General features: G+C 39.9%; 4 protein-coding genes and 1 long non-coding RNA gene across 9 annotated transcripts; 1 reads left to right on the top strand and 4 right to left on the bottom strand.

The window, feature by feature from the left end:
- Positions 1-13562: 13562 nt before the first annotated feature.
- On the bottom strand, positions 13563-22123 carry LOC108444543. Its single transcript, XM_017725763.2, has 8 exons — positions 21994-22123; positions 21053-21415; positions 19002-19068; positions 18469-18512; positions 17189-17330; positions 16119-16232; positions 15468-15538; positions 13563-14203 (listed from the first exon to the last, which is right to left on the bottom strand). The coding sequence occupies exons 1-8, from the start codon at positions 22075-22077 to the stop codon at positions 14180-14182; spliced, it is 909 nt and encodes a 302-aa protein (XP_017581252.1). The 5' UTR covers positions 22078-22123; the 3' UTR covers positions 13563-14179.
- Positions 22124-24263: 2140 nt separating this feature from the next.
- Positions 24264-32759, bottom strand: sri (sorcin). The gene is made up of 8 exons (XM_017725769.2): positions 32601-32759; positions 29349-29417; positions 28282-28351; positions 27973-28016; positions 26877-27024; positions 26631-26744; positions 25062-25120; positions 24264-24809 (listed from the first exon to the last, which is right to left on the bottom strand). Exons 1-8 carry the CDS (start codon positions 32643-32645, stop codon positions 24783-24785), a joined length of 576 nt encoding a protein of 191 aa, XP_017581258.1. The 5' UTR covers positions 32646-32759; the 3' UTR covers positions 24264-24782.
- A 1801-nt stretch (positions 32760-34560) lies between these two features.
- nt5c3a (5'-nucleotidase, cytosolic IIIA) lies at positions 34561-64739 on the top strand. Of its 4 annotated transcripts, XM_017725766.2 has the most exons (13): positions 34561-34856; positions 37546-37857; positions 37958-38045; positions 39017-40558; positions 42251-42418; positions 58737-58835; positions 60020-60089; positions 60193-60239; positions 60334-60419; positions 61219-61308; positions 62249-62411; positions 63033-63233; positions 64442-64739. In XM_017725766.2, the coding sequence occupies exons 5-13, from the start codon at positions 42281-42283 to the stop codon at positions 64541-64543; spliced, it is 996 nt and encodes a 331-aa protein (XP_017581255.1). In that variant the 5' UTR covers positions 34561-34856; positions 37546-37857; positions 37958-38045; positions 39017-40558; positions 42251-42280; the 3' UTR covers positions 64544-64739. The 4 variants fall into 4 exon arrangements, with proteins under 4 accessions (XP_017581255.1, XP_037386922.1, XP_017581254.1 ...); XM_037531025.1 differs by lacking the exon at positions 42251-42418 and having other exon boundaries at positions 34562-34856; XM_017725765.2 differs by lacking the exons at positions 34561-34856; positions 37546-37857; positions 37958-38045; positions 39017-40558; positions 42251-42418 and adding an exon at positions 55544-55701.
- LOC108444547 lies at positions 52577-57712 on the bottom strand. The gene is made up of 3 exons (XR_001859241.2): positions 57546-57712; positions 53680-53799; positions 52577-53031 (listed from the first exon to the last, which is right to left on the bottom strand). It is a non-coding gene; the product is annotated as an uncharacterized LOC108444547 (long non-coding RNA).
- A 2406-nt stretch (positions 64740-67145) lies between the features above and the next one.
- bmper (BMP binding endothelial regulator) lies at positions 67146-93973 on the bottom strand. 2 transcript variants are annotated; one of them, XM_017725762.2, is made up of 14 exons: positions 93458-93973; positions 90136-90221; positions 85498-85597; positions 83222-83304; positions 80481-80571; positions 79955-80037; positions 77638-77737; positions 76877-77121; positions 76209-76313; positions 73499-73544; positions 72700-73026; positions 69913-70249; positions 68539-68669; positions 67146-67399 (listed from the first exon to the last, which is right to left on the bottom strand). In XM_017725762.2, exons 1-14 carry the CDS (start codon positions 93549-93551, stop codon positions 67218-67220), a joined length of 2010 nt encoding a protein of 669 aa, XP_017581251.1. In that variant the 5' UTR covers positions 93552-93973; the 3' UTR covers positions 67146-67217. The 2 variants fall into 2 exon arrangements, with proteins under 2 accessions (XP_017581251.1, XP_037386764.1); XM_037530867.1 differs by lacking the exon at positions 90136-90221 and having other exon boundaries at positions 93458-93972.
- Positions 93974-144179: the final 50206 nt, after the last annotated feature.

The raw sequence follows: 144179 nt of genomic DNA on the forward strand, positions 1-144179 counted from the left end.
TTTATTATGAAAGGAAGAAAGAAAGAAAGAAAGAAAGAAAGAAAGAAAGAAAGAAAGAAAGAAAGAAAGACAAATGAAAAAGAAACAAACAAACAGCAGTGTGCAGTAAATGCACTTTCAACAAGCTCAGCCAATCACCTTCAAGCACACCACAATATCATCAACTGTGGCAGCTGTGATTCAAACTGTGTGTCAAGTTTACACCAAACACATAAGTGGGAAAGTTACTTTAATTTAAAATATTTTCAAACGTATGAAAAGGTATCAAAATGACAAATAGACAGCAGCCATCTCACTGACATGACCTACGAAACGGCGTTTGAACAGAGTCTGTATGTTGAGTGGTGCGAGCTGTATTAAGAGCTTTACGGGAAGAAAAGTAAGGAGAGTAACAGCCATACGGTGCTCGCCTTACAAGCACAAACATGGTTTGGATTAAAAGGTTAGAATCTGCGCTTTGAACACAGTTTCTCAGCTTGTTTCAATGAGAAACGGTTCGTATTGAATTGAGGGCTAAAAACGCTGAAGGCCGTATGTTTTGGAATGCTGCTCGTTTTGATGCTGAGCTTTTCCCCCGAATCTGACCTGAAGACTGTTTTTGTTTTCTTCAGAAAACACCCAATAAACTTTTTCAAGTGGCTCAGCGCCAGTGCATCCGAGCTGTTTACAGTTCTTTGGGGGAGAGAGAGGGAGGGAGGGAGGGAGGGAGGGCGGGGTGGCCGGCCATTTTGAGGCTGAACTCGTGCAAGCTGGTTTCCTCTGATTTACTGTGTGTTGTGCAATGAGAGAGAGAGAAAGAGAGAGAGAGAGATAGAGAGAGAGAGAAACACAGCCTCCTGCGATCTTTATTTGCTCTATTTTGCCCTCCTGGAGTGAACGCTCTTGTTCTTTGTCATCGCTCAGTAGAGGCATTTCGATGACGCATTAGTGATTTATTGCATTTCTCGATGTACTTTCCAGATAGGTCGTCCATCCTGTTCCAGCAAGGCTGGAACACCAGTTAGCCAAGACCACTTTAGGATGTAGAGCTTCTAATCGTGAGGTGGCTATTGCGTATAAACGTGTACATTCTAACAGCTTACTCACCTCAACAGGAGCCTCCGTGCCTCGACGAATGGACCACAGATCGGGAGGGGGCACTTGGCCCGTGACTCAACCTATTTTTTTATGAGCTAAAGAACTTTCATTAACCCAACACTGAATGAAATCCCTATGTATCCCATAAATATTGTTACTGTTGTAACTTTAAACCATTTCTCTTTGTCTTTGTGGTTATGATGAGAATGTGAATGTGACACCAGATGATAAACTGCCAGTTGAACATCACTGTTTGCCACTAACTGACTTGCTTTAAAAAGTCCATCCATCCATCCATCCGGGTCGCGGGAGCCTATCCCAGCAGTCTTCGGGCGGAAGGCAGGATACACCCTGCACAGGTTGCCAGTCCATCGCAGGGCAGACAGACACAGACGGTCACTCACACCCAGGGGCAATTTAGCACATCCAATTGGCCTGACTGCATGTCTTTGGACTGTGGGAGGAAACCGGAGAACCCCCATCCAGACACGGGGAGAACATGCAAACTCCACACAGAGAGGACCCTGGTCACCCGGCAGGGGAATCGAACCCAGGCCCTCCTCGCTGTGAGGCGACAGCGCTACCCACCACACCACCGTGCCGCCCATGCTTTAAAAAGTCTGCAATTGCAATTGCATGCAAAACGGTGGGTCACTTCTAGCCTTCATAACTTCAGAACGGTTTAAGGCACAAACATCATCCACATATAAGGACATTCAGCAGACCCACCTCTAGCTAGCTAACTAGCACCATCAAGTTGTGATGTCAGCATCACTGAGTAATTCGGCTCAGAAAATCACCTAAAATCCTGATATTTTGGCCTTCATATTCCAACAAAAAAGGGTATACAAGGTGATAAAAGGTGCTAAAACTGTAGCGTCCCATTCAACACAATGAGTGCACTTTCCCTCTTTCCCCCTAAACGTCACACAAGCAGGCCCTAATACACATTTTAACAGATAAATACAATAAATGACAAATATTATAAAAAGAGTAATATCTAGCTCGGTCTTTCAGTTTATATTGATTGAGTTTTCAAAATATCTGATAATAAATATGCAACTCAATTTGTAATTAAAAATAAAACCTGTCCTGCTGTGTATTAGAGTTAAAGGACTCAGCATGAAGCCAACATATTCAGGCAGCATATTCATTAAAGTGTAATGCAGTAACTTTGTGAGATGGCTTTTAGAGGCTTTGGATGTCTGGTTCCTATAACCACCACTGTGAAAGATTTTGACATGGTAAGTTTCCCTAGAACACATCTTTTCACAATAAACCACTCGGAATGAGTTTGTTTACATGTTAATATGTGGAAAAACCTGTGTACTTTCCCTTTAAATTAAATTATTGTCCTACCTGTCTCACATCCAGTGCAATAATAGAGAAGTTTTGGAAAACTGGCAGGATTCACTCATTGGCCTACATGGATCAAAGTCAAAAATTCTGAACATTTGGTGGAATTGTTCTTTAAATTGTCCTACTGGTCTCACAACCAGCACAACTGTGCAGACATTTGCCAAAACAAATGGTGGAATTCTCCTTTAAAGTAACTTATTGTGCCTATCTGCCACAATCTATCACAATCACAGAGAGTTTTGCTTCTCAATGATTTCATTTCACACCGATTTTAAAGACAAACCATCGCAGCATCATGGAAGCAGACTAAACACGCTCTGTCATTTTGATATTTGTCGTTTTGACCTGCAAAGTGACTACCATAAAGCAAAAGAATAATTTCTAGAAAACAACCAACATTTCCTTCATTTGTCCACTAATCAGTGGACTGCGGGCTCATTAGAAGCACTGTGATTGGTCAGGAGCTGCTGTGTGATGTATAGGGCTGCTGATGGAGCTCCTGATGACTCTGATAGCCCCTGAGAGAGGACGCAGAGGGGTTGGCGAGGGTCAGCCGGAGGGAGACACCGTGGTCATAGTGATGACAGAGAAGGACCGGGGAGGGGCTGAAAGAGAAAAAGACATGATGAGGGACGCAGTACGGCAGGAGGAAAACGAGAGGGAAAGAGAAAGAGAGAGAGAGTGCGAGTGAAAGACCGGGGAAAGCGCATCGGCACTGGAAGACAAAAATTAAAGCAAAAATGTAGACTTCCCCTGTGATCTTCCACCTGGGGGTCAAAAAGAGAGGAAAAGGGTGGGCACCATAAGATCTTAAGCTGTCACCATGTTGCCTCCCTATTTCAGCACAACAAACCCACTGCATGACCATTTAAAGTGATAGTTTGGCCAAAAAATTAAACGTAAACCATTTTAACCTCCCTAAACTTGTTACCTTGGGGGCTTATCCTGGACCTTATCTGAAGGCGTGTCTGTGGATCATTGGATTATTTTGTTTGGAGGAGATTTCGTGCATTTGCTGCAGTTCGAGACAAACAAGAAGACCCAAGGTGACTGTACTCTAAAGCACCTCACAGCAGGAGAGCAAAACCTTCACATAAACAGTGAATCACTGTTAGCTTTTTTAATGCATAATTAACGGTCATACCCAATAATGAACATTCTATGAGGCCGGGTTTTCAGATTACTCCTGAATGATTTATGTCATTCAGTATCAGATGCGCTCACACATGCATATAAATACTTTATTAATATATTTAAACAGTACAAACAAAAAGTAATAGTTTATTGAAATGTGTACTCATTTCATTCTCCCCCTCTCTCCATCCTCTTCCCTGAAGGGTTATCTGTCTCTCTTCCACCTCCCTTTCACTTACTCTTTTCATTTCTTCCTGGCTGTCTGTTTTTCCTCTGTTTTCATCTCTAGTAAAAAGGAACACATTACAGTTGTGTTAAGTCTAACCAGAGAGTTTGATATTTCAGTAACGTTAACTAAGGTTAAATTATCGGTATTTGACAAGGCTATTTACTGTCATAAAAGCACTAAGCACCAGGTTTGTATTACAAGAAAGATGATCAACATTATGTAAACAATTATACATTTATCTACTTTAGCCCTTATCCTCTTATTCTCCAGGGTATATTTTGGTTTGTCCATCTGAATTCGCATGACCAAATCGTAAGGCAAATTATTCAGTAACTGCATGAAATGAATGCAATTTTTTTTTTTGTAAAAGCTCCCCTCAAATTAACAGAAAATGTGTTTTATGATCTACACATATTGCTATATGCTTACAATTTACTGCTGAAAGCCCAAATTCTCAGACGCTCTTTGTGCTATTTTATAAAAATCATTTTTACAGAGCAGATCACTGAAGATTGTTGTTTATAGTTTATCTGTTTATAGTTTATAGCCCAGATTTGGGGAAAAATGGGTCGACTTTCAGTACAAAAAACTGTGAGTTCAGCTTCTTTTACTATAAGGGTTTAAAATGACATCACCATCAATTTGACTGGAAAGAAGACAGTTACAGCCTCATACGACGCCCAGCTTCTGAATGTAGCTTATGAAATATGAAAGTTGTGAAAAATATGAAGTGCGTTTTGGAACCACCAGAACTTCTAAAGAGTTTAAGAGGGTACCTAACACATAAGAAGGTGGAGTAAATATTTAATGAAATGTGAGCGGACAATAATGAATGGCTTGATTTTTTTTTTTTTTTTTTAGCCACAGCTAGTTTGCATGTTCTTGATTACTAGCAAGAAAACCTTTTAGCCAAGTTACCTAGCTATAGCTTTGTACAGTAATAGGCAGCTACTGTCAGCAAGATTAATGTTTGAAGACTGAAATAATGTTAAGTTTGAGTTTAATCTATGGCTTGGGGTTCTTAACCTTTTCTACCTCAAGCCACACCCACTCCAGACAAGTAAGAAACTGCCTGCATTCCTAAAAATATTTTTAAAAAATGTACAACACCATGATAATTCTAACCTTTAATGATGGTTTAAGGCAAGTGTGTGATGATTTAGGCATGGAGTTAGCAGAATGCTAACTGCTAAAACATGAGCATGAACTACCATTACTTTAGTTTCACCAAACTTTTTGCATCAGCGATAAATTGTGTAATCTTTTTGCCTTTTTATTCCTTTAAGCTTACAATCTTTACAGTAAGATAGCTTTGAGGTGTTGTCAGCCTTGGAAAACAGTGAAGACTTTGTCCGAGATGGACCGAAAGTAAACATCCTAACAAAAGGGGTTGCGTAAGAAAGAGAGGGAAAGAAAAAGCACCTTGACTCATGTTATCAGTCGAGCTTGAAAGCAGTAGTTCGAAACCTGGCCCTAAACAACCCCCACCCACTCTACAAACGCAGCAGATACACTTCCAGAGCATTGAAAACGAATCTGTCATGCGCTTGCCTATTAGCGATGACATGTTATTGCTCAAATAGGGCTATTAGCAAGGAGAATGACGATGAGAAAGAGATGGAAAAAGAGAGGGAGAGATCATGGGTCATTTCAAACAATGAACTGGAAAAGGACAATGAAAAGTGGCAAAAAAATGAGCTAATCACTTAAGACCTATCCAAGCACTTAGCATTAGCTTCGCCTTTCACAACAGCCTGAACAGAGAGCAATTGTAAAGTGATGGTCGGGGGGGTTGGGCCTGAAGGTGATAAGGCTTTATCAGGAGCTCCTGGCAGGTCCAAAACATCTGTAACTTAAGAATACCTCATGATTTGCATTGCTGTCCATATCATTTCTGAATAATAAGCCTATAGGATGTAATCAGGGTTTAAACTGAGATTTTGCAGGTGGGGGAAGGCCTATTTTTCCATGTATCATATGGAGATCTCACCACTGAAAACGAATAGTCTATGTCTGGGATGGGAAAATACCAGCTGTCGTATTGAATTGACTAACCAGTTGACCTCTGCTGAATTGATGGAGCTGATAAGCAATATTAAAGCAGAGTCACTATTAGCTCGCTAGGTGCAAATCTACACCTCTGAGCACATTTAGCAACAATCAGATGGCAAAGCAGTAGTAACAGGAATTCCAGGCTGGTCTAAGCTGGTTTAGGCTGGTCTACTGCTAGTCATGTTGGTTGACATAGCAGCACCAAAACACAACTGGTTTTGTTGGTCATCTGCATATCAGCTTCCATTGCTCCTGACCAGCATCCTAAAACAACATACTGATTTTGTTGGCTTTGCTAGCAGGGAACCAGCTCTTCATGAAAAGGTTATGAGGAGAAATATGTTAAGGTTAGGCTAGCAGTGTTAGCTGAAGTGAAAACAGGCACTATTTATCTTATCAACTTTACATTAACTTTCATTTTAAACATCAAGTCACGTGATCTACTATGGATTTTATGGGGTTTAGTGTAGTATAGTGTAATTTGTTAGCATTGTTTGCATGAAAGCTAGCTACTATGAAATATGCCAGTGGTTTTGGATGGAAATAAGACAGATGCTCAGTGATGAACGCTTTTGTCTGCAGTCATCTATAGTATTGATCAAATACAGCAGATTGCTGTAAAGAATGGTACATTTTGGGAGAAATCAATCAAGATTCTTTGTCTAAGTCTAAATTCTTTGTCTAAAATTGCTAGATTTTAAAGTAATTAAACTGTTTTTTTGCAAAAACATCTTTTTTGGGAATGTAGGCAGCCTTAAGCAACCCATCATTAAATATAATATAATAAGACAAGCCTATAAAATAAGACAGTGTGGATGCTGCTTCCCAGCATTCCTTGTAGTTTTGTTTGTTTTTGCCAATTTCCTTTTATTCTTTATTCTACTGTTTAGTGCACAGGAGTTTTCTGTTTGTGTTGCTCTCTCACGAAGTTACATTTCAATGTATTTTTATATTTTATTGTTCTATCCATGATGGTGTTTTTTTTGTTGTTGCAGTTAATCACGTAGTCCATCACGTAACATTATATTTAAAGATATTTGGTTACTGACATCTTTGTAGTCTCAGTGATTGGTGTAAGTACAGTTTCTGCTGTAATGTGATGGTCCATTCATATTGTGATTCATACAGCTCTATACTGTTGTATCATGATTGTTCTCTTAGCCATGCATGAACATCCAAGCAATTGTTTTCCAAAACTTGGCATCAAAGTCTCAAAAAACCCAAGTTTCACAATAGTAATTATGACACTGCAGTGGCGTTCATGTGCACTTATCTTGCAAATTCAATATTTTCAACATGACTTGAAGGCAGCATTTGATTTAGCCTCCTCAGTCATTGTAATCATATCTGTCTTCACAAGCTTGATACACAACAAAATGTTTCAGGATTATTTTCATTCAACAGCATTAATAACAGTACTAAATAGCCTAGGCTACCTAAAGGTTGAGGCCTGATGAACAAATGCGTTTAGCACATCAGGGGATTCAATGCTATTAAATACAGGAATGGTTGTGAGACCCAGTAGAATGATACAAGCAAACATATTGAAAATGTTTGTATGATTCTATAATGTAGTGTTATATTAAACATCCAGCAAGGTTTAAATGTAAGAAACAATTATAAAATACAGCTTAAGCACCAGTTAAACACAGAGTTGATATTTATCTGAGAACTATCTGGGCTTGGTCTTGAAATTCTAATACATGTGCCTGATTGACATCCCTTGTTCTAACACAACCAACTTGATAGACCACTAATGCAGGACAAAACTTGACAGCGCGAGCAGGAAGAAATGAGCAAAATGGGCTCATCATGTTGTAGACTTGCCCGCTGCACAGATGACTCACTAAAAACATTATCTGACTTTTATATGGTGACAAAGGTTGCTCTTGACTTTACAGTTCGATACGCATTCAGGGCCTGTTGAACGAACAAACATTCGAATGGACAGGTGGACGGACACACAACAGGCAAATAAGTAAGCTAGCTCAGTTATGCTTGTTAGGCAAGCTTTAGCTTGGTTGTTAGCTTTCACATAGTTTGTACCTACAGCTGGAACACAGAAAGACAGCTGGGGAACACAGTTTTGTTTAAGCAGTGTTGGCGGGACAAACCACATCGGCATTGTGATTGGGGAAGATCCAGCTTACACTGTTAGAAATAATGGTTTTGTGCAGGTACCTTTGTCATTCGTCAAGGTATAAACAATGCAAGTGTTCCCTCAAAATGTACAACAGTGGTTTTAAAGACCAATTTTGTACCTTAAATAAGTTTTGCCAGATGAAACGTATATATTTATAATGTTTTAAAACAGAAAAATAAAGTAAAAATCCTAGAGATGAAACGGGATGTGTGGAGTCAATACAATTTAAATAGAATTTCAAAGGATTATGGTACAAATATGTTCCCTGACTAAAGGTATTGACGTGTACCACCCCAGTGATAATAGTGGTACTGACCCAGTGACAGTTAACTACCTTTTCCTTGAAAGTGTTTGTACCCTGATGCAAGACTAAGATTGTCCAGTTCACATTGAGAAAGAAAATATTGGTAAAATACAGCAGCCATTTAGTGATTGTTGGAAAGTTACTCACATGGCATTGTGATACACGTTGGGTATCTATATTGTTAGCCCATAGAACATGATTAGCATACTTACAAAGATAATATGGATTTAGGTTCTCTGCAGCTTTAACGCCTGCATGTAACGATCCTGGGATTTGGAGGAGTTGCTCAACAGTTACTGGGATGAGAGCTTTAAGGAGTGTGTATAGGTCTATGCCACTTCTCTGACGAGCCCTGCGTTAATCTGTAACCACAGACAAAAACCAAGGATCATGTCTACCACCATAGAAACTGCTGTGCGTGCGACAAACACACAAGAGTCATACGTGACCTTGTCTAATTAAACCTGCTAAATTAGTCTTTAAGTCGTTAGGCCTTATCTCAGTCATTGCTCTCCTAGATATTGCGCTGCTTTCTCTCTCTTTAAATCATTATGGTGCAATAGCATGTGACTTGTTCTTCACACACACAACACAAATGGGTTGTGTAGAATTAGTGTTTATACATTCTTTCAGAAAACACATACGTAAACAATGCTTATGATTACAGTTTGAAATGTTTATTTAGGCTACAACTGTCCTGTTGTGGCTCCACAGCAGAATTAGACTGAGATAAAAGTTAAAAAATCCTCATTTGCAGTAAAATCAAGCTCTGCTGATCGTTCTAAGTTAGAACACTTAAGGGTCTTGAGTTAATGTATGACTGCTAATACATCTTTTAATCTAGCTAGTACCTAACAAAAAGGCAAAGAGAAAGATGTAAGACGAACATCGATAAGGTGGAGAAAACTTGACTTATTTTGTATTTATAATCACTTCAGCTAATTTCCTGAGTAATCTGCAGCCTGAAACGGTCACACTAAAAGTCGTGAAGCACAAGTCGGCTTCTCATTTGAATTCTCCCATTTCGCATTAAGTGGTACAGCAGTTATATTCTGGTGCCTCAGGCATCATTTAGGGAGGAACAGAAACAAGAGGTTGGTGAATAAGAAGCTGATTTCAGACTTGTTTAAAAAAGTTTTAAAAAAACACACAAAATGTTGACATTTTACAAGAAATGATTCCACTTTTGTCAAAAAGTTTCCTGCCAGAGATGTGAGAAATCAGCTGTCACTGAGATAAAGCTGAGCAGAGCAAAGTAAGTCTGTGTTTTCGTTTTTGTTATATTTTTAGCCAGTTCTGGTACATTAGCACATGCTGTGACATATTTACAGCCAAGACGTGAAAACATTACTTCAAAAAATATACATAAAATGTTCTGGGTCCCAAAGAGGCTTGATTTTTGTTGACAGGACAAAATGGCTCTTCTAAAGATTTGGGTTGCTGACCCCTGATTTAGGCTAAAGAAGTTCTCACTGAACTTATAAGAATTAGGATGCCATCTAAAGGACAGTTCTTATTCTGATTTTGATTAATCACACGGTTTTTCGTGTTCTATAGATATAGTCGCTGTCCAAAGGAAACTATGCCTCTCTATTTTTTTATTTTTAATTTTCTACATTTCAACACATCTGCTGTCCTTTACATTGTGTAAAAATTTCAGGATGCAAAGACCAGTAGAAAGGAGAGGGGCAGGAAGAGCAGGGAGGCAGACCCTAGTGCAGGGAGGCAGACCCTTGTGAGAAAGGGTCTTAAATGACTTTCATGAGGTGATGGATTGTGACTAGAGTGATTCTGTACATTGGGGCTGAGTTGGCTCAGAGCTAAACTTGAAGCACCCATGTAGTGATTGGCAGTCCGAGAAGTTACCACGGTGCCCCCGGGAAGCACAAGCAAAAACGGGAAATGCATCAAAAAATGGGAAATAAAAATGGCAGGAAACAGCAAACAAAGGGGACACTGAAAGCAGCGTGCTCAAGCAAAGACCAAGATAGAAAAGTGAAATAAAAGATAATCAGAAAAAAAGATACTTCCTCTGTAATTATGAGAGGAACATCAGCTTTATGCTTCATCTGTTTGCTCTTTGTGGAGCAAACACTTTTGTGTGGCTCAGAACTGTTTCTTGTTTTAAAGTGTTTATGGGCTTTTATGTAGTTTGGGGTCAAGTTCTCTGTTATTTTTCCAGCCCTTTTCTTTTCTTGTCTTTTTCCCTAACTTTGCTTTTTGTTTAAATACTCACCTGCTGAGTGTATATATATATATATATATATATATATATATATATATATATATATATATATATATATATATATATACTAAATCAATATTTTTGTTAATAGTTTTAAAATTTATATTGTCTTTATGGGACAATGAAAAATGAAAAATAAGACTTTATTGTGGACATGTTAGCTATTTGTAGGACTTTAAATTGTATAATTTTTGGCTCAATCTCAGATCATGTAACGCCTTATGGCTTTGCATGGCTTATGCTGTTCACTTGGTACTGCTTTTAACTTTTGGTGGTACATTTTAAAGATAGGTCCAAACATTTTTACTGAAGTGATCGCTGCTCTCACACTTGTCATGGTTTCTTTTTAGACGTGTTATAATCGAAGGGTCAAAGTCCAGATCACACAAAGTCATCATAATTTTACAAACATCCAAGCTTGTCCACCTCGTCCAATCAGGTGCAAAGTGTATGCTTAGTGTGTGATATCCAGCTGACCTCCTCTGTGCGTCAAAACGTTTAGCATAGCTGAGCTGCCGTAATCAGTGATGCCCTCACAGGTCACCCTGGAAGGTTTCATAATCGAAGTGCTGGAGTCCATGTGCAATTAGGCTTTCTCTGCTTATAGAGAGTGAAGCTGTCAACAAACACAGCATAGGCTGGGTGTATCTGCAAAGCAGGTCAGGTTAATATGTGCTAGAGTTTAACACACTGCACCTTGAGGAGGGGGTGAGGGTCACTATAAGATAGGACACCTGAAATATTCCTTTATTAAAGAGAAATTCAAATTTCAGAGTAATTTAATTGTCATGATGTAAACATAGACACTCAAACTGTGAAAAGGGTCAACACCCTGTATATACCTCTCCACCAGAAGTACACTACATTGCCAAAATTATTCAGTCACCCATACAAATCATTGAATTCAGGTGTTCCAATCACTTCCATGGCCACAGGTGTATAAAACCAAGCCCTAGGCCTACAGACTGCTTCTACAAACATTAGTGAAAGAATGGGTCGCTCTCAGGAGCTCAGTGAATTCCAATATGGTAGCATGATTGGCTGCCACCTGTGCAACAAGTCCAGTCGTGAAATTTCCTCACTACTAAATATTCCACAGTCAACTGTGGAATTATAACAAAGTTGAACCGACTGGGAACGACAGCAACTCAGCCATGAAGTGATCAGCCACGTAAGATGACAGAGGCTCAGCAGATGCTGAGGTGCATAGTGCACAGAGTTTTCATGGCCGAGCAGCTGCATCCAAGCCTTACGCCACCAAGTGCAATACAAAGAGCCAAATGTAGTAGTATAAAGTACCACCACTGGACTCTAGAGCAGTGGAGATGTGTTCTCTGGAGTGACTAGTCACGCTTCTCCACCTGACAACCCAATGGACAAGTCTGGGTTTGGCGGTTGCCAGGAGAACAGTACTTGTCTGACTGCATTGTGCCAAGTGCAAAGTTTGGTTGAGGGGGGATTATGGTGTTGGGTTGTTTTTCAGGAGTTGTGCTCGGCCCCTTAGTTCCAGTGAAAGGAACTCTTAATGCTTCAACTGACCAAGAGATTTTGGACAATTTCATGCTCCCAACTTTGTGGGAATAGTTTGGGGATGGCCCCTTCCTGTTCCAGGATGACTGTGCACCAGTGCACAAAGCAAGGTCCATAAAGACATGGATGAGCGAGTTTGGTGTGGAAGAACTTGACTGGTTATTGTAGTTGACGTTATCATAAACAATGTCTCGTCAGACACCATTTTCATTATGTAATGTCATCATGTAATAACTTTTTTTAAGGGAGCATTTAGAAGCTTCGGCTTCAGACATCTGGTTCCTATCACCACCACTTCAAACAATTGTGACTTGGTAAGTTTCTCTACAATGAAACATTTCACACCACACCACTATTAATTACTTTGTTTACAATTTAATGACTTAATTATTAATTAAAATTGAGAACATTTGGCAGAATTCAATTTTAACACAAACAGCTGTTTTCATGGACTTAATTGGTAAGACTACACATGCAAAGGTAAAAGATTAGTAACTAAACATGTTTAAAATACCGCTTTATGAAGACTTCTATAGACAAAGAGGGTCAGTGATGGAATTCTATTTGCCTTGGTTCATTTTCAACTGCACTTTCTTGTGCCAAAGAGTACAAAGTAGTTGTAGTTTGAGCCTTTGGCTTAATAATTATATCATTTGGACAAAGGACAGCAAATAACAAGCAACCCTGCTGGAGCAAGACACAAGGTGGAGCAGTTGGTTTATTTACTCTTGGTCTGCTCAAAACAAAGCTTTTAGCGCCATCTGTTGGAGGATTCTTTTCATGTTTATTTTGAAACTACATTTCTACATTTCAATAAGAACATTACAGGATAAGTACTGTGCTTTGCTTACAATTAAGGGAAAAGCACCACCACTACACTCACTCTATAACTCTATAAAAATGACATATACAAGCCCTGACATTCATGCAAGTTCACCTATTTATTTTGCAAACTGTTATGTTAGTTTGATAGAGCACCTACCACAGCGTTAGTTCATTTTATAGTCATGCACATGAAATACGAAGGGAAAACTTATTATATGACAAACAAATATGTCAAGTAAACAGTTCAGATCATCCCAACATGTGCTTCAGCAACTACACTAAGCCTGTAAAACTGCAGGAACAGATAATATAGAAGTAATAAAAATAGGCTTATTTCTTTGGCTGCAATTATGGCTAATAAAGCTATCAAAAGATCAGGCACCTCTAGCATAATTTGATTATATTCTTATAATAGTCATGAAATAGTCATGGGGCAGTTATGGGCTGGAGGTTAGGGAACCAGCCTTGTAACCAGACGGTTGCTGGTTCGATCCCCTCAGCTGACAGTCTGTGACTGCAGTGCCCTTGAACAAGGCTCCTAACCCCCAATTGCTCCACGGTCGCCTTGGAAAGGGCTGCCCACTGCTCCAGGCAAGTGTGCTCACTGCCCCCTAGTGTGTGTGTGTGTGTGTGTGTGTGTGTGTGTGTGTGTGTGTGTGTGTGGTTAAATGCGGAGGTCTAATTCCACAGTTGGCAAAATGGTTCTAAATTCTGAAAGCTAGTGCTGTCTATTTTTTAAATGTAGATTGAATCAAATTATGCTAATGTAGGGGTGGACAATATGGCAAAAACACAAATATAAAATACAAGTATACTTTAAGATAATATGTATCATGCCAAATCATGACCAAACACTACAAATATTTTCATAAATACGTTTTTACATTGTGCTAAATCCAATTAAACATGACTAATTATGTTCTCTTTGCAGTTGGTCAGTGTTCTTTAAGAACTGACCATATCCACAAATGAGAAAAGGATATAGTGGCCTATAGTGTGTAATTTGACACAATTTGATCAAATATTGCCATATTACATTCCTCTATTTTGTCGCCTTCTGTCTATATATAAAACTGTCTTTCATACTGCTGGATTGTTTGTTTTAGTAACTAAAATTGTTTTTTGGGGACAGCTTGTGTTTTCTGTGAATCCAGAACATGGGTAACCAAGATAAGGTGGCTTGTGGTGATATTGTCGCATTGTTGGTGGTTCCTGACGTGTTCATGCTCCAGAACCACAGGACGTGTGGCATCCGTTCCCCACAGCAGAGCACAGATCGCTTCACAGAAGAGTGTCTCTGATGAACTGAAGAAAAAAAAAAGGCACACTGTGAAACGAAATCAGTGTTTGGCTTTTAGAAATTCAGATACTTTACAAGCACTACAACACAAATCAGTGCCATTTTATATTGAATTTTTCTTTAATGTAATAACTTTTTTCCCAATAAATACAATATTGTTCAGTATTAAACTTACTAGCTAATCAAAACTGTCCAGTAAGTGTCCAGCATGGTCAACGTCTTACACTCTTAAAAAGGGAAATAAAGGGAATGGTTCTATGTATTACCATGAACCATTCTCCATCGATATGAGAAACAATTTAACCATGCAACGAACCAATTTAGCATGGAATGGTTCTATATTCCCTTTACTAAAGAACCCTTGAAGAATCATCTTTTAAAGAGTGTACTGTCTAGTATCTAGTAAAGAATAAACTGTATAGCTACAAAAAAGCAATCTATTTGCAAATCTAACAAAGAAGCTGCTGGTGTTCTCAGAACTGCCCACTCCAGAGTCCAGACCTCAATGTGTTTGGGATTATTTTGATTGTGAGAACCAGAAATGCAAACAACTTCTTGGACTGAACTTTGGTGGAGTGAAAATCTGAAAAGCAAGTCTCCTGAAACAAATGAACAATGTGGGCAAGAGTGGACATACTAAACATTTCAATGATGTTGTATTTAGGTGTTCAGGTTTCTACACCTTTAAAAAGACGGTTCTTCAAGGGTTCCTTAGTAAAGAAAATGTACATTCAAAGACCCATTTGCATGATTTAATGGTTCTTTACATGGTGAAATGATTATTCAGATAGGTGGAGAATGTGTTGTAGATGGTTCTATAAAGAACCCTTTTGACAATGTTTCTATATAGCACAAGAAAGGGTTCTTATATTATTACAAGCTTGACACTGTAACAAAAGAAGAACCTTTTTTTTGTTGTGTAGAAACCATTTTTTAAAGGCTCTCTCTATATATAACCCTCTACAGGGCATTCTCCATCCATCTAAAGAACTACCTCACCACGCAAAGAACCACTTAAGCATGAAGTGGATCTATATAGAATTCATGGTTCTAAACAGAACCCTTGTGTTTACCAAAGAACTCTTGAAGAACCATCTTTTTTCAAAGCATATGAAAGCAAACACTTAAGATTGTGAGTTATCATGAATGTAGCTTGCACCAGCGACTGGATCACAAACATAACGTAATTCATGACAACACTCTCTCTCCTCTTCTATCATTTAAATATGCACTGTCTCCAAACAAACAAACCAAGAGAATAGCTCTTACATCGTCCAGTGAAAAGCTGGCCATCACGCAGTCGCACGGCAAATTTTTCATTCGATGAGACTTGAAGCGCTCTGAAATGAAAAAACTATGATTAATTGTGGAAAAAATATCTAAATAAAATTGTATGTGCTGTTAATCTTCATTAAAAACAATCTGTTAAGTAGAAACATATATTCTGCAACGAGAAAGCTGGTGCACTGATTTTACTGAACCATTGCTACAGTTGGAATAGCATATACTGGTTAACAGCACTGCCCCCATGTTGAAGACTGGGGTCTCAAGCTCCTGCCTGGGTAAGCACAACACGCTATACCAATTAGAGTCCTTGGGCAAGACTCCTAATGCTACAGCCACTTACCTCTGTAAAATGATAATATTGTCATTTGTCCTGGATAAGAGCATCTGCCAAATGCATAAATGGAAATGTTTGTGCTAAAAGGAAGAAAGCTGAAAGGCAAATTTGTGTTCATGTCTTATACATTGCTCTGGTTGGAATGATGAGATTCAATCAAACAAAAAGTAAATTTAATGCATCACTTCTTTTAGTGTTTCAAAGCTCTTCCTTATGATTAGAAAATGTGGAAAAGAAGAAAACAGTAAAAGTTGGTCAGTGATCTTCATTAAATGTCCCTATTAACAGTAAAGATTTACCCTTTAAGGTCTCCAGTCTTGCAAGAATGGCCACAAAATCATCATAGTTGATCTGTTCTGCGGTGCTGTATCTGTCCCAGAGCAGGCCGAAATTCAGGTCATTTAGCCGCAAGTCTGCAGAGAAGTGGAAAAAGGTTCCACAGGGTCAGAACCACAGAAAGGTCAATACACTCAAAAGCAATATACAACTGCTCGTTCCAAAATCTCTGTACACACCTAAAAAAGATGGTTCTTTTTTTTTAAAAATGGTTCTATATAGCACCAAATAGGGTTCTTCTACTATTACAGGCTTGACATTGAACTATAGCAGAACCCCTTTATGCAAAGAACCCTTTTATCATGCAAAGGCTTATTTGAGTGTTCATGGCCCATTTTCCTTACTAAAGAACCTGTGAAGAACCATCATTTTTAAGAGTGTAGTAAAGACAATGGTTAAATGTGGTTTTATGTAGTTGTAATGGTTATCGGTAAAACCTCAAAAATTATTTACAGCTTGTTTATATACACTATGTTGCTAAAGTGTTCGCTCGTCAGCCCTCGCATGCATATAAACTTAAGTGACATCCCATCCTTAATCCATAGGATTCAATATGATAACGGCCCACCCTTTGCAACAGCTTCAACAGCCACTACTGTTATAGCAAGGATTTCCACTCGCTATTGGAATGTTGCAGCTGGGATTTGATTCTATTCAGCCATTAGAACAACATAGTGAGGTCTGCACTGAACATAGTGAGGTCAGCAGTCTGGATGACTCATCCCAAATGTATTCAGTGGATCACTTCAACTCACAGGTGCACAGCTTCAGCCCCCCAACTCATCCTAGCAGTCTTCAGTGGAGCTTCATCACCCCAACTCATTCCAAAGGTGTTCAGTGGAGCTTCTCCACACAGACACCCAGGACCAGGGTTGGTGACCACTGTTCTTCTTCTTGCATGAAGGGGTGGCTTTCTGAATATTGCTTAAGACTACTGGCAGGGTTTCTTATTTATTTATTCATTTGGTCTAGGAACTAGGAGTAGACCTAAACCATGTGGAGCAAACTAGTCCTGAAAGTTTTTTTATCTTACCATGTTCTGCCAGGGCGTTCTTCATTTGACTCAAACTGACTGCACCGTTTTTTGCTTGTTGCTCGAATTCTCTTTTGGCCGCAGACACGTAACTCTGCAGCTCCTCATATTTGGGTTCGTCCAGTTTTCCTGACCTGTCAACCTACACAGCCATCATTAAGGAATTTTAAAGCATGTAAAAGAAAGCAGAAATATGATTAATGGTACAGTCCTGTGCAAACGTCTGAGGCACCTAAACCATTTATCTGGGCAAAAAGACACATTAGAATAAATGCAAAAAAACACAACAGTAATAAGTAACGAGAAGTTTGATATCTCTTGAGCTGGGCAGCCAGGGGAATCGAGTGGGTGGAGTTTGCATGTTCTCCCCGTGTCTGCGTGGGTTTCCTCCGGGTTCTCCGGTTTCCTCCCACAGTCCAAAGACATGCAGTCAGGTCGATTGGACATGCTAAATTGACCCTAGGTGTGAGTGACTGTCTGTGTCTGTCTGTCTGCCCTGCGATGGACTGGCGACCTGTCCAGGGTGTATCCTGCCTTCCGCCCGATGACTGCTGGGATAGGCTCCAGCATCCCCCTGTGACCCTGACGGAGAAGCGGCTTAGAAAATGGATGGATGGGTAAGATGAAAAGAGTTTGATTACAGATTTCTCTTTGATGCATCCAGTCACTACATCCATCATCAGCAAACTTGACTTAACACAATGAAGCACTGATTAGTCAAACCATGTGTTGGATTATAACCACCAGTAACACCAGACTTCAATGAGGAGAGTGTTGAAAATGAAAATATGAATAAATGAACATTTGGTATGCATAAAATCACTACTTCTTATATGAATAATGCTTGTATTTCTTATCTAAGCCACGTATCCTCCTGGGTCATGGGTGGTGCTGGAGTCTATCCCAGCACTCACTGGGTGGAAGGCAGGAAACAGCCTGGAAAGGTCACCAGTCCAACATGGGGCAGATACACAGACATACACATTTACACACATTCACACCATTAATTAACATCTGCAGTTCACCTAACTGCTTGTGTTTGGACTGTGGGAGGAAACCAGAGCACACCAAATCAATCAAATAAGCTGCTTGTTTTCTTGGAATAATGCAACCACAATCCCATCATTGAATGTATTCATTACGTGGATCACCAAAAGCAGGAAATGCAACCAACTTCTAAGACTGAACTGTGGATGTGCGTAAAAATAACCCTGCAGATTTCACTGAAAAACTGAAAGCAAGTGCACTGAAAAGAATGGATGATGTATGGAAAAGGATACATCCTTCAGAGACACCAAGATACGAACAGTCTGGAGACTCAAAACTGTAATAGAAAAAAAAAACAATTTACACTGTAGTGTCTGCAAGATTTCATTGTTTATTACAACCTTAAAGCAGAATTCCAGTGATTTTTTATTGGGGTGAAATGTTCCGTTTCAGTGAAACTTACAGAGTCAGAATTCATAGTGATGGTGAAAGGAACCAGATGTCCACCTCTAAAAGCTTCTTCACAGAAAGTTATTACACAAAATGGTTATGAATACATGACCTGATGCCTGAGAAGTTGTCTTATGAGCGTGTGTGTTAAGACCAAACAGCACTGAAAGTAAAGGACAGTTAATAAACAGCTAAATTTGAGTGGTAGACATCACAAACCTGGTTCCTATCAGCACAACTGTGAATTGGAAAGCTTCTCTACAATAAATTGATTTTACATCAATAAAACTGGGTTTTGTTTAACCCATTAAAATCCCAGGCTTGGCCTTATTATTCAGTAATTACTTCAATGCAAACCTTTAAATGCTCTACAAACCTTGGTCTCCAACAGTGTGGCCTGCTTGAACAAGTTTCTTTTGGATTGAAACTGGAGTAGTTAAGTCCTGTGAGGGGGAAAAAGATGTTCTACAAGCATTATTCTTAACAAAAATCAACCAGTGTAGTAAATCAATTCACTTGTTAAAATGACTCATTAGAAAGACACAATGTCAAACTGCCCTACACTGAGCTACATGTCTTCACTGTTGACTCTGTCTCAGGCTGCACGCCCCCATTCTTTGTTTGTTAATCTCAAAAGACAAATGTAGGTATCATTGGAAACAGTATTGACGGGAGTTAATCAGCTTGTCTTAACTGTTGTCACATAGTTCAGATTGGAACTCAACTTGCTAGCTTGCTACTACCTCAACCATGTGCACTTAAAAAGATGGTTCCTCAAAGGTTCTTTAATAATGAAATTGTATGTATGTATTCACAGAACCATAAACACAGAATTTTATATATAGATTTTATATTGTTCCATATAGACCCAGACAAGGGTTTGTCTATTTTTACAGGACTGACATTGTTACAACAGAAGAACCTTTTTTACTTTTAATGTAAGTCAATGGAACCAGTATTTTTTATAAGTAATTTTGGGACGTTTCTTTTGGTCCGTTCAACATGAAAATTACACACAATGTAACGGTCAACAGGCATGTTCAAATTATGATAAAAACTGAAAAATTACAAAAATGGAGATACAAGGTTTTCTTCCGACAGCAGCAATATATTGACTTTACTAGTTTTTTGGTTTTTGACCTAATTTGAAAATGACTGTTGTCCTTTACATTGTGTGTAAATTTCATGAAGAATGGACCAAAAGAAAAGGCCCAAAACAGCTTGGAAAGACGTCTGGTTCCATTGACTTACATTGAAAGTAAAGTAGGTTTTTCCCTTCTTCCGTAAAGTTATAATTTTGGAGATACAAGGTTTTGTTCAGACAACAGTGATATGCTTAAATGCATTTCTTCAACTGTGATTAAAATAATTGAAAATATGGAAATACTGGGGTCACATTGTATAGCAAATGAACTTATTTCATAAGATTACAACTAAGTGATTTATACAGTAATACAAATGACAAAACTGTCAAAATGTATTATTCAAATATATTTAAGTGAGAAACGTCCAGTTGGGCAGCAGATGCTGGTGTTATTCCAAAAAATACTGTTTGTAAAGCAAGAAAAACCAGCTTTCAAAGTCCCACATTCTGTTGGGTTTGTGAAAATGCATGAGGTTCAATGAAATGTGTCTGGGCTTGTCTTTTCTCAAATGTTCATACGGTTGCCAACCACCTACAACTTACCACCCACCATCCATCCCCTTTGATATAGGTTATAAATACTGTCATGTGGTGGCTTTTCCTCTCAGGTCAAGCTCACTCTTTATGGGATGGGCTTTGTGTTTCTCACAAAGGGCTCCTTTGCTAGAGTTACATTTCTGCATTTTAGCTTTGGCTAAAGACTCCACACAGAAGCCTGCCAGAAGCCTGCCAGAAGCCAGCTACAGTGATATGACCACACCATAAACATATTATAACAGACGTGATATGCTGTCATAAGTTGTCATGATGATATCTTGTAATGTAACTACAGTAATGTAACTAAAGTATGCTTAGCAAAAATTAACATGTGACATAAGCTGTCAATGACAATTACCAGTCCAGTTCTAAAACACTGCCTGAATTTTGATTATATCACAGGTGGGGAAAATAATATTAACCAATCACCTCACCCTCCCACCACCTTCACCTATCATCTAAAGCAGGGGTGTCCAATCTTATCCACAAAGGGCTGGTGTGGAGGTTTTCACTCCAACCAAGCAGGAGGTCACATGATCAGTTGTTTGAAGACTGACCAATTGATTAAAGAAGAAGAATCAGGTAAGCTCCTGCTTATTAGGAATGAAAACCTGAAGCCACACTGGCCCTTAGTGGATAAGACTGGACACCTCTTGTGAGAACCCCAACATCCCAATACGATTATTTTCATTTCACGTTGACTTGAAGCTGTCTACCCGACTCTGTTCAAAAGCAGTGGGACGAACCTGTTCACAAGCCTCGGTGGTGAAGGACTCACACTCGAGTAAAGTTGGCCAGCTGAAGCCGAACTTGTTTATAAGCGATACACAGCCACGTTTAGCTGTCTCACAGGTGGTCCTGCACACAGGCTTGGGCGTCCCATTCTCACACTTGGGGCTGTAGACAGAGCAGAGGAACTTCTGGAGCTCAGGGGAACACTGCACTCTGACCAGAGGATAAAATTGATGGATTTCCTGTGTGGCATCCTCCTGGTTTGTGTGGCCGAGTATGTTAGGCATCACGGTGTGGCTGTAGGATAAGCCTTGGCAGAGTGGAATCCGAATGGGTTCGCACTTCCCGGGTGAAGGCAGGGGGTCACCTTCCTTCCTCTGAAAGAGTGATACGCATTTCTCAAATCACTTAAAACTGCAAATGCAGCTAACAAAAAACAAAAGCTAGTACTAGCTACAAATAATCCTTTGAATCATGGTAAATGACCTCAAAACACTAGAAAATCTTGATATATTTTTAAAAAATACCAGCTACTCAAACAATGCTTACAAGACTAAGGAATGGAAGCCATTGTTAGCTCACATATCATTTGTCATTTGAATTTTATTGATGTCTGTATTCAGAAATGCTAAGGTGGCTAACAATTAATAAAATGTAGTACTAGATATTATTATTCATTTGAAGAATGCTACCTGACCTTAACACATTAAAAGGGTATATATATATATATATATATATATATATATATATATATATATATATACATATAAACTAGCTTTCAAAAATTGCTTTGGGGCTAGGGTTAGGATTAGGGCCAGGTTTAGAGGTAAAGAAAATTATAGTCAATTTAGTAGATATTTAGTTGAATTTAACATCAAAGTTAATTAGGTACCTACAAAGCATCTAAAGTGGACTATCCGAATAAAGTGTTACCAAAAAGATGTTGCTTGCTTACCTTCTCAGGGTGTCCTGAAGAGACAGAAAGAAGAAGGCCTAATGTTAAAACAATCATAGTGTATGTAAATCGAAGAAACTCCATGTTCTGGACCCCGAGTTTTTCTCCTGATACTAGCTCTGTTGCACTGACAACACTCAATATTAAGGGCTTTTAGGCACAGCTGGAGAGGAATTCTTTTCCTTTTTCACTGCCACTAAAAAGAGCTCTTGTCCAATCCTGAACCAGCCCCGGAACACCTTCCCCTTAGGCCCTGCTAACAGACCCAAGCAGTCTTTGGAGCATACAGCAACTATTCTTTCTTTCCATAATTAGGCTTTTATTTGGTGAGGAACCATCTGCTTCAGATTGACCAAAGTGCAGAGAGGGTTTGGAGGACAGTTTCAAGATCACACAGATTAAATCCACATTTACCAAAAGAACATTTGATTTACCTTTGTGGAAAATGTGGAAATTTCCAGGCAAATATATTAATGTAATCTATTGCATTACTTCTTTTTTAGATTACTACTATATTTCCTGTTTGCACACTTTATAGCAACTAATACTTTGACTGTGGTATGTGGAAATATGGCTGCCTCAGGGGAAACATACCTAACCTGGACTTCCCTTGTATGGTACCTCAGTTCCAAATGAGTTGGGACAGAATGTAAAAAATGAATAAACAAAGAGAGCAGTTATAATAAAGGTCTTTTGTTTAGATTTAAAGAAAATTATAGTCAATTTAGCAGATATATAGTTTAACATCAAAGTTAATTCAGTATCTACAAAGCATCTAACATGGACTATCCGAATAAAGCGTTACCAAAAAAAGCCTCAAAAATATTGAGGTGGTTAACAATGAATGAAAGCTAGTACTAGCTACTATTAATCACTGGATCATGCTAACTGACCTTAAAACACTAAAAAGCTCAATATATATTTTTAAAGGAACCAGCTTCCTGAATAATTTTAATGCGGCTAACGATAAATGAAAGTTCACACCAGCTACAGTGTCATATGTCATTTGAATATTATATTAGCGTCAATATTCTAGAAATAAACACCCCGCAAAATGTTAAGGCGGCCAACAATGGAAAGCTAGGACTAGCAACAATTAACCATTTGAAACATGTTAACTGTAACCCAAAAATGCTAATGAGAATACTGAGTGATAATTAAGCAGTGCTATTTAAGGTCTTTTGGACCTTTATGGAGTTGAAAAGAGTACAAAACATGATAAAACACATCTTTGCCTTCCTCACTTTATTGTTTACTTGTAACTATGTGTTCATACCAAATTTGATGCCTCCACCACGTTCCAAAAGTTTCTCACCTTTCCCTTTCACAAGCTGATCCAGTTCTAAAATAGGTTTCTTAAGTAAAGGCATTGGTTCTATTTAGAACCATGAGCTCTGTATAGAACTATTACATGCTTACTTGGTTCTTTGCATGGTGAAATGGTTCTTTAGACATAAAATGGATTATGTGTTGTATTCGGTTCTATATATAAAACCTTATTGAAAATGGTTCTAAATAGCAACAAAAAGGATTATTCTATTGCTACAATGTCTAGCTTACATTGTAACAATGACATTCATAAAAGTCTTCCCCATATTTCATCTCTCTTCCTGTGAACTTTATGTATGTGAATTTATGTATTTTGCTTTACATAGAAATATGAAGCTGAAATAATCACTTCCCGTTCCACCTTAAATGATGTAGCAGCTATGTTTAGATTCAACTGTGTAGCTGGCACGCTGGCACACAATCCGATTTGAAGTGGGTAAGAGACTAGCACATCAGTTTATTACTGTTTTCCTTTAACCATAACACTGTTTTCATATGTGAATCATGTGAAGATGGACAACAAGAATAATTGGGAAAAAACAAGCAGAGAGGATGAGGGCATATCCGAGCAGGTGGGAAGTGAGAAGTGCTGATAGGCCCCAAGCTTACTTAGTTAGCCTGAAAACAAATCCTACTCCAGCCCTGTACATGGCAAAAACATGATTCTGATACTTAATGATACTTAAAATATGCTGAATATTCAGTGAACAATCCAAACTAGAAATAGTTTTATAAGGAGGTGATAACTAACAACTTTATAGTCTGTAGCTGCATTAGAATAGCTCCGGAGTTTGAGGAATGGGAGAATGAAACTCTGATATGTTAGTATTAAGAGGCTTGGGGCAAGTTTAAAAACATCTGGGACCACAGGCCCAGGAACCTGCAGCCATTCCAAACATTTTTTAATACATTTTTTGAGCAAAAAAAAATTGGAAGGTGACTGAAGTGCATAAAAAAGCTTTATTTTTTCCAGAAACAGAGCAGAGCCTGGTACAGTTGGAATGAACATTTACTGCAAAGCAACTTTGACATGGAATCATTTTCTGAATTCTAGGGAATCAATTCATAATTTTATACTAGCTGGCCTGTTCACTAGGGTGAGTGAAATGGTTTTAGACTTCGATTAAGACTATGTGTGGGTAATTACACTAATAAAGAGCATCAACATAAACAAGTATAGTATAGTATAGTCCATACAAGAGTAAAATTTGGGTTAGTCTTGTATTTATGTTCAGTGGTTTATTATGAGTGGTTTTTGTTTGTATTTTACTTTATCATTAAAGCAATATCAGTAATAAGAGGCATTAAGAGATTCAAGTACATGTTATGGTATAATAAAAAGAAAGAAACATAATCATTAGAGTTCTCATAATGCATACTCTATAAAAAAAGAAGCATCTATGTCATACAAAAGAAGCTGTTATAAATGAAGCAAACTCGTGCTGGTCGGGGGATTCCTCTTAGGTGCTCAAAGTACACTGGATGAACTGAAAGAAGAAAGACATAATTTTTGTCAATCAAAAAAACTGAGAAAAGCATCAGTTTAGCACACAATAATGTACAGATCACATCTGAATTTTCCATTACTTATTTTACAAACTGATAAACACATTCGGTTTGTCCTTATTTTAAATATATCAAGATTTTTGGCTTAAGTTATGTGAACCAGCGACCTGCACTACCGTCCGGAGCGACAGTTCTACTGTGTGCTCCTAATTACTCAGCTGTGCAGGACTTACGTCATCATACTGAAATGTGGCCACTCCCTGTTGCGCCTGGTCCCGTCGTCTGAAAATATCTGGACACAAAAGATTTGTGCATGTTAGTATGAGTTCAATGCAAAAGTGTGCACAGCAACCCCTGGAAATCAACTGACAGATAACAGGTCAATATGCTAGTTTACTTATGACATACATAATAATATGATGTACGAAAGATAAACATTTCCAATCTCTCATTCTACCTAAGAATTCAACAGCTTGTTTTGGTTCCTGCACCTTTGAGAATGGTATGTAAATGAATCTGATTTGATTAGCTAAATCATAAAAGCAGTCCAAGATGAAACACCCTTTATAACATCAGTGTGAGTGGGTGGAGCTAAACCACTGTGGATTAAATAGGTGGACATCTGCAATTTTTTTCAGTTCTGTGACCTCACAACCAAAGTGAATTCAAAATGGGCTGTTTTTGCAGGTTAGTTTGCCTATGTGGACTGTATGGACAGGGAAATGAAAGTTATGTTTTGAAACAAACCTCTGTAATAACAAAGCCAAATAATTTATATTTACAGTCAATTTCCATTCTGTATGAACAGGTCTGGGTCTGCATTCTGATTTTTCTGACCGTTTCATGTCAAACCTTCACAAATTGTTTTCTCTGCACAAAATAAGTTTTATAAAACTCGTCCACTTAATAACCAACGTGGTGTGGGCTGATAGATTAGAATCAGCGCTTTCAACAGAATTTCTGTGACCCACAAGTGAGAAATACTTAATGTCAAATTATAACAGGCTTTCGTTATCGCGAGCAATAACAGTGTCCACTAAGAGGTAATAATGTCAATGTCCAGTTCACAAAACTGTTTAACCGCTTAAATTCCAGGGTTTATTAAAACTTATTGTCAATGACAAATTAATCAATGCAAATGCAATGTTATTCTTAAGTTATGGAAGAGACACTGCATGCTATTTCTTATGTGTGTGAAGAAATCACAGCCTTTTGTCCTAGTTACATTTTTATATTTGTACAATTACATTTTTCTTTTGCCAAAAATAAAAACAGATTTTTCCAGTATCTGCCAGCTATTCATTCATTCATTCATTCAATAACAAAACAACGACAATCCGATCACAGGATGGAATTTCAGGCCAAACTGGCTGCCACACTCCATGTTATCAAGAGTATACCTTTTAACGTCAGCTTGTCAAAAGTTAATGATATATATATGTGTGTGATGTGTGTGTGTGTGTGTGTGTGTGTGTGTGTGTGTGTGTAAACTGATATAAACTTCAGCAAATTGAAAAACTTTTTTTGGTAATCTTTAAGATGGAACTTTAGTGACCATCTACATCCATGTAAATAGTGCCTATATTAAAAAATTAAAATAAAAACATGTCTATAAACTTTTTAAACTGTGTTTAAAGGTACATTTTCAGCTTGGAAGACATGTTTTAACTAATTTTTGTCTCATACATTGCATCTATTTTAAACTGTACTCTTCTTATAGAATGACTCTTTTTGTGGAATGACCATAGGGTTCAAAACTAATTAGAATAAACCAAGAACTGAAGAGTCATCATCATACTTACCAGTCAAGGTCCTCAGTCTGACACAGCATGCAACATAATCATCAAAGGTGATCTTTCCCTGAGTACTGTAGCGCTTTATGATGCAGTTCATAGCTTGAGGGCTCAGCCTGTAGCCTAAACACACAAACAGAAAGTTCTTATTACGCAATACACACGTTTTTATAATTAGTACAACAAAGCTGCACTCTTATTACTGTGTGATGGATATATGGCTTCTGATGAAACGTGATGGTGAAAACATTGTACCCATAGAGGAGATAGCTTGGGTCATTTCCTGTGGGTCCACCGTCCCACTCATGTCTTTGTCAATGGACATGAAGTGCTGCTTCCAGCCATTGATCACAGCCCACAGCTCCTTAAACTCATTGAAGCCCATGGAGCCCGACATGTCCCGCTAATGAAAAAGCATGTTAAGGAGAAGCAACTTCCACTTTTGGTTCAATTTGGGATAAAGTTTTCAGCTTCATTATTCAGAACACCAAAGTCATAGCTATGCTACTGAATTTTTGAAAAGCATGAAAAGTCATACAAAAAAAACCCTAAAATGCTGTATATAGTATGTCATGATTATAAAGGACTCAAAAGGAGCCCTTGTCAATTTTGCTTCATAACTGTGAAATCAACTGATGTCAATAGGAATACATCATTTAAAATGGATTCCTGATTAAGACTCACTTTTACACCAAAATAAGCCAAAATAAACCAAAATAAAAGGTATTGCTGCCTCTTAATCTACTCTTTTCCATTAATAACATGGTGCCATCTCAGTGCTGTCGATACATTTTTCATATGTAAAGAATATGATCTTACACTTACAAAATTAGCTGAAAATCTTTATATCTTTGATTGTTTTTACCATTTTGAAAACAAATTTTTAAAAATCTTCACTAAGTACATGATGACACACATTTTCAGTTTTGAGGTCAACATAAAATGTCTCTAATTATAGCTGTAATTTTACATACCTGAGATTTGCATATAAAACTGATAAGATTTATAAACAATATGAAAACTTTGGCTGCCTTATATAACACAATATAGCATGGCATATACAGCATGTCTCTACTTTTAATGCCCCCCCACCACATTAATACAGATTTACATTCATAATGCACCCCTTGGAATATTTCTGTTTTCATCAATAGGCTTTTATCCTTCATATTTAATTAGCCTTTTATTGTTACTCTAATGAAACATCAACAAGCGTTTCCATAATGACGTGAATTGCATCCAACAATAAATGCAGCGTGGAGCTTCTCTTACGCACTGATAGGAAACACATTAGCACAATCTATTAAGTCCATTAAAGATCTATCAGTGTTAGTGTGGCTGTAAAGGATACATCAAGCATGCTGATCATCAACCTGCATGTCTCCAAGGCGAAAGCTGAAAAAGATGACGGAGTGATCAGACTAGTAATGCGGTTATATATCTCTACATCTCAGTCTGCAGAGTTCAACTACATGCTTCACAGTACAACCAGCAATAGTATGTGATTGAGCGATTACCAGTTTAATCACAAAAGTAACTAATATACTGTAGAGCTTGTGGCAATAAGAGCCCCAGCACATTTGAAAGCAGTTCAGGTCTTTTATCCAGCTGTATTTCACAACAACCACTTTGACTGAGAATTAAACATAGACAGTCTTACGTTTGTAGCCACCAGAGAAGTTGGCCTGGGTCAAACAGGCTTGGAGCTCCTCAGAAGATATCTGACCATCCTGAAGCAAAAGAAAAACCAGACATTACATCACTGCAGATTACACTAGAATGGGCAGTGTGATATGATCATCTTTGATAAATTATGTCAGAATATGCTTTTCATGACATGAGAATGACTGGATGGAGGGTGTTAGAGGTTTGTTTTATATTTGTTCATGACTCCAAGGGTGAGTTCTTTTTCGCTCGAAAACCTTCATATATGAAGTAACTGTATTTAGACAGAAAGGCCTTACATTGCCCACTAATAAACCTGCCTTTAAACAGTGAATTCTTGCAAACCCTGAATTAAAATAAATCGGTACCACTTTATTTGGATGGTCAACTGTAAATTCTTCGCAAGTGTTAAGTATATCTTTAAGTAACATTCAACTAAATAGCTATTAAATGCACCTGACTGTGAAGTTGAGTGTGAAAGGGTTTATTAAATGTATCCCTAACCCTAAATCTAACCCTCACCTTAAGCTCAATGCAAAACCTACATCTACTCCTAACCCTAACCATAACCATAATGTTGTGGATAATCAACTGAACATCACCAGAAAGTTTGTTAATGATTTAAGCATCTGTAGAGCATCTATAGGGGACCATCCAAATAAAGTGTGAGTAATAAATCTTACTGTACATGCAGCTTCTCATGATGTTTGGTTGGTGCATTTCGTCTGCTCCAACTTGTTCACCAACCTCGTAAAAACTCAACATAGTGATAGGGACTGTGAAAATGTCTTTAGGTAATCGTGATGTTTTAGTCTTGCCATATCACCCATGCTTACATTGGCCCGATAGAAAAACAAAGACATAAAAGGACAGGCGCTTGTCTTATCTGAGGCTTTTTTCCACACAAGCTTTACTGAAGATTGTGTATAACAGAACAATCCCAGATGCAAAGTCCATATTTTACATGAACAGGCAAGACACAATGCACAATGCTGCTGTACAATGTACAATATACAATGCACTATTTCTACGGTTGAAGAGAAATGAGAAAGGCCCATATACCTGTCCCGCAACAGCGGTGAAGTAACCAAATAGGGGATCCTGCTGCTGGCCTGGGAATCCTCCAGGATACTACAAAAACAAAGAAAATTAGTACTTTCAGTTTTGTATACTGTACAAATGTAATTATGTAACTACTATGGATTCAACAACAAAGCGTACTGTACTGTACTGAATTGTATTGCTGCGTAACATTTACTGTACAATGATTAGTTGGTTAGCTTGTGGCTACTGTGTTAGTTTAATTTGCAGCTAGGCTGTCGTATCAGGACACTACAACGCACAATTTTTTGTGGTCCCACGTTGTATTATGTGTTTCTAATAACTGTGTAGCTACACATTAACAATACATGCAACAACAGTGTAGCAACTGGTGACGTATTCGCTGATACAGAAAAAACGTGTGTCAACTTCAGTTTTAACTCTTATAATAACACAATAGTAACACAACAGTGACAGTATTTCCAGCAAAAGCAGATCACTATTTATCTTTACGTAGGTATTGTTAAATGGACTGGTCTTAAATGATTTGATCAGATTACTGTGTTACAACACAAACATTCCACAGTATCTATGTAGAAGTTACACTTGAAAATAAACCCAAAGTGTCTGTGTGGTTGTTATTTAGTTACAGTGTAATTACGGATTCCAGACTTTTATTTGTAGCAGCATAACACCAATAGGAAAGTATTGTTGGAAAAACAGAAATTCTTAAAAATGCAATCATACCCAAACAATTACATAAGACAAAATATACTATCAAAATACACGCCATTACATAAGCTGTACTACAGTAATCCTTCTGTACCTGAATATCATCTGTCGCTGACACAATATAAAGTAGGACCAATTTTGTTTCAGATATTGTACTTTTATAAATTTAGATGCTCCAACAGATTAAAAATTTAAACAATACGATAAAGTTAGGCACATTTTCAGCCACTCTTTCTTGCGGTTTACCAAAAAAGTTAAGTAAAAAGATGCAAACATTGTATAACATTGGAATTACATATTTTCTGAACGCCTTTAGTAATTACATAAATAATTGCATACTAAGTGATGCAATTAATTACATTTACATTCAGCTTACATTCTGTACACATATACATACACACACACATATATGTCACAATGATGGATGGACCAACAGTCCAATCTTTTTACAATAATTTTATTAAAAGTTAATGATGTTTTTTTTCCCTTCTCCCATAAAGTTATTATTTTTAAGATTCTATCATTTTGTTCTCACAAAAATGATACGGACGTATATGATAGCTTTCACATACATAGTTTATTATTACTCTTATTGTAGTAATATTAATAATCATAATGTTTTATTCGTATAGGGCCTTTTCTGAGCTCATGGTTGCATTACAGAGCATCAAAACAGGCCAGCAAAGCAGCCAGTTGTGAAACACAAAGAAAACAACACAAGAGGGAGGGTGTAAAAGAAAGTAAACACAAAAACATGCATAGCAATAACAAAAATAACAGCAAAAAACACAAGATAAAAGACAATAAGAGGCAAAAACAACAAAGGAACACAATGAACAGGACGGTGCTGTGCAAGTAGAAGAGGAGCGAGTGAAGAGAAATAGTTTAAGTTTTCAAGTCAGTTTTGAAAGTTGGAAATGGATGGTCAGTCACCAATATGTTGGGGCCAACTCAGGGGCCAGAGCATTTACCACCCCATCAAAGACCATCAGCCCAGTGCCAGAGGACATGAGTTTACACAAAGAGATGAAGGAGCTGAGTAAGATATGACGTGGCAATTCGAGGCAATTAGAAGTATCTTATATTGAACATGTGAAGCCATAGGCAGCCAGTGTAACCGGTATAAGACGGGAGTGCTATGCTCTGCACATGTGGCTGAGCACCTGTGTCAGCAGAGAGAAGGAAATAACTAACTGCCTTCTGTAAGGCGGTGTCTATGTTAAGAAATGTGTGAAACTCAGACCAAAAAGGCCTCGCAAAAAAGAGAAACAAAAGTCCTGATGCTGTGTGGCAACAACCTTTTTCCCCTAGAACTGGAAAGTTGGATATTGGGTATATCAAGGCGAGGCTTCATAAGAATGATATTACAGTGGTTCTTTTACCAGCAATAGGAACAAAACTGGCCATAACAGAAGTATTAAACAAGAAACAGAAAGGGAAATTATAGATGCACAGGCTTCCAGTCTAAAGGCTGGGGAAGGATCAAGTTGAGGACTTCTTGTTTAGTAGAGAGAGGGTTTGTGATGGTAAAGCTATTAACCAAGGCCTTAATCAGTTGCTTAGTCTTTAAACAAATGCTTGTATATGCTGCCGTTTAGGTGGAGTGAAAATCTGCAACCACACCAGCACTTTATGGATAAGACTGGACGCGTTTGACCTGCACTGCTATACTGTGATATGGACATTGATATGGATATGGACATTCCTATTCATATTTAGTGACATGTGTAGCATAATTTGACTAATGATGAGCATTATATCCGTGTTATAATGACCATCAAACAGTTACGCCTTGATGTCGTATCAGGTAAAGTATTAAGGTTTGGGGGCAGTCGTGGGCTGGAGGTTAGGGAACTGGCCCTATGACCGGAAGGTTGCCGGGTTCGATCCCCAGCGCTGACAGTACATGCCTGAGGTGTCCTTGAGCAAGACGCCTAACCCCCAAACTGCGCCGTGGAAAGTGCTGCCCACTGCGCTGGGCAAGTATGCTCACTGCCCCCTTGTGTGTGTGTGGTGTTTCATTTCACGGATGAATTAAATGCAGAGGGGGACTAATAAGTATCACTTAAACTTAAAGGTTATTAAAGGAGGAGCTCCACTGATTCTTCAAACAAATCAGAATTGTTCACAGTGGTGGTGACGGGAACAAGTGAATAAAATGGCTATATTTGTGCTGTGGACATGGTGAACCTGAACCATTTCACATCCAACCACTCTGAAAGTCTTTGTTTACACCTCAACCCTTGAATTATGCAGAGATTTTGAAAACTCGGTGGAGTTCCCCTTTAAGGTTATCTCTCCATAGATGATGACCGGGTCTGTAGTGTGGTGCTGTATTAACGTTAGGACTGTAAGTTGAATGCTAAACTTTTATCGATACTTATGAGTTCACAGTTACTAGTCCCAGCAAATGGGACCACACCTAACCTACCATGCTGGCCTCAGGCTACGAGAAGCTAACCTAACTAGAGGAGACTGTTAAACACGTTCGGACAAAAACATGATGGTTAACTGCTGCTGTCCTGCTAAAGTCACACTTACCGCTCCCGGGTGTCCACCGGGTGGAGCTCCGTAACCGTAATTCATATCGGAATGATAGGAATGACCTTCCTGGGCTTCAGACAGTGTGGGAGCGAAAAGACGGGCGGACGGAAAACTCGCAGTTTTGTTTTCATCAAAGCCGCTCCTTCTTCCGCAATGGGGGCGTGACCCGGCCTCTTTCGCTGACGTCACCTGCTCCCTGCGCACCAGTAGCCGTTCGTTTGTTTGCTGTGATGAAACTGTTATCGCGAAATAACATCACGGCTGTGATTTGGTCGCGGTAGATCATCCTGACCTCGCGATCTGGTCAGACTCTGAAGATCGGACACGTCTGGTGAATGGTATCGGGTTCAGGTTGTTCAGGATTCCAGGTTGTTTCGCATTTACAGCATTTGGCTGACACTCTTATCCAGAGGTGGTGTTAGGAGTCTTGCCCAAGGACTCTTATTGGTATAGTGTAGGGTGTTTACCCAGGTGGGGATTGAACCCCAGTCTACAGCGTAGAAGGTAGAGGTGTTACCCACTACACCAACCACGATATACTGTACATCATAAATAATGAAGGATACCTAAAACAAGGATTCATGTCTGCTGGAATATTAGAACATACATACATATATTACTTACATAATTACATGACATATTACATGTAATACATATATCGCTGCTGTCGGAACAAAACCTAGTATCTCCATTTTTTAGTTTTTGACATAATGTGAAAATGCCTGTCGCTCTTTACACTGTCTGCAAATTTCATGATAAATGGACCAAAAGAAACAGCCGAGAATTACTTAGAAAAAATTCTGGTTCCATTGACTTACATCATAAATAAAGTTTTTCCCTCTCCTGAAAAGTTATCATTTTGGAGATACAAGGTTTTGTTCCAACAACAGCGATATAATTAAATATCGAATATCATATCATTTGGGACTCATTTTAACAGCTAGGCATCTATTTATTGTTACTAAATACAATACATGTAATGTCTTCTGGAGCAGAAGAAAATCTAAATAAAGTGTATTTTTTATTTCTATATGTTTTATATACTTGAAGACAAAAGCATGTATACTTTTATGATGCACTAAATTAAGACACTCCCAAAAAATGCCAGAAGCTGGGACACAGCAAAGTCTCTTAATGCAGAGCTCAGACTGGACTGTGATGAACCCACATCTATTCAGGTTATTAGACCAATGGTTCGCTTCCCAGACATTAATCACAGTAAGCACTGCCCTCTGCTGGAGCTGGAGTTAAAGTGCATTTTCTCAGGACATGCTTTTGCTTGCCAGGCGAACACAAAGGATGTTGACTTGGAGCCTGAGGTTTTATTGTCCTCTCCTTGTGGAGAAATAAAGGCCAAAAAGTCAAGTGAGTGTTCCTCGGACTGTCACGCGTCCACTGTTTCGTACCAGCACCACACACCCTTGGACCTTATAAAATGGCCAGTGAGTGGAAGTATGCAGTCAGCGTCTATAATAAAGTGGTCAGTAAGTGGAATTATAAGGTTGGTGTTTCTAATATTGTGGCCAGTAATAGGAAGCACAAGGTAGGTATGTCTAATGAGGTGGCCTGTGCGTGGAAGTACGCGGTTAGTGTTTCTAAGAAAGTGGCCAGTGAGTGGGAGTATAAGGTCAGTGTTTCCAATTAAGTAGCCAGTGAGTGGAAGTACACGGTTAGTGTTTCTAATAAAGTGGCTAGTGAATGGAAGTATAAGGTTTGTGTTTCTAATAAAGTGGTCAGTGAGTGGAAGTACGCGGTTAGTGTTTCTAATAAAGTGGCCAGTAAGTAGAAGCTCACAGTCGGTGTGAATGTCATCTTGTGGATGAGTAGCTTATGGGTACATTTAGCCATATATTGTACTGCTGAGCATTCTTAATATAGCCGTTGAACATAGAGCAATGAGAATCACATCACATCCTGTTTGGACAGGAAACTGAATGTCGTGTCTCATTATAGAAAGGGTGGGTGGCTTGTAGTGTCAGCCATAGTGACACCCAGAACTGCCCACTTACCTTCTACAATCTGTTCACTGAATTTCAGGAACGGAGCATTTGAAGATTCCCAATCCACTGCGAAATTTGAAAATGTATAGCCAACACCAGTGTCGGTGCTGGTCAGACAGACTGCCCGTCTGTAGGCATAGCTGGAGAAGACATCTTGGTGGATTTGGCTACGATTTGTGCGGGCAACAGCAGGACGAAGGGGACAGCAATGTTGCATGGACACATGAACAACCAACTGTGTGTTATTATTCAGGTACGACATGAGCATTCAGTAGATTCTTATTATTTATTGCATGTTATTACTGTTTTACTAATGTTATTGGTTGATTGATTAATATGAAAACCAGTTGCATCAACCTCTCAAACCCCCAAAGTTATTAAAGAATGTTAAGTATTATAAGAATTTGTATTCAGTAACTGCTCAGAAATTTTAGAGCAGTTTAAAGCGTTAAATTGTGGATGCTGATGGTGAAATCTAAAGGTGTGGATGGTCATTCTATGTGGTTTCCTTGTTTGCCAGTGTGAGCAGGAAGCCTGTGGTGGAGTGCCATACCCGCTCTCAGCAGGCCCACTGGCACACACTACAGAGAAAGATGGGAAAATGGAATAACGTCATCCACAAATACCCAACCACCACCCCCCCCCCACTTTCTCTCTGCTTGTAACACCATGAATAAATCACTGTGTTGAGTGTAATATCCATAGAAGTTTGGAATGCTGTGGTGGAGTCACATTAACTAGTGGACAAACAGTAACAGCACACATATTTTATGATGTTGTGGTTGTTGCACTCTGATATATTTTCCTAGGGTGACCATATTTTGGTTTCCAAAAAAAGTGGAGAAGCAGGAGATTGGCACTCGACTGACAGGAGAAAGTAAATGTCAACATGAAAGCAAAGCCAAATCTTAAATCTCATGTAGAAATTACAGCTGGGTGTATTTTTAGGTCCCAAAAAGGGAACATGTTTTGGAAAAAGAAGACGTACGGTGAAAAATAAAAAATATTCATGTTGCTTTGATTCCACCCAACAATACAGAACGTGTTGCAAAACAACCATGGATGTCTAAAAGAGGCTAAAAGCTTTCAGTGGCTCATCATTGTACATGGCGCTTTATAGAGTTCTAGATACGTCACTGACTGTGAGGATGAAGGGTAGCCTGAGCATTATGTTTCAGTCAGTTCTTAGAAATGGAAAACAGTGGAAACTCTATGCCAGAGCTCTTTACTGAAGCTAAAATATACGTTAATAGCTGGTCCAAGCTTCAAACATGAAATGTCTTTTACAAGCTTTAAATGTCCACGTTTAATGGCCAGAAAAAGGATTGTGTGAATCACCGTTAGCTTAGAGCTAGCATAACCATTGTTGGCAGAAATTTGCCAATGCTAGCAGAAGTTAGCATTACAGTAGAGGTGTTGTTTTCTCATTTTTGACAGAGTTTTGATATTAATGACTGAACTGAAGGCATAGGCACCACGGACAATCTCAATTCCAAAAACCAAGACATAGAAGAATATCTAGCATTCAAAATTCAATATTAAGTACATAATACACCATTTCCATTGTTAATGCAAACAAGAGGGGATCTCAACAGATTACCTTAAGGGGCTATGATCAGTTCATCCTTTAAGGACACAAGATGTCAGTTTCATTACCTATTTGACCATATTAAGGGAATTTGGACTAGCTAACATTAGCTTAACTAAATTAGCTTAGCATGGCTCGCTAAACTGTGCCCAGTTCTCCTCTGTCAACTTCTTTTTGGTAGATGTTTTGGCACTGGTGAAGTTTGAAGCCAATTTTTTAAACCAAATCAACCAGTTGGTTATGTTTTAGCCTGTTATTCTAATATTTTAGCCTGGTTTGGAAGAAAATAAGCTGTCAGGCTGGAGGTTAGGGAACCGGCCCTGTGACCAGAAGAGTGCCAGTTCGATCCTCAGAGCCGACAGCACGTGACTGAGGTGTCCTTGAGCAAAGCGCCTAACTCCCAACTGCTCCCCGGGCGCTGTGGATAGGGCTGCCCACCCCACAGCTCTGGGCAAGTGTGCTCATTGCCCCCTAGTGTATGTGCTCACTAGTGTGCTTATGGTGCTTCACTTCATGGGTGGGTTAATTGCGGAGGTGAAATTTCCCCATTGTGGGACTCATAAAAAAAGCTTAATTATATAAAAACCACCTTGAATTTACTTGAATATCCAAATCATTGGATGTCCAAGGGGAACACCATTGATTTATCAAAACCTCTGCATAATTAAATAATTCAGATGTAAACAGTCATTAATAGTGGTTGTAATTTGTTCCATTATGGAGAAACTTAATGAGTCAGAATTGTTCACAGTGGTGGTGATAGGAACCAGACGTCTGATGTCTGACAACTACAATAGCTTTGAGAAGGTTTTGCTGGCCGTTGTAAGGCAAAATATCCCCCAACAAAAGTATATTTTTAATTTTTCAGATTTTTAAGCTATTTTTCCATCATCAGCATTACATATTAAAAACTCATAGACACGTGTAGGTCCACTGATAGTTTTGTATAGCAGGCCTGCTAGAACCACTAGCATTGACTAGTGATCGCAGGTCACCAGCAAAAACAACATAGGCTGCGTTTGGATGCTGGTATGCTGGTCAACCACCCTGACCATGCTGGGTGACCAGCTAAACCAGCACCAGACCAGTGTAAACCAACATAAACAAGCTTAGACCAACATGGAATTCATGCCGTTCAGTGCCAGTCTTTTCAGCGGGGAAATAAAATGGCTTTTTTGCTATATAGGTTGGGTTCCTATCACCACCACTGTACAGTAATTTGACTCTACAATATATCATTTCACATTAAACCACTCTGGTTGACTTTTCAAAGATCAAAATATTATGAACTTTTTTGAAGAATCTGTGGAGTTTTCTATACTGCCCTGTATCATTCATGGTCTTTGTCTTTCAGGTGATGGTGACCTCACCCATAACTATGTTGAGATTGAGACAGATTCCTGCCTGACTATTGCTGGACAAGATTTCGGAGAGCCCCACATTGGACAGGAGCTGGGCGACCATGGTGTCTGGATGCAACCATCCCACCCAAGTGATGATGGCAGAGAAGATATTCCTGGAGTGTCTCATCTCCCAACAAGTCAAAGAACGAATGAAGCATCAGAACCGGTTGAAGACTGCGTATGCTCATGCAGGACAGGACGTTCGAGGTGGAGCAATGGAGCAAACCATCAGTGTCTGTGTCTGCCTCCGCCATGTTTCAATGGTCTGTATTAGTATCACTTATAGGCAGGTTCATTTCATAAACATAATAACAGTGAATGAAGTGTCTATGGGTGTCTCACTGTAGCTTTTCTTCTGTTTAGTGAGGAAGACGCTGGTGGTGGGTGTTGAGGTGGATGTTCTCGAAGAGTTGGTTTATGAGGATACAGAAATCCTGCATGAGCAGACAGTGTAAGTTTAACAATCCATTTAGATGGATATCCAGCAGGATGGTCAGCAGTGATAGTATAAACTGCAATCTAAAGTACACATACTTGTTTCTAAACTCATTGTCCATCTTATCTGCTCCACTTACTCTATAGGTGCACTTTGTAGTTCTACAGTTACAGACTGTAGTCCATCTGTTTCTCTGATACTTTTGCCCCTTTTACCCTGTTCTTCAGTGGTCAGGACCCCCACTGGGTGGTGGATCATTTTCAGCACTGCAATGACACTCACATGGTGGTGGTGTGTTAGTGTGTGTTGTACTGGTCTGAGTGGATCAGACACAGCAGTGCTGCTGGAGTTTTTAAACACCTCAGTGTCACTGCTGGACTGAGAATAGTCCACCAACCAAAAATATCCAGCCAACAGCGTCCTGTGGGCAGCGTCCTGTGACCACTGATGAAGGACTAGAGGATGACTAACACAAACTGTGCAGCAGCAGATGAGCTGTCGTCTCTGACTTTACATCTACAAGGCAGACTGACAAGGTAGGAGTGTCTAATAGAGTGGACAGTGAGTGGACACAGTGTTCAAAAACTCCAGCAGCACTGCTGTGTCTGATCCACTCAGACCAGCACAACACACACTAACACACTACCACCACGTCAGTGTTACTGCAGTACTGAATGATCCACCACCCAAATAGTACCTGCTCTGTGAGGGTCCATGGCGGTCCTGACCACTGAAGAACAGGGTAACAAGGTATGTAGAGAAACAGACTACAGTCTGTAACTGTAGAACTACAAATTGCACCCATATGGTCAGTGGACCTGATAAAATGGGCAATGACTGTAGATACATGGTAGCTGTACTTGATGAAGATGCCAATCGTAAAGGACACCTGGCGTTATCAAACGGTGTATAAATAAAAAAGCCATTGCACAAAGATGTGTTTGATTGGAATTCTTATTCTGCTCTTATTTATCTTCATATTGTAGGTTTGACGAAGGCCTGGAGAACAATCTGATGGACTCCACCTCTTGTGTTTGCAACCAGTTATTTCCTAAGTGATTGTAAAAAAATATGCAAATTATCATTATTATTTTGCAGTTTTGCAGATGTTTACTTCAATTTCTAGATGACTAGTTGCAAGTCCTGTAGAAAGGGTGATAATGTAGTCGTCATTGTCATTAATAGTTTGCGTGATAACAATATTTACGATAATGCTAATTTCTGCTAGCCAGTGTGCAAAACACTCCTCAGCATCAAGGGTCCCTTGATGGGTAGCCTTGGCTGGCTACTCCAGCATTGGCTAACCGCTAACTTACTCGCCTTAGTCGCCTTAGCTAGCTTCAGTGGCACCAAAATGTTTGGTTCCACAGTTCTTCTGTTGGAAAAGCTCTTTTCTGGGTTAGTAATGTAGTCGTCCTCACGTTAACGGAGATCTTAAACGTCTCCTCTAGTATCTTTGATCTGAGACTCTTGCCACCGAATTCTTGCAAACTTGGGCAAGTTTTCAGAGACACAAACATGCTGTGCCACATCGTAAAGTATTCTGAGCATAGTTACAGTTTTAAGCCTTTGAAGGACCAACAGGATGAACTGATTTGCTACAGCGCCACCCTGAGGCAGACCAGTAGAAGAACACCAAAGGCAGAGGCTCATCAATGGTCAAGTCGGATAAATAATGACCTTTTCCTGAATTTGTATTTCAGTGTCTATTAATCCAAAGCAAACAGCGCAACTGCATAATGATTTTCAGGGACTCCCCAGAGGTTTGATTTTGAGACATTCAGGGGGTCCAAGACATTAATTATTAATTAATTGGGCCTGGTTCTGAGAAAGAAACAGGCGCATTGTATTACATTGAGTGCTTGGTCACCTGAAACACTATACAGAGTTTACAGACTTGGACAATATTACATGTATAAATGTTAAAATGTCATGACAGTGCATTGAAACATTTTAGAGAATCTTGTGACAGAATTGCTCACAGTGGTGGTGACAGGAACCAGATGTCCATCTCTAAAAACTCTGACACATAGTTTTGTGATAAAGTTTAGGCTTTAAATGTATTTTAGTTTGCAGATGCATGCAGGGCGCTGTGGGGCAAAATAGTCCCCGAAGAAAATGTCAGAATAAAAACTCAGAAGGTGTTCTCAGAGGTTCTCTGGTCCTATTAGATAGTAAATAAAGTGGCTATATTTGTGTTGTAGACATGGTGGCCCTTGGTTCCTACCACCACCACTTACAGTGTTTCTAGAGTGAACCACTTCAATTAATTTCAAACCATTATAAATTAATATGTTTACATCATACAGAAATGTTGATAATACGGTGGGGTTGCCCTTTAAGAGGGCCTAACTGTGTGGAGACTTTTATTATGAAAATCGTTATGCTGTGTAACGCTAGAGCTGTAGGTTAGTTAGCAGGTCTCTTGCTAGAGGAAAGCAATATGTTAGAATGATTTGAAGACATTTAGGCCACCTCTCTGTTCTTTTGGATCTTTTGTTGTTTTAGGCATTATTTTCCATCAAACGGTAAGTTTGCTTTCAGAAAAGTAACGTTAGGATTTATGGAGCTGCTAGAAATGAGATTTATTTAGTTAACCTACCCATCATTTCTTTTTCTCTCCTGATGGATTATTTTTACATTAAACTGTTTGTGGTTGTTGGAATCACGAGGCTGAAGCGGCTTTATATTCGCCAGCTTCTTTTTCGGATTCACAAAAAGCCACCTTCTGCTTCGTCCTTCTGTTAGCATCATTTATTGGGGGATTGTGTGTGTGTGTGTGTGTGTGTGTGTGTGTGTGTGTTTAAAAAAGACTAATTGTACATCATTCATTAATCTTACTTGTTTAAATTGTCTGTGTTTTTCTTACTGTGAATTACTGTCATTAAAATACGTTATTAGTGATATACACGCTGTGCTGATTACATTTAATTCTGAATTTCTAATGGATTTACATTTGGTAACGGCTGTGTTCCAAATCACGCTCTTCTACACTTTGCATACTACACTAATGAATGTTGTTCTAGCGGTGGTGCACTTTTTTAACACACTATTTAGTGCTATAGTATGCGGTTTGGGACGCCGCCTGAGTTAAGCGTGTTGGAAACGTTTCCATAGAAACGGGTCATACCATTTTCAATCAGCGTAGGTGAGTAGGTCTCAAAATCAAAAACTGACACTTGCAGTCCTAGGCTAAATCCCAAACGGCTCTCTAAGTCACTCCTTATCTTGTGCACTAGGTAATGTGAGTTATGAAATTTGGGGTTCTGCACCCAAATGTGGCATTTCTCCCGAATGGCTCCTTGTTAAACAATTGTTTGGATGCCAGATAATTTATTTTAACAGGGGATTTTTAAAATTTACATGATTTAAATGGTTACATTTGTAAACTAAGTCATTGAGTGGTTTGGTGTTAAAATGTTCTGTTCTAGACAACTCAGAATTGCTCACAGTGGTGGTGATAGGAACCAGACGTCCACCTCCGAAAGCTCCCTCACAGAAAGTTATTACATGAAATGGTTATGATTGCACTATGGTTATACTAAATTTCCTTCGGGATCAATAAAGTATCTATCTATCTATTGATCTATCTATCTACACTGCCTGACGTCTAAAATATTGTTTTATGGTAGTTTTGTGATCAAGGTTTGGCTCAGAATGTATTTTTAACCATTTATTTTAATCCATTGATGGTGGAGGAGTTGTTGCTTAACATTTGTAAGGAAAAATAGTCCCTAAAGAAAGCTTATTTTGACATTTATGACTATTTTACCATCATCAACAAAGCATAAAAAACTCAGAAGACAGGGTATGGTTCTCTCGTGGTTTTGGATAGTACATGGCTACATTTGTGTTGTAGACATTGTGACTCTGTTCCGTCACACCCACTGTGAAGGATTCAGTTGGTGGAAATCCCCTTTACGACCTACGAAGTGCACTACTTAGGGAGTAGGGAGCCATTTGAGATTTAGCCCTAGTTGATGGCGTCATCACCCCCCCCCCCCACTTGTTTTCCGGAAAATCCCTCGCTAGGATTGGCTAGTTGGACACACCACAAACATCCCGCCGACGACGTATTAGCCAATCAGAGCGCAGGGAGGCGGGGTTTGTTTGAATACGGGTGGGGAAAATATAGGCCGTCGGGCGGAGCTTGCTTATCTGGGTGGTACCATGTCAACGCAGGAAGAGGGACGCACGTGTGTGTGTGTGTGTTGGTGCAGCGAACTCGGCCCGCAAAACCGACTTTGGTGATGGACAAGACCGCCGTGGTGAAGGTCGGGGCGGTGGCCAGCGCCAGCGTGTGCGCCCTGTTCGGCGGGGTGGTCCTGGCTCAGTACATTTTCACCAAGAAGAAGAGGGCCGGAAAGAAAACGAAGATCATCGAAATGGTGAGAGCCGGCGGTCCCCCCCCAACCCCCCCCCCCTCCCCCCCCCCTCTCTCTCTCCTTCAGTCCGCGCTGTGAAAAACAGAAAGTCTCAGTAGAGGTCACGAGCCTTACTGACCGGGTATAAGCGCTGTTTTCAGGCCCACCGTGTGTTTCGGTGTCCAGTGCTGTTTGTATAGCGCTTTTAGAGCGGACACTCTGTTACAGCAAGTTTTAAGAAACACTAAAAGGAGGCAGGACCTTACAAGGGGAACCATCTCCTCCCTCATCTGTTTCACCGGACAGTGAAGCCTCCCTTCACACAGTGCAGAACACGGACAAAAATAGCTCTGACCGTGTGAAGACTCGCAGACACAGTTGGGCAGAATACTTTAGAAAAGTAGAGCTGACTGGAAACTGAATACACTGTCCCAGACGGATTTCTCAGTAGGTTACATTACTATACATAAGAATACACAGAGAATACATACTGATAAGGCACATGGAATAAACCCCTCTTCATTTAAGCTGGGCAGTGTGACAGTATTATGACATTGGCGGTAAATGATGTCCCTACACTTTTCTGAGCACATCGTCTCTATTGTCAGTGCTTAAAGAGCACTAGCTGACTACGTGTTTCACTAAGACTTTAAGGCCTGCTTTGCGTTCAGTGCAGTGCAGTCTATGTAACAATGTTACTTGGTCGAGACGCTTCTTACTGCTGTTATTTCACCATAACATCACACTGTATCACAGCCGATTCGGTCCGACTCTGAAGATGAGACGACACTAAATTCCCAAACTGTCATCAGAACTGAGCAGCTTTTCAGTCGGCAACTGAGACAAAAGAACAGCTAAACAACCTGGAATCAGCCAGAAATGAACCCAACACCGTTCACCAGACGTGTCTGATCTTCTCTGATCTTCAGAGTCTGACCAGATCAGACTGAGCCATAAAACTGACACAGTAAGCTGCTTGTTAAGGAGCTGTAATTTAGCGGAAGGAACTGAACATTAAAACATATTAAACGCCGCGTTCACGGCCCAGTTTATCCATTTCTTACTGTATTTATTTAACGGTTTTATAAAACATGCCTTTGGCTCGTGCCTGTGACCAAATCACAGCCGTGATGTTATACACACCACCTCAAGTGTTCTACTGCTTAAACATGTTTCATTGAGACATTAAGGCCTGCTTTGCATTCACTGCACTGTAAGATTGTAAAACAGTGCATAAAATGATTGGAGGTGAAGGTTATTTATTTGTTTGTTTGTTGTTATAATGTTTATGTATGTAGCAGTGCAGGTCCTGTTTTATCTGTTCCAACTTATTAGATCTCAGAAAAAGTAGTGATAGAACAGCCATCTGTGGCTGGGAGTCACCAGTTGACCTCGCTGTCCTTGGATGGGCAGGATGGCCCCCTCATCACCCAGGCGATACTAGTCAGTGCAGGCATCTGTTAGCTGACATAACAGAACCGTGCTTTCCTCAGAGCGTGTACAGCAGTCCAGTGACGTTGCGTTAGCAGCAGTTTGAAAAGATGCAATGACACTTTATGGAACTCAGAGGAAGCCTGTGCTGGCTTTTGCCCTCCTAGCGCTGGTGGCATCGTGTGACTTGGGAGTCCTAACTAGTGGGTGGAATTGGACTCATAGAAATTGGGAAGAAAATTGGTAAAAAAGCAGATGATGTATCATGAAAATATCTTGAAGTATAATATTTTTGCCATGTCACCCACGCCTACTGTTCTTCGCTATTACTGTTCAGCAGTTTTTCCCTTTATGTAATTCTTCTGTTAATATGTTTAACAGAAAATTATATTCGGAAAATTCTCTACATTATTTTGGCTCTCATTGCCTGCTATAGTCCTCTGCTGCTCCAACGATCCCGCTCATGAACTAAGCCAACAGTTTGCAATATTCCAGTCACAAAATCTTAAAAACTGACGATAAAGTTAGTAGCAATGTGATTTTCAATTAATGACATGAACGTATGTAAGTCCAGCACAACACCGTTGCTGAGCTTATCACTTATGTCCACCACTGAAGAGACTGTCCAGTTCAGTCATTCTTCAAGAATTTACTAACGCTTAGATGAATAACTGGCTCATCACTCTGTTTTATCAGTCTACTCAGGCTTTAGCCGTAGGTCTTTAGACGCTGTGTGCTGAGTTGAAAGTACTTTCATAAGAAGCAGTGGTGGTGTTTCTTTTAAAAGTGGTAGTTAATAGTAAGTATTCTAAAAGTGTTCTCTTAAAAAAAGATGAAATGACCTTAAGGTGAATACTGCTTTTATAAAAGGTAACTTGGACTGGATACAGATACTTCATTTCTGTATATGCATGTTCCCAATACTATTCCATTACATCCCAGCCTTTCTAAATCAGACTAAATAAAACCTTTTTTATGGCCTAACTGGCTGAAAATAGTCACTCCACAGTTTCTCCACTGCACAAGCCTCTTTAGTCTTAAGATGTGAAGTAATGCAAGTTACGCAGCATCACCAAAAATTGCCTGCATGTTACAACGCCATGTAAGCTGGCTAAAGCAAATATTCAAACCTTGAGAGCGCCAAGATGTTTCCAAAGACAGCATGAAATCTATATTGGCAAAGGGCAAATGTGTTAAATGTTAAACGTGTTTATTACAGAAAAGTAACACTATCTAGCCAGTGTCGTCTTCAGTGCTCTCAGATGACTTGTTTCGGGGCATGGCTGCATTGTTGTCAGGGGCGGGGTCATATTGTTGTTGGAGGTGTGGCTACATCTACACAAGCAAAGTGACGATTTCATATAAAAACAGTTCACCACACTTATGATAACAAAAAGAAAACGACATGAAATATGGGAGAATTTTGACCTGGTCAGGGCAGTGAAAACTGTGATTGCAGATATGAATATGATCGGTTTTGAACAAAGGCATAAAACGAGACCAAAGCTGTGCCTGACTCTGCTCTGCTCTCTATATACTACACTATTTTGGTGTTCTGCCATTTTGTAGTGCTGTCCGAAATAGTCCTGGGCAATAAGACAGTATATGATGTTATCGTGATGAATTGTGCCACAGCACAATATGCTATTCTAAGCATATCATGTATATTGCAAGTACTTGAAGACCACTAACCAGCTGCATGTTTCATGAAAAAGGAGCAAAATTTGTCAGTTTAACTGGATCTAGTGCGACACAGTATGCAAAATATTGAATAAAAATCATTGTATTTACAGTTTTTGGTAGTATTTTTTTCAAATGTAGCACTACTTTTTAGATTTTTTCTCTGTTTCAACTGATCAGATGTTTGAAAAAGTAAATAATGTGACATATCCTGTAACTTACATGTCTTGATGTATCCCAATGTAATATTTTTGCCGTATCGTCCACCTCTAGTCCAAAAACCTGCAGTGCAGTAAGTATTGTACAACCGATGTACCTTAGCAGATAAAGGATACCCATAATGCACTGTGTTGTGTGGTTTGAAGATTTAACTTCTCTGAGTAGAATTAGTGAGCCCATCTAAAATGGCAGCATCTCTGAAGAGCTCTCTTCAGACCCGTTACAGATTAAATCAGCTTTTCTCATGTGAGCAGTTATAGTGGGCTGGTTATAGTGGGCTGGTTACAGTGGGCTGGTTATAGTGGGCTGGTGGCATCATGTTTGTTGTTTGTGCTACGGATTCTGCTGTCCAAGCCTGTATGACGTAACTATGACTATAACAGTAGCCACGTTTACATGCAGCCTCATAATCTATTGATCTGATTATTAGCTCAATTGAAATAGGCTATTTGAGACTATCCAATTGAGGCCATTTGAAAATATCTGATTGAACAAGGTGGGTAATCCTGTAAATAATCCATTAAATAGCAGAATAATAACCATGTAAACACCTGTATCTGATTACATTCCCAGTCGGAAGGCTTCAGTACGTTATGCGCCTGTGTGTCGCATCATAATGAAAGTTTATATCGTTCAACATGGTGGGAAACTGGTCTGTAGAGGAGACTAAGTTTATGCTCTGAGCTTTAAAAGACGGCGGTGGGACGGACGTCCATCTTATGTCTTATGTGTCTCAGAACACACCGTCTTCCTCTCAGCCTTATTAAATAAGTACATGTGAACTACGTTTTCCTGAGTTTGATGTCATTTTAAAGTAATTAAAAACACAAGCACTGCTCACTGCTGCTCATCTCACTCTGACTGAACTCATGATGCTCGTTGTCGTAGTAACGTCTACACTAAGTGGTTCTCTATTCAAGCATGTAAGTTTTGGATTTGATTACTTGTCGTGAACGTGTAAATGGAGATTTCCATTAGATTATTGAGTAGAGTGAGAATATAAACACCTCGATCTTAATCTATAATTGGAATGTATTAAATTAAATTGGCAAAAACCTCTGCATATGAACACAGCCTGTGTTCTATATAACGATCCAGATTTCAACTGTAGGGTTTAGTGATTAGAGGATCATTTCAGACTCGGCACAAGACTGACTATCAGTTATCAGTGCAGCCATAAAATGATTCATGTTGATTGATGCTGCCTGATTTGAGAGCTCATAGTCCAACATTAGCCTATAATGTGAAGCCTATGATATCAGTTTACAAGCTATGAGGGGTGATGTATATGGGAATCGATTTTGAAAGCAAGCTGAGATATGCTGACTACACTTCTGGTGAAGCAGCTGGGGAGTTCATTGACTTAGACTAGAAACCACAGAAGATAAAGAAAAAACCTTGTTGTTGTATAGGCAGAGATTATTAAAGGTGCCCTTTCAGTTCCTCCAGTTCCTACAAAAAACTGCATTATTATAAGAAGTAATTTTATCTCAATTTCCAGAAGCATATAGAAATAATTGTTTATTTTGTTTAATATGTGGGTTTTAAACATGTGGTCTATAATGCATCACACTTTTGTCAGTTATCAATCCTCCATGTGATTTTTCAGGATATTGGTATTTCACGTAGGTCTGCACCGATGCGGTAATTGTGGGCCAATGCTGATATCCGATATTTTTCGTGTAGATCTGCCGATATCGATACAAAAACATTTATAGAATTTAGAAGTTGAGACTAGATCCACATGAATTAATAATAAAGAGAAAAATAACATTTATTGAAATGAATAAAATGCTAAATACTTAAGCTCAGTAACCCAGTGTCACCTAATATATATATAAATAATATATATAAAATTGAATTTGAAGTATGAGTCAAATCCAAACATCTCTCTGATATTTTTTTAACCAGTGGTTAAAAATGCCAATACCGATTCCCTCATCATTATATATCACTTATTTGATGCAGTATATATTTTATATATATATATATATATATATATATATATATATAATGTGTGTATATATATATATATATATATATATATATATATATATATATATATACACATTTTCAAAGACAGTAAGATCAGTTTTTTCAACTTGTTGCTGCTGCTCTGCAGTTATAGAATGTAGGAATGTTTATCTGCATGAAACCACAGTAAAAAGTAAAAGCGTCTTCCTGAAGCAGAAAGTAATCAAAAAACTACTAAAGCACTAAGTCACTTATGGATGTTTAAAGAACCAAGAAGTTCCACAGCAGTTCTATAGGTGAGTTATGCTCTATTCTATCTTGTCACAGTTATTATGATCACCTAACCACAGTTTGTTAAATGGTCAGTTATTTGAGTGCTGACTGCAGTACAATTCAGCTGAAAGTGCTGGACAAATGTAGATAAAAAGTTGGTGCTGATGTTAAGAGCACGAGTAATGTTCATTCATCAGGTAGGTCACTAATGATGTTTGTAGCAGGTACGCAAACAAGTGTTTTTGCTTACACCGATTAGGCATAACATTATGACCACCTGCTTGTTTCCTTATCAGCTCCATAGATGCACTTTGTAGTTCTACAGTTACAGACTGTAGTCCATCTGTTTCTCTGATACTTTGTTAGCCCCCTTTTACCCTGTTCTTCAGTGGTCAGGACCCCCATGGACCCTCACATTATTATTACTGATTATTCTCAGCACTGCAGTAACACTGACGTGGTGGTGGTGTGTGTTGTGCTGGTCAGAGTGGATCACTGTCAGGACACTGTTGGCTGGATATTTTTGGTTGGTGGACTATTCTCAGTACAGCGGTCACACTGAGGTGTTTAAAAACTCCAGCAGCTCAGAGTAAAAGAGGATGAACAAAGTATGCAGAAAAACAGATGGACTACAGTCTGTAATTGTAGAAGTGCACCTATGTGGTAGTGTACCCAGCAGTGTGATGTAATATTTAGACAGTATGACCAGTATTACCTTCTAAGTAAATACTTCTTGGAAGCAAGATGGTTAATTAGCCTGTTTGGTAGGCTGTTTTTTAGGCTGGTACTTTAAGACAGGTAAATTGTTGATGCTGCAAAATATTTTAAGTTCAATTTATGATCCTGACAACCCGAGGTCTAAAATATAATAGTAAACCTCAGAAGTGTGACCAATCAACAACTGGTCAACAGTGTTGTGTAATATAGTTAAACACAAAAAAGAGTGTACTTGCGTAGAAGTAGTCGGTAGCCTTAAAAATTGTACTTGAGTAAAGTACCTTAAATAAATGTAACTAATTACTAGCCACATCTCTAGATCTGCCACTCGTTTGGTTATAAAAATGTGAAGTCTGAACAAAATCCTGAACAAGTATCAGTAACATAGTTACAAAAATAATGTGCTCCAAGTTCAATGACCATGATGTCTGTTATGTATTGCAGAGCTGTATTGGTGTCAGAGGTGGGCCCCAAATCTGAATCTATTAATGCTTATTTTTTTCTCAAAATCCTCTGTTTGAAAGGTCACTGTAAAAAAGCTGTTTGTAGTCTTTCATAAAGTGTTTTAGTTGCACACTATGTGTCCAAAGGTTTGCTCATCCAGTGTTTCCACTGGTATTATTAGTGAGTTTGTCCCCCATTTGCTGCACTAACAGACTCTGCTCTTCTGGGAAGACTTTACATTGGGTATTTCAACATTGCGTTCAGCCACAAGAGCGTTATTGAGGTCAGATATGTTGGATGGTCAGTTCTGGATCAGTTGGTAAATTCTGAAGGTGTTAGATGATTGGATCTTGGGAGTGGAGAGTTTCCTTCAGGGAAAGCAGTTCCACAGCCCAGTGTTAAGGGGCTTTATATCCCTCTTGACCATGGTGGTCTGTTGCAGAATGTGCTTTTCTACTGGTTAGTGCAGTTGAACACTGTGTCAGCAGTGGGTGCACCTACAGTGGGGAGAACAAGTATTTGATACACTGCTGATTTTTCAGGTTTTCCCACTTGCAAAGCATGTAGAAGACTGTAATTTTTATCATAGGTACTCTTCAACTGTGAGTGATGGAATCTAAAACAAAAATCCAGAAAAATACATTGTATGATTTTTAAATAATTAATTTCCATTTTATTGTGTGAAATAAGTATTTGATACACCAGAAAAAGAAACTTAATATTTGGTACAGAAACCTTTGTTTGCAATTACAGAGATGAGACGTTTCCTGTAGTTCTTGACAAGGTTTGCACACACTGCAGCAGGGATTTTGGCCCACTCCTCCATACAGATCTCCTCCAGAGCCTTCAGGTTTCGTGGCTGTCGCTGGGCCACACGGACTTTAAGCTCCCTCCAAAGATTTTCTATTGGATTCAGGTCTGGAGACTCCAGGACCTTAAGATGTTTCCTACGGAGCCACTCTTTAGTTGCCCTGGCTGTGTGTTTTGGGTCGTTATCATGCTGGAAGACCCAAGCCACGACCCATCTTCAGTGCTCTTACTGAGGGAAGGAGGTTGTTGGCCAAAATCTCACGATACATGGCCCCATCCATCCTTCCCACAATACGGTGCAGTCGTCCTGTCCCCTTTGCAGAAAAGCATCCCCAAAGAATGATGTTTCCACCGCCATGCTTCACGGTTGGGATGGTGTTCTTGGGGTTGTACTCATCATTCTTCTTCCTCCAAACATGACGAGTGGAGTTTAAACCAAAAAGTTCTATTTTTGTCTCATCAGACCACATGACCTTCTCCCATTCCTCCTCTGGATCATTCAGATGGTCATTTGCAAACTTCAGACGGGCTTTGACATGCGTTGGCTTGAGGAAGGGCACCTTGCGTGCACTGCAGGATTTTAATCCTTGACGGCGTAGAGTGTTACTGATTGTTTTCTTTGAGACTGTGGTCCCAGCTCTATTCAGGTCATTGACCAGGTCCTGCCGTGTAGTTCTGGGCTCATTCCTCACCTTCCTCAAGATCATTGATGCTCCACGAGGTGAGATCTTGCATGGCGCCCCAGACCGAGGGAGATTTTCTGTTATTTTGCATTTCTTCCATTTTCTAATAATTGCACCAACAGTTGTTGCCTTCTCACCAAGCTGCTTGCCTATTGTCCTGTAGCCCATCCCAGCCTTGTGCAGGTCTACAATTTTATCCCTGATGTCCTTACACAGCTCTCTGGTCTTGGGCATTGTGGAGATGCTGGAGTCTGACTGATTGAGTGTGTGGACAGGTGTCTTTTATACAGGTAACGAGTTCAAACAGGTGCAGTTAATACAGGTAATGAGTGGAGAACAGGAGGGCTTCTTAAAGAAGAAGTAACATGTCTGTGAGAGCCAAAATTCTTACTGGTTGATAGATGATCAAATACTTATTTCACACAATAAAATGGAAATTAATTATTTAAAAATCATACAATGTATTTTTCTGGATTTTTGTTTTAGATTCCATCACTCACAGTTGAAGAGTACCTATGATAAAAATTACAGTCTTCTACATGCTTTGCAAGTGGGAAAACCTGAAAAATCAGCAGTGTATCAAATACTTGTTCTCCCCACTGTAAAAGTGGCTATAATTACTAATTCGAAGAAGTATGTTTTGACATATAATGTCAAACACTGCTCAAAAAAATAAAGGCAACATTTAAACAACACCATATAACTCCAAGTAAATCAAACTTCTGTGAAATCAAACTGTCCACTTAGGAAGCAACATTGATTGACAATCAATTTCACATGCTGTTGTACAAATGGAATAGACAACAGGTAGAAATTATTGGCAATTAGCAAGACACACTCAATAAAGGAGTGGTTCTGCAGGTGGGGACCACAGACCACTTCTCAGTACCTTTCTGCTTTCTGGCTGATGTTTTGGTCACTTTTGAATGTTGGTGGTGCTTTCACACTCGTGGTAGCGATGAGACGGACTCTACAACCCACACAAGTGGCTCAGGTAGTGCAGCTCATCCAGGATGGCACAACCTGGCATTAGGTACCGAGATGAGATCCTCAGACCCCTTGTGAGAACATATGCTGGTGTGGTTGGCCCTGGGTTCGTCTAATGCAGGACAATGCTAGACCTCATGTGGCTGGAGTGTGTCAGCAGTTCCTGCAAGATGAAGGCATTGAAGCTATGGACTGGCCCGCCCGTTCCCCAGACCTGAATCCGATTGAGCACATCTGGGACATCATGTCTCGCTCCATCCACCAACGCCATGTTGCACCACAGACTGTCCAGGAGTTGGCGAATGCTTTAGTCCAGGTCTGGGAGAAGATCCCTCAGGAGACCATCTGCCACCTCATCAGGAGCATGCCCAGGCGTTGTAGGGAGGTCATACAGGCACGTGGAGGCCACACACAATACTGAGCCTCATTTTGAGTTGTTTTAAGGACATTATATCAAAGTTGGATCAGCCTGTAGTGTATTTTTCCACTTTAATTTTGTGTGTGACTCCAAATCCAGGCCTCCATTGGTTAATACATTTGATTTCCATTGACTGGAGCCTTTGTCCCCTGTTCACTGTTCATTTGGCCTCAGCTGACCTTCGGCCTCTGACAGGGATGGCTGTAATGATTATTTACTAGGAATTAGTGGGCAGTTTACTAGAACTCATAGCTAATAGCCAGAAGGATGTGTTTTTGTCTTTTTATGTTGAATTGGAGTATTTTGTGACCAGCAATATTTAAAGTTTCCTGAAAGAAGTGAAATAAATGCTGAATCCTGTTTTATATTTATATATGCATATCACTGTTGTCAGAAAAAAAACTCCAAAATGGAAACTTTACAGGAGAAGGAAAAAACATACTTTACTGTTAATGTACGTTAAAGGAACCAGACTTTTTTCCAAGTCGTTTTAGGCCATTTCTTTTGGTCCATTCATCATGAAATTTACAGAAAATATAAAGGGCAACAGGTGATTTCAAATTATGTCAAAACCTGAAAAACAACAAAAATTGAGATCCAAGGTTTTTCTTCCGACAGCAATAACATGGCTTGACATACGTTATGGCTTGCTGATCAAAGAGGGTGCCAACTTTTCTGGTGTTGCGTTTGGTGGTTAGATGCTGCTAGACAGTCCTTCTAATGACCATTGTCCTCAGTAAATGCTTTGAATGGGTTTTTTAGGCATTTAGTGCTTTAGCCTGTACTTCAGTATCGCTGTTACCACAAAAGTCAATGGAACAGATCTCTTCTGCTTTGGCCTTGTGGAGACTATGGAGGCTGAAATTCAGCATGATAACGAAAGGCATGCCTCAGCACTGGAGCTGTGGAATGCACTCTGCTGGAAACCAGGTCAGCAAGCATCGGCATGGGCGTCTCAGCCTTCTAATTGTGTACTGGAGGCCTAGCTGTGCTCTGTGCAGCTGAAAAAGTCGAGAGAGGCATTGTTCTAACTTGCACTTGTGCTTAAATGTTATAGCTGACATGACCATAAAGTAAACTGTGTGCCTAGTGGTACCTAGAGTTTCACTGATTGAGGGGTGTCTTTACTCCGGTAGCTAGGGGTGGGCAATGTGACTTAAATTTAATATCACAACACATGAAGGCACTTTTACTTTACACTTTTCAGTCAAGATTACTATGTTTATACATTTTTGTTTTATTGAGGTTTGATTATGCACAAATCAGCAGAAAAACAGTAGCAAATGATTTTACCACAGTACTTTTTACAAAGTAAAATCCCTTTACCTGTGAACCTTAAAATCACCGTAATGCACACCCACGAATGTCGTATTGGTTTTAGAAAACAGTGACAACATAAAATATGATAAAATGAGATCAAATATGCAATACATTTCAGTAAATAATTTAAATAATAATGTATTTGATAAGAAATAAAGTTCATTTGGAGCATAGTCTTGTGGGCAAGCAAACATGAACTGCTAATGGAGGACAAAGAGTTTGATCACCCATCATTTTACATTGCAATTTTTTTCATATAATAATGAAAACATCATTAAATTCCAGTGTTTAATTTATAAACCATTGCCTTATAAGTAGTTTTTGCTCACCAAATTATTACTGCAAGGATGCTTTTTTTCTGCTAGCACCTCATTGCAACTTCCTGTGTTGTGTTAGCTTCAAGCTAACGGTGCCACACATTCGTTGAATGAGTGCTGCTTAAGGCAGATCTAGAAACAAAGAAAACAATTATTCAAAGCATGCAATATATTCAGGTAACATTCTTCCCTTTTTATATTGCAGTTTTACACAGTCTCATTCAGTCAATACTCAATTCAAAGTCTGTGAACATTGACGACAGAGAAGTATAGCCTGTTAGCTACCATTTAGCCTGTTTATCTGCTATGTTTTAGCTTAGTTAACAGGAAAATAAGTTGTCAGCTCCTCCGTTTCAACAAAACTTAATGCTTACTTCATGTATCAGTGGTCCACATGAACTTCATAGCAGTCCATTCACAGCACAGTGGTTTTTAATGGGCAGTAATACAAAATTAATTTGTTACATGGTCATAAGTGTATAAAAGTATTTGATCAGCTTAGCCAGTCAGATTTTAGGACCAGGATCTTTTATTGTCCACATTTTACATCCACACATCCAATAATGGTGTAATGGTTCAATGTTCTCATGATACCTATGATGCACTCATGAAAACATATTGTCATATAGTTTGCCATATTACCCTTCATGGACATGGATATTTCTACTCAAACCCCTGTTTGGGTTGTTTTATTAATGATTGAAGTAGTTTAATCTCCGTTTCATGGAGTTACATAAGGATGTAGGACAAAACGAAGCAGTTTCTCTGTGGAATAAAACCCATTGGGAAATGTTTGCTATAACTAAATTTGCTTAGAAAGCTAGGACATCAGTTAGGAAATGTTTGATAGGTGAAAACTCTTTGTGTGTTCATGACTTGAACATTTGTAGGATTCAGCAGAATCAAATACAGCTTAACCTCTGAAGTTAACTCATTGAACCATGACCCTCTGACCCTGGCGTTCTGCAAACGTTCAATGCGCACACATCAGACTGAGTAATTCCTCCGGGAGAACATCAGTGTTGATAAAAAGGGAGGAGACTTTCAGACCTGATTATTTTAAAGCTGAAGACTGAGCTTTATGAAGCCAGACATGCTGAGCAGGACTGTAGACCGGTCTTGGTGAATCACTCAGCCAAAGTAATAGACTGATGTTTCAGTACGCAAATAGAGCGGCCTGTTTTTTGCCCTTTGTTAAAAACTGCCGTGTGTTTCCAAATAGGCTGCTCTATGGGCCTTAGTAGGCTGAAAAGCCTGAACTGCACTTTATAGGGCAAAATCATAAATTACTCTATTTGTCAGTAGGCAAAAATGATAGGTTGCACTGCATGTTTTCACCTATCAAAGTATGTTTTAGGTAGGATATAATAAACTGCTCTATGTAATAAACCAAAGGATTAATCTACTCTGTTCCAAAAGATCAAAAAGATCGGCTGCTGTGTATATATATATATATATATATATACATATAATAAACAGAGCAGTTTCAGTACACCAAAACAATTTGCTACTCTATGTATTCTAGTACCTAATAATAATAATAATGATATTAATAATAATATAATATACAGCTCTATGTTTCATTAAGCTAAATATAGTAAGCTGTTCTGCCTGCTTTATTACATATTGGACTAGGGTTTCCTAGACCAGTAATAATATAGCTCTTTCCAAGAATCCTTATTTTTGGATTTCAGTAGGCCTTGACTGACCTTTACTCCCCAGGCCTGCTACCATTATGCTGTCTTTATGCCTGCTTTCATGGTAATATGCCGTGTATTGCTTTGTGCTGTTAAAGTGTGTGTGTGTGTGTGTGTGTGTGTGTGTGTGTGTGTGTGTGTATATCTGTGTGTGTATGTGTGTGTGTGTGTGTGTGTGTGTGTGTGTATGTTTCACGGGCCTCTCAGAAGGGGTGGGGATTATCTTTAATCTATTTTGGGGCTACACCCTCTGTGGCCGGTCTATATAAGCCTGCGTTTGACAGGTGGAATTTTCTTCCCTTGTTTTTCATGAAGCTGTGAGGACTCGACCGGAGAGGTAAGCTGTAAATCAGCCTGATGGTGACAGGGAGAACATAAGCAGATAGTGCTCTGCTAATAGGATTCTGTGTGAAGGGGCAAAGGGCTTGTTGGAATATTCAAACAGATTGTTGTGTTTGTTTGAACATATTTGCATAGTACAGTCATTTCTGAGTGCTTGCTAAGCCTCTGAGTGCATTGATGGCATAAGCATATTAAACATAAAGCATTTCTTTATGATTGTATGTGAAGAATGCACTGAGCCTTTCCATGCAGTTTAAATCCACTTATGTAAGGTTGGAAGTCTTAATTACATTATGTAAAGCAAGTGTATCTCCTTACAAACAAACTGAGGGCTTGAAGGAGAGAGGCCGTCCTGTCTGAGTCCTATAAGCAAATTAAACGGAATAGGCTTTCAGAAATGTCCAGCACATTTTGTTTAAAGAAATTCTCCCATCATTTTCATGGATTATTCTGGTTTTTACTATGTTAATCAGGGTTCACATCTCCCTGAAGGATCTACTGGAGTTTCTAGAGCTTTTATTTATCCTTACCTGTGTTGTAACTCTATTACAATGTTACAAATATAAAGTTTGAGTGCCCCGGGTAAGTGAACGCAATCGTCTACAGTCAACAAGCAAAAATTAGTGCTTTTAACTTGTTGGAATAAATAAAAGCAAAATTTTTAGTTTTATTTATTTTCCCCAATATGTTAAATTGAGATAATAAACCTTCGCTGTGCGTTACATTCTGTGTTTTGTTAATGTTTACTTATCTTCACTTAGAAAACCAGCAAAACGTAATTTGACCAGGGGTGCACAAACTTTTGCATAGCTTGACTCAACCAGTGGTTTGTGTGTTGTTTATTTAAGATAATTCACTTTATCTGACAAATAAACCAATCTTTAATAGAAAAAGTCACCTACACCTAAATCAGGTAAATCAAATTTAGCGTAATTTAGCTTTAGAGCCGTTTGTGACTAGTTTATTTGTTTACTTGTTGTTTATGAACATAAACTCAGGTTAAGGTCACTCTCTCGTTTGGTCTCAAAATATTCCTACTCTGATTACAAGCAGGAATGTTTGGGCCAGGGACATCAGAGTATTTTTAAGCCTGAAGCTTTGAGCTCTTCCACAGCACCCCAAGCTGGGCCGGGTATTGAAATTCAATATTTTTATTATTTTGTCGAACTGCCTTCAGTATTACTGAGTATTTAGAAATCACAGAGCATTCAATACCAAATTTGAACATCTAGGCCTCACTATATAAGCAGACTTGTTCCAAAATCTAGACTACTGATTGGCTGTCTAAGACTCCGAATGTGTCTTCTTAATGGTGCTTTTTGGATAGTCTACAATCTGTAGGCCACACTCACAGTTTGTAAAGATCTTCAAGACCGCCATAGTGAATCGTGAATGAAATAAAGCCACTGGAAGAAACTTGAGGTTGAAGTTGGCTTCTAATTTGAATTTCCTGTTCCACCTTAAATGGTACAGCAATGGCTACACCATTTAAGGTGGAATGGGATATTCAAATCAGAAGATGGTGAATCCAACTTTAGCTTCAGAAACTGAAACAGACACAGTGCTTATGGACCAGAGCAGATGTTTAGCCGTGTGAACATTTTCATTTTTATTGTGTATTTTATTCCATAATAACCATTTATAATAATATTACATAGACATTTTTTATAGAAATGCTCACAAAATATTATGATAATCTCCCTACAATCTAATAAATGTACTCCAACACTTGTTTTCTGTCATTCATTTTACCAGCTGGTATAGGAAATGACCTAAAATTCTAACATACTGTTCATGTGTAAGTTGCCTTGGACTGAAAAAGCTTTCAAAGGTGGTTACCTGTGCTGTACTGCAGTCATGTCCCTCCACCATGGGCTTTGCATGGTGCTCCTGTCCACTCGGACCCTGTGGCAGGCGTTTAGGAGTGACCAAGCTGCCTGCGAGCCCAGGGTTTGTTTGGGTTCTCCTGTCTTATGGAACAGGCCAAACAGCTGCTGCCGCTTGATGCCTGTGTGTGTGTGTGCTTGTGTGTTTAGTGCTGTTTCATGTTTCTGTTTAGTCCAATAACAGCCCCTTTCATGCCCCCCCTTCTCTACAGTGAGTGTCATGTATCAGCCTTAGGCCAGTGCCACAGTGATGTCTGCATTGCATCATGGAAAAGGCAAGGCTGCTGTCCATTTTAGGGTGCAAACTGGCATTAAACTGGCATTTGTATTGGAGTTTACATTACCATTCAAAAGTGTGGAATTACTGCTATCATTAATATACAAGCAGCTTTCTTGCATAAAGTTGTTCTAATATGATACTCATACTGTACAATGTCACAGGTTTCATATAGCCCAAAATGATATCAAGAGCATATGATATCATAAAATAAAGGAAGATTTCACTGTTTTTAAAGGTTAATGCATAATTAAGCTGTCAACATGTATACAGAGTCATTTATAGTGGTTTGGTATGAAATGTTCTGTTCTAGAGAAACTTGAGTCAGAGTTGTTCACAGTGGTGGTGATAAGAACCAGATGTCAACCTCTAAAAAGCCCCCTCACAGAACGTTGATACGGAACATATTTTTTTTTCAGATTTATTATTTCACTGGTGATTTTTGTAGTAAATAAAATTACTATATTTGTGTTTTAGATGTTGTGACCCCTATTTCCTATCACCACCACTGTAAAGACATGAAAGGCTGCATGTTTCACTAGAATGAACCATTTCACATCAAACCACACCGAATGACTCTGTTTAACATCTAAGCAATTGAATTATACAGATTTTTAGAAAAATCAGTGGAAGTCCTCTTTGACATTCTGAATACCTTTCATTTTAAGGGTGGCAATCAAATTTTGAGACAGATAACTAGACTAGAGCAACTAGAATTAGAGCAAGTTGAAGTCTACAATGTGTAAGTTAGTATTTTTACAGTAACCACAAGTGATTCCAAACTTTTGGCCTGGTTCTCTACGTAATATATGAATGTATGTAGTTCATCCTTTCCTGATTCCTGTCTAATGTGTGTGATGCCCACAGATGCCAGAGTTTGAGAAGAGCACGGTCCATATCAGAGACCCTGACAGGGTGGAGCGGATAATCTGCAGTATGATCCAGGGAGGGGCCTCCAAACTACAGGTACAGAGAGAGATCAGACTCAAACAGCTACACGCTGGACGTCCCACAGTCAGACAGTCTGATTTGGATTACAGTGGTGGACGATATACTATCTATACTTATATACAGCAATACTTATTTTTAATGTTGGTGGGATTGATAGATCAGATTTTCTGGATGCATCAGATTGTGTTAAAAGAACAGATTAAAATGCTGAAAAATAGTAATATTGGAACAGCAATTGTTGCTTTAAAAAAAAAACATCTCAGAAATATCAGTGTTTTGATACTTGATGACATTGGGAGATTTCTTTGGAGATTATTTTGCATGTATCTCTCTACCATGAATCGATTTCAAATATATATATTTAGGGCAAATGCTTATTTCAAAACTGCTGTCCCAGCCCTCAGGCTGTGTATTTGCAACTGTATCATGTAATAACTTTTTGTGAGAAAGCTGTTAAAGTTAAAACTATTACCACTGTGAACAGTTCTGAGAGTAAGTTTCTCTAGAGTGAAGCATTTGACATCAAACTACTCTGATCTTAATGATTACATTATGCAGGAATTTGAAGTCCAGTTAAAACATTGTCACGGTTTACAATGTTTCGGCATAATGTAGCAGCACTTAGGAAGCATTTATTAATGCTAACTTGACCCTCTACTCTATGCATTATAAGAGCAACGTAAAAAAAAATCTATTCACTTTTCTTGCATAAAATAGTCTTCAGTTTATTTTTTCAGACCTGGTTATTAAATTCAATAACATTAAAAATAATAATAATAATATTGATAATGTGTGCAGGGGTCCTTTTGGAGTATGTTGCCTTGAGGCAACATTGTGTAATAGTGGGAAGAAATGATTCGGAGCCGTATTCCCTGAAGAGGTGAGACGTGGCTTGTGACTGGCAAAATCCATTCCACTGTTGCACAGTGTTGCTTCTAGGCAACAAACATATTTTGGCAAAATAAAGTATAAAAAGAGGTTTAAACAGATAGTATGACCAATCACGTGCTTGCTGTTGATGTACTTAAACTCTTGCCTTTATTGTTAACCTTATCGTTGTCTTTAAATATATACAATGCTATTTGTTGCTCTGAGGCAACATCGTGTAATAGCGGGGTAAACATTACCCAGTAACAGAAGGCTCTTAAGAGAGTTAACAAAGAGAGTGCTCTTACTTATCACCCCTTTCTTTCTTTCAGATCATCACAGATTTTGACATGACGTTAAGCAAATTTGCAATCAATGGAAAACGTTGCCCCACGTGCCACAGTAAGCCCCACTGGAATCTTGATGAGTTTAAATAATCAATGAATGCATTGAAAACACAGTGATGGCTGAGTAGCACTTAATCAGCCTCGTTTGTCTTCTACAGACATCATTGACAACTGTAAGCTGGTCACAGAAGAGTGTAGGAAAAAGGTAAGCTGTCCTTCACCGTGTTTACTTGCTAAACTTTGAGTTGTTTAAATGTATAAGTATAAAATACATTTATATTGAAATTGTATTTCACCAGCTGCTTCAATTGAAAGAGACCTACTATCCCATTGAGATAGACCCACATCTGACCATGGAGGAGAAGTACCCATTCATGGTGGAGTGGTGAGTGCACGCATTTGATTTCATACCCATACACACGGTAGGGCGGCATAATGAAGACAAAATACCAGATTTACAATTATGATTGTGATCTATTGTAGTAAATCTTTCAGTATGTTAAAAACACAGTGGTGAATCAGCAATGTCACATGGTTAAACACTGGCCTGCATTATTTTGACTAAATTAATTTACTTTTCTTAATGTAATTAAGTATTTTGATCAATCAAAACCCACAGAAACACTCACCTAGAACTGTGTTGCTCACCACACACAGCAAATCTTGTTGTGCATGTTGCGGCTTTCAGGAATATCAGTGAGGCTGGTCAAATAGGCTTTGAATACTCAGTGACTCTGAATATCTGAGTACTCAGATATTCATTTTGAATCCATGCTTAAAAGCAATACTTATGTTTCATAATCAACCACAGTTATGAGTATGTTTGTTACTGCAGTTCAAAAAGAAATCCAGTAGGTGGCTGGATTCCATATATTTAGCGTGACTGATCTATCTGGCTGAGGCCAGGAGTTCTGAAACTGGCACACCTGGCAGGCCACCTTTTTTGCTTGATCCCAGTTCCAAACACAGTGGGTTTGTGTAAAATGTGGATTGTATGGGGGGCCTTAGAGCTAGTTTGAGGATTACTGTGACTTAAAAAAAGACAAACTTCTCAAATACTACCAGCGTAGATCAGTATTAGACAAGAGTAGTATTGCAATAACCATTATCAAACCAGTATATTGTGCAGCACTAATATGTGCATTGTTTAACATGAACTGCTTCCTTTCTGGTGTTTCTCTCAGGTATTTTAAGTCCCACTCATTACTGGTGGAGCAGCGGTTACAGAGAGAGAAACTACCTGAGGTTGTGAGAGAATCAGATGTTAGCCTGCGGTACGATTTTCATTATTCTGTCACTTCTCATAATTGAATTTTCCATGTTTGAATTTATGTAGTCAGTTCAGCTCTGAATCCTATCCATCCATCCATTATCTAAGCCGCTTCTCCGTCAGGGTCGGGGGGGGGGGTGCTGGAGCCTATCCCAGCAGTCTTCGGGCGGAAGGCAGGATACACCCTGGACAGGTCACCAGTCCATCGCAGGGCAGACAGACAGACACAGACAGTCACTCACACACTCACACCTAGGGGCAATTTAGCATGTCCAATTGGCCTGACTGCATGTCTTTGGACTGTGGGAGGAAACCGGAGAACCCGGAGGAAACCCACGCAGACACGGGGAGAACATGCAAACTCCACACAGAGAGGGCCGCCCGGCCAGGGAATCGAACCCAGGCCCTCCTTGCTGTGAGGCAACAGCGCTACCCACCACGCCACCGTGCTGCCCGCTCTGAATCCCTTAACCTCTTAAAGTTTAGTTAAAGAAGGCAACATATTAGTTGTGTAGTAGTAACTGAACTATTCATAGTAGTTACTGCATAATAGGTATTAGGATGAATGGCTGGATAGTAAGATTTGTTTATCTGTTGCAACCATACATGTTCTAAAATTGCGTTTACATGTTGGCGGCAAATAAACTATGGAATACTAGATATTCCATTGGCTGCGATGGAAAAACTGCCAACATAAAGGTTAATGCCAATGTTTGCCTGACTTCATGATGCTTTTGGTTGTTTACTGTACTGACCTTTTTTAATGCCAACATGTAAGTTCAGTATTATGGTTATTTACTGGCAACAACCACTATAATTACAGCTTAATATGCATTTGTCTTTAGTCAGGGTTGCAGTACTGGCCTTCTCATAATCAAGGTCAGTTCATGTGCTTGTCTTCCATAACGTTCCCAGTTCATAGTATGTATGAATATCTGTGGCAGGGAGGGGTACGAGCAGTTCTTTGACCGGCTGCATCAGCACAGCGTTCCTGTGTTCATCTTCTCGGCGGGCCTGGGGGACGTGCTGGAGGAGATCATCAGACAAGCTGGAGTTTACCACCCCAACATCAAGGTCGTCTCCAATTTCATGGACTTTGACGAGAATGTGAGTATCAAGGACTTGCAGAGATGGTCTCTTTGACTTTGTTTCGTCTTCGTAAAGATATGTTTGCTCAAAGATGGGGCAAACATACATGCCCTCAGGGCCAGCTTCTCAAACCCGGATTAAGCTTTTAGACTCTTTTCCTTGATAAATCATCATTGTTACAGTCTAATCCCAGACTAGGCGAAGTCTTTTCCAGTAAACTGACTCTTATTAACTCTTAACCTAGACTAAAAGAAATTTCCATTGCTGATTCACCATTGAGACTGCAGTTTACACCAAAATTTGACCTTAATTCATATCCAGGAAACCCTTAGAATTAAGGGATTAAGCCTAGTTCTGGACTACTCTTTCCTTTCTGACCCTTAAAGTTTACGACAGTTGTATAACATGCCACAAATCATATGCAGTGATATGCAAAAGTTTAGGTGCCCCTGGTCAAAAGATATGGCACATTCTATATTTTGTGTTTTTTGTTGTTGTTGTTGTTGTTTAATATGTTAAATTTAGCTGGTTGTAATTTAGCCAATAGTAGCTGACAGTGTAATTCACCTCAAGCCAGAGCAGCTGAGATGTAGGCTGCAGTTTGTGTGCTGACTGTAAGGGGTCACTCTTGTTCTGCAGGGCATTCTGAAAGGTTTTAAAGGAGAGCTGATCCATGTGTACAACAAGCACGATGGTGCACTGAGGAACACGGAGTACTTCAAACAGCTGAAGGATAACGGCAACATCATCCTCCTTGGAGACTCGCTGGGAGACCTCACTATGGCCGACGGTGTTCCAAACGTAGAGAACATGCTTAAAATTGGCTTTCTCAATGATAAGGTAACTGCTTATTCCAGCTGATTGTGGTCTGCTTTGTTGAACTGGACAGTTATGCTGTTTCTTTAGAAATGATAGTTCTGATCAGGGGGATGTTTGGCCTGTTTTAAGGGTGTACAGTACTATGCAAAAGTCTGGAACCATCATTTATTTATTCACATAATTTCTAGTCAAAACAGACATCAAATATGAGTAATTCGTTTTTTTAGTGTCATGGTAAAAAGCAGAAAACGTATTTAACAGAAAAATACACGGAAGCTTCAACAACTAAATATAACACGTTTTATTTTTTAGTGTGTCCACTCTTTCATTTTTATTACAGCTTCCATCCTTTTCAGAGAAGAAATCTGCAGGGATATTTTTCCATACATCTGAAGTTCAGTCTTAGAAGTTGGTTGTATTTTCTGCTTCTCACAAACCAATTCCAAGCACATTCAATCATGTTGAGGTCTGGACTCTGAGGTGGACAGTCCATTGTTCAGCTTCTTTCTTTGACGTTCTTCTTGATCAGCTACACATCCTTTCAGACCCATAGCACTGAGTCGTCTTCTCACAGTGGAATTATGGACAGAAGCACCTGTGGATGTTTTCAGATCTGAAGCAGCTTGATTTTCTCCTCTCTCTCAGAGATGAAAGCTTTAAGTGCTGCTTATCTGATGGGGACCGTTTTGGTGTCTACCAGGTCTTCCACAGTTGTTAGGAGTACCAATTTTTCTTTATCCTTTAATAATTTTTTGAAATTCAGGTTTGGACATTTCTGTGTTTTCATTAATTTTCCTTTGACATTCCTTATGCAAGTTGATTATCTTGTATCTAATCTCCTCAGAAATTTCTCCTGAAAAACAAATAACTTGTACTGAATGGCACTTTTCTTGGAAATGAAATATATAAAGGGTGGTCTGACTTTTGCACTGTACTTTTTGTACTACAGTACCAAATATAATGATAATCAAACCATTTCACAGCCTGGTGATACAGCCTCCCTGTGGTGTTCCAAAGAAATAATACAATTCAATTAAAAGTCCAAATATTGCATGTGATGAAATGATATAAATGCGCATTACTACTTTTTACACGTTTAACTATATTTTAAGAATAATGCTGCAGTATAAAGTAAAACAAAGGTACTTTTGGTTGCTCGTGTTGCAACAGGATAATATCCCATAACTAGTTCTGATGTACTTTTGTTAAAATATCTTTTGTCCACACAGGTGGAGGAGTGCTTGGAGAAATACATGGACTCTTATGATATTGTTCTGGTGAAGGATGAAACCCTTGAAGTGCCCAATTCCATTTTACAGAAGATTTTATGACTCTGTAGTACCGGGTCTCTTGCAGCCCCCAGTGGAAAGACTCACAGCCACTTGTTACTGGATCACCAGTCACTGGGCTAACACCAGCTCTGTGGGCCACCTGCCACCTCTCACACATGCACACAAGCCACACACACCACTCACCATGATCTTTTAATATCACGTTTTCTCTTCATAATGAACTTTTTGAAACCTCCGTCATGTCTATGCCTTTGTCTGGTTTGGGTCGTATTCCATTACTTTTACCTTAGACAAATGAAAACCAAACATATATATATATAATATATATATATATACATATATATATATATATATACACACACACACACACACACACACACACACATATATCGCTGTTGTTGGATCAAAACCTCCAAAATGGTAACTTTACAGAAGAAAAAAAAACATACTTTTAATGTAAGTCAATGGAACCAGACTTCCTATACTATACTTATATATATATATATGAAGTGAAATAATTCAATTTGCACATTCTTCTAAATGTTAATGTTCCTTATTTTTGATATTGTAAGGTTTGTATTCAGTGTATAAAGTTTGCAATAATGAATGGCATGGTGATGTCATTAACCCAAGCCTGGCTAGCAATTCAGCAGCACTGGATTTTTTTTTTTTCTTGTAAATGCTGTTATAGGAGTCATTCTCTGGTAAGACTCTAGGGCCTACCATGATGTCTAGGTTTACATCTGTCAGTATGGTTGATACATGAGAGTCATTGATATTATCCCATAGCAATATAACGTTTTGAAGAAAAACAGTAATGAATGTATTGTGGATTTTTACTTTTACTGCAAAGAAAAGCTTCATGTTGAGATGCAAACTTTGGCCTGTTTTTCGGTGTTGGTATTTCTACTACCTCTGAAAGGAGCAGTTCATCTAAAAATGCTAACATATCGAATTAAGCTTTTATTAGAAATTATTATTATTAGAAATGTAAGCACTTTTCGGTGAGCTGTTCCTTCAAACGATCTCCTGTGAGGTGGATTTGCCTGTATCTGTTTGACTTGCACTTAAAGTTGTCTTTTAAGTTTTGAGACCTGTTGTATATGTGCTGCTAACTTGCATGTTGCCTTTTTTTTCTCCATGAAATGAAGTGAAAGGGAGAAACAGTATGTCAATAAACGCAGGCAATAATGACAAACACTTTTTTGTTAATGGTATGGATGCTGTGTTTTTAAATATGGAAAACAGGATTGGAACAAAATCTTGCGTCCAAAAAAAAGATAAGGTTGCAGCAGAAGGAAAAATCTTTTAAAGTTAATTGACAAGATTCAGACATAATTTTTGTCACAACATTTTGACAGAGTCAATGCCAGCATTTCCATATGTGTACAAAGATAAACAGCAAAAATGAAGATTTTTAAGGACACAGTTTTGTTCTGACATCAACAATGTGTACCTATTACTGTGCCCTTTAAAAGCATAACCTTTAGCGTTTAGCTTGACTTTCATTTAATTAATTTTCTTGGGAATGGGTTATATCTGCCTACTGCCCACTTTACATACACTTTACTTTTCATTATATGCCTACAGGCTTTTTTACTTTTTCTTCTTCTAATAGTGAGTTTAAAGGGTAACCCCAGTTTCCAGGAGATGTTATCATTAAAAAAGAGAAGAATTAGAGTAGTGTTTCAGATCAGTCATTTAAAGTGATCAGTCATTTAAAGTGAATACTTGTTTTATTGTTTATCAGGTACCAAGTAATTTGTGCCACATTTTAAATAAGGGAAGCCATTATGAGAATTTGGCTGTTTGTTCCTTTTGCCACCATAGGGGCAAATGCTAAACTTTTGCCCCTCTGCACTGTGATAGAACCTGAATGAAGACCTTGGCTCACGCCACTTTTGGAGCTTGCAGCTTGGTTCTTTGAAAGGATAAAGGTCCTTAATGCTGTTCATAAATAACTGCTTTCCAGCCAAGTAAAATTTACAGGAAGTTCACCACACACACACACACACACACACACACACACACACACACACACACACACACACACTCAAACTAGAATGTGCAAAAGCACACACACAAAAAGAAAATACACTGAGCCTTCAAGAATACAGTACGTTTCCCTGTGAGCTCTTAACCGCCAAGTCACATCTTGGTGCACAGCATAAACAAAATAACAAAATCAAAATAAACAACAAATACATAAATAGTTCCCTTTAAGTCATTGTGAATAAAATTAGCATTTTATGATTCCTCTTTGCATTCCAAGTTGATTTAATAATCCCTGTTGGTTTTCAAGCACCCCTTATTGTCAGAGATCAGTGTACAGCTGACATCTTCCCTGTATGTTGAGGTTCTGTGTTGTTCAGAGGCCAGTTAACACTACCACTCCTTGATCCATGCCAAGAGCTGCTCACGATGTCTCTCACATGCAGACTAGAGGTGACACGAGTAGTTCCCTCTGACGAGTATTCCTAGGAATGCACTGAGGGCTCTGCTACTCAGTCTGTGCAGGGTGAGGTGGAGATCAAAGGCTATGGTTGTCTGTCCCACCGCCCTGACCAACTGTAACATCAGGTCATGCATGGATGGTTCACACCACACACCTTAACACCCCCCCCTCCCTCCCCCCCCCAAGTCTCAGGTATGAGCACTCAGCCATTCTAGCATTAGTCTTTGGCCTGCAGTACCCTCAGCAGGGCCACAGGGGTCACCGGCCAGGGCACGATGTGGGCTTGATGCAGCGACCCTGGAGAAGGACCAGGTTAGCTGGACAGTGGCAGCCAGCCACGCAGGGTTTGAGGCATGGGCCAATCTCATTCCAGTTGTCACAGGTTTTGGTGCAGCCAGGACCACATGTGTCATAGACAGCACCATGTTTACACTGGGTGGCTGGACAGAAAGACAGACAAAAACATTCAATCAAGGATACAGCATGGAACTCATGATGCACCTCTATTAGATAAGCACACGTATTGGGAAATCAACTAAATCAATGTTGAATAGCCAAAGTTGGCTTTTTTTTATGCATATTCATTGAAGCTGTATTCAGATGTATACATAAATAAGAGGAAAGGCTGGAGGATTAACTGGTTTAACTTGTGACACATATTATCCAGAAATTAAACTTAAGTCTCTATTTTCACCTCATAAGCATGTTATATCTGAAAATAAGTGGTATGAATATGCAACAAATGTACATTTCTCACTGTCCCAATATTTATGCATCACTTTAAATGGAAATTACTTTAAAGGAAATTGTTACTTTTGATAGCATTACATACAAAACAAAGCCCAAACCAGTCTGACTTGCAAAACAAAATCATGTCTGATGCTCTTTAGTACAATGTATTGAATACACAGTTGAACTTCTGATGTTATTTGATATTTTGTGTTCTAAACAACCAACAACAAACCCAAATGCTGAGTTGTTGTGCTGTATTTGTGTGTAATTAATAGTAATTAAAACATTCTACCCCATTCACATTGTTCTAGAACAAAGACATCCACACTTTGTTTTGGGGGACCAAGGTGCCTTGTATTTGGTGGTCAGAGGGCCAAAAAGACTTGCACTTAGCCATATCAAACATCCTCAGGGGCCAACTTGGGCCTACTGATCCCACTATAGGCAGCCCTGTTCTATAATGTTCACCTCTGTTCTAGAATATTCATCCCTTTTCATACTGTTCTAGAAAGTTCACCCCATTCACACTTTCCTAGAATGTTCACCCCATTCACACTGTTCTAGAGTGTTCTCCCCCATTTACAGTACTAGAATGTTCCTGCCTTTCCCATTGGTACATTTGGCTTGTTTGTTATAATTCCAGGGCACCATAAAGCCAGTACTACGAACAATAAGATGTTGATGTGTGCTTGGTCAGTGTGTCATGTCCTAAAAAATAGTAAACCAGGAATTTGTTTTTTAACAATGTAACTACAGTGTCAAGAATGACACATATGTGGAGAAAACTTGAGGACAGGGAATGAGTACAAGGAGAATATTCTGACTTTTTGTGTCTGTTGTCACTTACTCATGCAGGACTGTTCTGGCTTCCAAAGCACAGGTGATCCCTCCCTCTCACAGGCACGACTGTAGGCAATGAAGGACTCACAGTAGCAGTTTTTATGTACTGGGCACTCACACATGTCCGTTACACATGACCTGCAAGGAGGTGTAACAGAAATCAAATGAGATAAAATAAGTTTAACTCATTCCTATATGCTTACACAAAACCTGAGCTCTTTTGTAACACTGAAGGTTGGTGTAAAGGCAAATGGACATTTATGATCATTTATAATCATCATAGTCCACATATATACTGTATGTCCAAACATGTCTCAGCTCAGCTACTTTAAGCTACACCCACTGCTGACACAGGCATTTAATTGCGTACACCCAGCCTTTGTAATGTCCATTGTCAATACAATGGGACACTCTAGAGCAGCTGTACGTAGCCTAAGGTCACCATGTCTAGTACCAAGTGTCAGCCACAGGGGTATAAAGTCCCCCAGCATTGGGCTCTGGAACAGTGGAACTGCCTTCTCTGGAGTGATTGAGCTCCATCCACCTTTGGTATGAGTTGTGATCCAGAACTTATCATCCAACATCAGTTCTTGACCTCACTAATGCTCAATCAAATCCTCACAGCAACATTCCAACATCTAGTCTTCCCAGAAAAGTAGAAGCTGTTACTTCAGCAAAGGAGGACAAACTCTCTATAAATACCTTTCATCTCAGAAGAAACACTCAATCTGGAGGTGACATATTTGCTGGTATGCTTGTAATGAAATCATGGACTAAGAGCGCCATCTGGTGCTTGATGAGTGCAAGTGTATTGGACATTTAGTCTATCAGTAATCGCTCAAAACAGATCATAAGTGTTTTTCCACATAAACATGAAACACTGTACTGCACTTTATGACATGCCTTTACAATGCAGATGGCAAACATGCAAACATAGTAGTTAAGCTGCAGTAAGGTGGGATAGCACATTTCTTTCCATTAAGCTCACATTTTATGATGTTTTCCTTGAAGCCAGAGTGAAAAATATTAGTATGTCTGAATATATCTGAACTGTGGATTCGGCTCTGTAATCAGCCAGTGAATGCTGTAAGGATCAGACACTCACGAGGAGGTTTTGGAGCATGTCTAATGGCATTCTAATGCTTAATACCTAACTCTGCTCCAGAACTTAAGTAAACCAACCACACCAGGTGAGGGATACAACGCACATTTCTTAATTTTAAAAATGTATATATAGTTTATGGACATGGACAAATGATAAGAACGCTGTACATTTTTCACATTTTTGCATCACAATGTATTGTGTCAAAATACAGCGTTTCACCCCTAGTTAATGAGTGAATATGTATTATCTGCAAAATAAAATGTCAGGAACACTTACCTATAGAAGGACGTGAAGTCCACCACAGCATGGCACTTTTGGAACTCCCAGGATTTGAGTTTGTGGCAAGCACGGTGGGCTCGGAGCTTCACTTTGACGGATGCGGGGCAAAGGTAGGACACAGGCCTGCGGGGAGGCTGTTCACACACCTCATTACCGTCCACGCGCCAGGAATCAGCAAATTCGTCCACGTCAAACTTGAACTGGCCATCGCCGCCCATGGTGTCGTCCCGCTTGTGGCCATTGTAGTTCCCGCAGAGGCCACAGAGCCGTCCCTTCAGGTGAGGCGCGGCCACCACCTCCACCAGACTGTCGCCATCCCATGTGATCTCCAGGCCTTAGAGACACAGTTAGAGGAGACGGTGAGTCACTATAGATTCACACATGTTCAATCATATACTAAATCATTGTTAATGTAACATATACACTATACTGCCAAAAGTATTCACTCGTCTGCCTTTACATGCATATGAACTTGAGTGACATCCCATTCTTAATCCATAGGGTTTAATATGATTTTAGCCCACCCTTTGCAGCTGTAACAGCTTCAAATCTTCTGGGAAGGCTTTCCACAAAGTTTAGGAGTGTGTATACGGGAATTTTTGACCATTCTTCCTGAAATGCATTTGTGAGGTCAGACACTGATGTTGGACGAGAAGGCCTGGCTTACAGTCTCTGCTCTAATTCATCCCAAAGGTGTTCTATCGGGTTGAGGTCAGGACTCTGTGCAAGCCAGTCAATTTCTTGCACACCAGTAGTGTGCAGTCATATTGAAACAGGAAGGGGCCATCCCCAAACTGGTCCCACAAAGTTGAGAGCATGAAATTGTTCAAAATCTCTTGGTTTGCTGAAGCATTAAGAATTCCTTTCACTGGAACTAAGGGGCCGAGCCCAACTCTATAAAATAACCCAACACCATAATCCCCCCTCCACCAAGCTTTACACTTGGCACAATGCAGTCAGACAAATACCGTTCTTCTGGCAACTGCCAAACCCAGACTCGTCCTTCAGATTGCCAGGCGGAGAAGCATGATTCGTCACTCCAGAGAACATGTTTCCAGTGGTGGCACTTTACACCGCTGCATTCGATGCTTTGCGTTGCACTTAGTGATGTAAGGCTTAGATGCAGCTGCTCGGTCATGGAAACCCATTCCATAAAGTTCTCTATGCAGTTCTTGAGCTAATCTGAAGGCCACACGAAGTTTGGGGGTCTGTAGAGATTGATTCTGCGGAAAGTTGCTGACCTCCATGCACTATGCACCTCAGCATCCGCTGACCCTGTCATTTTACGTGTCCTACCATTTCGTGGCTGAGTTGCTGTTGTTACCAATCGCTTCCACTTTGTTACAATACCACTGACAGTTGACTGGAATATTTAGTAGTGAGGAAATTTCACAACTGGACTTGTTGCACAGGTGGCATCCTATCTCCTCTGCTCATGAATAATCTTTGAATTTGTCCTGGCATTATATTAGAATCACTTTTTAACAAGCCTTTGTATTGTTGAAAGCAGTGACTGCAAACCTATAACCAGTTTCAATTAAGACAAAACAAGTTTTCTCCTCTGCACTGAACATTTTTGTTCAATTCCTGCTCCAGCACACCTGCACTGAACTCCACATTAATGAACCTGTGAGCTGAATGTGGGATTTGGAGTGAGACTAAGAAGCACTTACTGCACAACAGGGGTGAGCAGATCAATACTGCAGTGTCAACATTTACATTTCTGATGTGTCCTTTTTAGAACTGATCCCCGTGTAAAAATATTGATTCTAAGTGTTTTCTTCAACTAGTCATTTTAATAGCTATTATTTTAAGCAATCGTTTTAATATTTATTGTTTTATAAGACTGAAAATAACATGAAACACAGACACAACTATTCCATCCATCTTCTCCCGCCACTCCTCATACACACACACACATACAGACACACGATTACGCAAAAAAAGCTCTTATCTAACGATGGAAAGAGGCAATGCATCGTTATTGAAGAAATTTCACTCCATTAAACTTTGACTTTATTAAATACTAGCATAAAGGCTTTTAAATATTATTTTCTATATCTACAGTTAACTTCCAGTCAATATTAGCATCAGGATACTAGCCTTTGTATGACTTATCAGATCAAAAAGAAAAGCAGTGGTATTGTCCACCCCAACTCAACACCTTGGCAATCTCTGACTCTAACTTTGATATATATAGGTTATAGTTGTCCCCTTTTAGAGTACGCCTTCCCAGCATGGCATGGAAACCTGACACAATATCTGTCAAACCAGATTTGGACTGTCCAGAAATGTGCATGAAATCATCATAGGCAGAGCTTATGCTATGTATCAAGAAGCCCTTCAAGCTCTCGCATTACCAACTCTTAAAGAAAGAAGAGAGATATTGTGTATGGTCTCCTAAGCTCCTCTTTCAGAGAGTGGCTACCACCTTCAGGAGCCCAGATATCAGGTTGGAAAACCAGAGACAGTAACACACTACAGATTCCAAAAATGAGGACTGATAGATTCCAAAAGTCATCCAGTCCTTTTTTTTTTTTTACAAGAATATGAAATGAAGATTTAGAGAATGGTTTGCATCTTTATGAGGCACACATTGTCTTATTTATTTGTTTATTTTGTTATTTTTTTCTTTTCTTTTTATAAAAGTGTAAGTGTAAGTGTAAATACGCATGTAATTATGTTTTTGCTCTCTGTAACACTGCAAAATGAGTGTGAAATAAATTCAAATAAATTCAAATTCAAACACCCAAGGAGGCAGCGGTACCCCCTGCTGGCTTTCACCTGCTATAGTGGTGAGCTTGAGAAGGTATCCATCCAAGTCAATGTGGACGCCGGTGCTGTGGAAGGGCAGGGCGATGCGTGTGCCGTTTTGCCGGACAGTCAGGTGTTGGTGCAGGCTGATTGTGAGGCCCGCCATGTGCAGCTCCACCGACTTGGTCCAGGAGAAGGAGCGGGTGCGCCTTGCATCATTTTTCACCAGCACTGTGAAGCTGTCTGCTGCTGAGCAGTCCTTTGTCAGCACATATTCACACGTGCCCTGGAAGTTGAATGTGCGCCCGTCAAATGTGTTGTAGTGGGGGTCGCCGAAAACTGTACACACGCCTGGTTCTGTGGGAGGTGAGGGGGGGAGAGAGGAAGCCATGATGGTGGTGAAATGTCAACTTCCTCTGTTAAGCTTTAGAAGCTGTGGTTATTATGGCAAAACAAAAGTATGGTGTAATTCGATATGAACTACTGCTCACTCGTAGCTCTTTGGAACGAGCAGGGATTTTTGCTGAATGTGTGGATTCTACATTTTCAATGCATATCACATCTGTGTTCATAAACATAAGATATCTAACTGTAGAAAGCAATTAACTGTTTTAGTTGTGTATGTAGTCTTGTTCTCTATATTATTATTATTATTCTCATGGTTTGTCCTTGTTTGACATTGAAACAGCTGAAACAAAGTGTGGTTAATATTGTTAAGCTTGTGTGAGATAACAAACTTCTGCTAGTCCTTACAAGCTAATAACTTTTGAGTGTATTTAATTCTAATGACAAAAGCAAAGATGAATAATGTGAAGATAAACTTACTCACTTTCAGTGCAAACAGGACAGCAGCCAGTCCGGTTCAGTATCTTATTCTGGGAGATACATAAAACAGACAGTCATGAAACAACAACAACAACAACAACAACAACAACAACAATAATAATAATAAACTCATATCTCAATGTTGATTTTACATTCTTTTTATACATAAAGAATATGATGATCTAACCGAGCTGGAAATGTACAGCTTTTTATTATTTGTGACACAAAGTCCCTAAATGTATGTAAGTAAATGTAAGAGGACATTATTTCACACTTCAATTGATGTTTAGCAACTTTAAGCCTTGGCCGATGTGAATTGTATTCCGAATGTGCAAGTCCACGCTGACACTATCACAGCACATCCTACAAAAAAAGGCAGCACAGATCTACAGTAACACAAAACAAAGTGGCACTCAAAAAGCTCAGATTCCACACGCTGATCCATTTTGCTAAAACCAATATGCTCATGTACGCGCACCAACTACTCTCAGGGCAGGTTTTGATGACATAAAGGAGAGAGACTCTGAATATTTAGCAGATGAGATGTGAAATGCTAGGTAAGGGTTAAACTAAGAGCAAAACACAAACAGACATTGTGTCTCAGCAAGGTAGTCTGAGGGAACAGAAGAGGGTAGATTGTTTCAAGTGCCATCAGAAGCACACTTCAAAGCTTTTTCCCCCCTCATCCACCTTGCACCCTCAGGGCAGAATAACCCCCCAACGCACACATAAGAAGCCATACTCTCATCCAGAACCTCACTCCATTCAGAGCACACAAAGGCCTGCGGTTTGAGAGACTGGCTTCTCGAGTCTAAATATAGGGTTATGTTTCTTCACTGTCAGTCAAACAGGAGGTACACTAGTCTAAAGTCAAAGGAAAGGCTCTTCCTACCATCTGGCAGCCTCTCAAACCAGAGACAGGTGCATGCTGGGAAATCAGTGGTATGCTAAAGTACCATGTGGTAGGTGACCACCGTATATTAGGGAGGTAAATTATCGTTGCTGTCCAAAAGAAAAAAGCATTACCATTTTTTTTTCATTTCAGCAAAGCAGCTGTCCTTTATATTCTGAGAAACCTTCAAGATGAATGGACCAATAGAAGTGGACAATGATGATTTGGAGAAAATTTAAGACTGGTATGTAACAGTCCCATTTGGATTTTTGTTCATTCATCATGGTGAACGATAAATAGCCACAAGACAATGTAAATTACACACTCCAACAGTTTAAATAATTTTAAGAAACCCAACAAAAGTGTGACACGCAATTTAAACCATTTACTTTGAAAGGCTCATAAAATTATCATTACTTGTAGTAGCAGATACACACGGAGCCCCTAAGGAGCCATGGTTAAAAAAAAGTTAATGACATTGCATTCCCTCGCAAATAAAATGTGTTCCCTTGCAGAAAAATTGCTTTTCCTCGCAAAATATATGCTGATCAGACAGCAAGCAAATATAGGACCAGAGGTGCCCAGCGACGCTGCCTACATTAGATAATGTTAAAAGCTGTTTTCCCAGGTTTACCAGTCTGTGCTGAGTTTATTCAGCAATTGTTCTCTGCAATCTCTGTAAAAGTAGCTTTTACCATACGATGACATTTGATCTCAGTTTAAGTTTGCTCTCAATAATAGCATAATCATGTTTGATTTTGAGAAATGACACTAGGTCTTTTCCAAGATCAAAGCAAAATTCAGTGAGCTGCTTCATGTCTGAGCTTAAGCAAAGCACTGCTTTTACAAGCGAACGCAAATGATTGCATCATAATGGTCATTATGATGCAATGGCCCCTTAGCGGTGCTGTAGATCATCATCATCATCATTATTATTTTTATTATTATTTTGTTGTTGTTATTATTACATACTTTTTGGTCATGGTATATCATTACTGTGGTAGTAATTTGAGTTTGTATCGCCCAACTCACACTACATACACTATGTATTCACATGAGAAAATCCACTAGGCGGTTCAGCCCTTAGCTCAGACAAATTACAGCCACAGAGAGAGTAAATCAACACAGAATGCCATACATGAATGCCACACAGGTAGATATTTCCAGTGCTGGTTAGTCACAGCCCATAATTCTGCTGAAAGGCTGAAGTGAAGGGTAGTGAACAGCTGGCCGGGTTAGAGGTAAGAAGTAAAGACACTAGTGTGAAGAGTCATGTTTCAGGGCTGCGCGATACGGATATCATATTGTGATTCCATTGCCACATTATGATTTCAAAATGAGCTGGGATATGACAAAGGGCATGGGTGTGGAGTCTCCATGCAATACAGTCAAAGAAGGGATTAAAAGTCATTATCAAACTTTGTGAATGCTACCAGGATCATTTTTTGATACTGGAGGGCACCTGGATCACCCGAGATACAGGAGGGAATTTCTGTGATTTGTGCTTCCGAAAAGCTCCTGTGTAGTGAATAATAATTTAGATTTTATGTTGTGCAGCTCTACCATGAGGCCCTGCTTTGTTTCTGATATATTTAATGCAATACTGATGCAAAGTTCATGTTGCTTTACATGTAGTCAGTAAATATCCTGAACTGGATCCTTTATGTATCACACTCTTATGCAAACATGCTAATTAAAATCAATACCAAAGTGCTAATTCTTCCCGTCCTCTACTGTTTTCAGTTTCAGGTGAAGGACTGAGCTACCGCTGCATTTGGCTGAAGAGTCCAGTGTGCGTAAATTTTTTTGGCTGGCATCTCACCGGGGGGCAGCTGGTTACCGGCACACACTGCTTGGTTTGACACTCAATGTTCCCCTTCACACAGGTACACAGTGTGCAGTTCACAGATGACCACCTGTCTCCATCCTACCAGGACACAGAGATATACAGTATTAATAAAGCACTCACCAATAGATTTTGGCTAGCACTCACTTATATACCATCCTTATACTTATTCACATATCCATTCATCATTCATCCACCTATCCATCCATCCTTATATTCATATGTCCATTCATCCATCATCAATTTACCTAATCAAACTAGCCATTCATCCATCACTCATCTAACCAGTCTATCCATCCACATACATATCAATATATGTATCACTCCATCCATTCATCCATTCATCCACTAAATTCACCTAGCCATCTATCCACTTGTTCATATATCCATTTATCCATCATCCATTTATCTAATCAAACTATCCATCTATTCATCCACATACACACACACAACTATCTGTCTATACATGCATCCATCCATCCCATCCATCCATCCATTCATCTATTCATTAGGCCATACACATATCCACACATCTATTCATGCATACATAACTTCATTCATTCCAACCATCCATTCCCACATCCTTCTCTCTATCCTTTCATCCATTCATCTCTCCATCTATCCAGTGTATTGTTGTTTCTCACCCTATAGATTTTGTTCTTGACTCTGCAGTACTTCACGTCCTCCGTCTTCAGGTAGGAGAGACACTCTGGGCAGCAGGTGGCACCTTGGCAGCTTCCAGATGGAGAACAGCGCTTTCTGCACACCACTGTGGAGTTCAGGCAGGTGCATGCTGTGCAGTTATCAAAGCTGAAGGATGTGCCATTCTCATAGACCTCACTGTGGAACAAGCAGCTGCCCAGAGAGAGGTCAAACACCTTTCTCTGACCTGGAAAAGGCAGAATAAAGACACAGTCATTGGATTCTTATTTTGCAATGTCATAATAGACAAGATTTTTGTTTTTGAATGGGAATAACATAATATGCTGTGAATTAATATGTAGTTATGTAAATAAAACAATGCTTGTTGCTTTGAATTAACTGGTTAGTTTAGAAACAGCATTAGATAGATAGTTTAGTCAGTTTAGTCAAAAGACAATTCAGATTTTTTTTCTGAACATTTGAAAAAATTTTTTATATACTTGTTTATCACTGACCTCTTGCCCTACAGGTTAACTAATACTTATAACAAATCTAGCTCTTGCTAAAATCTAGAAATTCTGAAACCCAAAAGTACTAAATCAGGTGTCGATCTTATGTTAACTGCACAGAATAAACAAGTGTTTCTGTTTTTTATTCATGCCTGTAAAACATGTTGTTTTTGAGATATTTGATTAGTTTTAGCGTTGAGTTGAGGACTACATTTGAGGGGGTGATGTAACTAATAAAAATATAGTAGACTTACCTTGACACCTGGGGCAGCACTGGCCTGGAGGTGTATGGCTCAGGTGAGATGGGCAAGAAAGAACAGCACACACTTCCCTATGACACATCGTCCGACCTCCCTATCACAAAAAAAAAAACCACGCAGACAGACATGAAAATGAATAAAGACAAATGGGGTCTACCCTGTTAGGGTGAATTAGCATGTCTGTTTTAGTGTGGGATCCAGGCCAGTCTGAGTGATTTAGCGGTCTTAGGCATGTGTGTAACTAATGACAACAGCAGCCATGAAGGCAAAGAGAGCGCCATTCATCAGGGAGAACACTGTCACAGAGGACAGCAACACTGATCCTCACGTAGCTTTAAGCAGCCTCAAGAAGACAGACAAGATTGCTGTTTCTAACAAAACCAACCACAAATTAAAAACTTTTTGAAGGTTGTGCGAACCCTTTCATTCTCTCTCCTACATACACACACATTCTAAGAGCGAGATAAACAGGAGTAACAAACAAACCCTATATCTAAAACAACAAAATGGTTTTCACCTCATACAGCTCTGTATTTTATGTTTAAAAGCGCCAATATTTTATTTGTGGTTACTGAGGTTTAGGCTATAGTTTCGAAAATTTATATTACATACAGGTAGTTACATAAATATAATACATAAAGTACTACGTCATAGACCACCATTCAATTATTTGATTTTCAGCCATTAAGTACAAAATAGCAGACCAAAAGATGGCAGAAATTATATATTTAGCAGAAAATTACATAAATGTGCTGGCCAATTTTTCCACACCTTCACAGTTTAGTCTTAGTCAATAGGTGTGTTTTCAGCTTCTGACGATCCAAGACATTCCAAACACTTTCACTGATGCCGAGGTCTAGAGACTGGGGTGGTCAGTTCAATGTTCTGAGAACACCAGTAGCTCAGTTTAATTTGCATGTTTTCTTGTTTTTTGTCTATTTCCTTTTCTCAGTGAGGTTCTTCTTGGCAGCTACACATCCGTTCAGACCCATAGCACTGAGTCGTCTTCTGAAAACATCCACACCTGTGGATATTTTCAGATCTGAAGCAGCTTGATTGTCTCCTCTCTCTCTCACAGATGAAAGATTTAAGTGCTGTTTATGATGGGGACAGTTTTGGTGGTCTGCCTGATCTTTAGCCTTCTTTTTCAGGAGAATCATCTTATATCTAAGATGTTCTTCAGAAATATCTCCTAAAAGTTATGTGGCCATTTTAACTGGAAATTAATTTAAAAAATGGGACATATTATTGTATATAGGTACTTACATATATATGCGACATACAGTATGTATGACCCTGTGTCTGGACACTGCATGAATACAAACTTGTGTTTGTGAGTGCATAATGTTGCCGAGTATGTCCTTCGTCACAGCAGTGTGTGACACTGGATATGATCTGTAAAGGAATGTTAAAGCTGGAGGTGGGGTGGGTGACTCATATGAACCCATGTATAGGGTTATAACACTGCCTTCATTAAATTGACCAAACAAAGCCATGGACAATATAAACCAAAGTCTCCAGAGAGCAGGAACCAACATCCAAAATAAGTCCTCTGTTTGGACAGCTTTCCACAGTCCAGCAATACTGGCCCAGCACACACATACACATGTACCCTTTAAAACCACTAGCTCTCTAATTGACTGGGAAGTGCAGTAAAGACCTTAATGTGTTTATCTGCCTAGTTTATTTATTGTTAAAAGGTAGTTAGACAAGTCCAGCGGCTCCCTGGAGAGTCAAAGACAAACCCATTAGCTGCAGAGTCACACAGCTCAGCCAGCCACCGCAAGAAGACCAACTAATGCCGAAATACGTAAGTCACTGCTTTTTCAGTGTTAAGCACAGCGGAGGACAACAGCATCTCTGAGAGAGCAAAGCTAAACACAAGTGAACGTGTTATTTTTGACATTTTGTTATAGTATTCAAATGCAATTACACCATTATGTATTCAATGGCATGGTTAGTTATATAATGAATTACATTTACATTTGGTGTACGTTCTGTATTGACAAAGACAAAAACGTAAAAACATAAAGGTTTTTGATGCACAACAATAACTTTTCATAATTTTGTAATTCATAAAATTATAATTCATCACTTGACCTTCAAATACAGACATAGTATCTACTGAAAGTAGAATTAGAACTTTCCACAGAATATATCTGCTTGTTTCAATGGGCTATGATAGTATGGTTTTGTTATATATGATGCCTTGTCTTCTACAGAAATAAGAAACACTGAGCATTGCAGTAGATGAAGACATATGTCCGAGAAAGCAGCAGGAACGGCAGACATGATGAATGGAGATACTTACAGTGCACATGCATTTGATGCAGGGTTTCCCTTCAGGGTGGAACTCCTCTCTCTCCTTATACAGACGTCCTTCAAATATACAGCCTGAGCACAAGACGCAGAGAATCAGAGACAAGAATCTGCATTGAAATCTGCTTAAAATTACTTAGTTAACACTGCATAATCTCAAAAGGTACTGACCAGCCCAATGGTGAAAATGAAAAGTAAAAAATCTTGTGTTTGCACTGACAACTATATTCAGTCTATAGTACGTGGTCAGTTTCGCAGAATTATTATTTAAAATGTGCATAATGTATTAAAATTTATCAAAATTTGAGTAAAATCCACCCCTTCAACTAAAAACTCATTGGAGGTTTAAACTTTAGCTCATTTTCACACCTTCACATCTAACATATTGGTTTCATAGTATCAGACAATTCATAGTACTAAATATTAAGCTTAAAGATTAATAATTGAAAAATTAACTGAGAGTTTAAGGTGCGCAAAGCTGAACAGACATAAAAAGACATACCCATACACCCACTCACCTGGACACGACGGGCAGCACTTCTTGGGGTGGATCTTAGGATTTTTGCAGGGAACCACACACTGCATTTCTGCCTCAGTGATTACACCTTCCTGTCCGAAACACAATAACAGCCATTACGATCTTCACGGTCACATTAATCTATCTACATCAGGCGTTCTCAGCTCCGGTCCAGGAGGGCCAGCAGAGTTTGGTGATTTCCCTGCCTAAACACACCTGATTCAACTCATCGGTTAATTAGTGGGTGTGCGTGAATAGGGGAATTACCCAACTGTGGACACCGGCCATCCAGGACCGGAGTTGAATACCCCTAAATTACACAGTCCAGTGTGTACACTTGTATGAGGTTTTGCTCTCAAATGGGGGAAGCAGTTGTAGCCCTCTTGCTCTCATGCCACTGTATTGTCTTGTTTTTTGAGGGGAGCTTTTGTGTAGCAAAGTGCTGTTGCTTTTGTTAGTTTGCTGCTTGTTGATGTATACATACTTCTCCCATGAGCACAGTCCTGCTAAATTACTAATATATTGCGTTATCAACTGAGTTTTGCTTGTCAATTATACTTCAAACTCAAACTTTGGTGATAAACAAATTCATGGCACTGCATTAGATGGAACCAAGTTTAGAAATGATGACTAAAACTTGCCAATTGAACAAGAGGACACAGTCATACAGTCACAGCATCACAGAGTGCATGAGTAGCTGGCCTTTAGGGGAAACTATGGGTCAAATTAGGAAAATTTGTTAGCAGTGTTAAAAAAAACGTGGTGTTAATCATTTAGCACGTTAACACATTGTTCATGCGTTAAATTTGACGCCACTAAAAAATTATTCAATTTGAAGCAATTTTGGACCATTTCTATTGGCCCGTTTTTCAGGAAATGTTCAGGACAGCTGGCATTTTCAAATGGTATTCAAATTTAAAATGGGTAAAAAAAACATTATTGCAATATGACAGCAACAATTTGGTTGAAGGAACATGGAAGGCGCAGTTGTTTGAGGAACTCTCAGGGTTCAATCAGACAGTTGAAATACTTGAACTGTAAAACTGAATTTTAAGGCTTCTTAGCAGAATTGGCTGCTCTGTGATTTAAGTGAGTGGGGCTCCTTGCCCACAACTTATTGACACTTGGGTCACAGCTGAGCATTTTCATACTGGCTTCTCTTCTCCTTTGGTTTGGACTCCTAAAGCTTTTGGAATCTACTCGGAATTCTGCCTACACACCTGTGTCCTCCCCAGTGGCCAGCACTTTCCTGTGGCCGTGATGCAAGATATAATACAGAGGTCTGTGTGCACAGGACCCAGATGTGCAGATGGAACAGCCAAGTTCACCTGTTTACTCTCTGCAAGGCAATAAACTATAAATCTGTCCACAGTCACTCCCTCTCCACTTAACTAACGCTCTTAGTGAAGGTCACTGAGCGAGATGCTGAAAAGGCAATTCCAGGTCAGCCTGCCCTTAATAAAATATGCTAATTTGACCTAATAAAACAGTTCCGATTTTAAAATCTGATCCACCGAGCCAGCCAATGCCTTTGAATTAATGCACCAAGAGTCATTTTAAAACATAGCTGATGTGTTGTATTTGTAAAAAATTGTATAGTTATTCATGATTTCTTAAGAGTAAGAGACCCTTATTAGTCTCACAATGGGAAAATTTCACCGCCGCAATCTAACTCATCCGTGCAGTGAAAAACCACATACACACTAGTGAACACACAAACTAGGTGGCAGTGAGTACACCTGCCCAGAGTGGTGGGCAGCCCTATCTGCAGTGGCTAGGTAGCAGTTAGGCGCCTTGCTCAGGGGCACCTCAGTCATGTACTGTCAGTGTCCGGTTCCCTAACCTCCAGCCGCGACTGCCCTCAACCAAGGCCTGGGGGAATCATGGTCATTTCTTGTCCAAAAAAAGAAAGTTTGTGATAAAAACTAAATGAAAATCTATGGTTTTTTGGCTTTGTTAGATGACAATGTTTACATATCAACTAAACACTACTACAGAAATTACCTTGTTAAGATTTAACTGCTGAAATAGCCGTGTTTTTGCACCAAAACCAATAAAGATATAGACTGCTCAGCAGAGGGAGCAGTTGGTGGTTATGGGCCTTGCTCAAGGGCACCTCAGTCACGTACTGTCAGCTCTGGGGATTGAACCAGCAACCTTCCGGTCACGGGGCCGGTTCCCTAACCTCCAGCCCTTGACTGCCCCATTTATGTCATTATAAGCAATCCTGCACTTGAGGGTGGGTGTTATTTTATCACAACATGATAATACCCATTAACTGTGGTAAAATCACTGTAATGCACAGTTTTCTGTGGTTTATTTTTATTTTAATTATGGGATCTCAGTGCTTCTTCTGTTTTATTTAGCATTGTATATATTAAGTGACACTGTACTTGTAGAATTACCTCAAGAATTCTTTTTAAGTATATTCTTAAATATGTGAGGAAACTTATGCAAACCTATGCAAAGTTATGACATCTTTCCATGGAGGGGTCATACACATCAAAGATGAAAGAGTGTTGATGTAGGATCAGACTGTTTGAGTAATACCTTGATGAATATTTAGTGAATAGGTAATATTTTAAGAATATTTATCCAGCATATTAAGACCCTTATTTATCATAACAAATACAGATTCCCCTGCCAAAACTCTGAGACGTTTGACAGGTATAAGTTCCAGTACACAAGCACTCAGATACAACTCTAATAGAGCAAAAATACTTAAAAGACAGATTATCTTACCTGACAACGACGTGTGATACATGGCTTGGTGGGAGTAGTCCAGGAATATGAGCTATTATAGGCCTTCCCTTCCAGCTGACAACCTGGAGAGAAAGAGAGAGCGAGATTAATTCAGATTCTGAAAAGCATACCATTGATCTCACAGAATTCATGCTGCATACTTTGAACAGACAACACATTAAGTCACTACTGTGTGGATGGAAACTCTACTCCACACTAAAGTCTGTGGTTTACCGTAAGCCCTCTGGAAGAGGTGAACCTTAGGACAGAAGGCAATGCCTGCCCTCTGTCTTGTCGACCCTTTCGTCCTAATTCTACACGTCCGTATTAAAACAAATTCAATATGGCCCCAAATGAAAGGAACCAGCATGGAGCCGTGAGCTTTGGAGGGAATGCAGGAACAACACAAACGATGACGGCTTGGGATTTTCCATTCAAAACTAACAAAAAGTGAGCTGACATAAAACAAAAAAAGGCCCAGGCATCTTTAATAAACCCTGGCTCGTAAAATAAAAAGAGAGACAGAGCGAGAAAGGGGAGGGGGGGTGCAGAACAGATCGCAAACAAAGGCCTGTGCCCCTGCTGTGAAGCTACGAGTCTAGTCCGGAGTGACCCTGGCTAAACTGGCGTTTCCTCTCTCTCCGATGAGAGCATACGAGCCAAACCAGCACTGAAGCAGCACAGACCTCATGAAAAAAAGAGGATTTTATTTCTTTGCCCCATAAACCCAAGCTGCACCCAAGACTCCAATTCTCAACCAGCTAGAGCAGCTGCTGAGACCCTATGTGGAGAGTGGGAATATTTTAGTGTGCACACATGCCCTTTTTCCTAATACACAAAAGACCTTTATGTCCACACTACAGATCACTGCGCTTGAAGGCGCACAGTGAGTCACTGACCGCTGCTACGATCAAGCATTCATAAAGCAATAAGTCATCGAGACCATAGGTTATGGTGATATTAGCATAGTTAAACAGAGTAAAATCTCACAAAGTAGAATAAAATCAAAACTGGTAGCCTAGTGGTTAACCAGGAGAACCAAAACCCAAAAGACTTTGAGTTCAAATCCCAGGATTAACCAGTTGCCTGTATCAATAATGGTTTTAACATCCACTTTGCCACATTATTTACCCTCAAGGGAATCCTAGGTGCCATTTTAAGGCCTGTTTCTTTAATTCATTAGAACAAATGTGGTGGGATGAGAGACAAAATGAACACAAGTGTCAACTCTGGCAGCAGAACTTACCCAGAAATTACTGCACTCTGATGCATTTGTCTGTTTAAACTCTAAGAGGAACTGTGGACAAAGCTGCTTATAAAGCATAGCACGACTTTGAAATGCTTAATACATCAAAACCAGAATATTCAATTTGCTCGTCTTTAACTTACAAACTACTCCATCTGCTACACATGATTGCTGATACAACTCCATCACTTTACTCTGCTAGCTTGCTAATTAGCGATCTTAAGACTCTATGACTAACAATGACAAAATAAAGGCGATTTGCCACAGTTCTACACCTAAATGTATAGCCAGACAAAGCAATTCTTCACAAAATGTATTATGTCATGTTCAAACTTCTCAGGGCTTAATTAACTCACTGAGGCTAACCTAGCAACTGTGTTCCAGTTGAACAATCTGCTCCTCGCTGTTCCCTCCTTCCACTGTACTGCGAGTGGCCACTTGTGTAACCTATGAGTGATGCATATCTGAGTGGTGAGTATAAGTTGGTGAGGGCACATTAAAGAAATGTTAAAACAAGGCCTGGAAGTGGGTAAGATACTTCCTCCACCACCCCAGGTAACATTGCTGTACTGCTCCCCAACTTGACATACCTAACAGCTAAGTAAGCTCTCCTTGCTTTGCACTGTTGAGATAATAAAATCATTATTAAAGAAAATAAATAAATAACAAAGTGTTAAGTTACTGCCCTTAAAAGAGGACAAAATAAAAACTTTTTATATTGTATTTATTGTAAATAATATTTGCAAAATGCAGTTCTTCCACAAGATTATTCCATGTATAGCACAATTGTTTTTAATAAGTTGTCACATTATAGAATACAATTGATGTACTCAATGCCTTAACCAATTACATTTTACAAATTTTTCAAAGCCATCTTTTATAATATTCTTGATGTTCTAACAAAAGCTTGTATCTCTAAAATGACAGCAAATCACATAAATCACTCTTTACTATAACTTTCAAACCTACATATTTACAGTTGTTTGCTTTAAATTGTATTTACTGACAGTAACTGTGTCATCATGTTCACCTTTGCATCTTTCACAGCAGGCTCCTGTCTGTTTAACCACCAGAGCGCAGTCTTCTGCCACTAGGGGGCACTTCTCCTGCTTGCAGTCTGCTTTTCCGTCCTGCAGAGGAGAGAATTTCAGCATCATGTTGAGTTTTATGCAAATTATTCCTTTATCAATAGCAATGATGAGGATGAGATAATCATAATACATCTATGTTGATACATTTGCTGAGTGTAATCTAAAGTTTGACCAGAAGTGGACCTACATGTTCATCACCCAGTGAGGCAATTAAATAACTCCACTTCAAACAGAAACACGGGCAAAGAAATAAGCTTCTAATATTACTGAGCAGCTTTATGATAGTGATACTTTAAATGTTCTTCAACCACATCAGCCTGCTTAACAACATCATCTCAAAAAGAAGAAACCAATCAAGAGAAAGATAGAAAGTCAGAGAGAGGAAAACAGAGGAGGTAGATAAGAGTACACTTGAGACTAGACTATAGTCTGAAAGAAAAGACTAGACCACTTTTCAGATGTCAGTCGATCTGAACCAAATTTGTTTGCGTCAAGCCTCTCCAAGGTCAGGAGAACAACTCAGGCTGATAAATGTCTCAGGCAGCGGATTACAGGCCCAGCCTGAGCGGCAGGGAACTATCAGCTTACAACACAGCCGGCAACAACCCACCCTCCATTGATTTCCTTTCATAAAGTTAGACTCTACCGTAAGTCAATACAAGGAATTCATTAAGCCGTCACGTCGCCTTGGAGAGATGACAGCAGAAGACGAAAGCGGAAAACTCGAGAGTCCCTCAGAGACCCGTCGTCACCCGGTCTCTTTGACACTAACACTGCTTTCCCCCCACCAAAAATCCAAGCGGGCTCAAATCACACACTAATACAGTCTAATCGTGTCAAAGACACACTGTTTGACTCGGGAGCTTGTACATTGTAGTTATTGTAGTTTCCCCTTGACCTTCTTTAGTTTGTGTGAAAGGCTGTGGCCTCCTCAGAGTGGCTCATAGAACTTGCTCAGGCTCTCTTCACACAATAAAAGCACTTCCCTTCCCCATTGTTACCCTTTCAGCACTCGTAAATGTCCAGCTAAACTTGCTATATGGCATCTTAGAGCAAAGTGATGTATATGCCCATTTTTATTTTCTGTAAATTTATAATATATTCCTGTTTATTCCAAAACATATTTTTCATGTGATTCATTTTCCAAATATACCTTTTCTACCTTAACGTAAGCTGAACAATGAAAATTTTTCAAATACAAAAATATAAAACAAGCACATTTTCACAAATGCACTTTATTTACAAACCCAGGACTCTCTCTTGGGTTTGTTAATTGTCATAATTCTGGCCTAAAGTTTTAATTGTACCTTTACTTATTACTGTTATCCAGACACTCCTTCTAGTTAGCTACTTAGGTGCACACATTGCTAAGAAGACAGGGTTCCATTGCACAGACATATACTTTGCACAGCACTACCAATAAAATGGGATGCTCTGGAGCAGCACCATGAGCCTAAGATCACCATGTCCAATGCCAGGTGTCGGCTAGAGGGGTATAAAGCCCCCCAGCACTGCAGTGGAACTGTATTCTCTGGAGCATTCTCAATACCTCTGGAAAGAGTCGAAATGGCGTTTGGCATCTAGACCTAATCATCCAACATCAGTATCTGAATGCTCTTGTTGCTGAGTGCAATCAAATTCTCACAGCAATGTTCCAAAATCTAGTGCAAGGCCTTCGCCTTTCCAGAGTAGAGTAGAGGCTGTTACTTCAGCAAACATGGGATTCCCTGTTAACACCACTGACCTCAGAGGAAACACTGGACAAGCGGGAGTCTACAAACTTTTGGACAGCTTACAGATTTATTACTCCTACAGCTGTAGATCCTATAACCATGATTCGTGAGGTGGCAAGCTTTCCACAAAGGAATTTTAGCACCAAAACCTTCAGAAAAGTCTATGTCAGATATGCCACACTGTTGTTCTGAAAACCCTGGTTGCAGATTTAAGTGTTGAGCATTAGCCTGTATTTGCCCACCTGTGTTTTTTTGCCCGCTCAGTCATCAGTCCTAAGTGATGTGGAGTGAGGGAGACCTATCTGAAGGAGGTCAAAGGTCACAGGAGATTAAACCTGGAGCCCCCGAAAGCTCAGATGATGAGAAGTCCAATCTGACAGAAGAGGTCTGGCAAACTTGCTAGCAGTCTCCACTCAGAAAACTACAGCGATCAAATGTCAAATGTCTTACCCAAAAATGCAGTCAATGCCAGATAACATGACTCAGGTTTAGATTGATGTGCAGACATGCCAAAACAAGGTGCTAAGTGTTTGTTGCATTTTTCTGGAAGGTCTGAGACCTCTTAAGAGCACTCATGGCCCCAGTAATGCGCCTGCCCTTGCCTTCTGACCTTTAACCTTTCTCTAAAAACATGCAGGCTATGACCTACACACATATGCAGCGACTGTGCCTCTGCCCTCATCAGCTCAGTCCTGAGAGACATATCAAACTTATTCATGCACAGAGTTCAGATCTGGTCTTTGGCTACATTATATTATTTTGCTTGTACTGCAGGGTTGTCTTGCTGATTAAGTACACATTATTGCTGTCATATAATACATTGCGTGGAGTAAAATCTCTTCACACTGATGTACATCAAAATTAAAGACCTTTCACTGCTTCATTCTGGAAACACAAAGTTTTGTTACAACTGTACGATGCTGCCATATAATTTGGCCAAATTAGACATATTAGTGGCTCTAAAATCTAAACAGAGAGAGGCACTGCACAGGGGTCGTGCACGTGCCGCCCACGTACACAGCTCACCATGAACTGAAAATAAGTTTCCAGATAAAGTTTCATGGTGACAAACAAGTGAAGCACTGCGGATCAACCTGTATGTGCACAATATGTGCAAAACCTTTCATCATCTGCAACATTTCCTCTTCTGTTTGGCTTTATCTTGGGACCCTGCTGTGAGGATCTGATTGCATTCAGCCACAAGAGTATTAGTGAGGTCAGGTACTGATGTTGAATTATCAGTTCTGGATCCTAAATCATTCCAAAGGTACTGGATGGAGCTCCAGAGAACGCTCCAGAGAACTCAATATCCACTGCTCCACAGCCTGATTCCAGGTGAGGGGAGAGGGGCTAAAAGATTGGCGCTTCAGTGCTGCTCACTGACCGGCCAACCATTAGGAGATAGTTTAATGGGGCCCTGTGCCTCCGCGCCACGCTGTCTCTCAAGCCGGACAGGGGCAGATTAAAGGAGGGCTGTGACCCACGGCAGGAGGCCGGGGGCAGATTAGATAAGGCCGGGGGCAAAACTCAGAATGCTATCAGGGGAGCCTAGCACACCTCAGAGAGAGAGAGGGTGAGAGAGAGAGATTGAGAGACAGAAAGAGTGAAGAGAGAAGAAGACAGAAAGACAGAGAGACAGAGAAACACAGGGGAGAGGGCAAGAGAGAAATGCAGGGAAAGAGAAGAGAGAATGAAAGACAAAGACTGATAGAGAGAATGAAAGAAAAAAGTCAGAAAGGATTGAGAATGGGGTAGAGAAAGAGGGAGAGAGGCAGAGAAGAAAAAAAGGAGAGAGAGAGAGAGAGAGAGAGAGAGATAGGGAGAAACAGAGAGAAGGAAATAGGAGAGAGGAAAACTGAGTAAGAGACCTTGGGGATAGGAGGAAATATTAAAGAGAGAGAGAGAGAGAGAGAGAGAGAGAGAGCTCATCTCTTAAAACTAACTGTCAGTAAATGGTTAATAAATCTTTGCTGTGCAGATTCACTGACATGAGGAAAAGCTAAGAAATTATAATGTATATGGTCATAAACACAAAACTACATATGGACATTCGGCTGCTTTCCTCTTAAAATTTCCACACAAGTGGCCTTAATGCTAGTAAACATTCCTACCAGACCTAATGGCTGGCTTAAAAAGTGGTCTTTGCTCTCCAAAAAAAGGGGTTTCTTCAAGGGTTTTTTAATAAAGACCAAGGTTCTGTTTAGAACAATACATTTTATATGGTTCTATATAGCACCAAAAAGCATCCTTCTATTGTTATGATGCAGCAAAAGCCCTTTTGGTGCTATATGGAACCATTTTCAAAAAGGGTCTATACAGATTTTACGGGGTTAAATGGTTCTTTGCATTGTGAAATGGTTCTTCAGCCTCGTGGAGAATGTATTATATATAGTTCTATATGGCACCAAAAAGATTTCTTCTATTATATACAAGCTCAACAACATGACAATAGCAGAACCCTTTTCAAAAAGGTTCTACATAGAGCCGTATACAACACATAAAATGGTTCTTCACCAATCTGAAGAACCATTTCACCATTCAAAGAACCATTTAATCCCTTAAAATCCTAGTCATACAACATACTAAGGCTTATTATTCAGTAACCACAGGGTCTTTAATGCTAATTGGTTGAGCTATTCTTAGGTTATAGAGGTATGTAATAAAACTCTGGGCCTGCCAGTGGGCCCTGGCCATGTAAAGGGATTAAGCAAGAAATGGTTCTAACACAGAACTCACAGTTTTAAATAGAAGCACTGCTTTTACTAAAGAAACCTTGAAGAACCATCTCGTTTTGAGAGTGTACTCTTGTTGAAAGAAGGTGGAAATGATGCTGTGAGCTCTCACCAGACACACGCAGGAGATGCAGGGGTTGTCTGTGATGTTGGGGATGTGCAGCACCTCTCCTTCATTATCACAGCTCGCCTCAGTACCTGCAGAAAACACACAGGTCTCTCTGAAACGGGTGCTAATGAAACAGGTAGGACAGTTCGCTGTATTTTCTTTTTTTAATGTCGATTTCATTATCATGAGCATTATTTTACAGATGAGTAGAGGAGCCTTGAGTTCTCCAGTAAACGTGTTACTTCACAAACAGTGTCTCAGGTCAAAGTAAAAGAGTGATGATCTACACACATTTAAAAAGGGGGGTTCTTTAGTAAAGGATGATAGCTCTTTGCATGCTTAAATGGTTCTTTGCTTGGTGAAATGGCTCCTCAGACTGAGTGAGAAGGTATTATGGCTGTATACAGAGCCTTTTTGAAAGTGATTCTATATAGCACCCAAAAGAGTTCTGCTGTTGTTATAATGTCAAGTTTGTATACAGAACAAGAACCCTTTATGAAAAAATTCTAACGGCTCTTTGAGTGTCCATGGTCTTACACAGAACCAGTGTTAGTGCTAAAGAACCCCTGAAGAACCATCTTTTTTAAGAGTGAGAAGCCTGAGGTAAACGATTCTCCACCAATATGTAGATATAGAAGCATTATCATGTAAAATACTCAAGTATTTTTTAAGTACACTCAAGGAACGCAGCCCACAAATGTTTCAGATTTACTTCAGCAGGAAACGAGAGAGTGAGAGCTCTACTTACTGCCCAACTCGGCTGCCTTATTTCCAACGTTATGGCTGCATGACAAGCGTCTTTAGCGTTTTTACAGCTTTTTTTCCCGCTCACTCTTGTCTCGCGCGCAAGCGCACCAAGCGCGTCAAAATTTGAATTTTTAACCGACGTAACGGCTGATTTTTCTCTCCTCAGCGTTCAACAGTCAATAAAAACGTACATTTTTGAGCTTAACCGGCTTAAAGAAGCACTTCTGACGGTGCTGCCTGGGTTTATCCCGGGCGCCACCTGCTCCTGCACTCAAACTGGCTGAGGAGAAGCTTTGGTGAGAAAACTTTTTTTAAAAATTAAATTTATTTATTTATTTATTTTTGTCAAAGCGGTTGGTCAATGAAAGCGCCTGTTGCCTCAACATATACATTTAGGTTAAAGACCGCTCAATTTGAAATCAGTACAGTTCGGTTCAACTGGGTTCAGTTCATTTTAGTTATAGCTCAGTTTAATTCAATTCTGTTCGGTTCAGTTCTATTCAGTTCATTTCAATTCTCGTTCATTCAGGCCAGATCACTTAAATTTCATTTTAATTCAGTTCAAGTGCAGTTTAATTCGGTTCAATTCAGTTCGAGTCAATTAAATTCGGTTGACTTCAACTCAGTTCGGTTTAGTTTTGTTCAGACGGCTCGTGTTTGTTTTCAGGAGATGCAGTGATTCAGTTCCAGAGCTATAAAGAGCAGATTAAGAGAAAGACTCGGGGATGAAGAGGGGAGATGTGACTATAGAGGTCAGGGTCCCCTGGGCAGTGCGTTTATTATACAGTAGGTACAAAAGTGGGCTTTTTGCCAGTTTTAACTTCACAATTTTAACGTGGTAGCTAGCCTGTCAGGGTTTGGATTCAGATGCGTCCACTAACACGCCAACGAGTTATTTAAAGGCACAGTTCGTCCAAAAAACGTTCGGTTTTCTCCTTAATCCAGATGTAGTCGGTAAGCCAGGACACGTATGGTGCGCAAAGTTCGCTTCTTTAGTTTTGCACTGCACAAAAACCGCATCTAGTCGGAGCAGTGCTGATGTATGGCGAGTGTAGCGGTGTGGTTTGGGTCGCGGCCGAAGACGTGCGCAGCGTAGCACCGGCAGAGAACCAGAGAACGAGCTTCAGCAAACGGAGCGGAGCCGGTGTTCACACGAGCTGTGCTACCTTAAAGAAACGTCCTTCACATATAGTTCTTTAAGGGTTCTTTAGCAGAGGCAGTGGTTCTGTTTGGAACCATTTCATGCTTAAACGGTAAGGTTCTTCAGATTGATGGTGAATGAGTTTATATAGCACAAGCTTTACAGAACCCTTTTTAGAACATTAAAAAATGCCCCATATCATACACAGCACATTCTTTGTCAACCTGAAGAGCCATTTCACCACGCAGAGAAACACTAAGCATGCGAATTGTTCTCTATACAGAACTCCTGGTTCTAAATAGGAGCACAGACTAAAGAACCCTTGAGGAACCAGCTTTTTTTCCGTGAGAACCATATAAGTAGCTCCCTACTTAAACCAGGATGCTTTGATAGCCTAAATCAGTGCCTCATATCAGTGTAATGCTGCCAGCAAATGTTCCTATAGCCTAAATGACCGCATCATGGAGTGAGCAGTAATGTAAGTCTGAGACTGTAAGACAGACTTGAGGCCGAATTAGCGTTAAAATGATGTGCGCATGCTCGGCACACTCAGAAAAAGAGGTGCTGTGCAGGTACTTTTTTGGTTTGTCATGGTACAAAGAGTATAATGTCCCCTCGAAGGTACAGCAGCGGGTTTAAGTCCAGTTGTGCACCTTTTGGTACATTTTGGTATCTTTTCATGACCGAAGGCTTTAAAAGTCTGGAGACAAAGCATAATCAACGGAGTCAGTGCAGCTTAAAATAGAATTGCAATGGAACTAAAAAGAACTGAAGACGTAGCCTTGATGGGACCACCCCAGTGTCAGTTCAGTACCTGTCTTCATAGCCCTTATTTATAGGGAGCTCCCTACTTAAAACAGGACAGGATGTTTTGATAGCCTCGATCACGGCATCCTAAAGTGTTACCAGCATTAAAACTACAGGTAGGATGTTTTGCTATATCAGAAAATGTTACAGACTTTAAACGAAAAATTAGGACATTCTGACAGCCTAAATGACCTCATCAGGGAGTGAGTGGAAATATTAAGCTATAGACTTCAGTTAAGGCCGAATGAACATTACACTCTTAAGATGTATGTGTTTAAAAAAAAACACAACACATTCTGTCTCTAACAGCTGGAGACACACTTTGTGTTACTTTTAACTCAAAGTGCGTTGAAGTTTTTCTATACACAGTTCTGAATAACACATTTTGAGTTGCCTTTAACACAGAATGTGTGAAATCAGTAAAAAAATATGACATGAAAAGTGTTAAAATGGGTAAAACTAGTTAGTGTGTCGTTATTCATCACTTTTTACAGTGTAAAAATACAAGTAATAGTAATGATGTGCGCATGCTCGGTAGGACCACTCGATGAACAAATTGTTCCAATTACTGTGAGTGTGAGTGACACTCTCTCTCTCTCTCTCTCTCTCTCTCTCTCTCTCTCTCCTTACCTGTAATCAGAGGTGAGATCCTCCGCGGCGCGTGCAGCACTAACAACACGAACAAAACCCAGCGGGGGGCTTTGGGGGGCGGACACACGGCCATCAGTCCGCACTGATAAAACGAGGAAACTAAAAGAAAGTTCAGTGTGAAAAAGAAAGAAAGGAAGAAAACCTTTTTTTCTCCAGAATAAACGGCTGGGATTAAAATCCAGGCAGGCTCGAGCGGCCGGAGCGCTCAGTCTCGGTAAACGGAGCTCCCCTTCAGCGCGCGCTCATCCATCGCTCAGCGCTCGCGGGTCTCTCCGGTTCCGCCAGCGAAATATCCGCGGACATCCACGGCCGCGCGCCCTTAAAACACCAGCGGCTCGTCCCGTTCACGTCCAGCCTCGCGTGCTCCCCGAGCGCAGCTTCGTCTGCAGCGCGCGACCTCCTGCTACTACTTACTACTCACTGCTGGTGCTGCTTCTAGAGCTCCTCTCTCCTCTGCGCTCCCTCTCCCTCCCTCTCTCTCTCCCTTTCTCCCTTTCTCATTCTCTCTCTCTCTCTCTCTCTCTCTCTCTCTCTCTCTCTCTCTCTCTTTGCTCAGAAGCGGCGGAAACCCCGCGCGCCTCCTGTTAAACATTCGCGCGACGCAGGATCCTCCTCCTCCACCTCCTCGCGCAGACACATCAACACCCCCCCGACCTCTCCTGCCTCGGAGTATTTAAATCGCTCCCGGGGCTTTTAACACTCCGTGCGCGCTGCTCGTGCGCTCAACAGTCAGCACAGTTTGCCCCCCCCACCCCCCACCCCACCCACGAAATGTTCCAATAATTCTGGAGGACAAGGCATTGTAGCCTACACCTTTAAAAAAGGAGGGTTCCTCAAGGGTTCTCCAGTGAAGCCAATGGTTTCACTTAGAACCTTAAGTTCTATACAGAACAATTCGCATGCTTCAGTGATTCTGTGCGTGGTGAAGTGGTTCTTCATATTGACGGAGAATGTGTTGTATATGGTTCTATGTAGAACCTTTTTGAAAACGACTCCATAGAGGACCAAAAAGGGTTCTGCTATTGATTGTTACGATGTGAAGCTTGTATACAATAGAAGAAGCCCTTTTGGTGCTATCCAAACATTCCCCATCAGTCTAATGGACCATTTCACCAAGAACAATTTAAGCATGAAACGGCTCTGTATAGTACACACGGTTCTAGATAGAACCACAGCCTTTACTAAAGTACCCTTAAAGAATTGTGTATATGTACAGTCTTGCACATTTCAAGAGTGTGAATGAGGTAAAACAGACATTGCATTGAAAACGGGCCTGTCTTTAATCAGTGACGTCACGAAACAATTAAAAAATAAATAAATAAATAAAAACGGTAAATTTGGATGCACCTGAGTGATCTGGAGGAGGGACTTTAAATCTACGACGACCGTTTTATTTGGACTAAAAGTAGAGATGGCTTTTCTCCAACAGGCTCGAGTTTTTGAGGCGGTGTAAATCAGTTCACTGGACTCAGTCAGTGAAGAGAAAAAAAACCTGCTTGCGTTTTTAGGGTGAACCGACGTGCTTTCGTTGCTCTGGCAGTCGGTTTGGCGTCTGTACCAAAGACTAAATTAACAAAGGGCCTGTAGAGGCGAATGCACTGACATTAAACATCACGAAGAAAAAAGTCCCCATGCAAATTTACCCCTGTAGCCAAAAGCTACTTTCACGCTCATTTTCTATCACGCAAACTAAAGCCTTCAGTGTTGCATGTGAATAAAGCCCAGCACTGCAGCGCATCCACCAGCAGCCACAGCCATTTCTGTTAATTGCAGCTGGAGAACAAATAAAACGTGACTTCAGAGGAGCGGTTATGACTCGGCCCCACCTTTTTAACTCCAGCCAACTGTTAGGAAACTGTTAGTTTTCCTTTCTTTTATTGCGCAGCATTATTGTCTCACTAAGAGAAACCGCAGACTGCTGTGCGCTGTGCGGTGGGGGCTGGGCAGCAGCAATATTAGCCACTAGATGGCGCCAAAGAGCACTTTAGCTATAAGTGGACTGAAGGATGCACTCACTGAACAGCGTTTGTTTGCAGAACTGGGAACCAAAGAAATTCTTTTAAATGTGTAAAGCAAAGCACTAGAATTGTGTTTTAGTAGGAATAGAAAAACACATTTTATATCCACTGTATATCCCAGGCCATAATCCTCCTAGATTATATACACCAACCAGCCACTTCATTACATACACCTCTTTGGTTTTACATTCATTTTCCGGTTTATCAGCTCCACTGACCATATTACAGTTACAGACTGTAGTCCATTTGTTTCTCTGCATGCTTTGTTAGCTACCTTTTGCTCTGCTGTTCAATGGTCACAGAGAAGGTACTATTTGGATGGTGGATCATTCTCAGCACTGCATTGACACTGACATGGTGGTGGTGTGTTAGTGTGTGTGGAGCTGGTTTTGATGACATTTGATGTAAAATAACCCACAACCCATGTTTCCAAAACTAGAGTTAAAAAATTATTAACAGCCACCAGCATTGTGGACGACCCCATCCATCCCTCACACAGACCTTTTTCACTGCTGTCATCTGGCAGAAGGTACTGGAGCATACGTGCCACCACTGCCAGACACTGCAACAGCTTTGTTCCGCAAGTGATCAGGCTTTTAAACTCACAAGGACTGGTCTGAAAGCCCCCTTCACATGCATACTCTACACACACACACACACACACTCCTATTTTGATGCTCTACTTGCATTATCTGGAACATTGCTGCTACACTGTGTTTACACTGTTTACTCAAGTCTTACTACCTCAGTAACTGCTGTGTTTATGCATGTTATCTGACTGCGTAACTCACAGATCATAGCATGTTAAATATCTCTGCACTTTATTCTCGCCACCTCATGTCCAGAAATGTGTGATGTGTCGGTGCTGCACTGTCCTGTCTATTTACTGTGTCTACTGTCTGTTTAATTTATCCTATGTATTATATTGTGTCTAGCTTAATTTTTGTTTGCGCACTATATCTGCACGTTCGCACTGTGTACTTTTGTTCCTTGTTGCACCGTGTTGTTCCTGGAGGAATGTAATTTCACTCCACTGTGTACTTGTAGATAGATGGAATGACAGTAAAAGCCACTTGACTTGACTTGACATGAGCTATAGAGAAAATTAGACTCCTAACAACTGTAGAAGACTTGTTATATCACCAAAATTCATCTTTGAGAGAGTGGAGAAAATCAAGCTCCACTCTTGCATCAGATCTGGAAAATTAGTGAGACAACTCACCAATATGGGTCTGAAAGGATGTATAGATGTCAAGAAGCTCTTGTTGAGAAAAGGAAATAGAGAAAAAGAAGAACACATGCAAATCAAACAAAAAAGCTGCTGATGTTCTCAGAACAAAGGAAAAGTCATTGAATATAATAGTCATTGTTTGGGATTATTTGGATAGCAAGAAGCAGGAAATGCAACCAACTTCTAAGACTGAACGTTGGAGGTGTGGAAAAACAGGCCTGCAGATTTCTTTGGACTGGGTGAATAAAGATACTAACATGAACAGTAAGTCTTGTGTAGGTCTCACTGTGTGTCCCCTCCTCAGTATGGCTGCTGTAGGTCAGCTGGCCAAGGGAAAAACTGGTGGCAGACTCTTGGTCTCCACACAGTCAGCTGGATGGTCTGGATTGGACAGGGGGATTCACACGACGAGACTGGACATGGCAGGCGTAGGACAGTGGGCTTTGCTCCTGTATTTCAAACAAGTCTGACCTTTGACCTTAATAGACTGAGGGGGCAGCGGCTGTGCCTGCTGCTGTGATCTTTTTCATGAGCTTCTACAGCAGTCACACTCACCCGCTGTGTGCTCATCACTTTACAAGATTTACACTACAGGCCAAAAATAGAAGCAGTTATTATCAAATGTTTCATAAAATGTTTCACTGTTAAGTGATTATGGCAATGCCTTACAAAATACTATGTTTTTTGGAGGTTTTCTGGAGTACTCAATTAATTAACGGCTCTAATTATAATATTCTTTTAGTTTGTTGTTATGCACTCATATTAATCTAATGTATTATGTGGAAAACCCTTCACAGTCTTGACAACAATTGCTAGATTTCCTAATTTAACACAACTGATTGAGTTGACCAAGACAATCAGGGGCATCTGAATTGAGGAATCAGGTGGGTCTGATTAGAGCTGCATCAAAAATCTGCAGGAGAATCCACAGAAGGTGAACTAACGATGAATCAGCAAGTGGTATGACATTAATCAGCCCATTTTTTTGTTAATAACCATATTATTAAGTGGCTATTTTTAAAACTAATTTCTAAGCCCTCTAGTATCATCAGAAACCAATCTTGAACCCACTGTAGTTTTTCTAAGCATGTAGGCTTTGTTCCTCAATAGTTGTTGTATGCTTGATTTTCCCTGTCTTTACAATGTGTGGGGAGTTCAAACAAACAAGTGACATGAAGATATCAGGATTTGATTCCTTTATTTACCTTTATGGCAGCCTTATAAATCAACAATGATCATGATAACAGGACAACCAGACTTAGGTAGTTCTGATTGGTCTGTGTACCTTGTATACAGATATACATGGATCAGTGTCTAAGAAAGACCACCTGATATCATTACGCTGTAATATTCAAACAGTTTATTACATAACCACACTGGACATAATTATGTACTCCATTTTGGCTATCAAAAGCTACTATAAAAATAATACAAAACATTCATTTAAAAAGCTGTAATCAAATCTTTTATTCTTAGTGACTCTCTAAAATGACTCTGGTACTACCTACACTATATGACCAAATGTATCCAGACACTCTTTCTAATTGGTGATTTAAGCTACTTTATGGTATACCTATAGATAAAGGTGTTCAATTTCATGCAGACAGCTTTTATAATTTCCATAGAAAAGCTCTGCCAACAGAATGGAGCAACTGCAAATGAGCCCAAGGTCGCCATGCACAACAGCAAACAATGGCTTGGGGAGTGGCCAGTAGAGCAGTGGAACTGCATTTTCCAGAGTGATGAGCTCCATTTGGGATGTGCTGGAGTGATCCAGATCTAGTCATCCAACATCAGTACCTGACCTCACTAATGCTCTTGTAGCTTAATGCAATCAAATCCTCACAACAATGATCCAACATCTAGTATAAAGCCTTCCCACAAGAGTAAAGGCTGTTACTGCAGCCCAGAGTGAGAGCAAACTCTGTACTGTTACTCTTGATTTTAAAAGTAACACTGAATGAGAGGGTGTCTACAGACCTTTGGACATACAGTGCATACACTTCACTAGTTTGCTCTAAGTTGTTACACAAAGTACATGAAAAAAATGATTTCTTCTTAAACATAATATTTGCAGTTTGTAAATACCAGTTATGTGAGAGTATCAAGATTCTGAATAAGCTCTAGAGTATAATCATTTAAAAAAAACAACATTCATGGTTTGTTACTTTCTCCATGATGGTCTTGCTGCACTACACTCTATTTTATACATTTGGATGTTGTACAGAGGTGCGTTGATATCACTAAGAAACAATATTATGGACATCAAATGTGCCAAATGATCTAAACACGGGGGGTCGAGCTGGTGGACCAGGTGGAAATGAAGTAAATCAAATAAATCATACTTGCACCTTTCACTAAGATCTTGAAATGTGCTATGATGCAAAATTACAAAGAAGGAAACACACAATGTACTTTATCACATACAAAAGCACACAAGACATGGAACCTACATTAGACATGGAAAGACAGACGAAGATGCACACAGCATTTAAACTATCAGCCCCATGAGTGGGACTGCCACTGCTTTGCCTGGTGCACCACAAATGCTGACTAAATGTCTATGGTCTCTAAAGACAGACAGACAGCTTCTCTTGCCTGTCTGTGTACTGAATATGACACATACATACACTAGTGTCAAAAGTTTGGAATCACTTTTCCTAATAATATAAAACCACTTTTGTTGCAAATACATGTATAAAATGTTTGTAATATGGTTTCCTGTGCAAATTTACATTTCAAAAAATAAGTAGGAAGCTGTAAAAATTAAGAGAGAAACAGAGCAGTAGATGATTCTGAAAGCTGTATAACATTGACGGTGCAGTTATAATAACATTGATATGCAGAACGTATTTCAAAATTCATTACCAAATGTTGAGAAAGACAATTTAACAAAAAGCTACTGGAAATAGATAATTACAGTATATTTACAGTCACAATGCATTGTTACACCCCTAGGATTGAATATAAAAAACAAGGATGTCAATATGGTAAGTGATTCTAAACTTTTGAACTGTAAAGTGGGCAACAGACAAAGAGACTGAGACAGACAGACAGACAGAGAGAGAGAGAGAGGGAGAGAGCGAGAGAGATGGAAGTAGAGACAGAGTGGTGATGGTGGAGAGTGGCCTCGGTGGACCCAGGCTAGCTGGCAGGCTGGAAGAAGGTTATTCTTAGAGATGGGGGGAGGTGGCTTTGTGGGGTGTGGTGCCTACGAGGGGGTGAGTGAAAGAGAGAGAGAGAGATAGAGAGACACAAACACTATGGCAGACGTCACGCTGACCCTGCGTGGGTGGCTTGGTTAGCACTGTGGGATTGGGGCTGGACTAGCTGCAGGCCGCACTTTCAGACTGCACTGCCAGACTGCACTGTCTAAAATAAAAATAAACCCCCATCCAAAAATAAAGGTTCCTACTTACTCCAGTTTCCCTCATGGAGGGGAAGGTTCACAGTGTAACACGTGCTTCCGTTGCATGGTTTCCCTGGCATTGGACTAACGCGGCCAGACATCGTACACTAGGTATGCTAGCTGTTCTCACACTGTCATAAACAACAAACTACACTCTTAAAAATAAAGGTTCCTAAATGGTTCTTTGGTGTGGATGAAAAACATTTAGTTGTTTTAGCAATTTTATTTTATGTAGAGAATATGTAGGGAGCCACAAGAGGTTCTTCTATGACAAGGGTTTTTAACCACTGTGCTACTAAAGCGCTGTGTTACTAAACAGCCCTACTCAGAAAACACCTACTTATCCTGGTAATTAACAGATGAGTTGAATCAAATCTGTCTGAGAAAAAAAAGAACTGAACTGTCCTGGACACCAGTCCTCCAGGACCATAGTCGAAGACGCCTGATCTGTAGTGTTGCACCAAAGAACCTTTTCTGGCACCTTTGTAGTTTTAAGAGTACAGCTAACATCTACCTACATCCTGTACATTAGAGTATAAATGCAGACATGCACGAACAAGCTGCCTAGATAAGATGTCAGGGCAGGAAACGTAAAAAGCCACCAAAACAACTATGAGGTGTATATGTGTATTTGTATTGCATCTGGTCAGCCGTCCCCTGCCTCTGACTCTTTCTTTTTCTCTTTGACCTTGACTGAAGGTTTTTTGGACACCTTTGTCTTCTCTTTCAGTGGCTCCGCTGTAGACTCTTTCTCCTTGCTCGACTCTTTCTTCTCTTTCTTTGACTCTTTGGATGATTCTTTCGAAGACTCTTTGGACGACTCTTTGGAGTCCTTGGACGAATCCTTTTTTGACTCTTTCTCCTTGGTTGGATCTTTCTTGCTTTCTTTCCCCGAATCCTTCTCTTTCTTCTCTTTGGATGATTCTGTGAAAGGCACAAACAAAGCATTGAATGTAAACATCTCTGGACAACTGATACATTGTCGATGTAAGAAGACAAACAAAATGGTAATTTGGTAGAAGAAAAAAAACTTTCTTAAAGTTAAATTCCACAGATTTTTAACATTTCTACATAATTCAATCATTAAGATGCATTTCTATGCACCAGTTTTTCGCCAATAAATCTGAAACAAAGTTTTCTCTGGGGACTACTTTGGAGCACAACATCCTGCAAAATATATTTTAGGCCAACTTTATCTCAAAACTACTGTAAAACAAAGACGACGGTGTCAGGCAGTATATATTCATAACCATTTTGTTTAATAAAGAAGCTTTTAGAGACATTAAACACTTCAAACATCTGGTTCCCATCATAGTGTGAACAACAAGTTTCTCTGTTCATATCAAACGTCTCTGAATGAGTTTTTTAACAACTTAAAGTTGTAAAATAGGAAACTTGTTGAAAAATCTGTGGAATTCCTCCTGAAATGTTTACACTGTTTAAAAGCCAGTTTGTTTTTTCAAATGACATGAAAAACATGTTTTGTAGTTTTCATTTGACCCGCAATGACTTTGAGCAGCGAGGTGAATAATTTCCACTCAGGACTTGTTATCAGGTGAAGTCCGGCAGCTACATTTAGAGGTCAGAGATAACATTGAGATGTGGAAGTTTAACTATTATACAGACACATAGAGGTATTATTCTAACATGTATATACACACACATAAAAGCATATACATATAAAACTGCAAGGCTTTGATAAACATACGTTTATTAGTGCGCACCCGAACTCATTCACACATGCATTTCAAGAGTGTGTAGAGTGCAGTTGTCTGTCTGGGACTGCAGTAGGGCTGTAGCCTAATTAGGCCAGCGTCTGCTGCCAGCTCCTGTGGGACAGGCTGTTAGTCTGACCCATCGACACTCTCTGTCTCTCTCTCTCTCTCTCTCTCTCTCTGTCTCTCTCTCTGTCTCTCTCTCTGTCTCTCTCTCTCTCTCTCTCTCTCTCTGTCTCTCTCTCTCTCTCTCTCTCTCTCTGTCTCTCTCTCTGTCTCTCTCTCTGTCTCTCTCTCTGTCTCTCTCTCTCTCTCTCTCTCTCTGTCTCTCTCTCTCTCTCTCTCTCTCTCTGTCTCTCTCTCTGTCTCTCTCTCTCTCTCTGTCTCTCTCTCTGTCTCTCTCTCTCTCTCTCTCTCTCTCTGTCTCTCTCTGTCTCTCTCTCTGTCTCTCTCTCTGTCTCTCTCTTTCTGTATTTCTCTCTCTTTCTCTCTGTATTTCTCTCTTTCTGTATTTCTCTCTCTTTCTCTCTGTATTTCTCTCTTTCTGTATTTCTCTCTCTTTCTCTCTGTATTTCTCTCTTTCTGTATTTCTCTCTCTCTCTGTATTTCTCTCTTTCTGTATTTCTCTCTCTGTATTTCTCTCTTTCTGTATTTCTATCTCTGTCTCTCTCTCTCTCTTTCTGTATTTCTCTCTCTCCCTCTCTCTCTTTCTGTAATTCTGTCTGTCTCTCTCTCTCTCTCTCTCTGTATTTCTCTCTCTCGCAGTCTTTCTTTCTCTCGTCCTAGCTCACTCCTTCTGGGGTCCAGAGAGATGGTGAGGGGGTGGGGGGCGAGAGGGTTATCTCCAGGACCAGAGGCGCCGAGTGCGCAGGTGGGAGGATTGAGGCTTGTCTCTGTGGGGTTATGGGGTCTCTTTGGTGGTATATGGGTCAGTGCTATCTAGTGCCGTAAGACATGAGGAGGCACAATTTCACTGTGCCTATGTACGCTACTCTTCTTTTGTATATATCAAATTAAAAGGTCATTTAGCCAAGCATTCCCAAACTTTTGTCATATCATTTACTGTCCAGCATCGTTGGTTTCAAATTTGTAGATATTTTAGACATGTTCAGAATGATGTCCAAAGCTGTAGATGAATTCATAAAAAGTAACATAACATTCATAATTAAATAAAACATACAGAATGCGTCCCACTTGAAAACTGGTGATAAAGTCATGATGTCAGATAATGTACCAATAAATAAATAGGAAAAGAGTATTACCGTGTATTATTTAGCATTTATTACGTTTTTGTTGTTCCAAAAATTTGAAAAAAGCTTAAAGATCTAAATACAATATTTAAATATATTTTTTGAACTTTTGAACAGAAATATGTGTGTATCTAAATTTCTGCTGTCTGCTGTGACTGACAGAGTGACTACAGCACCCGACGCATAACAAAAGGAACATGCACACTCACACACTCTTAGATCCCTCTCAACAGCTGATGGGCTCAGTGATAAGGTGAGGACAGGGCCGTCCAGTCCCAACGATCACTATCACTTATTAACATGCAAATGAATAAGCCTGTGTTTTTATAGAAGACTACAGACTAGTTTGCACAAAGCTAATTAGCAGTGATGTACTGAAATGACACTTGGCCAAAAACCAAAACCAAGAGCTGACAATAAATACAAATAGTTCACATAAAGTAAACGTACTAAAATCGTTACACAGCATCAACAATGGTTGGTCAACTAAGGCAATGAATTCTATTATTTTTAGTTTTACTTTGCACTTTCATTCTGTTTTTTTTTCCGAAAACTTTTCGAAATCTTTTTGAAAACTGTGGCTACAGATGGCATCAGCGAGCTTCTGCTTCTGTTGTTTTGAGGTGTTCTTTGTGGAGTGGAGTGGAACGTCATGTTTTCAAGTGGTATCAAACCTCTTGGATGTTTTATCCCCTTTAAATATAAATAGTCATAAAACATAAATAGTCATAATAAATCACTTGTCTAATGTCCTTGCAGAACCCGAGACATAGATTTGCATGGTCAACTGCTCAAACTGCTTGAACGCTTCTGTACTATCCAGCACAGCTGACAAATGTTTTTAATCACACAATCACACATCTTCTAAGCCGCTTCTCCTTCTAGGTTGTGGGGGTGTTTTGTGGGTAGCGCTGTCGCCTCACAGCGAGGAAAGCCTGGGTTCGATTCCCCTGCCGGGTGACCGGGGTCCTGTCTGTGTGGAGTTTGCATGTTCTGCCTGTGTCTCCAAGGGTTTCCTCCAGGGACTACGGCGGGTCAGGCCAATTGGACATGTTACATTGCCCCTAGGTGTGAGTGTGTGAGTGACTGTCTGTGTCTGTCTGTCTGCCCTGCGATGGACTGGCGACCTGTCCAGGGTGTATCCTGCCTTCCGCCCGAAGACTGCTGGGATAGGCTCCAGCACCCCCCCCCCCCCCGCGACCCTGACGGAGAAGTGGCTTAGAAAATGGATGGATGGATTTATCTATTTAATCTTAGTTTCTTCTGTCAAAATGTTTGCCTTCTTTATAACCATTTTGCCTTGTACCTCCAGTGGGAAAATTTGTGCTTATGTGATTTCTGGCTGTACTAGTGTCTTAATGCAGTGCTGGATAACATAGTTGTACCGCAAATATGAAGCTCACAATTTTACATCCACAGATTGAGTTAAATTATAGGTGATCCCATGTCATGGAAACCTTAAAACACAAATGAGTTCCCATGTAGCTACCAAACCAAAACATGAGACAATGGGACATAAATAAATAAAAACAATAGAGAGACTCATGAAAAAAAAACCACATGGGCCAGCACAGCAAAAGGATGTGTGATCTGAGAGCAAAAGCAGCAATAAAGCTCAGTCTATATAAAAGCAGTAGCTTATTGTGTGTAAGGAACTGTGTTTCCATTCCTGATCCAGCAAAAGAGCCAACGCAATCACCACCGCACATACCCTCAGATCTTTTACACTTTCATATTTACATACAGGGCATGCAAGCTGACTAAAAAAACACATCTTTCACACATGTGAATACACTAGTACTGGAACTCTACACTATGCTTATGTTTAACCAGAGATTAAATACGCTTGTGTAACGTCAAAATTATCTTTCAATGCACTGTTTCATTTTTGCAAATGAGCTGTGTGTGTGTGTGTGTGTGTGTGTGTGTGTGTGTGTGTGTGTGTGTGTGTGTGTGTGTGTGTGTGTGAAAAATCATTTTACCTTTTAAAGAATGTAGACATAATGTAAAGGTTTTTCCTACAAACGCACATTCAAACCAAGGACCATTTAGAAACCTGTATTTTTAAGAGTGTTGAAAATAACAAGAATGTAAAAAACGTGGAAAACAATACAACCTCGTAGAGATAAACAATACAACCCTATGCAGACTAAACACACCTTTCAGCTAGATGGAACCCTGGGTCCTGTGTCAGCTCACATTCACAATATGGTTTGGCTTTAAAGTGGCACTGGCCTGGTAAAGTCGAATCTTTTGCAGTGCAGTGATAGCTCCTCAGGCACCGCCATCAGTACATGCAGAAAGAAGGCCAGCAGTAAACAGGTTGATAACAGCGGCCGAGTACAATGTGCATATCGCTGTTTCAAAGAGCTGATTTTCCGCTTGGCCGGGTGTGTGTGAGTGTGGGCCAAAGGCCCCACAGAAACTCAGAAGGCCATAGTCAAAACACATACGCACACACACAGCGCGCCTGCATGGCCCTCTGGACTGCCTCAATGCGGGAGGCTTCAGTGCTTTTCCCACTGTTTTATAAATACAGCAGCTTCGCTGGCCGGTCCCTGTGTGTGTATATATGTGCTTCAGAACCATTTCAACCAGCTACAAGCTAAAAGTGGAAACCATGGGAACGGGTGCCATGCACAGTGAGGAGGTGTCACGTCCGCGCTGGCCTTTACAATGGTCGTAATGTGAATGTGGCCCAAATTTCACGCACAAACAGAGTTGAAGAAATTATATTTGTGCCCAAAAATAAACAGATTGCATTTTTTTAAGTAATGTGAATGCAATTTTTTGATTTGTGCTACTTTCATATATCCTTCTAAACTGGATTGGATTTACGTTTATGCACCAATAAAACTCTTTTATCCAGTGTGGCTTACAATTTAATCGTGCTACAGAGCTGGACAAATGTAGCTTTAGGAGTCCCTTGCGGGTCATTTCATAGTTCTGTTCACTGATAACAGATATTAGTCACTTATAAATGGGTGTGAAGTGTCCAGGCAGAAAGATCGGATCTAAGTGAATATTCAAAAATGAGCAATCAGGCTTGAAAATGTGAAAGCAGGCCCAAAGAATTACCTCAGTGCTTTGACATAAGGAGCTCAAGTAACTGATAGTGATTATGCAGCTGTACATGTGGGGCAGAAGGGCTGGTCAGTGGTACATCTTAGTGCTCACTGAGCAAACATCTCACTGCGATTATGAGATCTGTGAGCGTATGTAACAAACATAGGCAAAGGGCGTGTTTAAAGAGGTAGGACAATTATTAACTAACACTATTCACACTCTCAGAGAACCACATGCACACTCTCTTTAACTGTCAACTTCACATGTCCAACTACACTGTCATGACCTCTACTCCTAACGTGCCCCAAATTATCCAGCAGTAAACAGTCTTCCCAGTGGGACAAGGCTTCTAGGCAACATGAGGGCATGAGAGCATTAGAAGCTATAGACATTCATCTGTGCTAGAAGCCGATTCGAAGTTGAGTACCACTAAATGTGGCAAGATTTAACCATTAAAATTCACAGTTATTGCCAGCAATAAGATAAAAAAAACTTGGCAGTTTAAAAGAATTAATTCTCAAAGTGCAGAAAAGTTTGTGTCTGTGTGTTGTGTGAGTACAAAAAACTATTCTTTACATTTACTGTCATGTTTAAAAGCATGATACTGTTTTTTTTACAGATATTGACACCTTGAGTATCGACGGATACCAATCTGATAATTCTTCTTTATAGACTTTTCACTTATGGTGACCAGCTAAAAGTAGACTGTCATGCTCAAATATCTCAAACTCTCTACTGTTTGTTACAGAAATGGATGGAATTAATTCTTTTCCCCCTCCAAAATCTCCAATATTTCAACATTGTGGGAAAAACCTAAGTACTATCTAAGGCCGCATTTCCAATAAATGCTTACTGTAGTTGAAAAACAACTTGAAAGGAAAATAGCATGAACCAGGCCAAGAGCTCTGAAGGTCTGATTAAAGAGCTGGTGACTATAGGGTACAGTAGGATATCTATGGTAATTTGAGATGTTACAGTAGGATGCAATAGCACATGGAGCAGATGTAGTAATATGGATCTGCATATGTAACTGCAGTGGAGTGGTAGTAAAGGAGTAATACAGTCTCAAATCAATCACTGGCGTCTGAGTCACTCATGTCTGGGACTTCTCAAGCTACGCTACCTCCGCTTCTCATTCAGCAATGAGCTCCAACGTGGCAGCTAAATAAAAGTGGACACACAAACACATGCACACTTGCAAAGAGCACAGCATTCCCATGACGGGAAGCAAGAAGCACACCATTTATAAATAATGGATGCTTGTTGACGTTCCAAGATTTCAAAGGCCAATAATGCTCAGGAAAAAAGGTAGACACTGACAAAGGACCATGACGTGACCACTACAGACCTGAGAAAGTGAGTGGAATTACCAAGGTTGGAGACAAGACAGGCATAACGAAGAGCATGACAAGAAGAGTGAATGGATAAACACTGCAGTTACAGTCGATATGTGCATCTCCAGTACTTTCAACGGTTGATCTATTATTACATGGAAATATTTTTCAAAAGATGCATTCTGTGATTTCAGGATAATATATCAGGTCAGCTAATTTGCTTATAAAGCTAAAGAAAGTGCTTGGACATGTAGCACACTGCAAGAATCCAATGTCATTAAATTCATAGAGAAAGCTCTTGATGCAACCACCAATAAGCAGGAGGAAGCTGATGAAACATGTTTAGAAGTTCTAATTGCTTTGTTTACACTATCTTTGTTTGTAAACAGAATGAAAAATTTACATGCATTGGCTCATAAAATGGGGAGAAACGGAAGAAACTTTCTCCGAGCTCTCAAGGCATCTCCAATTAATCAATCCAACAGGAAATGTTTATATGCACTGAAGTGGAGGTAAATAAAAAAGTGTAGAGTGTGGCTTTTAGGATGTTTCACATGATGGACACTCTTAAGTCTTATCACATATTGTGCTTCATATCCCGTCGTTCATTGGTCCTAAACTGCCTTGTCTGAAGTCATAAGCTTGACATTTAACAGCACAGCACACCAGGTTTGCGGGCATGAGAATGAGCATGGTTTTAAGGATGACTAAATGAATGTCCTCTTGCTGACCATCAAATGTGTCTACAAAGCCATTTGGGAAAAATTCCCCTTTTTATTGGTCAATCTGCCGGATGCGCTTGTTGATCAAGCGGGCGGGATGAGGTTGAATTCTCAGCAGATAGGAGCTCAAGACAGTGTGCACCATACCAGATGGGTCGTGGTTTGCGTGTTTGGGCAAACTGGGGGGTGGATAGGATGGAGGGAGGAAACGGGCGAGAGAGAGACCATGGCTGGGTTGTTGTGCTGATTTGGTTTCTTAATACTATTCCTGACCATGGAATGCAGGCATGGGGGCAGAGAAGGCCAAGCATGCTGATCCATCTACATAGTCCACTGACAGCTACTTACCACTGGGTAATTAACTCAAAGGGATCTTTTAGCACACAGATGCACACACCTGCAAGACATATTTATGTAAACAAGTAAAAAGAAAAGACAAAGTATTAAAGAGTTTGGCTGTATTTCTTGGCAATTGACAGTAAGTAAAATTAAAATAGGAATTAAACTATTTATGCTCCACCCAGAAATATGTTTTTTCATAGCAACTGTTACAAGGTTGGGCAAGCTTTAGAGAACATAACAATCCTATTTATGCTATTGAGAAACTGTAGAGCACAAGCTTTTGTGAAATAGTGCGTTATGATATTTGTTTGCATGCATGTGAAAAGCCATACTTTTATATCGGGTGAAGTGTTTTGCCAGTGGTTGCACCAAAATGGGGTGATGCACCTTTTAAACTTTTATCATTTATTGATTTAGTGAAAGAAACAGTTGCTGCATATATCAACTTAACAGTAGCCTCCTGCTGTCATACTATATTATGCCGTGTTTTGAAGGGGACTCCAGCTTTTCACTTTGGTGTAGCTTTTGTTAGTTTGCAGGGTGTTCATTTATCCACAGTTCTCCAGTGAGCACTGACCAGTATGGTGCTATGAAGGCATCCACCAGGGCTAACATTACTGATATCACTGCATCAGGGCTTGCAAATACACAAAGACACTCTGTGATAAATTCATGGCATTACAGTGGCAGGACGTAGCCTTTATCAATAGAGGCTTCAATAGAACTTTCCAATACAAATCGTATTTGAACGGGAGGGCTACAGTGGCAGTCACAGCAACAGCATGAGAACAGCTGGGCTTTAAGGTGGAACTACAGTTGTTTCTTTTTTAGTGATACTCTTTTGATCCCAAAACCGGGGAAATTCCACCTCCGCATTTAACCCATCCGTGAAGTGAAACACCACATACACACTAGTGAACACTAGGGGGCAGTGAGCACACTTGCCCGGAGCGGTGGGCAGCCCTATCCACAGCACCCGGGGAGCAGTTGGGGGTCAGGTGTCTTGCTCAAGGACACCTCAGTCATGTGCTGTCGGCCCTGGGGATCGAACTGGCAACCTTCTGGTCACAGGGCCAGATCCCTAACCTCCAGCCCACGATTGCCCCAATGGTTTTAATGGTTTTTAAAAAAAATTTTGTGGTATTGATTATTTATCGTGTAAATGTGTTAATACATTATCTTTGAAATTACTAGTATTTTGACAAAAACTAAGTTACAGTTTCTGCACTACCATTTCTAATTTTTGCAAATGTTTCATAAAGTTTGTTCAACAGAATGCATTCATGGGCGGAGCATAAATCAAGTCCTTATTACTCCACAACCTCAAAAGTAGGAAGAAAGAAAGAAAGTGAGAGAGAGGGGGGGAAGGAGAGAGAGCTGAAAGGAAGCCTAGTGCTGAGGGGTGTGGTGCAAGTGTGATCATTCCCGTGGTCAGTGGAGATATTTTCTCTCTTCTTGTCTACGCCCTGGTACAAAACTTCTCTCCTTCACACACTCACTCACTCACTCACTAACACACACACACACACAAAAACCTCTGGTTCTGCCGACTGTCTCAAACAACTTGCAAGTCTGCATTCTGCCCACACAGAGCTGAACCACATCTAAGAGAAACAATTTAAGTGGTAGGCCTCATGCGCGCACACACACATACAAAATCTGTGTATTCACATAAGGACACACACTGTGAAACACACTTAAAAGCACAAGTCCCCCTGCACACACACACTAGCAAATGTATAAAGACACCACACACACTCATACACAAACATACAAGGCCCAAAGACACACATGCTGGATTGGTGCACTGTTAAGCTGAAGCGTTGTGTCTCTGGCAAGCCACAGGCTTCGTTTGTTGCGGCGAGGGAGGCAGCATGTTTGAAAAAAGCTGGAGGAATCCAAATGGGTTTTACCACTTTGCTCCTCCACACTGGCACCCACGACCCCTCTCAACCACCAAGCTGCTCGTTTCACAGAAATCCAACCGCCAGCACATAGAAGACCAAAAATATGCATGCCTGTGTTTACAAAAACATCATTTTTTGCCCCCCTGTTCTCATATTCCTGCACATTCTTCAGTCCCCTCCAGAAACCTCAAACAGGTGCTGAGAGCTGAAATGGAATGTTCACAGACTATTTTAATAATTTCTTAAAATTATTCTGGCCTTTTCTTCAGGCGCTGGTTTCCTCTGTGCTTTGGCTAGTCACTGTAGGCCATGCTAACCTCACAGGGTCAGCCTGTGTTTTAATAGCATCCTTTTCTCTTCTGGCCCAGTGGGTGTAGGAAAAAGGCGGTTCGCCTACGCTTTTATGAGGTTCGGACCATTATTACACACAGCCAGCCTTGCGTAATGATAAATCTCATCAAGGGTTGGGCAATAGTTTTCGATAATGATTAAATACATTTTCCTAATGTTCAATGTTATGGTTTTAGTACTGATCGTATCCCATACTGCAGATGATGTAGCCTTATTTGCCACAGTGTTCTTTTGTTCTGATATGTTTTCCCAAAACTCATAGCCTAAATCAGATGTTACATCTGAATGGCTGGACTTTTTCTCCCTCCCTGTCTCTCAGCGTAAAAGACACAAATTGTTAAGTAGGAAATGTTCGAGGTGATTCAACAAGGGCTTTTCTGGCCTACTCTCATGCTTACCCTTTCTCTTTTGTCCTCCTTATTGTGTCTTTGTGATCCCCCTAGGCTGTTTGATGTTTTTAAGAACACTTGCCCGTGCTTGGGCAAAGTCTTTAAGTTCCTCAGAAAAATAAGCTCTTTCTCAAACTGTCAGCTTCCAGCTCTCAGTAGCAGGATGCATAAGCATAGTAACACTACAACTTGCATATCAAGCCCTGAACCTCTGAAATCCAGATAGTCATTTTCAAGCACAATATGAAGTCATGCATAAGCAGGTCAAGAGGCTTGATAATCAAGTAGCTAAACCTGTCTGGATTTTTATGTCAGATTCTGATCAGATTAGAGTCAGTGAGTCAGTCATCTTACGTTAAGTTTTCACTTGTGTTTCTGCTATTTTGAATCAGACTTTTCCCACAGTCTCCCATCATCGTTCACAGTGGAACGTCCCAACGTTTGCTTCAATAATTACCATGAGCACTTCATAAAACACAGATATCATCACTTGACCAAACGCCCGAGTGCTGGGAGAGCTAAGAAAATGTTACTGTTTTCTGGCCAGACAGCCAATTTCTGTTTTTGGTCATGGCTGCTACGGCAGTCCGTCGGCCTCCCTGTGCCAAAGACACGTTATAAACCACACAGCCCTCTTAAACGAGGGAGAGAGAGAGAGAGAGAGAGAGAGAGAGAGAGAGAGAGGAAAAAAGGGCAGGAAATATTTCAATCTAGGATGGAAACAAAAGGGACTTTATGTAGGGAGAGGCTGAAGGAACTGATCTACTCCCCAATGATGGACTAAATCACACAGAGGCTCAAGTCCTGATGGAAGACTCCAAGTGTTCACTGCCTCCTTTCTTTAACTTGCCTCTAAGCTATTCAAGTTTTTCATTTAGACCTCTTTGTTCTCCTTGTGCAGAAACTTGCTGAAAGGTAATAGTCCTTTTTGAAGGATTTGGTAAGCAAGTTGCAAGCTGAGGCTTCATCTCAAAGGACTGTGTCTACAGCACACATTATTTTGCATAATCCAGGGCAGATTGGAGAGAGATAAATTTTCCATGTCAATAGAAGACGTGTAAAGACATATAAACATCTATGCCAAGGGCCAAATGGACACTACACAACTTTTAAAATCCTGTCTTTCACACAACCGGATCTCTGGCCATCTGACCCCTCAAGACCCACATGACACATGAAAATAAATCAGAAGTGTCTATTACATAACTTTACCAAAATGGAGCCTGAGCAGCTTACCATTGCAATTTCTTTCCTCCCTCAAGCCGTTTGTGATCATTTTCAGATCACACCAAATAAGCCAGAGCTCTTCTAGCTTCTGTTTCCTTTTTTTGGGTCTACATAGAACTTGCCTTGCTTTTGTTGTTCCCACCTTGTCTGCTGCCAGTTTTCTCTTGTTTTCTGTTGCTCATTTTTGTTCTTTCTACATGTTGTACATTAGCTCACATTAAAAGACTTGATAATTGCAAAAACACTGGAACCTGTTGAGCCATTTGCAACACCTCGCATTTGGGGTAATTTGTGTCATTTTGCTCATTAACAAGTGGCCGTGACAAGCATGAGCAGGGTTTATCGCAGATTTGTAAGGTGTGAAGTTGTCACTGAGGCCAAAAATTGGTCTGTGACAGGAAAATAGAGCATAAAATTATATACCATGCAAATAAAAGTGTAGCATTAATTGAGGTGCTGCTGTTCCACCACCAGTGACATTCCAACACCCACTAATGTGGCTCATGCAAGGAACGCCTGACCAAGTTCTAAAGGGTACTGAAATAAGCAATACTCCATACAGCATTAAAATGTGTGTGCAAATCAATAATCAGCAAGCCACGGCATTGCTGACCTTCCAAGGACAAGGACATCTACAGAAGGTTCATTCAGAAAGGAGCTCTGTCTCTTTGATAAGTCAACACAGGGTTTAGATACATCCACAGCAGTGTGTGCACACACACATAGACATGCTCATTATGCCATCTATCATCCTGGTTTGATCAAATCCCCTTGTAGACATGAGCAAGGTTGTCACTGGGCTAGACAGACAGACGACAACACCCCCCGCCCCCAACCACATGAACACACAAGAATGTGTGTATACGTGTGTGTGTGTTAGAGTTAGTGGTGCTAAGGAGATGAGGGAGGATTCCAAAGCGGATCATATGGCTGTGAAAAAGGCAGGAATGTCCAGTTCAAAGGTGTGCTTAGTCATACCCACCCAGCAACAGCGGAACGTTCATTCTACTGACCTAAACCTCACAGAGAGTGAGAGAGAGAGAGAGAGAGAGGAAGGTAAAAAAGTGAGAGAGAAAGTGAGTGAGTAGGACAGGAGGTCAGGCACACTGTCTTGGGGGGGGTCGAGCAATATATATCGAGCAATATATTGACTGATAAAATCAGCCGTTAATACGTTTTTGCAGATTGAACGTTTTTGTTTAAAATACTATTGATAAACATCAGTATTCAAGAGGCTTTAAAAAAATTAACCTGACTGTTAAATATTGTAACAGCAATACAAGCTAAAATGGTACATTTCAAAACAAACAATTACTAGCAAATCAGCTAAAATCAGTCTGAAATGTCACATTATGCACACACTAAAGGAGACTGGCATATCTTACACAAACTATGTGGTTGCATTATATATGAAAATACAAAGGCTGTAACGGTATTGGCTGATAGTCAAAATTAAGGTAAACAGTGGACATGGACCCCCCTACAAAATATCATGGTTAAAAAGACAAAAACATGTAAAATGACAGAATTTAACTGTGAATTCATAACCATACCCATGTACAATGTAATCATACCTCATGTGCAATACTCTATTCCATGTGTACTATGTTTAAAATATTGTTTTAGTGTGAATATTCTTTTGCTTTTTTGGATACAATATTTATATTGTTCATTTTTGTGCAGAATATATTTTTTATGTTTAGTGTATTTTTTTTAGTATTGTATATATAGTAATAAGTAACAAACCGTAACTTGTTTAAATAATTCATTCTCTTCTTGTTTCTCTTTTCTTGAGTGCCTTGCGGTCGCTTCGCTGTAGCACTGTGAATTTCCCTTGTTGTGCGACTAATAAAGGATCATCTGGTCTTATCTTAAAATACATCAGAACCTGTCAGTTAGCAAGAGGAAAACACAAAACAAAGTAAGAAAAATACAACAAACAAAACTAAGAAAAATGTGAAAGCTAATTAACATAAAGCAACAAAACCACTAAAAATGCTAGGTAGTGTTACCCTTACACTACTGATATTATTCAAGACATGTAAGTTTCTGCTGTTTATTTTAGTTTGAATAAGTCGAAAACTGACAGTAATGTTTAATCAGTTACAGTTGATAGCTGCACAGTCAGATCAGCACATGCTGTTATTATAATTTCTGATAATAAACTGGCTGATGTTAGTTGAATTTCTAGCTGTTTAAAATCAGAAACGGTTATAAAACCTGTCAAGTAATATTGTGTGTTTGTGTTCGGGGCGGGATGCTACCCCCCACACAGGTTCATATACAAAGCAGACACACAGAGGACCAATTGGCCATCCAATTCGTCTGTTTCTCCCACTAATACATTGTACAGGCCAGAAAACACTAAGATTTCTGGCTTCATTTTTGCATTGGGGATCCATAAGCAACAGCTGAGGAAAGACTAGCAAATGTCCTCAAGCGTATGTGTATGTACACCAAAGGTTGCTCAATAACGTCTGCCTGTTACTCTATGCCAGAGGCTATTAATGTTACCAGAGCATGAATTCTTGCAAAAACAGATTCATTATTGTGTGCCTGTGTGTGTGCTCAGGTGCAATCGCTGACCACACATAACCATCTTTTCAGAAATCCACTGCGGACACATTTCCCTTTTTTTCCCCACGAACAGTGCTTTTCTTCATGCTCGTGGAATCCCACGTATTCCGAATGACCAAAATTATTTGTGACTAATTGTTAACAAATGGTCAGAACCCGGACATGGAGGGGGCGTTTTGGGCCAAAGCTACTTGATACATTAGCTCTATGGAAAAGGAAAAAAATCTGGAAAACATCCATCTTCTGCTCTGTTAATTAGCTTTGCAAATGGACCAGAATGTGTCCTGGCCGTGTTCTGGAGTGGTGTTACCAGTGTGTTCATGCATATTCCTCTATTGCTACATTTGTTTTGCATAGCGACACATTACATATCCACATTTTTAAATAAGTTCCATTAAGATATTCAGAGAAAATATTTTATACTGTACAATAATAATAATATAAAAATATATTTGAAAAAACCCAGAAAGTTTAACTTTTGTTTACTGCATGCAGCTAGCAAGAGATTTCTATGGGATTAGTTGATATAGTGATTTTTGTCTTTTAGGCATATGTGAGCTAACACACTATCATTTTATCTACAGTACAGTAACTCAAAATTCCATAATTTATTTGCTTGCAATATTTCCATAATTAACTCTTATTACTATAAGCTAATAGCTAAATAGCTAATATTACTATTTTGCTTAGTGTGAGTTAAATGCTTAATGTCAACTGCTTGTGCCTCAACATTCTCTGCGGTTCTATGTTTTACGGTCAGTCAAAAATATATTTAAAACTTACAAGATAATTTTATATTTACTTTAGCGTAGCTTGTGGCTAGAGTGTCATGTTAAGATACTTTAAAGCATAACTTGTAAAAAAAATGGTACATTTACTTTGTCAATTAAAATTCAAATCTGAAAAACTGACATACTGATGTAAGGCACTCTTCACTGAGACACTACTTCATCAAGACACAACTAAAATACTCAATCAAATGATTTAACAATTAAAATTTGTGAATTGTTACACTGCAAGTAAATACAAACCAACTAAGCAAATACTAAGAAGAGTTTAAATACCTCACGTATCCTTAGTTCGGGGCTTAATCTTATTGTCAATCAGCTAGACAGCTCACGTGAGCAAAGCGAAACAGTCAAACACCCCCCCACACATTACCCAATAGTAGTGGCAGCTGACTGTTTCATTGCATTGTGAAGGGAATTATAACTCAAGAGCTTTTGAGCCTAAATAATCTCACTGCCTAATTTCGTTTCTATAGAACTTTGCAGTTTATCTTGTCGTGACAGGTGCAAACGCACACAGTGAAGAAGGGTGAATGTGAGTTTAATAAAGAGTGAAGCACTAGAGTGTCTGTATGTTTAAACACACAGTACAGATGAGACGTGTGTGTATGTGTGTGTGTGTGTGCGCGCACAGCTGTGTCTGCGGTGTGTGATCTGTGATTACAGAAGAACAGAGAGTGCTTTGTGTGTCTCTGCACTTTTATAATACAACAGAAAAAAGGGACGATTTACTCTCTGTAGGGGTCATTAGGTCACATGGTCACACACTGCTCTCCAGTAGTCTGTCAACTACGGGTGAAAGACTAGATCTGACCACAGCGGTGGCAGAAGCATCCTACCAATTTGGTGCTTAGACCAGAGGACATTCTGCCTATGTCTGATCTGACAGACAGCATCAAGTCTGGCTTCTGAAACCCTGTCTAAATCCGACTCTATCTGAATATGACTGTACCCAGACAAAATTCTGTCTGAACCAAACTGTAGCTTGACAAAACTATTTCTTGACTGCAGCCTGGCACAATTTTGTCCAAATCTGAGTGTAGCCTGACCAAATGCTGTCAATATGTGACAGTAATTGTACTAAATTTAACACTAGCTTGGCAAAATTACACCCAAATTAACAAAATGTCTAAACCAGACTGTTGACAGATTCTGTCTGAACTCGACTGTAGCCCAATAGAATTGTGTCTGAACCTGATTGCAGACTGACAAACTTCTGATTTAACACAACTGTAGCCAACCAAAATTCTGTCCAAATCCAACTTTAGCACAACAAAAGTCTGTCCAAATTTGACAGTATCTCAAAAATTCTTTCCAAATCCGAATATAGCCAAACAAAAGCCTGTCCACATTTAACTGTAGCCCAACAAAATCCTGACCACATTTAACTGTAGCCCAACAAAATCCTGACCACATTTAACTGTAGCCCAAAAAAAAAGCCTGTCCACATTTAACTGTAGCCCAACAAAAGCCTGACCACATTTAACTGTAGCCCAACAAAAGCCTGTCCACATTTAACTGTAGCCCAACAAAAGACTGTCTACATCTAACTGTAGCCCAACAAAAGACTGTCTACATCTAACTGTAGCCCAACAAAAGACTGTCTACATCTAACTGTAGCCCAACACAAGACTGTCTACATCTAACTGTAGCCCAACAAAAGACTGTCTACATCTAACTGTAGCCCAACAAAAGACTGTCTACATCTAACTGTAGCCCAACAAAAGACTGTCTACATCTAACTGTAGCCCAACAAAAGCCTGTCCACATTTAACTGTAGCCCAACAAAAGACTGTCTACATCTAACTGTAGCCCAACAAAAGTGTCCAATTCTAACTGTAGCCCAACAAAAGTCTGTCCAAATCTAACTCTCTCAACAAAACCCTTACCAAATCTAACTGTAGCCTGTAAAAACCTCTGAACTGGCTAAAACCCTTTAAAATTCTTTCTGAACTTGAATGTAACCTGAGAAAATTGTGCCTGAACCTGATTCTGAACCAAAAAAATATTTCTAAACCTGATTGTAGTCTGACAAAATTCTGTCTGAACCCGACTTTTGCCAGACAAATACAGTCGATACCTAATGATATTTTTTCATCGACTTTAATGCAAACAATACAAATGACTCTTTTCAGATTAAAACTGTTTAAAGTAATAAATGTAATAAAGAACAACAAATTGAGAAGGTTTATTGAGAAACACTAAAGCACGGGTAAATGCAGGGCAAAATCTGTTAAAGTTGAAAGACAGGTGAGGAGAGACCTGAGCATAAAATCTGAACCAAACCTGACGAAAACAAATGTTTGACAAATTAACACTGAACACAGCCAAACTTACTTTGTTGAGAAGGTCTGGATAAATATGTCAAGCTCTAACACACCCGCGCACACCCAGCTTCAAGATCTCGCTCACATCACTGATTTTGAATATGCCTGTGTAGTTATTAGAGATAGAGGAAAGAATGCCTCAAGTGGGCATCAGCCATAGGTGACAGTATTTTCCCTCAGGAATCAAAGTAAACACAAAGCTATTTGTGTCCCCTCCGTACACACACAAAGGAAACTCATAGTAATTCAGTGAATCATCCGAATCGGAATAACACTTGTGATGACACAATGACCTGTGATTCCATACAGCAGAAGAATGATAGCCAAATTGTCTGACACTCTATACACACACAGAGCTCCATCCCTCATGCTCTTGTGCCACACCCTCTGAGATTCCACTCAAGTGTGTCTGTTGTTTGCCTGCGTTGCTAGTGAGCAAAAACTGTTTATTTGACTGGCCTCTTACTGTTGCTCATGCAACTTCAAACCAACTTTTTACAAGTTTCCTCAACATCAACCGAGAGCAATGCTTACTGAGGATGAAAACCACACACAAACACCCACACAGGTTTATATACAACAACTGTCTTACGTGTGGGCGCCTGTGCGTGTTTTTCTTTCTTTCTCTCTCTCTCTCTCTCTCTCTCTCTCTCTCTCTCTCCCTCTCTCTCTCTCTCTCTCTCTCTCCCTCTCTCCCCCTCCCTCCCTCCCTCCCTCCCTCCCTCGTTATCTCTTGTTTCTCTCCTCTTTTCTGCACCGGTCAGTCTGTCTTTCACCTTATAGGTGGAATGGGGTGTCATTCATCATCCTACGATGTTAGTCACTTACTGGCCAATCACAGGGCTCGTCTGGACCAAGACGGGGCGACTTCGTGTTCAAAAGCTGCGCGGCGGCACTTGCGCGGAAGCCTTCTGTTTTGTGAAGTTGTTTATGTCCCAGCTTAGCTCTTTGCTGTTATATGTACATGTTATTGTTATATGTATTGCTGTTGTCATTGTTAACCGTTTGGTATTGGTTGTTGTTACTGTCTCCCCTTTCTCGCCACTGTGTTTGAGCTGGGAGGAAGAACAGTCTAGAACATGCGCGCACTTACACTGCCACACGCAGGTAGTCTGAGTGTCTAGACACACTAGTTTAGAGGCGGGTACCACCCCCTGTACTTTTGTTCTAGTTTAGCCTACAGTAGCAGTCAGCTTTTTTTATTTTGCTAGTTAGACAAGACACGAAAATACAAGCTAGTGTAGTTCTTTTGTTATTTTCTTTTCTTTGGTGCCATCTGTGTTCTCCCCCAGGCTGGTCCAGTCCTTCAGCGTCCTAGCTTGTTGTCTTGGTGTTTTGTAATCATTTATGTCCATTGTATACTGTTGTGTATGAACGTGGATCTCCTTGAATTAAATCTGTTTTCTGTATAATCTGGTTTCCTCACTGGTTGGCCATCTCCACCCACTCACACCTCACATGTTACTGTCCCCACACTCTCCCCTGGACTGTAGCCTTTCGTGGGAACGCAAAATTTGGGAGCTCATCCAGGATAGATTATTGATAAATTATTCATAGATCATCAAATTAATGAACTGTCCCATGGTGTTTGTGGGTGGCCTGGCACTGGTGTTCTAACTTTATGTATGCGTACAGTATGGCAACCTTTGACTTGCAGTTGTTCATTGCTTCACCTAGCCTGGAGGCAATCGAGAAGTGTCGCAAGGATGACTTACTGGAGATAGCAGCATACTATGGGGTTCAAGTAGCTAGACAGTCTGTTAAGAAAGATGTTAGTTTTAAGGTCATTAACAAGTTGAGGGAATTTCTGTGGTGGAGAGTGATGTTGAAAAGGTGGTGACTCCTGTTGATATGGTGGCATCCTGGTGGCATCCGCTCCTGCTCCTTCAGCTATTAATCCACCTGCATTTGATGTGAGTAAACATATCGCACTCGTACCACCATTCAAAGAGGCTGAGGTAGGTACATACTTTGGCGTGTTCAAGTGTATTGCTACTGCTTTAAACTGGCCTAGGGAGGTCTGGTCTCTTGCTGCAATGTAAATTAGTGGGAAAGGCTCAAAAGGTTTGTTCGTCATTGCCGCTGCATGATAGTTTGCAATATGACTTGGTTAAAGCTGAAATACTGTGTGCATATGAGTTCGTTCCGGAGGCATACAGACAAAAATATCGATCGCATAAACATTAACTGAATGTAGGACATAAAATATTCCAATGTATTTTATGTGTGTATATGCACTATATGGACAAAAATATTGAGACCCTCAACTCTAAGTTCTATTTGTGCAAAATAGAAGCATCTAGGAGCAACAACTGCTTAGCCACAAAGCTTGTAGATCACACAAACTCACAGATTGGGGCAGCTGAGTGCTGAAGTGCACAGTGCCTGTCCTCCGCTCAGTCACTGACTAAAGAGTTTCAAACTGCCTCTGGAAGCAACATCAAGCAAAACAACTGCATGTTAGGAGCTTCACGAAATGGGTTTCTTTGGCCGAGCAGCTACACACAAACCCAAGATCAAAATGCAATAAGATCAATGCGAAGCGTCGATTGGAATGGTGTGAAGCATGCCGCCACTGGACTCTGAAGCAGTGGAAACGTATTCTGTTGGGTGAAAAAACATGATTCTCTATCTGGAAGTCTGAATGAATGCCAGGAGAACAACAGATCTGAATGCTTCAGCAAACCAAGACATTTTGGACAACTGTATGCTTGGGGAAGACCCTTTCCTGTTCCAGCATGACTGAGCCACAAAGCAAAGTCCATAAAGGCATAGCTGGGTGAGTTTAGTGTGGAAGAACTTGACTGGCCCATACACAGCCCTGACCTAAACCCAATAGAACACCTTTGGGATGAAATAGAATGGAGACTATGAGCCAGACCCTCTCGCCCAACATCAGTGCCTGACCTCACAAATGCTCTTCTGGAGACACACTCCAGTATTGCGTAGAAAGTATCCCAGAAGAGTGGACGCTGTTATAACTGCAAAGGGTGGACCAACTCCATATAGATATAGAATATAGAATCCTACAGATTTAGAATGGGATTTATACTGTAGGTCCATTGTGTGTGTGTGTGTGTGTGTGCGTGTGTGTGTGTGTGTGTATGTATTTCTGCTGTCAAAATGGTTACTTCACAAGAAATAGAAAAAAAAATTACTTTCCTTTTAATGCAAGTCTTTTTTAAAAGTCATTTTGGCCCATTTCTTTTGCTCTATTCATCATAAACTTACACGCAATGTAAAAGCAGCAGGTATTTATATACACAAGTATTTATATGCAATATAAGTATATATAACCATGTATATGCAGTAATAATAATATGTCCCATATGTATTATACAGAAGAAAGGTCAACCAATTTGTAAGACTGGACTTTGGAGGTGTGGATAAATACCTCTGCAGATTTCTTTTAAAAACTATGCAATTCTCCTGAAAAGGATGGATGCTGTAATTAATGTAAAGAGTGGACACACTAAATCCTGAAAAATATGATTATTGCTTTTAGTTGCTCAGGCGTATCTGTTGAATGTGTAATATACATTTTTTCTGCATTCTTTCAGACATCAAAAAGAATTAACTTGTACTTTAAATAAAGTAAGTCAAATAAATGACAGATCCTATATGTACCTATATTATATAGAACATAGGTACGGCGTCTATATTATATGTTCATTTCCTACATGTTGTCGGTCCAGGCACTGTTAGTTAGACTTCCTTACAAATGAAAAAGCATGCGCGCGCACACACACACACACAGGACTGGTGTACAGTAGTGGTGGGAAAAAGTGTGAGAGACAGATTAATCACTGCAGGGAGTATTAACTAATGCCAACAGAGAAAGTTCCTCTGCTTTAGATTGATGGGCCTGTGTTATTCTGACAGACCACACACACATGGCTGGGAGGGAGTTTCCATAGCAACGATAAAACTAAACGATGAAAAATCGCGCGCACACACACACCCACATCACTGTGTCGTGTTTAACAGTGTTTCTGCTCACGTCCAGTGGACAGTATACTCTTGGTTTCACAACACAGTGGACTGTCATCTTGGGTTCTGTGTGTATGTGGAGACTCAGATTACATCAGTATAGTCTGCAATAGAGCCTGATAAGAAAACCTCTGAGAGTCTGGAAGTGTTTACCTGCATGTATGTATGTGTTCTGATATGTTTTCTCTTGTTGGATTATGGCAGTAATGGTGGCAATGATTTGTGGGAAATGTTGCTAATCTCTGCAGAATCTAACTGAGCAGAGCAGGTTCATCATAGAGGTATAAAATAGTGTAGACGTCTGTGGGATTAGTGCATAAATACAAGCCAAAATGTAAAAAAACATAAATATAGTGTTAGAGCGAGAGTGAGACAGATGAGACAGATGTGGGGAAAAAGTATGTTCAAAAACCCATGCTGCATGTTTTAAGCAAGGGTGGAAAAAGTACAGAGAAACTGCACCGAAGTGAATATCACACTCTTAACTAAAAAAATAGAAAGTATGCAACCAAAAATATACGTGAAAGGAGAAAAAAGTACTAATGTTTACCATTTTAGACCAGCCTTCACTTATTTGATTTTCAGTCGCAAAAGGGCTATTAAGTCCAAGTAATTAATTCTCAGGAGAGTCTGAGGAGATTAGTTATATGATAATCCAATTTATAAGTCAAAGGAAAAAATAAGTGAAAAAAACAAAGTATTTTATTTAACTAAAAAAAATGTGGTGTATACCAATATATGAATATATTACCTGACCATTGACAGAGTAGAAACAAAAATCTTTGGGAAAAAGTTTAGGTATTTGTAAAGGTAATCTGACGTATTCAAATGTTAAGCGGGAAGATCTTGGGCTTGTACACACAGGATCATGCAAAACAATCCAAATCTGACCTGTGAGCAAGTTTTCTCTGGCCCAAACTCACCCTTCAGAACTGCTTTTCAGTTATGTGGTAGAATAAGCACTGAACGCTCTTGCAGCGTCCATCAAGGATGTGAATTCCAGTTCTAGACTAATTTTAATTTTCAGCTGTCAACATTTTTTTTTTTAAAGCGGGACAGAAAAAGAGAATCTTAATGTAGGCTTAATAAGTTAGAAGATAGCAATGGTATTAGGAGGCTAAAAAACTAGTAACACACAGATGAACACATTTGAGTAGAGTGTTAGATGAGTAATGGAGGCTGCCTCTTCATAATAGCTAATAAGGTAATGGTAGAGCTAGATTCTGATGAGGACTCATCACCTTCTCCTCAGTGGACAATGTGCCACCATGTTAGTTTGTCAGAGTTTAACTTACATGAGCCACTGTGAACACACTGTGTTAAACAAAGGACAGTTTGGCTTTTTAACTGATCAGACAGTTCGGCTGTATAAACAGGGGTCTGGTCCAAAGAGTTTTTGCTCTGTGAGAGTTTGGCCCCAGGAATTTGACCTCTGCTGTATACACACACACACACACACACACACACAGATGAAGCCACACTGGAGCGAATTTCATTGGGTGTCAAAGTAAGCAAGAAAAATTAAAGACTTGCAGCACTGAGACAACACGCAAACTGAGCGGATTTCATTGGGTGTCACTTTAAGATGTCAATGTAAACAAGAAAAATGAAAGACACACTCACTCACTCACACACACACTCACTCACACACACCCTGCTCAACCAAAAGCAGTCAGAGAGGACTCGTAAGTGAAGGCGTAATTAAAAACTCCTCTGCGCAGTGCTGGTTTCCGGCTGTAAATCTCTGAGCTCTTTCTTGTGGAAGTCTACATTCCGTGCGGAGTCTGGTGACAGACAGTCGTAGCCAAACAATTCATCCTAATCTGCGGCGGGCTGCAGCGAGCCGGCTCGGGCGTCTAAGAGAGAGAGGGAGCGTCCCGCTCTGCCCAAACGGCCTAATTGCACAGTAATTTGTTTGGCATTCTGCAGCTTTGCGGTCAGCCTCTTCACCAGTGAGTGTGGGCCGCATCCACCCCAGAGCAGTCATTTTCTGCCGCGCTTCTTCTACACTCTGAACCAAATCGCTCTCTCAAACACACATACAGACACACATTCCAAAAAAAACCCACACGAAAACATGTAGCGTAGACAAGCACGGACATTTCCCCTCAGAGGCGGAGCTCGTGCAATTGCAGTACTGTTTGTGGGCCTCCATTTAGATGATTCCAAAATTTATATCTCTGCCCACTTCAAGTCATCTTAGTAATCCTCACTAATTCTTCATTTCTTTCTAACCAGTGCAGGATAAATAACAGGCTAGATTTATGATCAGAGGCGATTACATATAGGCATTCCATTCCGAACATTCCTTTAACTTAATCAAACGAGCTGTCCATGTTAGCCATGTTGCAAGGTTGGGGAAGCTTTACAGAACGCTGAGAAAAATCCCATTCACATTGCTGAGAAACTGAAGGGAACAGTTTTTGTCCAAGCACCAAGATGTAAAATGTATTGCTAATTTGAAATGGTACTTTTTTGTATGAGAGGTCACACAGTGAGGATTAGGGCTGGGTATTGAAATTCGATACCGACCAAGACACTTCTGTGCTTATTTTCAATACTTTGCATAAAATTTTTTGCCAAAAAAAAAAACGTCTGGCTGACATGCAGAGCAACGCAGAGAGCACACAGCTAGATAAATATGTCGAAGCAGTCAAATGTCTGGCTCTACTTCAAAAACGTTACAGAGAACAGTTCCAGGAGCAACAAGTGCCTTAAGACAGTGGCTTCCAAAATAGGTAACACACATGGAATTAATCTCTGTTAAGGAAACTGGAGAATTTTCAACGGCATGAAGAACAGCACTACATCGCCGCCAGAGAATCTGGGCTAAATATATTATAACCACACGTAGACACCAGTGTTTCCAGTGATAAAATACCATCACGTAAGTTAAGAGTTTACTATGCACCTGTCTCGCCCTGCCAAAGAAAACTAATGTTGTTACTATGCTGTTTGTAAGCACTTAAAGCCAGCCAGGATTCAGCTAACGTTAGCATAAAACTAGCACATATTAGCTAGCTAGCTGGCTACAATTCAGCTGCCATATGAACGAGTCACGAGTCCCCGGCTGGTGGCCCTGCAGTTGGAGTTTGTCCCGGTGGACGAGAGGGTCGCCTCAATGCGAATTAAATCACAGGGAGGAAAACTCTGACTGTTGTCTGTGCTTATGTACCAAACAACAGGTCAGAATATTCAGCCTTCTTGGAGTGAGTGGGCAGGGTTCTGGAAAAGGTCCTGCCTACAGACTCCATAGTCTTACTGGGACTTTGTTGTCATTTCACCTGACTTGGGACCGTATGGTCTGGATACAAGGGGGAAGAGAGGTGCTGAGCTGTCAACGGAACTCCATCAGATGGCAGGGCAGACTTATGGTCAGACCCAGAAAGATTTAAACTCCCACCTCTAGGAGAGCTTTTCTCATGTCCCAGAGGGGGTAGGGGACATGGAGTCTGAATGGACCCTGTCCAAAACCTCCATTGTGGAAGCTGCCAGGCGTAGCTGTGGCCAAAAGCTTGTGGGTGCCTGTCGGGGCAGTAACCCAAGAACCTCCTGGTGGACACCGCTGGTGAGGGAGGCTGGCAAGCTGAAGAAAGAGGCCTTTAGGGACTGGATGTCCCGAAGGACTCCCGACTTAGCAGATAGGTACCGACAGGCAAAAAAGGTGGCTGCCGCAACGGTGGCAGAAGTCCAGGGCATGGGAGGAGTTTGGTGAGGCCATGGAAAAATACTTTTGTGCGGCCTCAAGGAGGTTCTGGACAACTGTCCAGTGACTCAGGAGCGGTCGAGGTGGCTGGGTGGAGAAACTCTGACTTCAAATGAGCATATGGTCAGTCGGTGGAAGGAGCACTTTGAGGAACTCCTTTATCCAGGAGACATGCCTCCCTCGCGTGAGTCAGGGCCAGAGGCTTATGGTGTGTCAAGTTCCATTTCCCTGGTGGAGGTCACTGAGGTAGTTGGCAAGCTCCTCAGTGGCAAGGCACTGGGGGTGGATGAGATATGTCCGGAGATGCTTAAGGCTCTGGATATTGTAGGGCTGTTATGGACCCTCTCAATACTGCATGGACCTGGGGAACAGTACCCTTTGACTGGAAGACCAGGGTGGTGGTCCCTATTTTTAAAAAGGGGTACCAGAGGGTGTGTGCCAACTATCGGGGTATCACACTGCTCAGCCTCCCTGGGAAAGTCTATGCCAAGGTGCTGGAAAGGAGACTTTGACCGATAGTTGAACCTCAGATTGAGAAGGAACAATGCAGATTCCATCCCGGCATGATATTCAAGGACAGTGTGTCAGGGCGTAGCCAGGGGTCAGGAGGGCATTATGTGTGGAGGCTGGAGGGTGGTGTCTCTGCTATTTGCAGATGATGTTGTTCTTTTGGCTGAATCACATGAATGCCTCCAGCGCTCACTGGAGCAGTTTTCAGCTGAGTGTGAAGCGGTTGGTGTGCGGATCAGCATCTCCAAGTCTGAGTCCATGGTCTTAGCTCGGAAAAGGATGGCATGCCCACTCCAGATAAGAGGAAAGGACTTGCCCCAGATGGAGGAGTTTAAGTATCTTGGGGTCTTGTTCACGAGTAATGGGAAGAGGGATTGTGAAATCGGCCACAGGTTGGGACAGGCGGCAGCAGTAATGCAGTCACTGTACTGGACTGTAGTCGTGAAGAAGGAGCTGAGCCATAAGGCGAAGCTAAGGCGAAGCTCTCTGTTTACCGGTGGGTCTACATCCTGACCCTCACCTATGGTCATGAGCTGTGGGTAATGACCGAAAGAACGAGATTGCGAATACAAGCAGCGGAAATGAGCTTTCTGCGTAGGGTGGCGGGCTACACTCTATTTGACAGAGTGAGGAGCTCGGTCATCTGGGAGGAGCTCAGAGTAGAGCAGCTACTCCTCCACATTGAGAGGAGCCAGCTGAAGTGGTTCGGGCATCTGATCCAGATGCCCCCTGGATGCCTTCCGATGGGGGTATCAGGCACAGCCTATTGGGACAAGACCCCGGGGTCGTCCTAGGACCAGCTGGATGGATTATATCTCCAAGTTGGCCTGGGAGCAGCTTGGGGTCCCTGGGAATGAGCTGGAGGAAGTTGGACAGTGTCATCTGGGATTCTCTGCTCTCAAAACTGCTATCGCGACATTATCTGGGCTGAGCAGTTAACGATGATGATGATGATGATGAACTTATCTGTAACGTTGTTACAATTCATGTTTTGTATGTTTCAGAAATGAGCTCTATTAACTACCTTCATGTCGTTTTCATGTTGTTGGTTAGGGCTTTGGTAGTTCTAGGGCCAGTTCTAACAGTTCTACTCTTATTTCAACTACTTATTTTATTTTACCTTTATTCAATTTGACCTTTATTTAACCGGGGGACTCACACTGAGATTCAAAATCTCATTTACAATGCGGTTGCCCATTGACAAACACCCCCTTTCACTGTAGCAGGCATACCTGTAACAGTGGTTACAATAATGTGTTTGTACTTTGTGATTGTTTTTCTTTGCGTTTATTTATTTAAGAGAGATGACAAAAGCATTAAGTATCACCGCATGTATCAGCCCCCATCCAGAGATATGCCATCAAACAACTACTATCTGCCAGGTATGCAGTAGAATAAGAAAATCATAATAATAATTATTCCTTTTTTGTACTTTTTTTTGTCACAATTAGGATAAAAGGTACCAGAAAAAAGTATCGTTATAGTAATGAAATTGAATTGAAATTATCGTGTCAGTATGGGTATTGAACAACTTCAAACAATACCCAGCTCTAGTGAGGATAGAATGGATAATAATAATATTAATAACTTTAATTTATACAGTGCATTTTTAGACTCAATATCACTTTACAAAACTGAAAATGAGAAAATAAGAGAACATATGAACAGGTAAAACACCATGCAGGCACAAAATTGACTTGTTAGAGACTTAAGACCAACTTAAAATAGTAAAATAACAGCTAAGTTACAGTTAAACGAATGACCAATTTTAGAGGTAGCTAACCCAATTACTGGTTTAACTGTTGATGTAAACTCATTTGAACATAACTGAACTTTTAGACATGTTGGGTGATGCGATATCCTGCATTAAAACCAACTTGTGAACAATTCTTTCTTACTCAATTAAGTACAGTTCTGTGGTCAAATTAATGATGACAATTAGGGGAAGGTGATATGGCAAAAATATTATATCGCAGTGCTTGAAAATGTTTTTACAATACACAATGTATCACAATACTTTGACACATGGACACAATGAACTAGCAGTGTCACATTTATATACAGCCATCAAGAATTCTGAGTACAGCAATTATTAATCAACATTTCGCTTATGTGCTACAATAAATCCAGTTAAACAGGACTCATTATACTCTCTTTGAAATGAGACATGAAGTTGGTCAGTGTTCATTAAGTGCTGATGATATGCTCAGAAAAAGTATTGTTTATAACAATGATTATAAAATATCATATTTCCCGCTTCTGACTGCAAAACATTACAACCATTCGCTGTGGTTATTTTAAGGTTACCCAAATAAGAGGATTATGTTACTTGCACAGTCATGCATAGAGTAAAACTAAAAACAGCCTATGTGCAATAGCAGGAAAGTTCTATACTTTGTTTAGGAAATTCTTTAGAATTGCTTCAGCCATGCTACCTTAGCTAGATTAACTCTAAGAGGTTAATCTAGAAACCTTAAAACACCTGAAATTGGTCAGCTTTCTGCCAAATGTTTATCCCTAAAACCTTTGATGACAAAAAAACTACACCCAAAATTTCATAACAGTGCAAGCTTTCACACACATAAAATTACATAGCAATTTCTCAAAAGGTTGAATGGGATTTTGTGCTGTTAAGTTTAAGTACCCAACCTTGCAATCTGTGAGTGGAGCATGGATAGATCAATTATAAGTAAATCTTTATTAACCATAGCAGTTACACTGGCAGTCTAAAAGAATGGCTCACATGAACAAATGGCATATACTGAGGTTAAGGCACTTGTTTCTGATGTGTTTAAGAAGGAAAATATTCCACAACAAAATATGCCAAGAAAACAATGCAAACACAAAGAAAACAATGCAAGATGCCACACAGCTCATTAAATGAAATTAAGGCACGAGATCTCATGGGTCTACATTGGGAAATGTGTGGAAACCTCAGTGTATCTCTAGGGCATTTCTTTTTCTTGCCAATGTACATACGGCTCCACTTTGGGAAACAGACACTCTCAAGCCAGGTTCTTATTTTGCGGTCTGAGGCTGTGTTTCCCACAATAGCACTCTAATCTAATCTAATCTGAAAGACAGAGCAGAAGACATATGCCCCATATCCTCCACACCGATAATGGAGTCAGTGGGAGTCAAAGTGACGTGTTGGAAGAAACCGCTCATGTATGCTGATCTGAAACCAGTTTCATTGGGGTTGATGCCTGGGAGTGAAGAATAGAAGCAAGTTTTAGGTTAGCCTTAATGAGCAGCATCTACTCTGAGTAATGCTACATTCACAACATGCATGAATAAATCAAACTGGGAAGGAAATAGGAAACAGGTAGTCAAAGTTCAGAATGGTGGGAAACAGAGGCTGTGGTTTGAAAGCTGAACCCACCAGGGTGATTATCACAAAAGATGACAGCTCAGTAATAAATGGGATTGAAGCTGATGTTAGATCACTGCTGACACGCTAACAACAATATATTCTGGACCACTTGATGTGGTTCACATGCTATTTTCATAAAGGGTACAACTTTAATCTCTTTCACATCTGGCAGAGAAAAATTTCTTTTTTATAATTAACAATAACTGCTAATGTATTAAAGCCTAACTCATGTTATCTAACATTGCTAGAGAACTGCCTCGAGTATTTGCCGGATTTTTTCAGACATTAGACACATTGATTTTATAAGCCAAATTGCTACTGTTAGCAACAACTGCCACAAACAAGAGCCAATACAATTTACTGTTCTAGTACTAGTTCATAATCCACTGGTTTAAGACAGCTACCACAAATAACTATGCAATTGTCTTGTTGGTCATTTTATGCCACTCTGTAGTGCCTAATTTGGCTAATTAGCTACCTTGCTTGCTAGTTAGCACAACTTATTGGCTGACACGAAATCATATTCTGTACTGTTATGTTCAGACACACTCACAAAAAATGTCCACATTCACACAAATTCATGCACAGAATAAAAAAAAGCTTAATTTTTTCCCTGTGGAGCATAAATGCTAACAGTGTTGGTGTTAGCGTCCTAACTAGCTAATATCATCTTAGAATGTTTGGTGACTTTATCTTCACTTGAAAGAGCAAAGAAGTAGCTGAACTGTTGTCGGCTTCAGCTGGAAGTGTTTCCAAAGATAGAGGAGAGCACCAATTCTGGTTTTCTGGTGCTAAAGATTGTGGTATTTTAGTCAGAGGCAAAAAATTCAAACTAGGTTAACTGTTTCTAGCTAAGCTAAAGCTTTGGCCTACAGGACGCCACATGTAAACAAATCCAATAAAGTTTTGGGCTCCATTATTTGTTTTCAATCAAAATGTTGACGGCATCTTAGACATCGTTAATAAAATGAATGCAGGCTTTTAGACGAGGCAGTTTGTGTTATGAGAATGAGGAACAAAGTGGGGTAATGAGGCACCTCCGAGCCTTAATATCTGGCAGAGATCTTTCAGTTATCTCAGAGAGTCAGCCCTCATGAATGCGAGTGTCTGGTAAAGAGAAGGCACAGGGCGACACGTTTGCGAGCCAGGCGGCCGACGGGAGGTGAAAGGCGTTTAAGTCCATGGTGACATGTAGGATAACAAACACCGCAGAGAGAGCTAATCACCGGCAGGCCCGGCGGCTTCCAGTGCTCTGAAGAAGGCCAAAGAATTACAGCCCCTGCACCCTGTCTAGAGCAAACAGCCCTCTGTTTAAACTTTCATCCTGCTCTCACCATTCATTCTGCCCACTGAGAGAGTGAGAGAGGAAAACGATGAAAGAAGCTCTTTTCAGTCTGTGAGTGATCGACCCCCTCCAATCTCCACATAGCATTTATCATCCTGGTGGGTGACACCCCTCCCTATACGGCCCTGTAAAAAGCCCCCTTTGCGCTTCACAAAGACAGCACCATCAATTGACATTGGGCTTCATTGACGGGCTCTCGCAGGCGCCTGCCGTGGGACCTGGAACAGTGGGCCAGATTGTGCTGGAGCAAGCCCAGTCTGGGCTGCAGGAGAACAGGACCCCAGCATCACCACAAACCTCACTCTCATTCTCTCTCTCATTCACTCACTCTCATTCCTGTCCTTCTCTCCTTCATCTGGTGAACCTGTTTCTTTCCCATTTTTCAGCCTTTCATATCTTAATCCTCAGCGTACACATCTACTGCATGTAAATCTGCTATACAAATTCAGTTCCCATTCATTTTCAATGGAAAAATGTATGAAAGATTGTACGAGAATTTTGAGGATAAGGAGGCACCTACATAGTTCCATCTGGACGGAAACATTTGAATTAAGCCATCATGCTTCATACCGCTGCCATAACAGTCATATTTAACTGAATGCATGGTGCTAGTCATTTAGAGTGCTTACTCTCATTTTTAGCAGAATTAAACATAAAGATAGCCTTTCTGAGCCCTACAGGAACACACAGTTTGTCATTAGATGCCACTATAAACAGACCAAACATAAACCACATATATAAGTCTATAATACAGAATATTTTATTCAAGCAGTCTGGTTTCATGCTTAAGTTTATGAGGGGAAGCATACATGAATAAAGATGAAATTTATTTGAAATTCATGATTTTAGGATTGATGGGTTCACTGGCATCCTGCAGTGTAGATACACACTTCTCAAGTGGTCAGGCACTGGCGAAGTAGGCAGAGGGAAATATTTCTGTCATGTCTAGTGGACAAGAAGCATTAGAAGTCAGTTATTGCCAGTTATTGGATATTTAATATAAGCAGAGAAATTCTAACGTTTGAATCCAGACCATATTTGTGTGCGTACGTAGAAGAGGAGATGCTTTTATTACTTGATAGTGATTTTATATATATATATAATATTGTTTTCTGTCTTTCTTTAGATATTTGTTGTGTTATAGTCATAGTTTCACACTGAGACAAATGGGAGACAAGCTGAAAGTTTAAACTTGACCCTTCCAATAGGAAACATAAATTGAATGTAAAAGTAATTAACGACATGATTGGAACATGAGGAGCAGGGCCTTCTGAAATGAGCATGGAGTCAGACTTTGACCGGCAGCACAATCCATGTTTGAGTGCAGAAATAAATAAATAAAAAGGTTTTATCCAATAAGAAGTACTATAACATTTTAATGGGTTTTTTTTCTGTAATTTCTAATACATGATTCATTATGTGTTGAAACCTTGATTACATTATGTAAATTTATTTTCTTTTTTGAAGACATTTGAATTTTTCTTACACTTTCACCACAAAAGCTAGATGAATTAGGTTAACATTAAAATACATCCTTGTACAAGTGTAATTACCTAAACACGTGTGAGAAAGAGATGGTTGTGCAAATACTGTCATTATTAAAGGGATTATTTTACCAGCTGTCCAAAAACTGAAAGGGAAAGTGGTCAAGTAAACCAAGTGAGGAGAGTAATAAGTCAGAGAGCACTGCTGAGGAAGAAGAAGAGGCTGTCTGTAGCAACTAGTGTAGATGATATACGTGTACGTGCAGCCAGGAGCGGAGATGACTGGTGTCCTTGATCGATGATAGGTGGGGATGGTGGGAGGAGGGAAAACATGCTCTGATATTACTGGTCAGTAAAATTTTTTTTCCTGTCCTTGGAACAAGCTGACATAACAAAAATGTAGTTTTTTGATTCATACAATTTGTGTGAAGTGTGTTTACTATGAACAAAAACAAACTAATATGGTAAAAAAAAAAGGTCAATTTTCACTTCAGCTTGACTCAATCCCTTCACAAAAAAGCATCAGGCAGTATGATTGGCACTGGTTACAGCTGGTAATTGTTTCTGAGGGTAAGTAAATGGTTGCCCTTGTTCTGGGCTGGAGCGAGAGAAGAATGTGCTGAGAGTAATTCCAGCCACTGGTTCTCCACGTGAGATAGCAGAAACACACAGTGCACCCACATACCCCAAAACAATTTCAGCACCACACCACAGGGCCTGGAGCACTCCTCTTAAACACCACAGTGGCGGGAGGGGCTGAAATAGAACTCAAACTGCTCAAACCCTCCACTTTAGGACCCACAGCGAACACACATGCACTGCCTTTATCTTTGCCACCATCCCCAGGAATGCTAAAGATGGCACAGTGTGGCAACTCGCTGAGGTTACACTCTGTTTCAAACCTCTGGTCCCCAGTGACTCTTTCACACCACACACGCAGATGTTCTCACCAACTCAAAGCTCTATTGTCACAGTCACTCTAAATACAGCTTTAAAACTGCCTGTTTCATGTAACAAAAAGAAAACAGCGCAACTGATTTATAGATTCTTTAAATTTTATATTTTCACACTTGTACTTATTTACACCAGCGATTGAGACGGATCCCTGGAGAAATGACGTTTTGCCGTTTTCTAAAATGTAAGATAACACATTCTCTACAGAGAACATACTTACCTATGGCATTTTTCTGCACATTTTAACACATAATGTCTATTTACTTGCAGATTGTAGAGCAACACATACATACAATAAAAATGTGCCATAACTTTTCCATAGGCATCATTTCCCAGTACGTTAAATTCAGCAAATAAACAGTAATTCTGTATTAAAATGTGCCAAAATATGTTCTCTGTAGAGGACGTGCTCACTTATTTTTACTCAGAAAATCAATAATTTGATCAGGCACGCCTAAACTTTTGCATATGACTGAATATGCATATTTTACTGAGTTTGACTTTTACTGTTAAGTATGAAAATGTACTTGTTTATTTTATAGGCAAATGAAATATGAGTCATAATTTAAAAAAAAATATGAACATAGAATAAAGCAGGAGCATATTATATACAAAGTATATCTACATTACATTCAATGCCTCTGTCACACTGTCTCATTTAGGTTTTAGGATTTAATTAAAGGATTACAATGGCTATGTGCCAAACATCTGCCTATCACGATCATCAGAGAGTCTGGTGTGTTTTGTCATTTGACGTGGCCAAGATCCACCTACTTATTAAGCAAAGGGCGGTTTGACTGACATGCAAAACAACCATCCATAAACTGTTATTTTTGTGTGATGTATATGATTAGGAGACTTTAAAAATTAAAAATTTACAACAAAACAAATGCAAGAACGTCTCATTTACCAGCTTCGAAATTCTTCATCGAAAACTCTAGAACCACTTTGAAGCATGGGACACAGTGAAGTTCACTAACTTTTTAAATCCAGTAACTCTCTTTCACCAAAATACACATCATAGTGAGCAGAGCAAGCAACTACTTGTAGAAGCTTCCCATTAGCCAGATTAAACTCAGAGCAGAGAGCCAATCAAAACACAACTAACAAACTCCAAAAGATATGTGCAATACATATCACACGCACTGTAAACGTGTGGGTGAAGCATCTGTAGCTGACACAAATATTTAGCTTCAACATTCATCAAAGTCTTCCTAGGTATGAAGAGCAGGTTTTGCTTAAGTAATCTTTTCCAGTCTTTTCCATTAAAGTGGTCTTTTCCAAACCTTTCCAAACACCTGAAATGTTTAACCGTGCAATGTTGACATCATAAAGGGGTTATAAGTGTGGTTTTAGAAAAGATATGCCAACTTTTATTTAATATCTTTTTGTGAAAATGCTCATTTGTAATAAAAACAAAAGGTGCCCTTAAACGTCTGACACTGTACGCAAACTGTGAAGTAATTCACATGTAATTTGTTTTTCTAGTAGTTAATATCCAATTGCTGTGTTCTGTGGCAGACAGCATGTAACGGGCCAAGACAAATTCCAGCACATGGCAAATAGGGGTGAGTAAAAGTAATTCTGATTGTGCAAAGAAAACGTTCAGAGGAGCTTCTGGCTGCCAAATAGCTGGAGCTTAGCCGCAGTCTGGTTGGGGGAGCCTCAGAAACAGATGTGATCGATAGACTCTCAGAGGAAACAGTGATATTTATTTAGATTGGGGGGGAATATGCAGTGGTGCGTGTGTTTGATGCGAATCCCCCTCTCTCTCTCTCTCTCACGCAGTGCTGTGGTTAGGGTCCCGGAGCCCACCGTCCTGTACACACAGCGCTTCAAACACACACACTGCCAACAGACTTTGTTACACCGCTAATGTGACTGATACGTTTCAAAACAATAGACAACCAAACCCCCCAGCTGACTGCCGCCGTGTGTAGGGCTGAGGTAGAAACTCTGTGAGGCAATTACAAGGGCCGCTTGAAAGAGGATAGAGAGGGCCGAGGGACATTGAGAAGAAGAGAAAGAGACCAAGATGTTGAGAGAGTTTTTAAATTGATCACTGAATGAATGAATGAATGAATGAATCATAAACAAAAATGGATGGATAAAGAAATAGTCATAGTGGAATGAACAGGGGTTTGAGCATATAATGAAGATGGATAGCAGAGAAATGGATAAAATTCTGGTCATATATTACTTTTAACATTGCACAACACCTACATTGTCCTTTCATATAATAAGGCTATCCCGGTTGTTTGCAGGCTCTCCAATCTAAAAACTATTTGCTAATGAAACGTTTCTTGGCAGCTTAAGATATGCCAAAGTTTTATCCAAAAGCTTGTCTTTCTCCTCGAGTACTCTTTAAGCCAGTGCTGCAGCTCAAACTGCAAAGCTGAGAGCATTTATCAGTCTACATTTGTGCTTTATTCCAGTGCAGTCCTGCCAACCTTGGGAAAACATTTTGAGTAGCACAGTAGTTTAAAGCTTAGTTCACATGAGCATCACTTTACTTAGCATACGGTCATTTCCCCACTCACTGCCAAATATTCAAGTTTAGTTACTCAATGTATAAATCTACTATGAAGAAAACAACATGATCATATATGCTCGAAAGCTTGAAAAACTCTTTTAATGAAAAGACATGTTTACATTCATTTATCTGCTCCTCTAGTTATGGTTATGGCTTGGCTGCATATTCATAATAATAATGAATACAGTACTATGAAAAGTCACATTTAACAGTCAGCAACAAATGAACAATACAACTTCACTTTACCAAATTAAATGCCTGGTGATTAAGCAAGCTAGCTTTTTGAAATTATGTAATGTTAGGTTAATGTTAATAACGTTAATTGTTTTATCAAGGTTTTCAGATGAGTGTTGAAGTTAACTCAATTTCCACATTCCAAATCAACCCCAGCCCATCTACCTTTGCAAAGGAGTTAAAAGCACTGTCCTCCTGTGGAACCAGACAGATGAAACCTGTTTTGTGTGGCTGTCGATTTGCAGTCTCTTGAAATGACTGACATTATGTATTCCTCGTTCCCGCTCAGTCATCTCTAAGATAAGTCAAAGACCAAATTGTTGAGTGGCAAATTGTACCAGCGTACTTTGATGTCAAAATGCGTGTTTGCTAGGCAAAATGCATGCAGGTTGGCAGGTGTGCCAGTGGATATTGAACAAATGTCTTTATTCACCCTTAGATCAGCGTAAGCAGGTGCTGCCACTTATAAATTATCAAATAAAAGTTATGTAGACAACATTGGAACGTAGCTATCAGCTGAATGAACAAGGATACACAAGCTTCTGTGTCTATTACTACAGCCCAGCCAAGCTATTGACTACATTTTAACAGCTACATTTGAACAACAGCCTTCTTTCCGCCGAGGATTTCTACACATGTGGCTATAGATGTGCATTTTTGATGCATGAAGACTCACGAAAATGTTGGAGCTGTATTTACTTCAAATCTTGTGTGGACTTTTATGGAAATTTTTACATGGATAACGGTCCTTATTCATCAAAGGGTGCAGATCTGACCACCTTTAATGATGTTCAAACTACTCTGTGTCTGATTTATGAAACCTCCATATAATATGGCCTCAACGCATGAAATCAAGCGCCAGCCTAGCAGCACCTCTTTTACATATCCAATAAAAAAACGAGAAAATTACAGCATTCAGAAGCTTGTGAGCCAAAGGCTGTGCTCGTAGGCAGAATTTAATGTTGGGTAGTGAGTGCACTGCTAGCCCTATGGACCAAACTATAATTTGTTACAATTACAGTGACCGGAATGAATAAAATAATAAATTTTTTTTAAAGAGGGTAGAATGAGATTATGTAATGTGATTATTTTCCTAAAGTAACTTTTTTAAATGCTATATTATTGTAGTGTATGAGATGCTTCAGCACTAGCTGTGTTTTGTATTGCTGAATTATGTCTGAGTAGATTTAAATTTGCCGGCCTTGCAGAGTTTTTACAGCATATACAGGCTAACAGAAACCCCAACAGATTGAGAGATTGATATATAGATGTATTTTAAATAAAAACGATGGTACAGAGAGACAGAATATGATGAATCGAAAAATAGATGGAGGTACAAAGTGCACAGATAAATGCTCACTCCTCACTGGCCATTTTATTTACCCACCGATCACCACAGTAACAAATGCAGCAAACAAAGACAGAGAGAGTGAGAGAGCTGGAGAGCATGAGCGAGAGAGGGGTAAAGCAGTAGCAGCAAGACAGTAAACAGAACACAAAGGTCCAAAGGTTACAATATCTAGGCCAGACCCTGACGTTCACACTCTCTCAGCACTAGGTACATCATTTTGTCTCAGTCTCTCTGTCTCTCTCTCTGTATTGATATCACTCTCTGATCGCTTTGATCAGCAGCAGAGGGCTCTGGCTGAGGCGAGTCGGGTGCAGCCTCATCTGGAACACATCTGGGTAAATCTGTTTCTGCACTCGTACCCACAACCACAACAGTGGAGATGTAGGGATGGATCCCCTGAGCCTAAACCCTACACGCACACACAGCTTCCCTGGCTCTGTTCGCTGGTCGTGGGAGAGGTGCAGTGCATATATATGGAGGGTAACTCATCCTTCCCTTCACTCCATGGGGCCTGAGTGGATGAGGGGCCTGTGTGTGTGAAGTACTAAGAGCGGGGGGGATCGGAAACGTTTTCGAAGTCATGCAGACAGGATAGAGGCTGTTGTCAAACAAGGAGGGGGGCGAATGATTTGTGTCTCTGGTAGAGCCTGACTGATATCAAAGTATCATCAGTGATACCGATACTAATTTTAACAAGATGCAAATTCTGATAACAGATACTATCGTTTTTAGAATTGCTGCCTAGAATTGCATGAGGAAGGAGAAAGTCATAGGAAGGTAGGTAGAAAAAACAATAGTTGAAAAAATCATTAAAAGCCAGAGAGAAAATAGGACTCCTAATAAGACCTGTTAGACCAGGCCTGTGTATCTACATGCAATAACGATAATAATACATCCCATATGTATTACACAGTACTGGGCGAAAGTCAGAGACCACGCTTTCATTTAGTCAATTTCCAGTCAAAACTACCATTCATTACATTATTCATATTTCAGGAGATATTTGTAAGTAGACTAGATATAAGACAATGAACTGGAATAAGGAAGAAAGAATTCAAAGGGAAAGAAGTGAAAAACAAGAGTTTCCATAAATAGAGTTCAGAGAAGATTCAGATCAAAGAGACTCCTAACAACTATGCAAGACCTGGTTCACACCAAACCTGCCCTCATTAGATAAACTTCACTTCAGGCTTCCATCTTTGAAAGATCAAGCTCCACTCTTGTATCAGCTCTGAAAACATCCACAGGTGTTTCTGTCCATCCTTCCACTGTGAGAAGACAACTCAGCGTTTTGGGTCTGAAAGGATGTGTAGCTGTCAAGACATTTTTACCGGGAAGAGGAGACAGACATATCAAACAAAGAAGCTGAACACTGGACTGACCACCCCAGGGTCCAGACCTCAACATCACTGAATGTGTTTGAGATTACTTGGATTGTGTGAAGCAGAAAATACAACAAACTTCTAAGACTGAACGCTGAAGGTGTGGAAATATACATTACTACAATTCATTTTGTGCAGTTGTATTTGATCCTTTTCACTGTTTGCATGGTCATATTTTGACATGAAGAGCTAATAAACACTGAAATAACAAGAAATAAGCAGTAGTGAACGATGAGACTGTGTTTTAGGTACCCAGTGCTTAATTCACTAAGATGATTGAAGAAATTATCAACTGTGAACTGAAAGAAACTTGCTAAGTGCAATCCAAATGTATTGCGTGGGGTGGAGTATGAGCATTTGTTTGTGGTTTGACTGATACATCTGTCGGGCCCTGGCCTTCAGTAAACAGGAATAATGGCTACATTAAAAAAAAAAAAAAAAACTGCTTATAAACAAACAAACTGGCATGAGTGGAGTGTCGACGTGTTGTTTAAATGACCACTAACCGCTGCAAAATAGCTGCGTCCTGTTCACACCAGCAATAGGAAAACATACCTCGCACCGCGCCTTGCCTGACCTTCATGCTTTCCATACTCATATGCACATGCACGCACACGCACACACACGCACACACACACACACACACACACACACACACACACACTTCCTGCTGTCGTGCTGCTAACTGGCTGGGAAGGGTGCACTTTCACTGGGCCCACTGCTGAACTGTGACTTTATTTGGCTTACAGAGCTGCAGTGTGTGACCCTATACATGGGGTCACGGCCTGGGCAAAAGCTCTGTGTGGTCTGCGGAGGGGAAGGAAAAGCGGGGGAGGTGGAGGAAGACGGAAAAGTGCACTGGTGTGAATGAACTTCATCCTCATTTCTATTTACTGTCTCTAGTGTGAAGAGAACATCATGGAACAGTCATGGATGATGCGGAAACACATCACAAGCTGGTACTCAAACAATGCCTCTAAACCAAGCCACACTGTGTCTCTCAAGGGCGGGTTAACGGCTTTGACTGACACATAAATAAACACAAGATAGTGATTTTTAGGAGACCTGAAAGACAGAGGCCTATCAACATTTAACCATTTCAAAAACTGACCTATACAAAATGAACGGAAAATGTAAATATTTATGACAAAACATAAGAATATTAAAAAAATAGAAATTATTTATTCATTTCTGAACAGCTGAATAAAATGCATGTTTAAAAGACATGCACATAAGACAATTTGAGAAGGTGGCGAATCTAATACACTGGTCCCTGGTATGATCAGAAAGACTGCAGTTCATTGCAGCAATAACTAATGAAGTATGCGCTCATATTTCAGTCAGTAAAATTCTCTGGCTATTTTCCAATATAAAAAATGTAAATGCTTAGTGTTTTGTTTATTATTTTCTGTTATATTCCATTACAATGCAATCTGTTTCTCCAGTCACATTTGTGTGTTTCTTAGAATAATAAAATAATTATTTCTACTGATAATAATCAAATTGCATTGTGGTGAAATTTGAGATTTAAAGATGCAAAGAACAGTAAACAAATCTTATCACTGTGAAGTCAGAGACTAAACTTGCTCGTCCAGGAATTAATTTACACTCGCACATGCTCGGAGTGTGGAAAGCTGCAGTGTAGAGAGAAGATTCTGGTTGTAATTACATACAGGTCTCATTGAATCTGGTAGTAGTAGCTTAGTGAAAGCAGAGCTCCATGTTGAACAGCTGATAATTATGGCTATTGGTTTTTTTATTTGCTAATTCAGGGACTAGTGTTGTTGAGATGCTGTGAGTTTACCAAACAGGCAATATGACTCAGAATATGGAGCTTTATTCCAGTGGGTGGGTTGGGATTAAGTTCAGACACAATACTGTTATGCTGTGGTCAAGTTCACATAGAATTTCTTTGGCTACAGTCTGGTTTGGAGAGGATTCTGTCAGGTTATAGTCATGTTTGGACAGAATATTGTTGGCTAAAGTCAGGTTGGGACAAACGCATATTTTATCAGTCTACAGTTGGGGCAGAACTGTCAGGTTAAAGCCAGGGTTGAACCAAATTATGTTAGGATACAATCAGGTTTGTGCAGAAGTTTGATGGGCCACAGTCTGGCTGTGCAGTATCTAACTGGTATTAAAAAAATATTGACATACAATGGGAAATTAATCCAATATGAAAAGTGCTCCTCTGGCAAGTTGGCGTTCTGGTTCTTGGGCCCATCATTGTTAGACGCTAGGAGACACACCCAATGACAGACACTGAGGCAACTGTATGGATCAGAGGATAAGAAGATTCATCAGCTGCTTGTTTACACAGGCCTTTCATTAGCCCTCAGAAAAATTACACACAGAAAATAGGAGTTAATCCAGCCAAACACTGCAAGCAACACACACACACACACACGCACACCCCCACACCCACACACACACTCTTCAGCATCTGAGGGTGAGTGGCTGTGTTGACATGTTCACAACAGGCTGAAGAGGACGGTGGTGACAAGGCTTTAAACACTGCTGTGTCAGCAGGAGAGAAACATACACTCTTCCACACGCATACAGGAGGAGAGAGCTATAGACAGACTGTAAAAAACAGACTGAAAGACTGATGGAATGTGTGTGTGTGTGTGAGAGAGAGAGAGAGAGAGAGAGAGAGAGAGAGAGAGAGATAAAAGGGAGAGAAAGTAATTGAAAGCAGTGAAGTGAGTGTGTATTTGTGGTTTAGAGACAATCAGGGGGCTTTTCCCTTCGTTTCATCAACAAACACAAGCGCAGTTTGGTGAAAAATCTAATTGACACAGTTCCCCCCTTGGCTCAAATGTAAACCATCAGCCAAGACATCTTTAGAGTTTGCTTCCTCAGTTTTGTCCTGGAGCTACAAGGCTAATGAGCAAAGCATAGACACTTTTTTTTGCATTTTACAAACTGCAGGCCTAAATCATCACATATGACTCAAACCATGTAGAACACTTCATTAATCAAAAACATCAGGCATTAAAACAGCTGCCACTGTTTTAACTACACAGCATTCTCCTGTCCATTTTTATAGGTAACAGAATCTACATAGGCATCACCAGCAGCTATTACAAAATGAATTTGCTTTACTTAATAACACCGGGAAAAAATATAAATACATTTTAAAAAGTGCTGAAAAAGTTTTGGTAAATCAATAAAAAAAGTTTTATGTTGACATGTTTCCACCTCTAATTTCATGCATGTCGCAAATTTTTATGCAACGTCCTCAATTACCTACTGATTAGGAAATGTTTCTTTCATTTTATATTATTTTATCTCTACTGGAACCGCAGTTCACATTTCTTTGCCAAGCAGCACAAAGAAATTTGTCATTTGTAAATTCACATGTAAATGCATTTTTTTCCTTGAAATATTCAATGGAACAAAAGTTTTGTGAACATCTGTGAAATATTTCCATTTCCATAGCCAAGCTTTAGCATGGTTTTTGGATGGAAATGTAGCTAATATGTCAAACAGTGTCAGAAAGAACATATGACAACGACACGGTTTGAGGCAAGTGTGTGATCATATAGGCTTGCTGTTAGCACAGCGTTAACTCATCACTATGAGCTTCCATCACTTGTTACATTAACTTCAGTGCGAACCAAGAGCAGCAAATATCTAAGCAAGTCCTGACTGATCGACTGGGGGTAAAGAGAAAACTGGTTTGTTTTTGGCTGAACTGTCACTTTAAAGCTACTCTGGACAGACACACATAAACTGCAAACAACCCCAGAGCCACGGTCTGAGAAAACAAACTCAAGTAAGCTGTGGAAAAGAAAGTGAAGGAATGGTGGGATTATCCAGGAATTCTCCACTTCCTCCATGTGGAAAAATACTAAGAAAAAAATGGGGGGAAAAGCGAGCGCCCTGAATGCTTGTCTCATTTGCTTTGGGCTGATGAGAGCGCACGCGGCACGAGGTTAGCGGTGGGGCATAAATCTCCATCAGATTGCATCACTCACTGACATAAAGTAAATATTTCATGTGTATTTATTCACCAACAATGGGAACAAAGGGCGGCCTGTGTTTGAGATGCTATGCTTCAGTGCTTGTGATTAGTACAACACAGGCCAGGAGCGCAGCCCCTGTGGGACTGAGTGAAGACATTGATGTGGGAAGTCAATCAGATTCCCTCTTGGCATTCACGATCAAGATCAGATCAAGATGACATGAAATTTATTAAAGAGAGAGCGAGAGAGAGAGAGAGAGAGAGAGAGAGAGAGAAAAACTCTTACCCCACTGACCCCTGTCAAACAGTGTACTCACTGTACAGAATACATGAAGTTAAACAGAAACAGTTTGTCTGCTTACTGTTATTATAACTGCTGTTATTTTTATCAACGTTTTATTTTATTCATTTTTTCATTTTTATGTTTTTATTATTGTGTTTTGTCCTGACTAATATGTTCATTATTAGTGTCATTAACACTATATCCGCAGTCGGTTCCATAGAGTATATCAGTTTTATACAGTAAATATGCAGAACTTTGGGTGTCCCTGGTAGGTTTGGCTGATTTAAGGTAGGTTAACACATCCTCTACAGAGAGCACCCCTCTACACATATTAATGCACAGTTCCTGTTTATTTTCTGAATTTAACATAAAAATGTGACTATTGCAAAAGTTGTATAAGGACTGTTCTACCAAATCGGTTCAAACTGGTCCCGCACTAAAAACTAGTTAAAAAAAACAAAAGTTTTCTGATGAGGACTACGTTATGATCTACTTAAACTCAAAACACTGACACAGTAATATGTTAAATATTTACAAAATCATCATTCCAAGAAAAATTATTAATGAAAAATATTATGATTTATGCGTGTTTAAAGCAGCGTTTGTCTGTTAGTCATGTACTGACTGTACAATTATATGTTATATATATTAATATAGGTAATGCCAGAATTTGTATGTGCGTGTGTGTTATTGTATATATAACTGTATATATATATATATATATATATATATATATATATATATATAAAAAACAACTGTATATATTGAAATATTTATATTTAACAAGAAAAAACCCATATGTAGTAAATACAGTATATATATATATATATATATATGTATACCCATATATATGTATATATATATATATATATGGGTATATACACACGTCAATATCTAGTATCTATATATAGTAAGCATTTCATAGCCTAAACGCTA

Source organism: Pygocentrus nattereri, chromosome 19 (assembly GCF_015220715.1).
Source record: "Pygocentrus nattereri isolate fPygNat1 chromosome 19, fPygNat1.pri, whole genome shotgun sequence".
NCBI lineage: Eukaryota > Metazoa > Chordata > Actinopteri > Characiformes > Serrasalmidae > Pygocentrus > Pygocentrus nattereri.

Coding starts and splice junctions, on each gene's coding strand:
- LOC108444543 (XM_017725763.2), bottom strand. CDS start 22,077: ATGGAGTTTCTTCGATTTACATACACTATGATTGTTTTAACATTAGGC. Junction 19,069..21,052: donor CCACCGAGGCTTGTGAACAG/GTTCGTCCCACT, acceptor TCCCCCTCACAG/GACTTAACTACTCCAGTTTC. Junction 18,513..19,001: donor CCACACTGTTGGAGACCAAG/GTTTGTAGAGCA, acceptor TTTCTATTACAG/TTTTGAGTCTCCAGACTGTT.
- bmper (XM_017725762.2), bottom strand. CDS start 93,551: ATGGCCGTGTGTCCGCCCCCCAAAGCCCCCCGCTGGGTTTTGTTCGTG. Junction 77,738..79,954: donor GCATCAAATGCATGTGCACT/GTAAGTATCTCC, acceptor TTTTTGTGATAG/GGAGGTCGGACGATGTGTCA. Junction 77,122..77,637: donor GTGCTGCCCCAGGTGTCAAG/GTAAGTCTACTA, acceptor TGCCTTTTCCAG/GTCAGAGAAAGGTGTTTGAC.
- sri (XM_017725769.2), bottom strand. CDS start 32,645: ATGAATTACGGTTACGGAGCTCCACCCGGTGGACACCCGGGAGCG. Junction 29,418..32,600: donor CCGGTGGACACCCGGGAGCG/GTAAGTGTGACT, acceptor TTGTTTTTGTAG/TATCCTGGAGGATTCCCAGG. Junction 26,745..26,876: donor CCAAGCTATCTCCTCTATGG/GTACAATGTTTT, acceptor TTGTGTGTTTAG/GCTACAGGCTGAGCCCTCAA.
- nt5c3a (XM_017725766.2), top strand. CDS start 42,281: ATGGACAAGACCGCCGTGGTGAAGGTCGGGGCGGTGGCCAGCGCCAGC. Junction 58,836..60,019: donor GAGGGGCCTCCAAACTACAG/GTACAGAGAGAG, acceptor TCTTTCTTTCAG/ATCATCACAGATTTTGACAT. Junction 60,420..61,218: donor TACCCATTCATGGTGGAGTG/GTGAGTGCACGC, acceptor TGTTTCTCTCAG/GTATTTTAAGTCCCACTCAT.